General features: G+C 40.6%; 1 protein-coding gene across 1 annotated transcript; it reads left to right on the top strand.

The window, feature by feature from the left end:
• Positions 1–76,556: 76,556 nt before the first annotated feature.
• On the top strand, positions 76,557–141,540 carry PDK3 (pyruvate dehydrogenase kinase 3). The gene is made up of 12 exons (XM_069463603.1): positions 76,557–76,662; positions 99,303–99,444; positions 103,702–103,773; positions 108,023–108,207; positions 110,841–110,930; positions 122,522–122,599; positions 130,651–130,727; positions 131,986–132,087; positions 132,492–132,602; positions 135,823–135,936; positions 137,425–137,564; positions 141,510–141,540. Exons 1-12 carry the CDS (start codon positions 76,557–76,559, stop codon positions 141,538–141,540), a joined length of 1,248 nt encoding a protein of 415 aa, XP_069319704.1.
• The last annotated feature ends 2,639 nt before the right edge of the window (positions 141,541–144,179 follow it).

The raw sequence follows: 144,179 nt of genomic DNA, 5'->3' as shown, positions 1-144,179 counted from the left end.
CCTTCTGTAGCGGTCACCTGCGCTACAAACAGGCCGCTGTATAACAAGCAAAATATGCATACTGCCGTGATGAAACAGAGCTTCGAGAGGTATTCTTGGCCCTCTCTAAATCAGCAGCAGGAGCTGTCTCGCTGCCCGCCTTCCCCTGAGCTCGGAGTTTTGGCTTCTTGCAAAACAGAAACAGAAAGAAAAGCAGGCCAGCGTTACGACCTGAAAATTTCTAAGGCAGGAAATTGTGTAGACATGTGGAAATGGAGACCCTGTGATTTGGCCGTGCCTTCTGAAGTGGATGCTAGAGGGAAACCGTCTGTCGGATGTGATGACTCACTACCACCGGTCTTGCTGGCTCAGGAGGTAGATGATTGTGTTTTTGAATGGGAAGCTGGCGATCAGTCTCAGAAAACAAAGGCGAGCATCATGCAGTCCTTTCATGATCCACTTTTCTCTGGTAAAATTTGCAAAGGTAAAGAAGCCGGACGTGAGAGCCACACGTGTCCCCCCGCCACCTCCTCAGGTGACCATTCAGATGGTCTCAGGCCGGGGTCACAGACTGATGCCGGCAGGGTGGTCCATCAGTGCCAGGAGTCGGTCCAGAGCAAAGGCAAAAGTCTAGGCAAGATGTCGCAGAGCACCAGTGGCTCAGCCAGTCTCAGTCACCTCTCTTCAGGGAAAAATCCGGAGGAGCCTAAGCCCGAGTCCGTCCAGCCTCCAGTATTAGAGAAAGGAGCAAAACATCACCCTCCACCCATCCAGCCTCCCTCAAGCTCAGGAAAGAGTGTCTCGGGAAACAATTTTCCTCTAAAGCTGGGAGGCAGAGTTCTGAAGTCTCTTGCTCCTGCTCCTCCTCCTGATTCTGCTCTTCCTGCAGCACCAGATCTTTCTTGGAAGTCCCCTGTGGATCTCAGTGTTGTTTACATGCCTCCTCCAGCTGCCCAGTCCCCCGACACCTCCTCCAGAGCAACGTCGGCCACCCAGGCCACGGCAAACACCACTGGCCTGAAGGTCGTCCAACTGGTGGGCCCAATCCCTGGAAACCAGGCTTTGGCGAGTGGTTCCAACGCAGCGCTGGGCTGTCCCCCTGGTGCCTTGGGCCCTGCAGGAATCGGTGCGAGTGGCCCTCTGTCCTCAGGAGGTTGGCTTCCAAATGCACAGCCTGCTGTACTGCAGCCAACTTCTGAAGCAGGTGTTCATCTTTTTGCCAAAGATGCCTCAGGTGTCAGGCCCTTAGCTCTACTCCACGTCCCACCTGGTTCCCTCCTGTTGGGCACCCAGGAGCAGGAGCAATTCTTGTTGATTCCGCAGCGACACTTTCAGGGAACCGTAACACCTGTCTCTATACAGCTCGTGCCAGAGGCTTCTGCACAAGCTTGGAGCAGTGAGGGACAGGCCTCGCCCGCTCCGCAGGCGGCTGTCGTTAACCGCTCCGGAGGAGCAGGAGCGGGAAGTGTCCAGCAACCCCAAGCAGCTGTGCCGTCTCAGCTCGGCCCTGCCCAGAGAAGACCTGGGCAGAGCCTTCCTCAGCGGGGGTCCCAGCTGCCCCCTGCCTTGCCATAGCAGCGGCAGCCGCTGCACTGGGCGGTCTTGCAGCAGCCGGTGCCTTTGGCCTCAGCATCCGCTCAAACAGCTGAGCCGCAGCCGCGTGGCCGCGCAGCAAGCCAGTCCAAATGTAAAAAGGAGAAAGGCACCCCGGCCCCTCCAAAAGCCTGAGTCTTCAGTTATTTCCTCTGTCTTCTTTAGAAACCCAGGGGCATTGATGCAAATTAATTCCACATTCTTACTTCCTATTTGGTGTTTTAAATGTGTCGATTGATATTTTACACTTTAAGGTACATGCTTTATACAGAAGCACAATCCCATGATTTTTGTATAGAAACAGGGAAGCGATTTAATCAACTAGGAGTTTTTGCTGAAGTTATTCCTTTTTGTGGTAGTTAACATAAATATTTTAATATAATATTTTAAAGTGTATCCAAATCGAATGTAGGTTCAGTTTACACTCCTAAAGCTTATAATTTTGCTAAACAATAAAATTGCGATACCAATAAATTTGAAGTTAATATTTTAACAAGAGGAGCAGGATTTTTAAAGTTCTTAATTGTGTTAAAAACGCAATGTAAAATTTACTATCTTAACCGTTTTTCAGTGTCCAGTTCAGTAGTGTTAAGCACATCCACGTGGTTGTGCCACAGATCTCCAGACCTTTCTCGTCTTGCAAAACTCACACTCTGTGCCCATTGAACACCAAGTCCCCATTGCCCTCCTCCAGCCCCGTTAGGGCACTTTCTGTCTACTGTCTCGAAGAGGCTGCCTATTCTGGGCACCTCATGTTAGCAGAATCATACTGTTTTCCTCCTTTTGTGACTGGCTTATTTTACTTGGCGTGATGTCCCCAAGGTTCACCCATGTTGTCTCAGGCGACAGGAAGGTCATTGCCATTGCTCTTTAAAAATGGTTTCACTGCACATAATATGTACAGAAGTGACCTGAGAACTTTGAGAAACATCTTCCCAAAGAATGTAATTGGTATTTCTTTAGTTGAAAAGGCTTTTTTACAGTGTTAGAAATGTAATTACTACAAATCCATTTTGAAAAATAAAGTACGACAAAAAGGTGCTAGTCACATTGTGACGTTGGGAATGAGTACATCAGAGATCTCCAAAGCTGTGGGATGGAATTGGTGGCAGATTTGCTTGTGTGACGGTCCCCAGCCCTTTCACAGGCCCCACTGGCACTCCGTGCCCTGCAGAGCCTGGCTCTCTTCCTCCAGGGCTGCTGTCCCTGGCCTTGAAAAAGCCCTTCTGGGATGACTTGTTTTCTCTCCCTTTAGAAAGTCAGTTACACTGTTGAGAACAGTAGGTTATTTGCAAGACTTTAATGGCGAAACATTTGAAAATTCGTTTTATTTGCTTTTCAAATATCTGTGGCCTTGTTCAATATTTAAACAGACTCCCCTCTTCTTTTTCTTTCTCTTCCCCTCCCTTTGTTTATTCATCATCATCAATTGTTCAGCAGTCCCTGCTCCCTCATCTCTTTCTTGTTTCAATGGGACTCAAAGTTACCCAAGCTTTTCTGCCCTCTTTTTTCCCTTTATTTATCCTCTTTTAGAACTTGAAGTATAATTCACATGACAGCTATTTTAGAGTACAATTTAGAGTGGCATTTAGTACACTCACAATGTTGTATAACCACCACTTCTATCTATTTTCAAACATTTTCATCACCCCCGAAGAAATCCCTGTACCCGTTAAGCACTCATTTGTCATGCCCCCTCCCCCTAGCCCCTGGCCACCACTAATCTGCTCTCTGTTTTTATGGATTTACCTATTCAAAATACTTTCTGTAAATGGGATCCAAAAATATGTGGTCTGGCTTCTTTCACTTGGCATAATGTTTTCAAGGTCATCTACACTGTAACATGTGTCATTACATCATTCCTTTTTGTGACTCAGTAAAATGCCATTGTTTGTATGTAGTACATTTTGTTTTTGTTTATCCATTGATCCATTGATGGACACTTGGGTTGTTGCCACATTTTGGCTATTGTGGATTGAGCTGTTATCAATATTCGTGTAGAAGTATTTGTTTTAGTGCCTGTTATATTTTGCTATGTTACAACTTTGAAGGGCTACCTGTCTACATAATACTTGTTTTGTAAGTACACATGTGTGTTTCTCTGCCTTTTGCCTTAAGAAAATAAAAGGAAATTTGGTCTTGCAGTTCTGGAAGATGTTAGTCAAGAGATAAGTAAGTGGTGAATCTTACTTGAATTACCCTATTACTAATGTGCTACTGATGCTGTTAAAGAAAAATTCGGCCGACTCAAGCAAACATATCAAATTTGGCATCTGAGTGACACTGGGCCAGCCCATGAGACCATCCTCGGTATAATTGGAAATGGTGCCTGCACTTTCAATAAGTGAAGTAGTTCAATCACCAGTTGTAAATAAGAGTCTACATTTTGGCCTTGAGAGCCAACCAGAGACCTGAACTCAGAATCTCATCAGATTTGGTATACTTCTTTCCTTTATGTCTATCTGGTCCTTTGAAGCACTACATGGAGACACACTCTGACCTTGTGCTAGAGTGATGGGGTTCTCCCTTCCCAGGCAGGCAAATAAATTCAACTTTGTTTCAGATGACTGTGTGGCAATCTTTGTTGATTTCCTCCTATTGATCCCCACCTAATTGGTACTTTGATGCTGGGTCCCTTTTTAGGATATTAGATGGGTATGTTTTGTGAGTAAACTTTTCATTTATTTAGTATTGTGAGAACCTGGATGCGAACCCAGGACAGATTCAAAATTGGTTTTCTATGGCCTCATCTTTATTACTTAACTGCAAAGCACTGGTAGTGAGGTTGTTGTGTGAATGCAGGTGGCTCCAGAATGCTCCAACAGAATGCAGAGAAGGTGGTCCTGGATGAGCATCCAGGAAAATCCAGGTAGGCTCAGTATAACAGGACATGTCAGGCAGATGTGGGCGTTTGTCATAGGGTGGGAGTTTGGGAACAGGATTACATTCCTTGAGGATACTTGCATGTGAAGGGAGGACCCTAGTCATAGAGCAGTGCTTCCCAATAGAAATACGAGGGCTGTCCAGAGAGTATCCAGCCATTATTAATATAACAAGAGGTTTGCACGACATGGGTGTAACCTTGCAGCCAAGGTGTGTGGACTGTAATGCACATGAGTGAATACTGATGACCTCACTGTACTAGTCAGTGGGGTGCTAGATGCTATTGAGTGAGCATGTGCACTGTGTGACCATCACATTCAAAATGGCTGAGTGAGTAGAGCAATGAATCTGCATCAGATTTTGCGTTAAGCTTGAATATTCCTCCATGGAAACTATTTGGATGATTCAGAAGGGTTTTGGGGACGATGACATGAGTGCAGCACAAATAAAAGTGTGGCATAAGCACTTCAAAGATGGTCGAGAATCTGTTAAAAGTGAACCACATTCTGGAAGGCCTGCAACAAGCAGAACACCTGAGAATGGTGAATGTGTATGTGTTAGGTTAAGAGATGCTGGGAGAACTGTGCAAGGTACCAAGGTGCCTACTTTGAAGGGGACTGAGGCATCATTGTCCTATGTACAAGGTTTCTTGTATCTTCTTCAATAAATGTCTCTATTTTTCATATTATGTGGCTGGATACTTTCTAGGCAGAACTCGTATAACTTGAGCCCTATATATAATTTTAAGTTTTCTAGTAGCCACATTTTAAAAAGTAAAAAGAAACAGGGGAAATGACTTTTAATAATAAATTTTATTCAACTCAATATACCCAAAATATTATCATTTTTATGTTTGTAAGGTTTTGGGATGGTAGGCGCCAGAGAAAGAAAGATGAGCAGAGTAGAAAGGGGTAAGCAACGAGGCTTTATCTGAGTGCTCTCAGGCGAGGTTCATGGGTCCTGGGAGAGAGGGGCCTGAGAAGTTGCACCGCCCAGAAGTTTTGTGTGGGCTTACATATGTTTTAGAACTGGGGGATGGGGATTTCTTTGGCGGGAAGATTTTTGGCGTGAAGAGGTAGGAATTTTCCATTAGGGTTTTAGGGTGGGTATTGAGAACTAGGAGGGGCTGGTGGTATGTACAGATTCCAGGAACCGAGACCCTTATCAGGGTAACCATCCAGGTGTGGCTATTCTTTAACTTAGCTGGGCCTCGTAGGCATTGTTTTCGGCATGTCTCGTGGGCTTCTTCTTTTTTTCATTAGGGAGGGGAGGGGTGCCCGCCACCAGCCTTTCATTGTTATTAATAGTTTTTAATTCTTAATGAGACATTTTAAATTTTTTGTTTTTACTAAGTCTTCAAACTCCAGATACTGTCTCAATTCAGATGCTAAATTTTCATCAAAATATTTGACCTGTATTTAGTTTTTTATAAAATTTATGGTTGAAGATGTAGATTCACCTTCCAAACATGCTTAAGAGTTTTCCAGTAATTGAATCAAGTACCAGTTTTTTAAATTTAAATTAATTAAAAGTAAATAAAATTTAAAAATTATTTCCTTAGTCTCAGTAGCCACATTTCAAGTGCTCAATAAATAGTCACATGTGGCTGGTGGCTATCGTTAGGGACATCGTGGTTCTAGAGGGATGGCGGAGCAAAGCAGATTATGGGGATTGAACCTCAGACATCACCTGGGTGCTGGGCACACAATTGAAGTGAGAGTGATGATGCTGACTCCACACGCTGGGCTGGAGCATCCTGAAATCCTCATGGCCTGTTGTCACCTGAGCCAGGACCTGCAGGTAGAGGTAAAGTGGCCCTTGCCATGGAGCAAAGAGGGTGGAAGAGAGTAGAAGATAAGGGTCAGTCCTTTGCCAGGCTCTGCACAGCCATATGCAACATGCCCATGGGAACAGACGCTAACCATCCTAGCAGTCAACTAAAACTCACCAACCCACCTCTACCCTAGAGAGCTTGGAACCTGAGGGAATGGGAGAGAGGAGAGGCACCACCTGCTCTTTCAGTCTTGCTTTTGCTCCTCCTCCCTGTTCATCTTCTGAGTCTCTAGCTTCTCAGGCAGAGGTGAAATCAGATGAGCTATGAGGTGATAATTGTGGGAGCTGGGTGATGGGTGTATGGAGGCTCATTATATTAATCTCTTTACTTTTAGCATATATTTGAAATTCATATATATACATCCATTTGAACAGTCAAGTTCCTGATGTTCCTACAGCCCCATTACCCATTAACACACCTTTCCCCATCCCAACCTTTATCTCCTTCCTGAAGTCCCACCAGGCCCCAGCCCTCAATTTGCCCTTCAGTCTTCCTCGCTTCACTCCCTTAGCCGCAGGCAGCAAAGGGTGTATGAGTTAATTGTTAAATTCAGTTCAACAAGTTCCTCATTAGGGACAAATTACCTGAGTTTGAAATCTGCTAATTTTCCAATCAGAGTGAGTGTTTGCACTTGTGATTTGGAAATAATTACCATATGGTAAAAGCAAAACCTATGTGGGGATTAAAGTAAAGGTGAGGGAGGACAGGAGCTTATTTTGGCATCTTCCCTGGAAACCCACGTTAGCATATGCAGATTAGTTGAGTTGCCTCTGCGGGCTGGGGTGAGAAAGCTCACCTATAGCACTGTTTTGCAAAAGCTGTTTACTTCATGTGCTAATGATACGGAAAGGTGACTGTGGCCTTTGAAAGGAGGGCAGTATGGCTTTCACTGGCCAGAATGGGATCTGGGAAAGTGAAGAGCCTTTTGAATTTAGCTATTTCATCTAAAAATGCATGGACACTTTTGCTTAGATCTGTCCTCAGTCTGAAGCTTCTGCATGAGTTACAAATAAAAACATTTCTTTGGGGTGGAAGTGGTGAGTCTAAATGTCCTTTGGGTGAATGTAGTAGGGAAAGCTCATCTGAAAGAATTTGAAGAATTATAGGATAGTAATTGGGGCACAATATCATTGTGATCCAAAGCATAGATCATTTACCTTCAGTAATTTGTCCCAGTCCCAATTACTACACCACTAGTTCTAAAGCTTTGGGAACCTGTGGTAAAGAATAGTCAAGATTTCAGATAATTTAAAAACCAATGCAGAAAAATGCCTCCTGAGATGTTGCTTTTGAAATTTGGAGCCAGGAAAAGTTTTGTCTCCTCTGAGAAGGCAGTATCCTTCCTCCTTTCTGATAACTGCAGTTGTGCAACTTCTGAGGTTTCCCTTTGTGCCTCAGCTGCCAGGAAACTCAAAACCAGATTTGAAGTGCAAATCCCTAAGTTTAGGTTTATGGTTAACACTTCAGCAGCCCTTGCTCCTTATTTTTAATTTCTATTTTTTACTTGTTCTTTTTGTCTTTTGTCATTGACTACTTGAAATCTTCTGTCATGGAAAACTGGGAACAAAGGCCTCTCTACATGAATGAGTCAATGCACGCATAGATAAATAGTAGCTTCTATTTATTTATGTACATTGCCTCTAATCCTTCTAATAACTTAATAATAATGTCTGTTAGGTATTATTATCCTTACTGGCAAATGAGGAAACTGAGGCTCAGATAGGAATTGCCTGAGGCAATAAAGCTATCAAGTGGCACAGTTGATATTTGAGCTCCCTTTCTGTCTGCTTCCAAAATCCATACCTGGTGTCTGGTACATGTGACTGATGTGTGGATGGATCTCAACTCAGTGGTGGACTGTATATGTGAAACCGTTTTATTTTTCCCAATCACTGCTTTCAGCCATGTGGCACCAAGCCCCTTTTCCCATCCTTTAACAACACCTTGGGCAGATCTCATACCTCGCTAGGCTCCCTTGGTTGGTAAAGCTGACAGTCCCAATTACAATTTCAATATCATATCCTCTGGTCTGTGTGTGAGGGTGTGAAAGGAGACAGAAATCTTCCTGCGGAAATGGTCCTTTTCCAGGTCTGATGCTGTGATCTGCTGTGTGAGTGGTCTCTGGGCAGGGGGATGCTCTGATTTTCCTGAGGTGACAGTGTTCAGCTGCACCCGGATTCTGACTTCTCTGGGGCCTTCCACCGAGTCGCCCTCTTTGTGGCCCTCTAAGGGATCAGGTGGGAGTACTGTTCCCGCTTGCTTTTCAGGCTCGCTGCCCCTGGGTATCTTTTGAGCCTCTCACGTTCAGCTGTCTCTAGACCACAAGGGGGCACCAGACTCCAGGTTCACACACAGCACGCACCTCCGAGAATATTTGTCAAGCTCGCCCAAGAATTCGCTCACCAACAGTTCCCAAGCCTTCAGGGTGGTCCAAGGTGGGCCTGCGGATCTGTGCAGCCCCGCAGGAGTCCAGGCAGGAAGCTGGATGCCAACTTTCCCTTCATGCAGACCTCCCCACTCCTCCAGCGACCCTCTTAGGGCCCTCCCTTGCACACGTCTTGGCCTGGGAGCCCTGGCACTCCTCTCCCTTCTCCTTCCCACTGCACCTCAAGACAAAGCAGCCTCTCCCCAAGGAACACTCAACTCTTCTGCCGCCTTTCCCAAGTCCCCTCATATTTAGTGGCGGTTGGTGGTTGAAGGTAATGGTCAGAGTGCAAATAGGGCCAGTTCTGCCATCTCAGTCCTCTCTGAGAGAATGTGTCTGCTGGCTGGTTGCAGCCTTTCTTTAGGATGTGGGAGCACCTGATGCTTTTTGCTTCCAGCTTTAGCAACTCTATTTCACTCGTTCTTTTTATTTGTCTTTTGTCATTGATTACTTCAAATCTTTTGTCATGGGAAACTGGAAACAAATGCCTCCCTACATGCGTCAACACATGCATAGGTAAATAGTAGCTTCTATTATTAATATATACACTGCCTCTAATTTTTAATAACCTAATAATTGTCCTCAACTCTGGGATAACAGGAACAGTCCTAACGTAAGGACGCCACCCAGGCGCGCACGCGCAGAGTGCTTCCCAGCTCGCTCCCATCCCTCAACGTTGCCTATTTAAGATATCTGCCTTTGCCCTCCCAATTTCCAGTGGGAAAGGGCAGAAGGAAAAGAGAGGAGGCCTGTGGCTGGTGGGCCAGTTTTTCGAAGGACTGTTCTGGGTGAGTTTAATAAACTCTAAAGAGTTTATTGTAAGACGAGTAGGCCAGTGTGGAGCAGGGGAGACAGCTTGGGAAGCTTTAGCTCTCCATTCCCATGGTCGCTATGGGGGGCATTCTTTGAAGTGGAAAGTTCCTTCCGAATTGTGGAAAGTGTTATGCAAATAGAGCTTAAATAAACAAATCTCCTAAAGCCCTACCTTCTTCGGAGTAGCATTACTCTTGGGCTCTAAGTGGCTTCTCTACAGAAATGTTAAAGCTTCTGCTGGAAGTAAGCAGAGGAGAGGGAAACGGATGATTTCAACAAGTGGTATTTGGAGATATGCATCTTCTGCATACTCTTGGAGAAACCAGAGTTATTTTGAAATTATTGTTTGGCAATGTTTGGAGGGTGGGAGGCTTGAAGTTGAAATTATAGAGAACTTTATGGTTATCGGTAATGATTAGTTCTAGCACAAAACCATGGAAGTGGCTGCCTGTGGCAGGTGTTGAAAGGATTACTGGAGGAGAGAAGCTCAAGGAGCCAAGGGGCGGGGCTGTTGGAAGGATCATCTATGTGGATACTGAAATCACCCATAATTCTTACTGGTGGCATAATATTGGAGAGGGTGACAATGAATCAGGCCCTACAATCTTCAAGGTATGGCGGGGAGTTGACTTCCCGCAATGCAGAGGGAGACAGGTTTGTTTTTAGAAGTCAATTAGATCAAGATGACCCTTAATATTGGTTGTGGGATACTTCTTCAATGTCATTTTTTTATTTATTGAGAGCATGCTTACATGCAAGGCCTTTTGCTAGGTACTTGGGGGAAGAGTAAGGCACCTTCTTTGTCCTCAGTGGGGTTAAATTCTACTCAGAGAGAGAAGGGAAATATACAAATGACAATAAATCAAGGAGACTATGGCAAATACTACTAAAGATAAATCTTACTGGATGGAATTGGGGAGGTGACCTTTCAGGGGATCTTGACGGGTTGAGGTGGGTGTAGGAAGAGGGTGTTCTACCTAGAGGAACAGCCTGAGCAGAGAAACAGTGAAGGATGATCAGTGCAGAAGAGGAGCTATCCAGAGCAGAGTGTATGTTCAGAGGGGCAGTGAAGGAGAGGGCTGAACCGACAGGCTGGCTCCATAGCATGCATCTTCTTGGTAATTTCAATGAGACAGACGCTACCATTTGAATAAGGAAGCCAAGGATTTATAATACCTTCATGCTTAAAGGGAGGGAAAAGAAATTCTAAAGCTCCTTTTGCATTTAACAAAGACCTCTAACAGAAATATTGGTTACCTTATGGAAAACACAATTGATAATTTAAGTATTATTACCAGAGCAACACATTATTAAATAAGATGACTAATGACAGTTGCAGACCTTTGGGTGTGATAGGTTCCATTTTCAGGACTTAGCAACAAACTGTGATATCTATTTATCTTAAGAGATACATTTCTTTACAAATAACACTTCCAAGGACAATTTTATAGCAACAGAAAACAGACTAGGATGATGGCCTTTCACTCAAGCCTCCACGCTGGCCAGGACAGATGCTTGAGTGAATGTTTCCACTTCTAATTTTATGACATAGAGCTGGCTCTGTGCGATACGATAGTTTCTGTTTCTCTGCAGCTGCGGGGGAAGAGAGAACATTTTCTCTTTATCTTTCTGAGATTTTTTTCACCAGAAGTTGGGGCTGGCAGTTTCAAGGTTAAGCATTAAGATTCCAAGAAGCCTAAATCTTACAATATGGAAAAAAAAAAAGGCTACAGAGAAGTTTAACATATTAAATGAGGTAGATAATATTGGGTTGAACCGTATGAAATTGCTGATGTTTGATAATTTTTGCCTCATTAAAATGGCAATTTCATACAGTTCAACCTAATATCTACAGTTTCAGTCTAGAATGCCAGATGAGAAATATGAAGTTAATACGGTAAATATTGGGGAGCCACTGCTGGGGGAGAAATGCTATGATCCAAGCTGCAGTTTAGCACAATTTATCTGGCAGGAATGTGAGGGAGGGATTGGAGGGGGAGAGCCTGCAGATCAAACTGTACTTTCATACCCATCATATTTGAAATGATACCCTTAGATCCATCCATAGTATCCATGGTATAAATCCATTGAGTAGCTAAATTAGCATTAACTTTTTTTATTTTATTTTTTTTTTTTTGAGATAGGGTCTTGCTCTGTCACCCAGGCTGGAATGCAGTGAGTGGTGTGATCACAGTTCACTGACTTCGGAACTCCTGGGCTCAAGCAATCCTCCTGCCTCAGCCTCCCGAGTAGCTGGGACTACATATGCATGCCACCATGCCCAACTAATTTTTAAAATTTTATGTAGAGACAGGATCTTCCTATTTTGCCCAGACTGAGCATTAACCTTTTAAAGATTGAGAGTTCAATGATAGGCCACGATGGGTGGACTGTAAAAATGGGCTTTTATACCCTAGTTGTCCCAATTCTTGGCAGATTGTTCTACCAACCTAATTAAACACACACACACACACACACACACACACACACACTCATCTGCCTACATCAAGGAAGAAAGGAGGCATTTTCAAATCCACAGCTCTCCCCAATTGCCATCCCACCCACATAGATTCCACACAGCCTGTTGAGACACTTTCCCTCAAATGAATCCTCTTGAGAAACACAGATTTACATCTGCACAGTAATACTGTGAGTGGCATTTGCTGCTTTTAATACTTTTTTGAGGATAAGGCAGTCTAACAAAGGAATTAAAATCCCATGGGCTTGTGAACTACTCACAGGGCTTATTTAAGAGGGCTGTGATAGCTGTTTGGCATCTCAGAACAAATCTAAGTTACAGAATAGGCTCAATAGTAGGGAATGCTCTTATCTCACTGTTTCTCAAACTTGACCAAGCATTGGAATCACGGGAGGCCAGAAGGGGAGTGCTTGTTAAACCCAGAATGCTGAGCCCCACCCTCTGAGTGTTTGATAACCGCAGGTCAGGGGTGGGGCCTGAGAATTTACGTCTCTAACAAGTTCTCAGGGTTGCCTAAGCTGATGGTTCTGGACCACACTTTGCAAACCACTGCTCTACTTTATGCAGAAAAAGTCTGAAGTCAATGAGGAGGGCGCTGTGCTCTGAAGAAAGGAAGAGAAGCATGAAAGGTTTTTTGTTTTTTTAAAGGATAGAGTACTCAGGTAACCAAAGTCATCCAGGTGAGTCTGGGTGGGTGGGCCCTGAGAATTAGCATTTCCAAGTTCCCAAATGCTGCTGCTGCTGCTGCTGCTGCTGCTGCTGCTGCTGCTGCTGCTGCTGGATCAGAGACCACCCACACTTTGAGAACCACAATCTGGGTGCCAATCACCTGGCAGTGCTCCAGGATGAGTGCTGTATTTCCAAATTTAAACTCTGAGTTATTCTTAGAGGAGCCCATTCAAATATTCAGGTTCTCTGGGCAGAATACCAATTGTCTCCCAGACTCAATACCTTTTCTTAGTGAAATGGGTAGAAAAGACAGAGAAAGATCCCATTGGAGGAGAGAGGAGGGAAAGGAGAGCAGTTGCATCAGCTAATAATCTTTTGCTGGAGACCCATTGGTTCCTAAGTCACCAGATCTCCAAAGCTAAATATATATCCATGTGAGTATTTTAAGCAATAGAGAAAATAGGAAAATATCAAAGGTGATGGTCTAGACACAGTGTTATTAAGATTTGTTTTTAAACCTGCTGGCCATGTTTGTTATATTAAAACCTTTTGAAAGAGAAAAACCAAAACCATTACTCTTTGATCTGAAAATTCATGGAAACAGAAAGATCTGGGTTTTATAAGAATCAACTAACTCCTGAAACATCATTTACTTAATAAAAATACCATGTTTGTGTTTCTTTGCTATTCCTGGGGAGGGAGTGCCAATTTCAAAATCCCTTCCTCTAGTTAAAAATGATGTAATCAAATGTCTACTTAATAAGTAACTGTAAAAGAATACCTTTTTTATTATGTCAAGGATGAGCTTGGAGGCCTCAAGAAGTTGTCAATACCAAAAGAGGAGATAGTAATGACAGACAGTGAGGGGTAGACTGAAGGAAGGGATAAAGGCACCTCTATTTCATCATATCTTGAAATTATAGGGTTGATGGTAAAATATTAAGTCTTCTTGAGAACTAGAAATATTCTAGGTGCCATACTTTTTTTATTTTTGAAGCAAAGCAAAAGCATAAGAATAGTCATTAGGAAAGAATCTGGGTCTTACTTTTTTCAAATCCCATGATTACTTTAATATGGTATTCAACCATTGAGATGATTAAGGGATTAAGCAATTAAGGAGGGGAGGTTTGTTTTATAATCTATAACATGACACATAGATATCATTCCTCTGCGCTCCTTCTTATTGCCTAGGACCGTGCTCTAAGCCCAGAATTATCTTCAAATAAATTAGGCTCTCTAGACTACCTTCCATTTCTCATTGAAACCTGTTTGTGGAGGATGGATTCGGTTGCAGAGAAATAAGCATGACTCTATGAATAATAGTACAAGTTTGTCTTTTTAGTCATCAATTATATTGATTTGCTCAGACATTCTTCCTAAAATTGACTTCAAAAAACAACATCAGGCTGGGTGTGGTGGCTCACGCCTGTAATCCTAGCACTCTGGGAGGCCGAGGCTGGTGGATCGCTCAAGGTCAGGAGTTCAAGACCAGCCTGAGCAAGAGCGGGACCCCTGTCTCTACTAAAAGATATAGAAAGAAATTAACTGGACAACTAAAAATATATGGAAAAAATTAACCAGGCATGGTGGCACATGCCTGTAGTCCCAGCTACTCGGGAGGCTGAGGCAGGAGGATTGCTTGAGCCCAGGAGTTTGAGGTTGCTGTGAGCTAGGCTGACGCCATAGCACTCTAGCCCAGGCAACAGAGCGAGACTCTGTCTCAAAAAACAAAAAAACAGAAAACAAACAACGTCAGCCATGTGCCCTTTCTGGCTAAGATAAGTAAGATCAAATCTGCTTCCTCTGATCATGGGCAGAGAACCTCTCAATCAAACTTTCCACTGGTGGAGTCAATGTCAATATTACTGATAATCTGTAACTAGGGTTGCTGGATTTAGTAAATAAAAATATAGATTGCGCAATTAAATTTGAATTTCAGGTAAACAACAAAAACTTTTTTAGTATAACTCTGTCCTACATGTGGCTATTGGCTATTCAAATTTAAATTAATTAAAATTAAATACAATTTAAAATGCAGTCCCTTGGTTGCAATAGTTATATTGCCAAATGCTACCTGTGGCTAGTGGCTATTGTATTGGACAGTGCAGATTAATGTGGATTATAAAACATTTCCATCATCACAGAAAATTCTGTTGGACAGTGCTTCTTAGAGCAAACCAGGAAGATGTTCCTGGAGCCAGGTCCCCAAGCAGATAGTTTTGCCATGCCATCTCTTCTTCCTTCACATATAAAAATGCAGGGGATCCCCAAAGACCACAGGGAAAGGATCCTATGGGCCATTGTCTTTTGAGATGGTCCAGTCCTGTACCTGTTAACAGGGCTGATTGATCAGTGTCATGCAGAACTGGTTGTTAAGTTCACTGACATTCGTATTTCTCCTGAGAGAAAAAAATCCTTTGTGTTTGTATAGGGCTTTGCAGATAACAAAGCATTTCCAAGTTCACATGATTTTTTTTGTCAGTGCTATTTTATTTTTATTTATTTGTTTATTTATTTTTATCACCTCATGCACTTATCAGAAGAGAGGCCTTTGAATGTTCCCACCCCATAAGATTTTATCCTCACAATAACTCTGGATGGTAAGAAGGCCCACCAGGAAAATGAGAATGAGAACATGAAACCAGTTCCAAAAAGAATGACCTCATGCTATATTGCAGATTCTCACACTTGAGCGTGCATCAGAATCCTCTGGGAGGCTTGTTAAAACAAAAATTGCTGGACCTCACTCCCAAAGTTTCTGATTCAGTAGGGGCTCAAGAATTGTATTTCTCACAAATACCCAGGTCAAAAATGCTGATTCAGGGACCATACTTTGAAAACCACTGCTATCTTGACATGGCCTTGTCCCCGCCTAATGATTTAATGACTTTGGGCTTTTTTTTCTCTGACCTGGCAGACTCCTCACTCTGTTAGGGCTGCTTTGATGAGCTACATCTGTTCACTCATTTGGATCATTATCACTTTTATTCTTTGTGCAGCTTTTATCCATCTGCTGGTTTGATAGTAAATTGACGTGAAAACAACTTAAGCCAAGTCTAAGTGGACATTCTCTTTGTCTTTGCATCTGACTGTGGTGTGCCCAGACTGTGGACTGGTCAAGCTCACCGAGTAGATTTTAAATCCTCGTTTGTATATACACAAACTGAGCATCAGAAAAAGAAAAAGAAAATAACTTTCTCAAGGTCACAGAGCTAGTGAGAGGTCAAACCAGGGTATGAATCCAAGATTTCCAACTTCAGTTTCAGCAGTAAGAATACCTGGGGGGTTTGTGAAAGTGTTCTGAGGTTCATGATTTTTAAAAAATAATAGTGGGAAGGCCGGGCGCCGTGGCTCACGCCTGTAATCCTAGCACTCTGGGAGGCCGAGGCGGGTGGATGGCTCGAGGTCAGGAGTTCGAGACCAGCCTGAGCAAGAGTGAGACCCCCCATCTCTACTAAAAATAGAAAGTAATTATATGGACAACTAAAATATATATATATACAAAAATTAGCCGGGCATGGTGGCACATGCCTGTAGTCCCAGCTACCCGGGAGGCTGAGGCAGAAGGATCGCTTGAGCCCAGGAGTTTGAAGTTGCTGTGAGTTAGGCTGACACCACGGCACTCACTCTAGCCTGGGTAACAAAGCTAGACTCTGTCTCAAAAAAAAAAAAAAATAGTGGAATCTGTCTTAATTTCAACTGTAAGGGCCTCCAAGTTTTTTCTTTTCTTTTCTTTTTTTTTTTTTGAGACAGAGTCTAGCTTTGTTACCCAGGCTAGAGTGAGTGCCGTGGTGTCAGCCTAACTCACAGCAACTTCAAACTCCTGGGCTCAAGCGATCCTTCTGCCTCAGCCTCCCGGGTAGCTGGGACTACAGGCATGTGCCACCATGCCCGGCTAATTTTTGTATATATATATATTTTAGTTGTCCATATAATTACTTTCTATTTTTAGTAGAGATGGGGGGGTCTCACTCTTGCTCAGGCTGGTCTCGAACTCCTGACCTCGAGCCATCCACCCGCCTCGGCCTCCCAGAGTGCTAGGATTACAGGCGTGAGCCACGGCGCCCGGCTGAGCCTCCAAGTTTTGACAGGCACGTGGGGCAGTTAGTGGAGTTCCTGTTCCTATTAGTGGTGGGCCTGTCCTGGCATCAGCCACTTGGTTGTTACCCTACCCAGCTACTGCTTCACCTGCTACGGTGGTTTTGACCATTTGATAGCTTTCAGTTATTTTTATTCAATTGTCTAACTTACTTTCACAATGGATTATTGGATAAAGAGAGGAGGCATCAAAAATACTTATTTAAAATAGAATGAATTACTGAACTGTACACTTAAAATGGGTTAAGATGGTTAAATAAATAGAACGAGCTCATGAGGGACATAAAAATGATAATTCTGAATTTTGACCTGAGACCTGTAAGGTACATTCATATTATCATTTCTTAGTACATGAAGATAGCTCTAGTTCTTCAAAACACAAGTTAAAAGGAGAAATTTTTATCCAATTTGGCTTTTCCTTTACTGAAAATAAAATTATCTGACCCCACAGTGTGTTATTTCTGGAAAAGTACTTGCAAATAGCAGCCAGAAAGTGTTCATGTCTCTTCTCTTAGAAACAAAACATGAAAATTATAATAAAAAGTAATTGATTTTCTGACAGTGAAAAATTCAAGAATTCCAAATATTAGGTCATGGAAGCAGTCTGGAGGAATTCAACACAGTTACATTTCAGTCTATGTATTAATATACATTTGGTCCCCAAGTACAATATTAATATATCATTTTGAGTTTGTAGATAAACCATGCTGTTTCTGGTATACTTTTTTTTTTAACTGGTCATGGCATGTGCTGGTGATGGACATGGAAAAAGAGGAGAAAATCTGGGCTTGTAGCTAGAGGAGGTGGCTGAAGAAAGGACAGGGCAGGAGAAAATTGATGAGGAATATAATCAACCAATATATGAGTACATACAGGGCGTGCCTTGTCCCAGGGAGAAGCTACAGTGGCATGAAAAGTGGGATCCACCCTCAAGGGGCTTACTATCTTTGGGGTGAGACAAGATATAGTCACATGAAGTGCATGGTGAACAAGACAGGGCATAATGTCAAAGTTATGTCAAACAAATAAATCTAATGTGTCTCTAAAAAGGGAGAGATCGATGTCAGCCACAGATGACAGAACTAGATTGCCTTGATTGATTGCTGGCTCTGCCACTTACCGGTTGTGTGACTTTGGGCAAGTCACTGTCTATGTGCTCAGTTTCCTTGTCTTAAATGAAATGATAAGCCTGCCAATATCATAAGGTTGTTACGAGAATTAAATGGCATGCATGAGAGTGCTTGGAACAGTGCCTGGGATATAGTAAGTGCTAATTAAATATTAGCTGTCTTTGAAAGGGAGGAGGAAATGATAGAGTAGGAAAAAGCGCATTAGCTTTCATGACCTACACCCACACAGGCACCTTCTTTAAATATCACTTAAACTCCTTGTGAACAATTTGATACTGAGCAGAATTGTTATTTGTGGTATAATTAGCTACTTTCAAGTTCATTCACATTGCAAAAATCAGGAAAATGTAAGTAAGTTCTTAGGCAAATGTCCCCAGAAGTAGACCCTGAGATGAAGATTCATGTGCAAGTGATTTATTAAGGACATGCTCCCAGGGAAGGCAGGGAGAGAATGGAGGGGCAGGACAGAGAAGGGGAGCAAGATAAGCAAGGGGATGATCTTAAGTGAAATCCTGGCCTCAGCCTGATCCTGCAGGGGAGCTCTTGAGGGAAAGTTACACCCTAAGAGTGTGTCCCAAATCCGAGCAAGGCAGCTTGACTTGCAGATGCTCACACCTATCAGTCATTGGCTAAATTCCACCCCAGGGAGCCTAACCCTCAGGCACTTCTGCCCTCTGCAAATGAGCAAAATAGTGTCAGAAGCGGAGAGGGCAGGAAAAGCACACAGAACCTCGGGGAGGGCCATGCAGAAACAGGAAAAGGGATGAAGCACTGGATATTGTCCACTGAGTACTGTGGGTTTTGCTGAACAAGGCTGGGCAAATAACTGATTGGGGTACATTGCTGACTGCTCAAACTTCCAAGCAGTGGATGACAAATTTCCGATTGTGCAAGATCCCCTGAGGAATTGTTTAAAATGTAGATTCCTGAGCTTCATCTCCAGAAATTCTGATTCAGTTGGTAGGACCCAGGAAACTTCATTTTCAACATGCTCCCCAGGTAGTTCCAATATGGGGATCCTTGGACGATGCCCCCAAATCCACTGCCTCAGGGCACTAGTGGAAGCTGGCAGGAAGGCGACCAGAGTGAGTGGCCAGGCTGGCTCACAGGCAGGGCTCACTCATGAACAGACGTGGAAAAGCATGGCAACTGCTTTGCGACCACCTTCCTGGGGAGGCACAAAGTGAGACAGCTAGTCAGGAGCAGGGTGCAGAAGCACGGTTTCCCCGGAGCGGTCATTACGCGAGCCATGGGGGAAGGGGGAGCAAGGGGTGTGATTTAAAGAACTGTAATCAGGGAATATCTTAAGCTGAGTCCCCCAGAAGGCCTGAGACTAAGATCCGAGAGCAAATAGTTTACTAGGGAGGTGATCCCAGGAAGCACCGGTATGGAAGTGGGGAAGGGAAGAGAAGGTAGTCAATCAACACAGGATATGTTATTGGTGTCAGCGAGTGGCTTACCAGTTTAGGCAACCGGGCTCAATTCTGCTGGGCACATCTGGGAGAGTGTGTAAGCACATGGCTCCAAGTTGTCTCACTCGGGGTGAGAAGCTAGGGTATTTAGCCATCAAATCCCTTTCCTCAATGGCTAAGGGCTGCTTCCTGAAATTTCTGGCCTACCCTGGGAATGTGGGGGTACCCCCTCCTGCAGCTGCAGAAAGCCCCAGGCAGAGTTGCAGATGCTCACAATGGAGAGCTGTCAGCACGCTGAGGGCTGGTGAGTGCTGAGCTGATATGGGCAGGACACCTATAGCGTCTGCCAGGGCCAGTGGGAGTTGTTCATTTCACAAACAAGGACAGTCTCTCACACTAAATTGTCTGCTGCCTGCAGAGTTTATATTAGGAGGGTCTGCTTGTCTGCAGCCATCCTCAGTCAGTCCCTCAACTACAGGCTCTGGTGGCTTCAGTCTGTGTGCTCAGCCTGGCCAGATTTCTGGGACTATCTCAGCCACGGGATTGTCAGAGGTCCAGGTCTTCTAGTTCATGAGGTTCCAGAACACTTGTGCTGCTGGTGGCCCAAGAATTAGTGTACCCAAGGTAAGAATGAGGCAAGAATTTTCACCCACCTTGGCCTTGCACATTTTCTGTTCACTCTATTGCTGGCTATTGGAAGCATGCCTGATCTCAGAAAATCTACCCCTGCTGCCGTTGTACCAGGCCAAGTCCAAGAGGAAAATTATGAGACGAAGTCGGCGTTCATAGAGTTCCTTCTTATTTTTTATTTTTATTTTTATTTTTTGAGACAGGGTCTCGCTCTGTCACCCAGGCTAGAGTGCAGTGGCATGATCATAGCTCACTGTAACCTCGAACTCCTGGTCTCAAGTGATCCTCCTGCCTTGGCCTCCCAAAGCACTGGGATTACAGGCAGGAGCCACTGTGCCTGGCTGAGTTCCTTCTTGAATGGCCCTTTCTATCCATTTCTTCCTAGTTTCATCTCTGGCTTTGATCATTTGTCACTGTCTCTTTTGTTTACCTCTCATTACCTTGCAGCACTGATGAAGCCATGAGAATAGAAATACCAGTGCTAATTATCATCAATGAGGTGACAGTGGGAGTGACACAAAACAAGAGAAATTGACAAGGACAATTTGACACAGCCAAGAAAGGGTCTTCTGGGCACATCCCCAGAGTTTGAGAAATAAGATTTTTAAAAATTCACAAGAAAATATGGCTATGAGCTCATGGCCAGAAAGTCCAAAAGACAGAGATGATTCCTAAAAAACTATTTATAATACATAACCACAAAGGAAGTAGGAGAGAAGCAAAATGGGGCAGATCTAAAGAAGTCATCGAGGCTGCAGCTCTTCAATAGCTTTGATTTTAAAGGGTTATGTACAAAAACAGAAACCAGACATCAGCAAAGGATAAACACAAAGCATGTCATAAATTTATCAGAATGGAAATCAAAAGACTATAATAGCTCAGATTTGAGAAAAATCTTATGTTGGCAATAAAAGAGCTTTTATGCTATATTTGGACCAGAAATAAAATAAGGAAAGGGTAGGTCTGCTTGGGGTGGGTGAAGAGATACCATCAAAAGACGGAGAAAGATCTATACAATTCCCAGTTTGTTTTTCCTTTCTTCTTATTGTTTATTAAGAGGAGTGCTTTTTAACTTGGAAAGGGTGAAAGACTCTTGGTTTAACTAGAGAGAGGCAGAAATAGAAAAGAATGTCTGGGTGTTTTGAACAAGTTCAAGTCAGGCAATCTGTAGGTGGAAGGGGCTGTCATTGGGGGTAGTGCGTTCAGTTTTGCATGTTAAGTTTCAAAGAAGCATTGTCTCAAAAAAAAAAAAAAAAAAAAAGGGGAGAGGGTACCTGGAACCCGAAGGCTCCAAAGCCGGGTAGCTTTAGCCTGGCAAAGGGAAGACATGGAGGAAGGACATGAAAGCAGCACAAAAGATGTGAAAGCATGCCATTTGGAAAGGGACTTGGCTGTGGGACAGGAGTAGAACTAAGCTCAGTGGGTTGACATTCCAGGGAAGCACAGTCCGATTTGATATGAAAGTGCCAAATGCTTAGAAGCAATTAGCATTAAACGACTGCCCCAAAGTAGTGGTGTCTCCGCAGCAGTGAAGTCCAAACTGAGAGTAACTGAATCTGTCAAGGCTGTTGGAGACAGAATTTTTGCACAGGGTGTGAGGTTAGGCTAGAATCTCAAGCAATTAGTTCTTAGTCTTTTTTTAGGCCAAGGACTCCTTTGAGAATCTGATAAAAACTGTGGATTCTCTATGTGTTAAAATACCCATATGTTGCTAGACATCAAAACTACAAAAAAGAAAAACAAAGTAAAATACCCATATGTGCCAATACACTACTGTTTATGTTCAATTTCAAGGAGTTCATTTTCCCTAAAGCAGGACCATGATCCCCAGGGTAAGCCTACCTCTAAAGGGATTCTTCTGTCTCTAAAATGCAGTGATTCTAAGTCCTTTCCCTGGAAGTTGCATTTTCATGATTCTCTCCGCAGTGGTGCTTTGTAAACATTTTCATGGCTTGATTAAAAAAAAGGACCCAGGTGTGCTAATTCATGAACCCAGGTGAGTGTTCAGACATTCTGTCTCCTAATGTATGATTTCCACATTGTAGCAGCACTTTAATGTTTTTAACCATCTCCCAACACCTGTATGTTTGACACTTGCCACACACGATCCAATGCCAAGTCCCAAAGGTTCGACTTTGTAAATTATGAAAGGACTGATTTCTCAGTTGTTTGCCTCTTGTTTCCAGCTGTGTCGGCATCAAAGCAATGTTGTAATACACAGAAGCACCACAAGATGGCACCCTTGGGAAAGTCTTGCTTTGAGAGTTGGTTTCCCAGTTCTGACGTCTATTCTAAACATAGCCTTGTAAAATGCTTGTGGACGAGGGAAGAGGCTGTATTACAGGGGAGGAAAAACACCAATGACAAAACAGCTCTGGCACTTTCTTGGGTTTTGGTATACAGAGTTAAGCCTTGATTACTTTCTTCTGCTTCTTAATCATCAGCTTTTGGAGGCAGACACATAGATTTATATAATACGTAAGCATATCTTTCATACGCATACATCTGTTTTCTGCCTCTGCTGATGCTCTATGTGATTTAGAAGCGGCTCATAATTTGGGAGAAGAGCCTGCTCTTCTTTTGGCTTATGAGCTTGCACATCCACTCTTTTATTGATTCTCTCCCCTACTTTACTTTCAGTGAGAATATTAGGTTTGCATGAAAACATAAAAAAATGCCTTTCTGGAAAGGGAGAAGTTTGGTTAGATCAGCTCTCTCTGCTGTGAGCATCAGGCCAACTGGAAAGAAGATGAAAGGGAAAGGAGCTAGGAGGGAAAGCAGTATCACCCGCTGAAACTGACATGTCTATTCAATCTTCTCTCTTGCTTCTTCCAAATGTTTCTTAAAACATAATTTTTTAAAAAAACAGCCATGTTCGTGCTATGTTAAGCCTCTCATTTCTCATTTTACTGCTGGGGTGGTGCTTGCTGCCACTTGGTAAGCTTTCTTAAGAGAGGGAACGATGTCGATTAGAGTACAGTTATCTGCGTTGAGAGAGAAACCTCCATTGGTTTGTGGTCTTTGGCAGGAAGCTAGCAAAAATCATAAGCTCAGAAAAGATGCCATGTTTCTTTGGGGAATAACTTTGGCCAGCCCTCTTTTCATTTTTGTACCTGCAAGTGGAAAATTACCGCTTTAATGAGCTATGTACCCTGTGGTAAAAATGTTTGAAATGACCCAATAGAGGGAAGAGGTCTTTTTAAAGATTTGTGAGAAGAGGTAATACAAAACTCCACCAGATTCCACTGGGGGATTCTTTTCTTACATTTTATTTCAGGGATAGTTCTGCTAGAAATCTGCATTTCTGAGCAAAGGGCTGGGAAATGGAATTCCAAACTAGTTACAACTGTGGGAAACAAGGCGCATAGTCATTTAGAGAACATCTTTCCTGGCCTGGCTCTGTGTTGGGCATTACTGGCAATGCAGAGATTAAAGCGACACTGTTTCTCTCCTCTGGGAGCTTCCAACCTAGTGGGAAAGACAAACATACAGAGACCTCATGTTATGCCTGGAATTACAGTTAAGTGCCAAGAGCAAAATAAAATCAAAGTACAGCTCTGCTTGGCTGGGCATGGCTACAGCAATTCAAAATCTACTGAAACGCAGACTGTTAGCAAAGTCAAATTATCTTTTGTCCTTGAAATGTAAGTAACTGGCTGGATGTGGGTTTTTTCCTTCTTTTTAATACTTTTCTGTTCTTTGTTAAATTTCTAAAATAAGCATGTTTAGTTTTTTTGCCTTCATTATGAAACCAAGTGGGAGTCTGAAGAGGAAAATGTATACTTTTTTTTTGGCAATAGTTATAATAATGTTAACAAAAGCAAACACTTCCTTAGTGGTTACTATGGTGCCAGGTACTGTCCTAAGTGCTTTTATATATCAACTCATTTAATCCTCACAACCACCCTATGAGAGTGGCATTACCATTAAATCCATTTTACAGGCCAGGCTTGGTGGCTCACGCCTGTAATCCTAGCACTCTGGGAGGCCGAGGCGGGTGGATCGATCAAGGTCAGGAGTTCCAGACCAGCATGAGCAAGAGTGAGATCCCGTCTCTACTAAAAAATAGAAAGAAATTATCTGGCCAACTAAAATATATATAGAAAAAATTAGCCGGGCATGGTGGCACATGCCTGTAGTCCCAGCTACCCGGGAGGCACAAGGGAGAAGTTCAGGAATCACAACTGGGACACACCCACAGTCAGGTGACCTGCTACAATAGTCACCTTATAGGATGGGCCCTGGGAACTGAGGGCAGAGTTGAGCTACAGGGTGAGGTCTAGTATATGTTTATGTAATTTGATTTTTTAATAATGACCATGTTTAACAACTGACTTGCAAAATTCCTGACAATTTAACAATCAGCTCCTGCAAGCTGTCACAAGTTGGCTACAGCTCAGCACTGGTCTGAATCCCATAGCCAGTCCTTCCTGTGCCCACCATGGCTGTCTCTACATCACTGAGACTTCCAGTTTCACATGAATATCCAGGAGGGAATTGACTTTTCAGGTGTCACCCATAGAGAAGGGAAACTTTAGAAGTATCTCAGTCACAACATTCCAATGATGGGCATTGGAACAGCTGTCCTACTATTTAGTTAAAAAAAAAAAAAACAACAACAAGCAGAAGAAATTCCCTTAGTATTGGTATGCATGTAAATGTATGGTTCTTTTGGCTATGAAGATGATGCACTTATCATGGTGAAAGTTGCATGCTGAAACCCCTTGCAGAATACATTCACACACACACACACACACACATGCCCTATTAGATACGCATTTTTGGGTGTTGCTTATACCTGTTATACCTTCATACATCAATCAGGTATTGCCACAATTATGATGTATAATAAAGCACCCTAAAACTCATTCATTGTTTTAAAACAACAATCATTTATTCTTTTTTTTTTTTTTTGAGACAGAGTCTCGCTTTGTTGCCTGGGCTAGAGTGAGTGCCGTGGCGTCAGCCTAGCTCACAGCAACCTCAAACTCCTGGGCTTAAGCGATCCTCCTGTCTCAGCCTCCCGAGTAGCTGGGACTACGGGCATGCGCCACCATGCCTGGCTAATTTTTTCTATATGTATTTTAGTTGGCCAGATAATTTTTTTCTATTTTTTTTAGTAGAGACGGGGGTCTTGCTCTTGCTCAGGCTGGTCTCGAACTCCTGACATTGAGCGATCCACCCACCTCGGCCTCCCAGAGTGCTAGGATTACCGGCGTGAGCCACCGCGCCCAGCCAAAACAACAGTCATTTATTCTTGCTCATGCATCTGCAGATTGGCTTACCTAGGCTAGACTTGACTGGGCTTGGTTCTAAGAAGCAGGTTGGATCTAGGTATACTCCAGCTGTCTCTCATCCTTTTTGAACTAGTCGTCTCCCTAGGCCATGTTCTGCTCACAACAATGGCATAAATACAAGAGAACAAGGCCAACTGCAAAAGCACATTTCAGGCCTCTGCTTGCATCACATCTGCTAACATCCCATTGGCCAAAGCATGCCACAGGGCCAAGCCCAATATTAATGAGATGGGGAAATATACTCTGCTTCCAGTGAGAGGAATTGCAAACCCACAAGACAAAAGATATGGTATAGGGAAGGGTGAAGAATTGAGGATAATAATGCAATCTACTACATTATGTGTTTATAAAACTGAATCACCTAGGAATCAGCTTTTGATCAGGAACTAATTGTTTAAATCTGTTGAATTAACAAGCTCCGGACTATATAGCAAAGCAGGAAGAGAATTGCTATTCTAATATATAATACCACAGGAGGTGACACAGCTCCTCAAATCCAGTATCTTAGAGTAAACTTTTCCCAGCTTTTTAGGGCTGTGCCATACCTGGGAATGTGTTGGAGTAGGCTCTTCCTCACTTTTCCATCATTGCTCAGCTATTCACTGGTCTGGCCATTTTTTCTGCCCATTTTCTCTGCTATGTTTACACACACCTGTCATCCATCTTTCTCCATCCATTATGGCTGCCATCACCTCCATCCCAAGGGGCAAAAGGAGAAAGCAGGAACTTCTAGGTACTGCAGTGTCATGGTATAGTGGGCACACACAGGCTTGGCAGGCAGTCTGATCTGGGTTTGAAATCCCTACCTTCCACTGACAAGCCATGTGAATTTGGAGAAGATTCGCTGATGTTCAATTGCCTCATTTACAAAGCGGAGATAATTATACATATTTCATAGGGTGCTGTGCGGTTTAAATAATCAAGGCTGTTAACACCTAACATGATGTCTAGCACATAGAAGACACTTGATAAATGTTTTTGGTTGGGAGATAATATCACCAAATGTGATCCTATCTTGGGTGGATTTTGAAATCTAAATTGTAACCTCAAAACCTGTAGAAATGCATTAGACTGTAAGTTATTTTCTGGAAAAATGTTCATTGTCTTCGAGGAAGACAGTCTTCCAGGTATCAGCTAGTGTCAAGATGAACTTGAACTGTCCTGTGGAAAACTCAGAACTGGTTCCTCTGCACCTGAAGGCCACCCAAGGGTCATTCCATCCCTAACCTGGTTCTCAGACTCTGCATCTTTCTTTCTGCCTGTAACTGGTTAGCCTCCACCCGCAATACATACCCCCACACTCCCACACCCATATATACACATCCTCTTCTGTAGATGGCTACATCTTCTACAAAGTGGAGCACATTCTCTACCAAGACCCCTGAAAGGAATTCCGAGGGGTGATGGCCTTTAAGGCTTAAAGTGAATCCTCACTGCCAAACCTCGAATTAACCCACCTTCCGCTGCCTGTAGAGGTAATTGTGCCCTATTAAAATACAATGGCAGTTGATTTGAAGTCAAGGGAGTGTGCTTGTTTAAAATAACCCTTGTCTGTCTATCTTATCCGCAATTCAATTCAATGAACACTTACAGGAAGTCTTCAAAGACAGAATTGGAGATCCAAAGATTTCTCTTTGGGCATAGGGGTGAGAAAGATTGGAATACTGAAGGAAGGTCGTTGGGTTTTTCAGAGGTGATAAACCCACTGGCAGGCAGAAAAAAGAACTGTGGTGAAGAATATTCTGCGAGTCCTCCCACCCTGATATTTCCTTCTGACCCTAGCTCCACCCCACTCATCCACTAAATAAAACAGAGAAGTGTTGTAATTGGGTACCCAGTAAGTTTTTCTTCTTATTCCTCCTTCAGCCAATTTATAATATGCAGAGTTTGAAGGTTGCTGGCAGAGGGATGGGAAAATTTCCATAAGAAGGCCAAAGGCCTTCTGAAAGGAAAGGTACTGTCAGCACTGAGCCTTTCCCGTGAGATTCAGAGATGAAATCTGTTGAAATGGACCTGGACCACAGAAAGCAAACACTGGGAGTAGAGAACAGCACCAGGGATCCTGGAATGCAGTTGCTATGAGGGTGGGGGAGACTGGGGCAGTAGGCTGACTGCAGCTTTGAATCAGAAACAATATTCCTAGGTCTGGAGTGCGGAAACTCTATATCAATTAGATAACTCCCCTTACACTCTTTCCCCAGTCCCTAGCTACTACTATTCTACTTTCTGTCTCTATGAGTTTAACTACCTTGGATACTCCATAGAGAGTAGAATCATACAGTATTTGTCTTTTTGTGACTGGCTGATTTCACTTAGTGTAATGTCCTCAAGGTTCATCCATATTGTATCATGTGACAGAACTTCCTTCCTTTTTAAGGCACAATAATACTCCATTGTGTATGTGTATATATATATATATATATATACACACACACACACACACACACATATATATATATATATATATACCATGTTGATCCATTTATCCATTGATAGGCATTTGGGCTGCTTCTACCTCCTGGCTCTTGTGAACAGTGCTGCTATGAACATGGGTGTGAAAACAACTCTTTGAGACTCTGCTTTCTATTCTTTTGGCTATATACCCAGAAGTGGGATTGCTGGGTAGTTTTATTTTTAATTTTTTGAGGAACCTCCATACTATTTTCCACAGTGATTGCAACATTTTACAATCCTGTCAACAGTATACAAGGAGTCCAATTTCTCCACATCCTCACCAACACTTGTTAATTTCTGTTTTTGTTTTTGTTTTTTAATCATGGCCATCCTAATGGGTGTGAGATGATATCTCACTATGGTTTTGATTTGCATTTCTCTGATGATTCATAATGTTGAGCATCTTTTCATATGCTTGTTGCCCATTTGTATATCACCTTTGGAGAAATGTCTATTCAAGTCCTTTGCCTACTTTTTAATCAAGTTATTTGATTTTTTGTTGTTAAGTTGTAGGAGTTCTTTATATGTTCTAGATATTAACCTTATTAGATATATGATTTTCAAATACTTCCTCCCATTTCACAGTTGTCTTTTCACTCTTTTGATTGTTTCCTTTGATGTACACAAGTTTTAAAGTTTGATATAGTCCCATTTGTCTATTTTGCTTTTGTTGCCTGTGTTTTTGGTGCCGTATCCAAGAAATTCTTGCCAAATTTAAAAACATAGCTTTTCTACTATGTTTTCTTCTACAAAGTTCTATAGTTTGGGTCTTATGCTTAGGTCTTTAATCCATTTTGAGTTAATTTTTATATGCTATAAGATAAGGGTTCAACTTCATTCTTCTGTATGTGAATATCCAGTTTTCCCAGCACCGTTTGTTGAGAAGACTATCCTTTCCTCATTGAGTGATCTTGGCACCCTTGTCAAAGATCATTTGACCACAAATACATATTTCTGGGCTCTCTATTCTCTTCCATTAATCTATATGTCTCTTTATGCTAGTACCCCACTGTTTTGATTACCATAGCTTTAAATGTGAGTCATCCAAATTTGTTCTTCTTTTTCAAAATTGTTTTGTCTATTTGGGGTTCCTTGATCTTCCATGTGAATTTTAGGATATTTTTCCATTTCTGCAAAAAATGCCATTGGGATTTAGATAGGGATTGCATTGACTCTATAGATAGCTTTGGGTAGTATTGGCATCTTAATAATATTAGGTCTTCCAATCCATGAACTTGGAATATCTTTCCATTTATTTGTGTCTTCTCTAATTTCTTTCATCAATGTTTTATAGTTTTCGGTGTACAAGTCTTTCACCTCCTTGGTTAGATTTATTCCTAAGTATTTTATTGTTTCTGATGTTATTATAAATGGAATTGTTTTTTAAATTCCCTTTTCATATTGCTTATTGTTAGCATATAGAAACATAACTGATTTTTGTGTGCTGATTTTGTATCCTGCAAATTTTCTGAATTCATTTATTAGTTCTAACAGATTTTTTTTTTTGTGTAGAATCTCTAGGGTTTTGGAGTACAGATTTTTAAAAAGTCAGTCTCAATATAAGAACAAAACATTAATGTAAAGTTGAAATTATGAGTCTCTAAATAGTTCTCTATATAATAGTCTCTAAATAGTGAAAGTAAGTAGAAACTTCACTAGAGGGGAAATTTTTCCAAATTCTGGTAACCCTGAAATTCAGGGCACCATCTATTTTTCCTCTTGAGATAAAAAAAAGAGAGTGGACTAATTGCATAATAGTTACCATTGTCCATTATATAATGGAAGGAAGTGGGCAGACTTTGTCAGTTAAGTCTGTTACAATACTCATGTGACATTTTTGTTTTCAATGACATTTCTATTCCCTTACCCTTCTAGAGAGATTTCTGATAACCATAAATAGTTTTTACCATGCCAGTGCAGGATATAAAACACTACATCAGGGCTTCTGGAGATTTCTGATTGCAGTAAGTGGATTGTACATGGTGTTTCAGTCTCATAATTACAAAGTTCACAATAAGAGGTGATGGTACTAGTAGAGGAAAGGGTACCACTTTGAAGTTCCTCTTATAGGTCTGTGCCAGGCATCTTCTAATGGGGCTCTTATACCCCCATGGAAGAAACAGCTGGCTAGTCATTGCAAAGTAGGAATCTCTGTTTCAACAGATTCCTTGCCTATGAACATTCTTCAGCTGGGAGATTGTTGATGTTCTTGGAGGTAAATGCACATGTGGAAGAACTGAAAGCATTCTTATTTTGCTACAATTTGAAAGAATTGCTTTTACTTTGAAAAAAGTATTCTGAGAAATTGATTCTCAATCTTTTGAGAATTATGGGAACATTATTGGGTTGATTTTAAACATACCCTCTTCTGAATCCATCAGAGTTCTTTGTTGCCAACATCAGAATCCACTCTCACTAGTTTAAGGGGTTTATTTAAGATATTAGATAGCTTTCAGAGTCTCTGGGCGGGCCAGAGAGCCAGGCACAGCCCAGCCAGAGAAATAGGCAAAGCTCTTAACTGCTTCATGTGACAGTTCCAGAGGAACCTCCCTGCTTCAGTACTTATGACCTCAGATGCACTACTTAGCTCTGAATCCCTGGCACCCGGCTCCACTTATCATCATTTAAAAAAATAAGTGGATTTGATTTGAAAAGTTTACAACAGTTTCTGATATATAATAAGCTAAGTGTCTATGGCTATACCACCCTGAACGTGCCTGATCTCGTCTGATATATAATGAGCTAAGAAATTCCCTTACTGATTGAGTCAGCTGGAATCAGGGCTTTCTGTTACCTGCAGCTAAAAATTATCCCAACTGGCAGGCACCCTGGCCCCTATCAGTTTCCCTGGTAGGAGCCAGAGTTGAACAACACTCCAAAGACTCCCTCATAGAAGTTTTCTGGGCAGAGAGAGGGATGATAAGGGGCTCCCCAACGGGACTGTGCCTGAGAGCCAATGAAATTCATCTTATAGGTTAGTGCCAGGCATGCCTAACTGGTTTGAGTTTGGGGTTTGTTTTGCCCACCCCTAGACAGAGGCTTCCCTGATGCACTGCTCTCTGAGGGAAATAAAAGCTCAAGACTCGAACCCAAGCTGCCGAAGGAAAGGGCAAAGGATTGAAAATCACCTTGGAATTCATCCAAAGACAAATCAGAGGCATCCCTTCCAGAGAAGAAATGGCTGGCTATATACACTTCATTTTCTCTCTCTGGTTCTTCATGTAGTCACAGAAATGATGACTTAGGTAATTTAAAAAACAAGTACCACATTCGTCTGTTAATCTAACTATGAAAACATTCAATCTAACACCACTCACCACCTTGGAAAGAGAAGGAGAATTAGACTCCAAACTTCAGGCTTCCAAGTCAGGCATCTGTGCCCTATCATGTGTTCATGGAAATCAAGTTGAGGTTAAGAGTAGTTTAGTTACTCATCTGTGATGTCTGTGGAAGTTTCACAAATGGAAACATCTCCCTTGTTCCCTTGCTATCAAAGACTTGCTGGTCAGTCAAGTGACAGACCTTTGTGGGGGAGTACCTGGTACACACACTACTCCAGTAAATGATGAAATCTGCTGCCATTTGACCAAACAGCCCCCATTTCCACTGGGATCAGAGATGACTGCCTTTCATTTGCTTCCTAAAAGCACAGAAAATTAATTATATTTGATTGGCAATCATGAAGGTGCATTGCGTATATGTCCCTCCAAGAAAGAACATGATGCTCAGCTGTAAAGGGTGCAGTTAGCTGTTAGCATTTTCAGTCAATGACAGGGCATGGTGCAGGGACTAGGGCCTGGACCTCTCTGCCCAACACGGGACTCCTGTCAGGGGCAGTCCGTGCTCTGGAGCTCCCTGTGGGGTTGGCCGAGACTGTGCCTAAGCTGCATCATGATCTGAAGCTTTCCTCATCCAGTTCTGCCTTCCGACCCCACACCCACATTTTCTTTTGCGGGCACCAGAGCTGCATCACAGTCTGAAGATTTTCCTTGCCCAGTCTGGCTTCTTTTCTATCTATTTTTCACAGGTGTTACTCTCCCTCTCCCCAAATAGATCCCTTGTGTTCCTAACTCAGTCTTGTCACCTGCTTTCTCGAGGTCCCAACTGACATAATTTGTATTATCCATTTTCTCTTCATTTCCAGGAAAAAAAGAGATTTTTTTCCATTCCCTCACATCATGATAGCAAACTGAATTTTTTTTTATTCCTCAAAATGAAACTATTCCTTTGTCCCTTCATTTCAAGGAGTGCAAAGGTCCGGGTTCACTTCTTTTCTCTGTATCTCAAGTTCTATAAAGCAGAGCCCAAATGCCCACCTTGGGTTTTGTGAAATATTATTTGATACTGCTTTGACAAGGCACAACACTGAAAAAAGGTTGTTTCTCAGGAAACTGGGGTGTTCAGTCAGTCAAGACAGCCCAGCTGGGCCATTATCTGCTCTTAGAGTCACAGAATTTCACAGCCAGAGAGACCTGAGAATTTTTTTTAGTGGTTTTTACTTTCTTTGGGTTTCAGAGCCCATAATGAAAGCCACAGACTCTCTTCAGTCAAGTTTCAGTTCAGTCACCTTCAGAGCACCATCCGGGGACCCCAGGTTAGACAGCCCACATTCTAGCCCAGTCAATCCCTCATGTTCAAGAGGAGGAACAGAGACTTAACGGGATAAGAAGACTTGTGCAAGGTCTTCTAACTCCCAGGCCAGTACAGAGGGGTGAGCTGGGGAGGACGTGGGTCTGCTTCAGTCTGTCCGGCAGGGTTGAATTTAAAGGACATTGTTCGTGGACACGGATATGATCGCTGCACTCCCTTTGCTAATTTGTTACTGGGAGGTTGAAGTTTATGGTCTCTCTCCTCTGTTAGCCTGACCTTAACTAACTCTAGGACCTTGGTAAATCATGCAACCTTTCTAGCTTCAGTAGCCTCACCTCTAAAATCCCCGGGGAATTGAACTTGAGCCTAATAATAAACTATATTTACCGACTGTTCTGTTAAGTGCTTCATATGCGCTATCTCACAACCACACTGTGAAGCAGATACTGTCGTTAGTTCCATCTTATGGGTGAGGAAACTGAGCCTAAAGGGGTTCAGAACCTTGCCCAAGGGGGTAAAAGTCAGAGCTTCCACTTGAGAGGGAGCACTGGCTAACTCCAGGACACTTGCTCTTAAACCCTGCCTCTCCATCCTTACGGAAAATTCCAGCTTTAATACTCTATTATTCTGCGATTCAAGCTTGATACTTCAGTGGGAAATGAGTGCCCTGTTTGTTCCTGTAAGAACTATAATTGCCCACTGAACTGCAACTCTTTCTGGTCTTGGCTCAGTGTGGTGTAATAGCACTTGTCCCTGTTTAACAGGGAAGAACGTGAGGATTAACGAGGTGATGACTGGTAAATGTTTTGCGTCTGTTTAATAAAAGCTTGGTCTTTGTAGACTTCCACATGGGAAAAGAATGATTTTTAATAAGAGTGAGAAACTGATGAGCACTCAATAGCAAGAAGCATTTTGTTTTTAGATGGCTGTCTCTTAAACCAAGGGCTATCATTTTGTTTAATGATTTCCAACCCGAATAAGCAGTATAACAAGTGAGCCTCAAAATGAGTTAGTCAACCAAAAGGCAAACGTTTTTGTAACCAGGAGATAACAGAGCTTTACAGCCTTTAAACAATATAATCTGAGAGTACCCCCTGCCATCGTACCAACTGGCAGCATAAAATATGTGGGTTTTAATCATTATACTGTGATAGTCTGAACAGCCAGCTGATAGGAAGCTTAAATCTAGTTTGTTCCCAGGGAAAAAAATAAGCTTAGAACCATGTGGTGTGTTTATTTTATTTATATGTTTTCAAATCAACGGCAAGGGATTAAGAATTCAAACACTATAAATGTCGCTGTCAAGTAACACCCTCTCTTAAAAATGATGTGCTAAGCCCACTGGAAGATATAAACAGGGCCCGTGGAAGAGAAGTCAAGTGCAGGGACCTGGCTTCCAGCAGTTCTCATGCTCAAAAGAGTCAACAACATACATTGTGTTATAGAACTTGGTCTATTAACAACCAACGCCGTTCCTCCCTGGAGCATTCATTGCTTGAGACCTTTTGACACTCCCCCTGCTCCAATCTCCATTGGGTCTTTTGCTTCAGAACCTTATCCATAATTTTTCATAATTTTTTGTTAACATCTGCCTCTCCCACTATACCATGAACAACTCTATGTAGTAGACCCAGTACCTAGTGCAGAGTCTGGCGTAGAGTTAAGTGCTCAGTAAGTATTTGTGGATTTGTGTGTTTTCATGGGGGGTGGGGAGGAATGGGTGAGAATTGAAAAAGCAATTTTAATAGAATTTAAAATTTTCTTTCGTCTTTCTGATCTCTTCATAAAAGTGTATGTTACCCAGCTAGATTTCGATTTTAGAAATTTGTGCTGCAGGAGTCTGCATGACTTCTGGGGATGATCTGAGAAAGTGCAGAACACGTGCCCAGTGCCTCCTTTATCAACACTGCACTCCCTGGCATGAGGTAAGCCTTTAGCACAATTGGCAAAGTCTGTAAAGTTTGTCTTCCCAAGACCATGAGTATATGGTATAGTGGCAAAAAAGTGGGATTTTGAGTCAGAAAGGTCTCAGCTCAAATCCCAGTCCCACTATTTATTTACTGGCCGTGTGGTTTTAGGCTATCATGGTGGCCATGAAAGTGTGCCACTCAGACTGCCTACTCCAGGAGCATAATTGACTGATGGCCCAGCTCCTGCCCCTCTGGGTCCACGATTGCATTTGCACTCAGGTCGTGCTTCCCATGGGCTGCTCCCAGCCAATGACTGAGCACAGTCTGGGCTCAGGGCACTAGTACAAGCTGTTCCTGGGAGATAAGAGATTCTTCCAACAGGTCACTTTGGCTCGAGGCTTGGCTGAGACTTTCCTACAGCTGGTTGCAGGCCCAGACTCTTCCTTACCCGTCCTGCTTCCTTCCCTCTCTCCTCCACGGGGACTGGAATCTGACATCAGATGGCATCGCCATCTGAAGATGCTTCTACATCCCCCTGCTCTCTCAGTCTGAGCTCTTCACAGACAGTACCCCCACACATCTCTCACGTGTCTGATCCCATCTGGGCCTCTACTTCTCAGAGGACCTGATGCATTAACACAGCTAGTCACCTAACCTCTCTGTGACTCAATTTCCTCACCTGTTAAACAGAGATAACATAACCTACCTTTAAGGTTGCAGTAAGGATCAATGTAAATAACTTCAGAAAAGTGTCTCCCACCCTGCCACGCAAAAGCTATTGTTAATTTCCAGCTTTTTGCCTCCATGTTGCTCATTCCTCCCGCTTCCCACTGACATGCTGTCTCTGTTGAAATATCTCATAGCTCTTCCCTGCAGGTCCCAAGGTATCAATTAGCTTGAGCCCTCCCCCGCATTCACCTATGTTAATATACTAATGATAGCAGCATTTTAACATGGGTCCTCTGTGCGATTACCCTTAAGTCATTCTAATGATGGAACCACTTAAGTAAATGAGGAAATGGTGGCATATCTTTGGCATCCTCCTAAGTCTACTTTCTGCCTCTCTTTCTGTTCCATTCCCCTTAGTGGTGGGAGGAACAGCCTTCAGTTGTCTCTTTCCTGCCTCCAATAAAAACCTCTTGTCAGGGGAACATGCCAGTTGGGGCTCCTTGTGTTCTACTGTTTCTAGCTTTCTAGTCTTCCTGCTCATAGTATGAGCCTCACCTGGGCAGCTGGGAGTCTGCTGCCGCTCCACCCTGCTCTGGACCTTCCTTTGAAGCACTCCATACCCAAGCGGCAGTCCCTCCCTTGTAGACAGGGCCCAAAGCTCTACTCCTTGCACCAAAGTGGTTGACCAAATAGAGTGGGGCTTGATCATCCCCCCCAGCACATGCTTCAAGCATAATACATAGAAGGACCTGTTTGGTAGACAGATGGCCTTGGTACAGACAGGTGGTGGGCAAAGTCCACCCTCTCCTCTGGTGATGGAGCCCCTTAGACTATCTCCTTTGCTGCCCAGACTTCTCTGGGATGGCCCACAGCAAGTCATAAATGGCCCAATCCTCTAGGACAGACCTGGTGTTAATTTAACTTGACTTCTGAATGAGAGCTGAAGTGGGAGTCTTGCCTTCATTCCTAACTGAATTGAACTTTCTGAACCTTTTGGAAGCTCCCTGAGAACCCCCAACCCCACCCTTTCCTTTCAATATTTTCACTGCTGTGTTACATGTTAGAGCCCCAGGCAAAATTGTACAAAAACCACCTTCCTGCGTCTAGCCCAATAGTCCAGGAGCTCCTTTAGAATGTACTGAGAGTACCATGGGATGGCCCCAAAGAATGCAGAAGAGGCTGCCTGGGCTGTTTCTCTGCCTTTGATAATACACTATCTCTAAGGTCTTTAAGGACCCTCATGCCCTGCCCAGGGTTTGACAAGTAAAAAGTGAAAAAACAAAAGAATAATGAGACAGAGAGTAAATGCTGCTTATTGTAAAAATTTGAACCATAAACAAGTCCAGTTAGCAGACATGGTGGACACCCCACCCATATCCCTTGGCCCTCACCATTCCCATGCACACCAGTACCCTCCTGCTCCAAGGCCCTGGGGCTATCAGTCTGAGGGCTTTCTTGGGCTTGCCCTAGCACAGAGCAGGATGGGAAGTAATTGCCCCAGAAGTGGTTCTCGACCAACAATGGCAAAATTTGGTGTGTAACTGTTCCATTTTCCTTTCCCCTAGGGTGGGACAACTCTGAGGTAGGTTCCACACCATTTCCTAGTTGCCCCAGTTGCCCACAGTGGTAACCTGCTCACTAACACACCCTATATTGGTTTCTTCCCTTCCCTGCTTCACGTCCCCACTTCTCTACTAGTGCCCAGTGGGACCATCTCCCAATTAAACCATTTGCACTCAAATCCGTATCTCCAAGTCTGCCTCTATGGGAACCCAACCTAGGACACCCTGTGTACTAACAATGACCATCAGAGAATGTACTATTCTCTGAAGAAAAGCCTTCTCCTTGCTGTACGCAATGAACTCCAATTTTTTTTGCTTGTGTACATTCATAAGTACTCCCCCATTACGTGCATACTTGTTTATTTGTAAGTGGTATACAGGTTGAGTATCCCTTATTGGATTTCATATTTTTTCGGAAAATGAGATACCTTGGGGATGGGACTCAAGTCTAAACATGGAATTCATTTACGTCTCGTATATACCTCATACACATAGCCTGAAGGTAATTGTATACAATATTTTTAATAATTTTGTGCATGAAACAAAGTTTTGACTGTGTTTTGACTATGGCCTGTCACATGAGGTCAGGTGTGGAATTTTCCACTTGTGGCATCATGCAAGCTATATATCTATATTTCCAACAGGCACCTGAATAATTTTGAATTCCTTGAACAATCTTTTTCCAGATCTGAAAAGATGGTCATTTTTTTCTGTAAAGGTTTTGTTATGCACAGAGCAGGGGAAGGGCTCAGTCCTTGCCAGCCACTTTCCTGATCGTGGCCAGAACGTTGCTCAGCTCCTCTCACTTTGTCTTGGCACAAATGTGGGTCCCCGCCCTTTTCTTGATCAACTTGAGGGCCTGCTTCTCCTTGGAGATCTTTAGCAGCTTCATAGCATGCCGCCTGCACATGGCAAAGCCACTATCTCTCAGATCATGACCTGCATGGACTTGGTGCACTTGGTGAGGCATCAGTGGCTATGCCTTGGCTCGCTCACATTCTCAGTCACCTTGTGGTCCTCGATAAGGCCCATGGCCATAGGGTAGCACAGAGCCATGGCTGCTGTGCTGGAAGGGCAGACGATCATTGTTTTGACTTAACTGTGATGGGCAAAGAATGTTCTAGAAGGAGGAGAAATGCAACATTTGCTGCATTGTCAAAAGAATAAATCTAATATTTTATGGTTGTTTGATTCTTCTTGCCTTATTAATATTATTTTCAAACAGGGGTTCCTTCGTGAGATTCTTCAAAGTCATTGGTTCTTTTTGTGAGGCTTGGTTTCATTATAACTGGATACTAGAATCTGTAAACACACTCTAACCAGGCAGAAGAGAACTGCAATATGTTACCAAATGCTGAAAGTAAACAATGAGGCTTATCATCCTCTCAATTGAGGAACTCCCACTCTGCCTTCAAGATAACGTGAATATTGCTCTTGTCTTGTGACTATCTGACCTACAGATGGGAGGAGTATGGTGGCTTCAATCCATATATTACCTGCTAGTTGAGATTGCTTTCTTACTCTTTGGACCAAAACTAAATACAATAGAAGTTATCATCTTTTCTTCCCCCACCCCAGTGGGTCATCTTGATCCTCCCCTTGAGGTATGTACCCCTACTTTGGGGACCACTAATTTGCATACAGCCCTCATTCCTCTACCTATCCTTGGAGAGCCTCCCTTCCCTGCACCCACCTCCCAGGCACTCTCCCAGGCCCTCTGCTGCAGTCAGCCCAGCTTCTTCCCTCCTCTAGCCCTTTGTTTGTCCCCAGTCCTGAGGTGTGCCCTCCTGTTTCATCTGTATCCATGTTTTGTTCATCCTTCCTTTCCCCAGGGCCTTCTCCAAGCAGTTCTAGCTCAGAATGATCTCACTCTCCTTAAATCCCTGGAACACATCTAACCCTCATCACACTTTTTTTTTTATATTCACCACCTACTTATTTGTCTCTGTAGCTGAGCTCTAACAGCTGCCCACAGGCCAGAGCTACTGGAGCCTAGAGAAGACAGAGCTAATTGGAAACGACATGGTTTTTATTAGGAGGTGACACCAGGTCCTACATTCCCAAACCAGCCCATGGAGCCCCCTAGACTCTTAGCACAGACAGTGCTTTTCGGCCCTCCCAGCATCTGTCTCCTTCGGTGACTGGCCAAGGAGTATAAACATCAATTGGTCTATGGCACAGAGGCAGTAAGGAAGCCATGGAGAAATTACTCTGACTTCCAGCCAAGAGGACAGAACTGTGCCAGGCTCAGGGTGAGTTAGCCCACGTTTTGCATGCATTACAGCTTCTGTTCTGACTTCCCAGGCTGAGTCAACACATTCATAATGAGACTCTTTTTTTTTTTTTAAAGAAGCCCATATTTATTTATTTTTTAATTAGACCTCCAAAAAGCATGGAATTAACCCACTTTCTAAAACAGCTTTATTAAGGTCTATTTCACATACCACATAACTTACTCATTTAAAGTGTACAGTGATTTTTAGTATATTCACAGAGTTGTCAGCTTAAATCTGTGACGGTCAGTTTTAGGTGTCAGTGTGGCTAGGCTACAGCTCCCAGGTATTCAATTAAACACTAATCTAGGTGTTTCTGTGAAGATATTTTGTAGACGTGATTAAAGTTCATAATCAGCTGACTTTTAAGTCAGGGAGATATTCCTGGATAATCTGGCTGGGCCTGATTCAATCAGGTGAAAGGTCTCCAGAGCAGAGCTGAAGTTTCTTAGAAGAAGAAATTCTGCCTGCAGACTTAAGCTTCAGCTCTCACCTGAGAGTTCTAGCCTGCCCTTTCTGACCAACCAGATTTCAGACTAGCCTCACCAGCCCCCACAACCACATAAATTCCTTGCAACCAACTTCTTTATATCTCCTACTGGTTATATTTCTCTGATTGAACTCTGACTGATACAAACCCATTTTAAAAATATTATAAAAACAAAGTTCCATTTTCTCTAGGAGCCTGCTTATCTTTCTCAGGATCTCTTGCAATCTTAGAGATTACCCTATGCCGTATGTTCTTAGGGGTATTTCTATGTCCCTCTCCCAGAGATTAAGTCCTGGATTTAATCTTGATTGCAATCCAAGGTGCAAGCAAACAACTTTTCACCACCACCAGGACAATTTCTTGGGAGTCTATCTGCAATTTTTCCTGTGGTAATTTCCACTAGTAGGTAAATTCCACAGGGGTTAGGATCTTCATTCTGCTTACTGAGATATCTCCAGAGCCCAGAACTGTGCCTGACACCTAGTAGATATTTGCTATGGTTTGAATGTTTGTCCCCTTCCAAACTCATGTTGAAATTTAGTTGCCATTGTAATAGTATTAAGAGGTGAGACTGTGAAGAAGCGATTAGGCCATGAAGGCTCTGTTCTCATGAATGGATTAATGGTATTATTTGTGGAGTGGGTTTGTTATCTTTGGAATGGGTTGTTTGTATAATAAAAGGATGAGCTCAGCCCCCTTTCCTTCTCTTGGCCTCTCACCTTCTGCCATGTGATGATTCAGCTAGATTCCAGCCCCTCGATCTTGGCCTTCCCAGCCTCTAGAACTGCAATAAAGCAATTTCTGTTTATTATAGATTACCCAGTCTGTGTTATTCTGTTATAGTAGCACAAAATAGACTAAAACAATATTCAATAAATATTTGTTGAATGAAACCCACAGTGACATTATAAACTGTTTGAAAGAGTGTCCTTTTAGAAGCTACTTGTGGTAGATTGCAACAACGGCCACAAATTCTTTCCTTCTCATAAGAGCTGGAGTCTATTTCTCCATCCCTTAAATCTGAGCTGGCTATGTGAATTGCTTTGGTCAATAGGACATGGGCAAATGCAATACGAACAGAGGCTTGATAAGCACTTGAGTCTTGGAGCTTGGGCTTGGAACTCAAAGACCATCATGTGAACAAGTCTGAGGTAGCCTACTAGAGGGTTAAAAGCTACATGGAGGAGAATCAAGGCATCTCATCTGACAGTCTGCCAACCACCAGACATATGAGGCCATCCTAGAAAATCCAACCACCTGCCAACATGCAAGCTGAACACAGACACATGAGCCAGCCCAGACAAGAACTGTTCAATCAACCCACCGAATCATTAACAAACTAAAATGTTTGCCACTAAATTGAGATCATTTGTCACATAGCAATAGATAATTGGTACAGCGCTCAATGAATTCCCAAGTTCAGATAAAGAAAGATATGTCATCTCAGTTCTCAATTATTGTGTGTCTGCTATATATCAGGCTCTGTGCTTGGCACCAGGAATATGAAGATTAAGCTGGGCATGGTAGCCACGCCTATAATCCCAATGACTTGAGAGGCTGAGGCAGGAGGATCGCTTGAGCCCAGAATTCAAGACCATCCTGGGCATCATAGCAAGACCCCATCTCTAAAAAAATAAAATTAGAAAAAAAGATTAAAATATGTTGTTCTGCAAGCCTCCTTAGACATGACACACAAAAAATAAGCAACAACAACAAAAAAATAGTTAAATTGGATTTCCTCAAAATTAAAAACTTTCATGTTTCAAAGGACACTATCAAGAAAGTAAAAGACAACCCACAGAATGGGAAAAAATATTTACAAATCATTTATCTGATAAGGGACTTGTATCCAGAATATATAAAGAATGCTTACGACTCAATAATAAAGAGGTAAATAACCTAATTAAAAAACAGGCAAAGGATATGAATAGACATTTCTCCAGAGAAGGTATACAAATGGCCAATAAGCACAAGAAAAGATGCTCAACATCATTAGTTATCAGGAAAATGCAAATCAAAATAGCTTGAGCACATAATATTGCATGAGTTATAATATTGTATTATATGCTGGAAATTTGCTAAAAGAATAGATTTTTAGGTGCTCTTACCACACACACACACACACACACACACACACAGATAACTACAGCTAAGTGAGGGGATGGATATGTTAACCTGATTGTAGTAATAATTTTACTATGTATATGTATATCAAAACATCATGTTGTATACCCTAAATATAGACAATAAAAGGCACATGTAAAAAAAAGAAAAAGTATTATTCTAGAAAACCCCACAATGGCCATAATATCAAAAGACAGAAGATAACAAGTACTGGTGAGGATGTGGAGAAACTGGAGCCCCTGTGTGCTGCCAGGTGGAATGTAAAATGGTACAGCTGCCATGGAAAACAGTCTGGCAGTTCCTCAAAAGGTTAAACATAGTTACCAAATGGCCCAGCAATTCCACTCCCAGGTATATACCCAAGAGAAATGAAAACATACATCCACACAAAAATCTGTACATGAATGCTCACACCAGCATTATTCATAATAGCCAAAAGTTGAAAACAATCCAAATGTCCATCAACTGATGGATGGATAAGCAAAATGTGGTCTATCCATACAATGGAATATTATTTGGAAATAAAAAGAATGAAGTACTGATATAAGTTACAACATGGATAACCTCGACAACATTATGCTAAGGGAAAGATGCCAGACATATTGTATGATTCCATTTATATGAAATGTTCAGAATAGGCAACTGCATAGAGATAAAAAGTAGATTAGGGTAGTCAAGGCTTGGGAGGACTAGGGGACATGGGGAGTGACTGCTAATGGGCTCAGGGTTTCTCTTTGGAGTGATGAAAATGCTCTAAAATTGGATTGTGGTCATAGTTGCACAACGCTGTGACTATACTGAAAAACACTTAATTTGAATGGGTGAATTGTATGGCATGTGAATTACATCTCAATAAACCTATTTTTTGCAAAGTTCAGCAACTTAGCCAAGGGCAAATGATTTTTAGTAAATAGCTGGGCTGGAATTTGAAGCCAGGTCCCATCTGCACACTCTCTTTCTGTTTGACTTTCTATCTCAAATATGCCTAATATGTTTATTTACATCAAAAAACTGTGCATAGAAAAATGCACAGTAATATGCAATACACATATAACAATGTTTTATATTCCACTTCTTTTTTTTTTACTTTAAAATAGATTGTGAGCATTTTCCGTGTCATAACATGATCCTTTACAACATAACATTTTAGTAGCTACATAGTATTCCATTGTATGGCTGAACCTTATTTAACCAAGTCCTTTTTATTTGGATGTTTTCTTTTTTTCTTTTTCTTTTTTTTTTTTTTTTTGAGACAGAGTCTCACTCTGTTGCCCAGGCTAGAGTGAGTGCCGTGGCGTCAGCCTAGCTCACAGCAACCTCAAACTCCTGGGCTCAAGCAATCCTCCTGTCTCAGCCTCCCGAGTAGCTGGGACTACAGGCATGCACCACCATGCCCAGCTAATTTTTTCTATATATATTTTTAGCTGTCCCTATAATTTCTTTCTATTTTTAGTAGAGATGGGGTCTCGCTCTTGCTCAGGCTTGTCTCGAACTCCTGAGCTCAAACGATCCACCTACCTCAGCCTCCCAGAGTGCTAGGATTACAGGCGTGAGCCACCGCGCCCGGCCTATTTGGATGTTTTCTAACCTGGGCTGTTATCAAACTCACTGCTATAAACAGGCTAGTGGGTTTTTAAATTTTCGACAGCATATATTATTATTGCAGGGTCTTTTTTAAAAAACATTTTACTAAAGCACAATGTATATATATAAACATATATAAATGTGTACAGGTGAACACATTTTCACAAACTGAATACACCTGTGTAACCAGTGCCCGGTTGAAGAAACAACATGACCAACACTTCAGAAGCCCCCTTTGTGCCCTCTGTCTGCCGAGTCTTTTTTCTTTTTCAACCTAATGTCATTGAATCAATTGATATCAATTGAATACCATTTTTTTTGAGACAGAGTCTCCTTCTGTCACCCTGGGTAGAGTACAGTGAGTAGCATCACAGCAACCTCAAATTCCTGGGCTCAAGTGATCCTCCTGCCTCAGCCTCCTGAGTAGCTGGGACTACAGGTGTGTACCACTCATCCGGCTAATGTTTTTCTATTTTTAGTAGAGACAGGGTCTCGCTCTTGCTCAGGCTGGTCCCAAACTCCTGAGCTCAAGCAATCCTCCTGCCTCGGCCTCTCAGAGTGCTAGGATTATAGGCGTGAGCCACCACGCCCGGCCTGAATACCATTTCGATTGGCTATCATCTGAATACAGCAAAATGGCAAATCCAACACCCTGCTTTGGAGCAGGGCCAGTAAAGACGTCATAGATTGCCATTAAATGTGCACTGGTGTCTGTCTGTTCTCTGTGCCTTGACTCTCCAGCTTTCAGTGCTCTGGAATCTGGTAACCTTACCTGAGTGTCAAGTCTACCTTTTGTGTAGCTTTAATAGCTGAGGAGGTAGGCAGCAGGCGTGTTGGGCTGGCCTGGGTGAGCCTGGTCTGGTTGGCCTGACCAGGCATGTGGTACCCTCTCCCCAGCCCCACACACCTGATGGAGGCTGGTACGGAGGGCCTGCCTAAGCAGTTGTGACCAAGGACCAAGTGTTCTAACTTAGTGGATCTCAAACTCTGCTACATATTGGAATCCATGGGGACCTTAAAATGTAATGATTCCCAGGGCCCACCCTCAGAGATTCTGATTTAATTGGCCTGGGGTATGGCTTGGGCATGGAGAGTTTTAAAAAGTACCCAAGTTATTCCAATGTGCAATCAAGGCTGAGAACCACTGCTCTCAACTCAGATTCTCTTTGGCATTTGTGGGTGTGCTGCTCAATGTCAACATTAGCTGAGGATTAAATGCCACGTCTCATTGACTCCATAATATGTTTGTAATTCGAACCAACTTTTTCTTTTTTGCTTTCCTTAGAGGGCTTGCACAACACTGTTTTGACAACATCCCACTCTCTCCATAGATTGAACTGGCAACCTCTAAGATAGTTGTGGATATATTGGATCATTTAGCCTTTATGGGAATTAAAATGGTTTTAAACAATAATGAGTTACAAAAGTCACTCCTTGAGTATATTTCATGTGCTTTCCTACCTCTCCTGCAGATGATGTGCCTTGATGAAATAGTGTGCTTACTAGAAGAAATGAGGGTTTCAGATGTATAAATTACACAAGAGAGATTTGCAAGGCCATCTTGCCTTATCCATCTGAATTATTTTCTGGCTGTTTCCTGCAATGGACACAAGCCTTTGGAAGGGCACTCCATGGGCAGGGAGGACTTTCCCAGATGGGGGCCCAGAGAGCATACTTAAACATGATTACAGAAGGTTTCTTTTGTAAGTTACCTTCAAGAAGGAAAAGGAAATGTCTGGTTTATGATCTCAAACAAGTGGGCTGACCAGAAATCAGACACTTAAAAGTAGAAAAAGAAGAGAAAGGAATTTGAGCAAAGTAAGAAAGAGAGATGAGTCTGGGGTAAATTGGTACTTCCAGGGTGTCCAAGATTTGTGGCTGACACCCAGGAGAGGGGATGACCAGCTAGCTTACCTGGTAAGGCTATTGGCAACTGTAAGTAGAACCTTCTAGGCACTGAAGCACAGGAAACACCAGCAAGTGTTGTGTGTGTTAGACAGGGTAATAAACAACGAAGGCAAAGGCACAGATATGGAAATGTTTCCTGATTTCCTGGGAAAATGTCAAGCTATCTCCAATTTTACTCTCCTAAATGTTCACATAAGAATGCTGATGCTTGAGTTGGAGTTTCCAGGAACCTCATCTTTTCCTGAGGAATACTCAGTGGATCCTGTCCAGGAGTTCTGTTCCAACAGAGCTCAGAGCTGATGATACACTTTCCCACGTGATTTCAAAGCAGTGGTGGGTTCTGTCTTATATTTATACAACCAACAGAAAAAACCTATTTTAGAGAAAACAGGCAAAGAAGGGAGCTGAGGGTAGCAATTTCGTAGCCTGCTCTGTAATTTAGTCTGGTATTCTCTGTCGAAGGAGAAAATAGTCCCTGTGTTAACAGACAGTAGAGGATGCGAGAAGGAAGGATCACGTGGTTTGGGCTCTGGTCCTAGAATTTTCAATGTGTTGGGAAGGAAGGGAAAATTTTGATTTGCCCCGCCCCCATTTTCACATCATAGAAAAACACTGGTTATTTGTGGAGGAGACAGACACACAGATTACGATATAGACGGATGGATGGAGATAGATAGGAGGGTGAACAGTAGAATACAGATAGGATAAAAGGAAATGAGAGTTATCGGCTAAGAGCATGGACTCTGAGGCCAGACTGCTGCCTGGGATTGAGTCACAGCTGCCACTGACTAGTAAGGGACCTTGGGCAGGTTATGCAGCCTCTCTGTGCTCCAGTGTCCTCATCTGTGAAATGGGTTAGTAAGCGTACATACCTCATGGGGCCTGGCACAAAGGAAGCCTATAAAAGTTAGCATTTATTTTATTCTTATCGTTAGTATAACTTCCCAGGATATGGAGAGAACGGATGAGAATTCTCTACCCCACCCTGAGGTAGTCAGAGAGAATCACCTCCCAGGCCAGGGGAGATGGATTAGTCTTAACTGATGGACAGAAATTAGCAAGAGAGAAAGGAGATGGTATTCCCATTCTAGGAAGATGAGAGGGGACTATGGGTGAGAAATAGGGTGTGTATAAGGAAGATTTTTAAGTGATTTGTATTTTTTGAATCGCAATTACTTCCATGTTTGAAAAATAGACAAACACATATAGGGAAGTCACAATGTTTTTTTCAGTATACAGAAAATGACTGGAGTGCAAGGAGGTTCAAGAACATATTGTGATGTCTTCAAGTGTTCCCAGGTGTCTATAGGCCACAGTTTGGAAATCATGGCTGGTGTCTCCTGCATCTTGGACCCAGACCCTGGCTTCCCTTCAACAGTGGTAACTAGAGAGTTACTGAAGGTTTTCAAATAGGGGAACCATGATGGAAATAAGTATTCCGCATTTATTTCAACCTTTTTTTAGTGTGCCTTTATGTATAGCTGAGTCTTGAAATAGAAAAACTACATTTCCCAGACTCCCTTGCAGCTGTGTAATTTAAATTCCACTAATCAGGTGTGGTCATGTGAAACAAATTCAGAACTCATTTAAATGGAGAAAGGGGCATGGTGGGAAGTTTCTGTTTCTCAGGTGCAGGTTACTACAGATCCAATGTGACTCTGAAGCCAATGGTTCCAGCAGTGGCTTCCTGGTCCAGATTACATCTGAGGGCGGCCATTCCGGAGCCAGCTGCCCAGAAGGCAACTTCCTGATTTGTTCACACAACTCCTTCCTGAGGGTGGTGGCTTGCTGGTGGGAGAACCCATTTAGCACACGTCTTGTCTGCTGTATTCTGGACCAAAATCCTGCTTTCTTTCCGTCGACAGCACAATTCAGCGCAGGGGCCAAACTCCCTTTCCCTGTCTCCTTTCCCCTTGCCTGTGGCCCTCCATTAGAGTCTTCTCAATCACTGAAGTGGATCACTGAACTGGGGTCTTGGTTACCTGCCTCCCAGAAGGCACCTAGGCCTCTTATGCAGATTTCCCTCCCCTCTACACTGACCATTCCCCTCCCTGCCTTTAAGCTTTTTGTCTGTTCAACGTTAAAAAGAAAAAAAAAAAAAAAAGGAAATTTGCCTCTCCAGACACCTTGTCACAAAGTGATGCCACTTTGTGGGGAAGGACCAGCGTAGCTTTAGGTGGAGAGGAGCTGCTGATAGAGCAGTCCCAATGATCGAAGAGAGATGCAGGGATTTCCAGGTAATTTATAAAGGAAGCAAGTTGACACGGGAGTTAGAAGATGTCCTCTGAAGTGGAAAGAATAATTCTTCAGGATCCTGAACCAAGCACTTACAGAGAAGTGAGATAAAGAATGAACTGTAGGCCAGGTGTTGTGGCTCACGCCTGTTATTCTAGCACTCTAGGAGGCTGAGGTGGGAGGATCCCTTGAGCTCAGGAGTTCGAGACCAGCCTGAGCAAGAGCAAGACTCCATCTCTACTAAAAATAGAAAAATGAGCTGGGCATTGTAGCATGTACCTGTAGTCCCAGCTACTCAGGAGGCTGAGGCAGGAGGATCGCTTGAACCCAGGAGTTTGAGGTTGCTGTGAGCTATGATGATGCCACTGCACTCTACCTACGGTGACAGAGAAACACTCTGTCTCAAGAAAAAAAAAGAGACCTGGGGTGAGGTGGCCTATGACAGGCTGGGGGATGGAGGGAAGTTTTCTCCAGCCCTAGATAGGGTCCCCATGTGCAGTGTGCGTTCTCTGCCCTGCACACAGACACCTGGCAGAGGGAACCCGGTGTGAGCTGAAATCCAGCCCATGCCCCACTTGCCAAGCTGTGGGCCCCAGCACAGGGCTGCATGCTCCTGGAGGAAGGGGTGCCTTTTAAAATCCATTAAGGAGTTGTAGGGGCAGCCCTAGTTCCAGGTGATTGCTCAGAGAGCAGAGGCACAAAAGCTGCCTGTGTCAAAGCCTCTGACACCCAGAAGTGTGTGCCTTTCCCCACCCTCAAGGGCACAGATGTGCGCAGAGCTGTTGGCCCAGCCCTCTCACTGCTCTGCATGAGACAGCAATTCACCTTTTATCACAAAGCAGGCAAAGTGGCATTGGCTTTGTTATTGTTTCCTCTGCCAAGTGTTTTCATGCCATAAAGTGCATGTTATGAGCTATGCAATCATTCTTTGGACTTTGAAAATTGCTTAGGAAGGAATACTTCATCTCAAGAGAGGATGTGGGGAGAGGCGGGGAGGAGGAAAAGAGGAGGAGACAAAGTCCTCTTGGAATACAAACTGCCAGTTTCCCTTCTAGAGTGACTAACTGCATTTGGCCTTTTGTTCCTTGCCCAAGGAACATGTTCAACAAGTATAAAACTAGATCACGTTCTTTGTAGAAATGCTTTGAAGGTTCCAGGCCCTTCTGCTGTAATAGCAGCCTAGACCATGTTTTCCACTGTCCTGAACCACATCTACCAAGAATACATAACAAGTCAGACCAGAAGTAGTTTGGGCACCAACGCCCTCACCCTGCTGTTAACCAGCCACAACCTCTAGAAAGGTGACGCAGAGAAGAAGCCTGTGTTGGCAACAGCAGGGGCACAGCCCCTGTGCATATTGGGGCAAGAAAAATGAATGTGCACACAAGAGAATATGGTAGACAGAAAGTCAGGGGTTTTTTTTGTTTGTTTGTTTTAGAGGCAGTGTTTCACTCTGTTGCCCAGGCTGGAGTGCAGTGGCCCAAACATAGCTTACTGTAACCTCAAATTCCTGGGCTCAAGCGATCCTCCCACCTCAGCCTCCTGAGTAGCTGGGACTACAGGCATGTGCCACCACACCTGGCTAATTTTTTAAGGTTTTTTTTGTTTATTTTGTAGGGCTGGGGTCTTGCTATATTGCCCAGGCTGGTCTCGAACTCCTGGCCTCAAGCGAATCTCCTGCCTCTGCGTCCCAAAGTGCTAGGGTTACAGGCGTGAACCACTGCTCCTGGCCGAAAGTCAGCTTTGAGTTTCAACCATAAATGTAAATCACCAAAACCGCTTAAAGAAAAGCATCAAAACCAACTAAAACACCATGCTCAAGCCTGTTTCCTCCGTCTGTGGCAGATGCTTTGGCACCCGGCTCACAATCCTCAGCACTTACTGTTTTCATGCAAACCAGCCCAACTTCCAACAGTCAGCAACCGCTACCCTTTGCCCTGAGACTGTCTCTGGACACCACAGCAGCCCTCAAACAGTGCCCTTGCATCTCAGGCGAGGTTCCACCTTGTCACGCAGAGTTCCACAGCAGGATTAAGCTCCAGTTGCCCACAATGGTAACTTGCTTGACAACACACCCTTAAGTGGCTTCTTTCCCTTCCCTTCTTTGTCTCACTTCCCCACTGTCCTACCGGTGTTTCCTAAAATCTCCTCGCAAATAAACTACAGATGCTCCTTGACTTTTGGTGAGGTGACATCCCAACAAACCCATGGTAAGTTGAAAATATCACAAGTTAAAATGCATTTAATACACCTAAATTACATACCTAAACACCTAAACATCAGAGCTGAGCCTTAAATGTGCTCAGATCACTTATGTAAGCCTATAGTTGGGCAGAATCATCTAACGCAAAGCCTATTTTATAATAAAGTATTGAATAGCCCATGTAATTTATTGAATACTGTACTGAAAGTGAAAAACCAGAATGGTTTCACACCATCGTATTTAAAATATGGCCCTACTCATATCACTCATCAGAAAATACATTTACCAAGTGAAAGCCTGCTAAGACCTGATTATGATTTGGATACCAGGACAAATATCTAATGCAATAAATTCCAGTCTACCAAAGGACTGGGAAAGTTCCTTAGAATCACAAAAAGATTTTAAAAACTTGGATATATCTTGTATCAAAATGCATTGTTTGGATGGAGAAACTACCCCAACTTTGTGTTCATTTACAGAATGAAAAGTTCAGAGGAAAATTAAGCCTGTTAAATAAGGGATAAAGACTGGAATCCTTATGGCAGCACCTACTTCTGGGGAAATCCCAAACTAAGACACCCTCCAGTCTTCATCCATTTTATTAAAAGTCCCTGACTTACGATGGTTCTCTCTCTTTCCTTGTGATTCTAAGGAACTTTCCCAATTCTTTGGTAGACTGGAATTTATTGCATTAGATATTTGTCCTGGTATCTGAATCATAACCCGGTCTTAGGAGGCTTTCACTTTGGTAAATGTATTTTCTGATGAGTGATATGAGTAGGGCCATATTTTAAATATATTAGGGGAATTTAGAACTCAAACTAATTCTCTTTTGAATCCTTTTATAAAGCAAGCCCATATTTATAAATTTTCATGTATTTTTTTCTTGAAGTCCACTATGTCCACCTTGATATTTCATTGTTAAATCTCATATTCGTTTTTTTTTTTTTTTTTTTTGAGACAGAATCTCGCTCTGTTGCCTGGGCTAGAGTGCTATGGCGTCAGCCTAGCTCAGAGCAACCTCAAACTCCTGGGCTTAAGCGATCCTCCTGCCTCAGCCTCCCAAGTAGCTGGGACTACAGGCATGCGCCACCATGCCCAGCTAATTTTTTCTATATATATTTTTAGTTGGCCAGATCATTTCTTTCTATTTTTAGTAGAGACGGGGTCTCGCTCTTGCTCAGGCTGGTCTCGAACTCCTGACCTCAAGCGATCCACCCGCCTCGGCCTCCCAGAGTGCTAGGCTTACAGGCGTGAGCCACCGCGCCCGGCCAAATCTCATATTTGAATAAGACTTCACCTGTAGGCCCCCTCCTTTTTAAAAATGCTGTTTCTTTTTTTAAAAGTAAAAAATTTAATTGGCATGTAATAATTATATATATTTATGGAGTACAGGGTGATATTTCAATACAGGTACACAATGTGCAATGATCAAATCAGGGTAATTAACAGATCCATCACTTCAAATATTTATTATTTCTTTGTGTTGGAAACATTCAAAGTCTTCTCTTCTAGCTATCTGAAAATATACAATGAATTATTGCTAACTATCCTACAGTGCTATGGAACGCTAGAACTTATTCCGCCTATCTAGCTGTAATTTCGTATCTGTTAACCAACCTCTCTCTATCCCCCCTCCCCTCTACCCTTCCCAACCTCTAATAACCACAATTCTACTCTCTACTTCTATGAGATCAACTTTTTAATTTTTTTAAAATTTGAGGTATGGGGCCTGGCTATGTTGGCCAGGCTGGAGTGCAGTGGCTATTCACCAGCTCAATCATAGCACACTGCTGGGCTCCTGGGCTCAAGTGATCCTCCTGCCTCAGTCTCTATCTAGAACTACAGGCATGCACCACTATACCCGGCTCAACATTTTTTAGCTTCCCGTGAATGAGAACATGCGGTATTTTTCTTTCTGTGCCTGACTTAATATAATGTCCTCCAGGCTCATCCATGTTGCTGCCTATGACAGGATTTCCTCCTTTTTATGGCTGAATAGTATTTCATTCTGCATATCTACACAGTTTCTTTATCCATTCATCTGTTGATGGACACTTAGATTGATTCCCTGTCTTGGCTATTGTGAACAGCTGCAGTAAACATGGGGGTATAGATATCTTTTCAATATACTGATTTCCTTTCCTTTGGATATATACCCTTAAGATGTTATTTATATTAGTGCCATTTAGCCTATACTGAGGACCTAACACAAAATGATCTGAAATACAATACTGACGGTATACAGCCTACAGGAAATTAGTTTTGTCCTCAAATATCACCTCAGGACTATCACAATATTTATTTATCTGTCATTAATTTATTGAGAGATGCTGGATAAATCACTCTGGCTCTTCATTCTTCAGTTTTTACAATGTATTAAACAATAAATTAACATTTGAAGTTGTATGAAGTAAAGAAGGAATGGAACTATATCTACTTCCTAGAAATAAAATATTAGGGCTTATTTCATTGTAAAAACAATGCATATACAGAGAAAACTAGAAGAATTCAGAAAAGAAGAAAGAGAAAAAAGCACCTATATTTCTACTGCATAAAACACTTAGCATTACATTTTAGTTTATTTTCTTCCAATCTTCTTAATATATACAGGTTTTGTATTTTCATTATCCTCAAGACATAAGCACGTTCTATGTTATCTCTGGTTGGACATGCTCATCTTAATAGCAACCTGAAATGCCAATGAGTAGATACACTATAGTTTACTTACCAAGTTCCTTATGTTCAGATTTGTCCCTCTTTTTTTGAAGTTATAAATAATACCCAGTAGAATTTAGCTTGCGTTACAGTGTGTTTCTCACTGTTCTTTCCTAACAAATGTTAATCCTCATTCATGGTGGGTAGACCCCATGCTTCACAGGCAATGGGTTTCTGTCCCTCTCTTCCACACATACTGCCTGCCTGCTCTGTGCTAGGCACCTCAAGGGAGCCAAAGATGAATGAGACATGGCACCTGTCTGTAAGGAGCTTGGAATCTGGAAAGGGAACACAGACCTGTAATCCACAAACAGCAACCCAGTAAGAGAGCTCTACACAGGGTGTTATAAAAGCACACAGGGGCAAGGCTCTGACTCTAGCTAGGGAAGGGTTTTAGAAGCCTGATTAAGAATTTTCCCGACAGCACAAATAAAAGAAATAAAAAAATAAGCCAAGAACGGTGGAGCTCACCTGTAGTCCCAGCTACTTGGAAGGCTGAAGTGGGAGGATCACTTGAGTTCGAGTTTATCCTAAGCAGCATAGCGAGACCCTGTCTCTAAAAGAATTTAATTTAATTTAATTTTATGATTGTTTGAGACAGGATTTCACTCTATTGCCAGGGCAGATGCAGTGGCATCATCATAGCTCACTGCAACCTCACATGCCTGGGCTCCAGCCATCCTCCTGCCTTAGCCTCCTGAGTAGCCAGGACTATAGGTGCATGCCTCCATGCTTGGCTAATTTTTCTATTTTTTGTAGAGATGGGGTCTTGCTATGTTGCCCTGCTTGTTCTCACACTCCTGGCCTCAAACAATCCTCCCGCCTCAGCCTCACAAAGTGCTGGGATTACAGGCATGAGCCACCATGTCCGGCCTGGATTTTCTCATTTTAGGGAGAAAATTTGGGCTCAAAGAGGTGAAGTGACTTTCTCAAGCGTAAGCAAGTATTAAGTGAAGGAGCTCAGACTTGAATTCTTGTTGTGGGCCCACTACGAATGAAACACTGGGTCAGGCTGGACTTGAGTATAATAAGGACCTTTTGTTACTGAGCAAATCAATGGGTTTACTGCCTGATGTGCACAGACACCAATACCATGGCACTAGCCTTTGAGAAAAGAAAAGTTTTATTGCAAGTTGACTGGTGACTGGCAAGGAGAGAGGAGGAAATGCTCAAATCTCTCTCTAAGAATTTATTTTAAATAAAAAAAATAAATTGGGGTAATGTGACAGCAATGGGAGGAAGGTGGTAACACTAGACAGGGCGCTATCCTGGCAGCACATACATTGGTCCACTGCACATTATATACTTACTTACTTTATATCTTGCCTTGTTCCAGAAAGGATCTATGGAAATCATTTTGTTTCCATACTTGGTACTAAATAAATAGTTGAATACTAGTGAATTAATGTTTTTGTTTAATTTTGGCTCCTTGGTGACTTATGAACCATAATCTGGTATTTTACTGGAATTTGATCAAACACTAGAGAGCTCAATTTGGAGTCATGTTTTCCAAAAGAGTTTGTAACAATGTTTTCTTTTGTGCTTCCACAACAGGTCGCTCTTTTCTACAAGCCAGCCCATGTAGTGGTATCTGATAAATATTTGCAATAACAGTGGGCTCTCTGGAAGTGGGGGGTTGGGGGTGGAGCTGATTCACAGCAATTGCCCATTTCCGTGGTGTAAATACTTCCATCACTGCTGGTTTCAGGCTACCAATTTGACATCACCCAATGCAGAGCTGGGAAGAGATGTGTGCGGTCAGCTCTTCTGAGCCCGTGCTGGCTGGCTCCGGCACACCACCGGCTCCAAGACATATGAAATCTCCACCTGAGAACAGTGTGCTATAGACTGGGACCAAGAGCATTTGTAGGATATTTGATTTATATTTATGTTGCTAATAAAGAATTTTCACAATTACTGAGCATTTTTGAAAAATACAGCTAAACAGAATAACTGCAAAAATGGAACAAAACAATAATTACTATATTTATTCCTATCCTGGGTCTGTACGACACCTTCTTCTCATTAAATTGCTTTTCTTGATGAGACAACCTGCAGGGTTTTGTGCTTTTTTTTCGCTCTTTTTTCCTTTTGCCAACTTATTATTTTAATGACTAAAATACTAAGTATTTCCAAGAAAAAGTACTATGTAATTTTATTTATTGACCCCATGATCTTACTGATTCAGATATTGGGAAACTCCTTTTGGGTGGGATTGTAAAATCAAAGATCAAATATTTCTAAAAATACGAAGGAATGTGAATCACAAATAGGGGAATCGCTGAAGATATGGCTCCTTTTACCAGTGATGTGTTTTAAGATTTAAAGATTTTAAGATTTTAAAAAAGTGATCTGCAAATAAAATGTTTAACTCTAAATCAGATATTATAGGCCGGGTGTGGTGGCTCACGCCTGTAATCCTAGCACTCTGGGAGGCCGAGGCTGGTGGATCATTTGAGCTCAGGAGTTCGAGACCAGCCTGAGCAAGAGTGAGACCCTGTCTCTACTAAAAATAGAAAGAAATTAGCTGGACAACTAAAAATATATATGGAAAAAATTAGCCGGGCATGGTGGCACATGCCTGTAGTCCCAGCTACTTGGGAGGCTGAGGCGGAAGGATCACCTGAGCCCAGGAGTTTGAAGTTGCTGTGAGCTAGGCTGATGCCACGGCACTCTAGCCCAGGCAACAGAGTGAGACTCTGTCTCAAAAAAAAAAATAATAAATAAATAAAATAAATCAGATATTATAAATGAGAGGTAGTATTGTCCATGGTGAAGAGCATTCTAGAAGTCGATGGTGGCAATTTTGGGGTTGTCACAATGATTGAGGGGAACTGTGGACATTTTTAAATTTTTAATTATTATGGGTACACAATAGTTGTATATCTTTATAGGGTACATGTGATGTTTTGATACAGGTTTACAATGTGAATTAATCAAATTAGGGTAATTGGGGTATCCATCATTTCAGGCATTTAACATTTCTTTGTGTTAGGAACATTCAATTCTACTCTTTTAGTTATTTTAAAGTGTACCCTAACTTCACTATTGACATTTAAAGGGTGGGGGCCAGTGATTCTAGAATTGGAAATTGCCCCATGTTCCAAATGACCTTCAAATGTCTTGCTGAACCTTCACATAGGTGAAAATAAGCACTTAATATTCCAACAACATAGTCACTGAACAAATCAAAGGGTACTTGCATTTAGTTTTGCTTAGAACTTTCCAAGAGTTGTTCACCATGTTGGGAAGTCACAGCAACACAGGAAGAAGTGCTTTTTTGATTTGAGTTGCCACTAAAGCACACCTGTGTCCCAGTCTGCATCACAAGCTGTCACTTACAGATTAGTATAAGCATCTGACTACTTTATTATATCTTCTAGTGCTGCCATGCCTGAGGGCTTACATTTTGAGGTGCATGTTATTTTATTGTATATTACTTTCCTTTTACTTCTCCTTTCCACCAGGACATTATCCTGTTGTTTTTTTTTTAACAACTATGTGTAGCAGTATGTGATATCACGTATGTATTTCATTTCAGGCTAATATAAGGGGTTTATTAAATATGTGTTATAAAAGAGATCATTGGGTCGGAGACCGCTGGTCCAAAGAACTAATCCTTAGCATAATATGACAATACCTTTTCTGTTTCTGAGGCACCTAGCGTATCTGCCTACCATCTGACATCAAAGCGGTGTATCATATTCCCTTGGCTTCAAGACTGTAAAAAGATTGTTCAGCTCTGCCCTAGTCACTACCGTTTGTGGTCTAAAATAACAATTTTATCCATTTTCTTGATCACAATGCTTACAGCTTTGTCATTTGTTCTTTGAGAACATTTGGTGGCCTCTTGGAAAATCACATGATCAAAAACATCCAGTGGATTGAGTCTTTAAGACAGTTTTAAAATGAAGTGAACGTAAATTTCCTTGAGTTTAGAATTTCCCCCCGAGGAATTTGGAAGCAAGCATTAACAGGCACATCTATTTGATCTTGCACCATACACACTGGCAATAAACACCCTGGTATGAAAATAAGCAGTTAGTGTTATGCATTCAATAACAAAAAAATAAATATATACTTTGAGCTGGGTTCAGATATGAACCTACAGATCATGTTGTCAACACAGTGAAAGAAAAAAAAATGCACCAGCAGTGAATAAACCTGTAATAAATATGCAGGGCTGACCTTTGGCAAGATTGCAAAGTAGCTGGCGTCTGTTTCCAGCACTTTCATCTTCCTTTTTTGGTGCCCTTTTCTCCCCTAAGTACCCTCCCCTACAAGCCTAGGGCCCTCAGTTAATGCCGAATTAGCAAGCATTTTTGAGCTACTTCTGTATGCTAGGCATTGTGGTAGGCACTATCAAATTTGTTTCTGATTTGAGAGTCTTCCTGTCAGAGGAAAGGGATCTGATAAACTTTTTTCTCCCTTAGTAACTCTAGAATCTTTACAAAGCAGATAGGCTATTTTTAAAGATCAGGATGGTGGTTATCTTGGAAGAGGGGGAGGGACTGAGAAGGGGCGCGAGGGCTTCAGGGAGCTGGAAATGTTGCATTTCTTTTTCTTTTTTTATTGTTGTGGTAAAAGAAAAACCCTACATAACATAAAATTTAGCATTCTAACCATTTTTAAGTGGACAGTTCAGGAGCGTTAAGTATATTCACATTGTTGTGCAACAGATCTCCAGAACTTTTTCACCTTAAAAAACTGAAACCCACTAGACAATGTCTCCCCTTTGCCCCCTCCACCCCAGGCAACCACCCCTCTACTTTCTGTCTCTATGAATTTGACTACTCTAGGGACCTCACATAAGTGGAATCATATAGTATTTGTCCTTTTGTGTCTGGCCTCTTTCACTTGGCATAATATTCTCAAGGTCCATCTGTGTTGTAGCATGTGACAGGATGTCCTTTCCAAATATTGTATTTCTTGATCTGGGTGCTGGCTACCCAGGATGTCCACTTTGGGAAAATTCATCCAGCTGTGCACTTTTTAATTGAACACACTTCTGTACGCATGGTATATATATATATTTTTTAGACAGGGTGTCACTCTGTTGCCCGGGCTAGAGTGCCGTGGCATCAGTCTAGCTCACAGCAACCTCAAACTCCTGGGCTCAAGCAATCCTCCTGCCTCAGCCTCCCGAGTAGCTGGGACTACAGGCATGTGCCACCATGCCCGGCTAATTTTTCTATATATATTTTTAGTTGTCCATATAATTTCTTTCTATTTTTAGTAGGGACGGGGTCTCGCTCTTGCTCAGGCTGCACATGGTATATTTTTAAAAGAGTTTACTTCAGGCTGGGCGTGGTGGCTCACGCCTGTAATCCTAGCACTCTGGGAGGCCGAGGTGGGCGGATCGTTTGAGCTCAGGAGTTCGAGACCAGCCTGAGCAAGAGCGAGACCCCATCTCTACTAAAAATAGAAAGAAATTATATGGACAGCTAAATATATATATAGAAAAAAAAAATTAGCCGGGCATGGTGGTGCATGCCTGTAGTCCCAGCTACTTGGGAGGCTGAGACAGGAGGATCGCTTGAGCTCAGGAGTTTGAGGTTGCTGTGAGCTAGGCTGACGCCACGGCACTCACTCTAGCCTGGGCAACAGAGTGAGACTCTGTCTCAAAAAAAAAAAAAAAAAAAAAGAGTTTACTTCAAGTAGATGGAGATAAAATTTAAAAATCATTACTACCATTTCTACTAAGGTATTAGTAACTTACTGTGTTAATGTTTCCCAGGGGTGTTTTAGAAGTACCAGTTAGAGAAGGCGGTGCTTAACTCAAAGGAGCACCTCGCTGAGGGTAGAACTTCAAAAGATCTCAGGCCCTCTTCAAGTCTGACCTGAGCCAGGGCTCTGAGCCCCTCTATACAGAGGTCTGGTGTTGCTCATCACCATCCAGAATCACTAAAAATTAATGCCCTCAAGTACAAGCATAAGGCGAAGAAGAAACTGTCATTAAAGAGAAGAATGCAATTGGAAAGAAAGCTCATTAAAATAAAATTTTAGGAGAAAGGACAAAACAAATTTGAAAGAAGAGAATCGTGTGGGGTTGCCAGATCTAACACACACACACACACACACACACGAAATCAATCAACCAGTCAATCCAGGACTCACAGTGAAATTTGAACTTCAGATAATCAGCAATTTTTTTAGTATAAATATGTTCCAAATAGTTCATGGGGCATATTATTAAAAAAAGTGTTGTTTTTCTGAAATTCAAATTTTACTAGATGTCCTGTATTTCATCTGGTAACCCTAGACTCAAGGGAAGAAAGAGGGGGATAAAGTCATAGGCAATATTAAAAATGTCTTTTCAGTACAGGGAACCACCCCAGAGCAAGATTCTCTGAAAAGCACATAGTGTTGGACAGTCCCTGCCCTAAACGGAAGAAAGAGCTTTCCACCAGGAGTCAGTTGCATTTTGCAGTCAACAAAACTTTAGGAGACTTTTCTTGAATGTCTTGCCAGGGGCCCACGGTTTAAAACAAATCCTGTCACATTCACTGTTTCCCAGTGAGCTGGGTGACAGACACTGCCTAGGATAATGGTGTGTGAGCTGTAGGCAGGAAGGACAAAGGATTTCTGAAAGGCCTTGGAGTGACTTGCCTTGTTGTCAATTTTCATCTGAAGAAATCCTTGATGTGTATAAATAGGGGTTGCCATTAAAAGTACCACATTAGTACTGGTGGGGAAAGCAAATTCCTAAACGCTCCACCCTTCCCATTTGTCAAAGCAAAAGTGTCCAAAATTCACTCAAGGTGAATGAGGGCAGTTGCTCTGGCAGAGTCAGCCTCACCACACAATTTCTGATTCCATTTTTGAGGCCCTGCAGTTAATTCTTAGTCAGTAGAAGGCATCCTCGGACCAGATCAATGAAAAGTCTGAAGCTCATTGCTTAAAATAATTTTTTAATTGCAAGTATATAATGAGGATTAAATAATTAACAAAATGATTTTAAATTGAGGTTTTGCAAGGCCGATTTTGATGGTTTATTTTAAAATCAGAATTGCATATAGTTAAAGGCAAATATCCTTTAAACAGTTTGCTCCTATAAATAGGTAAACTAGATATTCCATAATCTTTTTATACCATTGATTGTTTAGTAAGCTTTTCTTCCATGGAGGGTTTCAAGTAAACTTTGGCCTAGCTCAGGTTGAACTATCACAAAACCTTAAAACATTGAAGACTACATTTATTATATGGAAGTTGTATCTCTGACTGTTATCAGCTGGATATATAGACTCGAGGTTGATACTTTTTATGGTCTTATGATACTGTCAACAGCTCTGACCTGAATGTCCTTGGCAGTTCACTCAGCTGTCTAGGCTTCTGCTTCCTCATCTACAAAATGAGAGCTGGACTAGATGTTCTCTAAGTTCCCCCAAAGCTCTGAATCACTGTGACTAGCTTACATTATAGATATGTCTCTTCAGGGTTAGAGGACTCAGAACAACCTACCTAGAGCTTTCCTTAGAAGTGATGTTTTTATTTTAACAGCACAGAAAAATGTTTTCAATTCCTTCTTGCCCCCTTGGAAATCTTTCATAGGTAAAATAATCAGGACTTGGAAAAAAACCAGAATATCCATAAAGTGACAACCTCCAGATGGGAGCAAGGGTTAAAGAATTGAGAGTTGGATGCCACAAGGAGAGTAGATGCCATAAGAGAAAACCACGTCTATCTTTGCTTCCACAAATATCTAGATCGTGCCTGTTGGGAACAAGAGATTCATTATCAGTTAGTACATTCAGTGCTGCCAGAAGTGATGTCTGCTGTTTCATTTCCGTAACTGTCAGAAAGGCAATGTAATGGCAGCTGTAGCCCAAGATGAGACCACTTCTAGGGCTGAGTGTTTCCACCTACCCCAACTCCAAGGGGGACATGCAACAGTCCATGGGTAGCACTTTGAGGATCAGGGTACCACGGTCTTAAGAGTATTCGTGTCAATGAAATCAAGTGTTTAAAATGAAAATTATTTATATTGTGAAACCCTTTTTGCCAAAGACGTAGTTGTGCACTTTCTGAACATTGTCCTACAAATTACAAATATATCTAAAAATATTCAATCACAACTTCTTGCTAAAACTCTTCCACCTGAAACACCTTGGAACCATCTCCTCAGCCAGTTTCTCAAGAAAGTGACAGCATGGACAGGAGACTTGGAGTTGGGAGGGTAGACAGGGAGGTCACTTTGGCTGCTTGGCTGAGCCCTGTTCCTTTCCTGTGGCTCTGCCTTCCTCACTGAGGGCACAGGAAGCTGGAAGAAGATTCCAAGCACACCTGAAGACTGTGTATGTGTAGACCACCGTGGAATATATGTGTACACACTCGAGGAAAGACTAACTCAAACTAATTTACAGAAGAATCTAGGAGCACTTTATAATGTGGTCAGTACAATGATGTATATGGAGTGTGTATGGCGTGTGATATTTTGTAGCTACGTTCAGAATTTGTTCCAAAAAACTCTGCAAAAAAATTTATCCTCTGGGGCACAGGAGATGTGGTAGGTTGAATAATGTCCCCATCTCTAGCTTAGTCCATTTTGTGCTGCTATAACAAAATACCTGAGACTAGGTCATTTATAACCACCAGAAATTTATTTCTCACAGTTTTGGGGACTGGGAAGTCTGAGATCAAGGTGCTGGCATCTGCTATCTGGTCAGGGCCTTCTTGCTACATCCTCACATGGTGGGAGGTGGAAGGGCAAAAAAGGGATGAATGCTGTGTCCTCATATGGCAGAAGAGCAGAAGAGAACAAACCCACTTCCGCAAGCCCCTTTTATAGCAGCATTAATCCATTTATGAGGGCAGAGCCCTCATGACCTAAACACCTCCCCGAAGGCCACACCTCCGAATACTGTTATACTTGGGATTAATTTCCAACACATGAGTTTTGTGGGAGACACTCAGACCATAGCACCCCACAATATGTCTACCTCGTAATCCTTGGAACCTGTGAATGTGTTACCTTAACATGACAAAAGAGACTTTGCAGATATGATTAAATTAAGGATCTTGAGATGGGGAGATTATTCTGGATTATCTGGATGGGCCCAATGTAATCACAAGGGTTCTTATAAGAGTGAGGCAGGAGGGTAAGAGTCAGAGAAGGACATGTGACAGTGGAAGCAGAGATTGGAGTGATGTAGGGCCATGAGCCAAGGAATGCAGGCAGTCTTAAGAAGCCAGAAAATGCAAAGAAATCGATTCTCCCCTAGAGCTCCCAGAAGGAATTTAGCCCTGCCTACTCCTTGATTTTAGGACTTCTAACCTCCAGAACTATAAGAGAATAAATTTGTGTTGCTTTAAGCCACTAAGATCGTGAAAATTTGTTCAGCAGCAATAGAAAACTAATACAGGAGGACTCCACAGGGTGTTTTCAATCCAACAAGCATGGCTTGGTGAGAGCATTGGGGGTAATGACTGGGGTACATGTTCAAAGAGCCAGCCACTGTACAGATTTTTCTGCTATCAGCTGGACACTATGCTAGGAGCTGAGACCTCAGTGGTGAAAAAACAGACATGGGTGCTGACAATATGGAACTTAAGTCATAAGAGGATGATTGGCATTAAACCAAAAACTGCTATTAATTAACTTTAAGCATGCAATGTGCTATGGAGAAGTACTGCATGGTGCTATGAGAGTAATTAAAAGGACACCTAGTCCCTGTGGATGGTCAGGAATGATTTTCCTGAGGAAGTGGTGTTTAAGGACAACTCTAAGGATAAATAAGGATTAGCTATTTCAGGTCAGTCGGGGTAGAAAGAGCATTTTAGGCAGAAGGAATAGCATAGACAAAAGCTTTAGGCAGGCAAAATATTGCATTTTAAGAAATTAAAATAAATCCAGTATTGCTGGAATAGACAAAATAAGAACTGGAATTGTACAAGGGGAGATGATGGGGTGCATAGGGGCTAGACAAGTCAGGGCCTTACAGGCCATTGAAGGAGAATACCATGACCATATTTACATTTTCAAAGATCACTTAGGCTGCAGTGGATGAAAGAATGGGGCAGGGGGCAAGAGAAAATGTGGGGAGACCAGTTGTAAGGACATTGCAATAGCCAGATGAGAAGTAATGGTAGCCCTGGCTGGGATGATGGCAGTTGGGTTGGAGAAAAGCAGAGGATTCAAGAGATATAGATGACATTGATTCAAAAGACTTGATGACTGATGGGATGCAAGAGGTGACAGAGAGGGAGGTGTCAAGAGTGATTCCCAGGTTCTTATTTTAAGCAACCTGGTCAGAAAAACCACCATTTTCTAAGGAACAGAGCAATGCTCAAAGAGAAGGATTTTGGCAGGAAGATAATAGTACAATTTTGGACATGTATACCTTGAGGGGATCACTGAGACATTCAAGTAGAAATGACCAGTAGGCATTTGGATATGCAGGGGCAGGAGATTTAAATTAAGGAGTCAGAATTGAAATAGTAAGTGAAGCCACGGGGAGAGTGGCAATTGCCTAGGAGAGAGGGGCTAGAAGAGGGTGAGGACAGAGCTCTAAGGAACTCTAAGAAGCAGCAGAGTGGAAGTCATAAAGAGACCAAGCAGTGGCCAGAGAGCAGGAGGAACACAAGGAGGGTAGGGAGTCACTAAATTCAAAGAAAGACAGTTTTTCAACAAGGAGGGGGTGACCCCAAGGTCAAGAAAAATAGGACTAAAAAGTATCTGTTGGACCTGCAGATCATTGGTGACCTTAGCATGAATTTGGTGTGGTAGGAGCATGGGGGCCAGAGCCCAGGAATTGTCATCTCCTTTGAGTGATTCTGGCTGATGTTAGTGAGAGCAGGGTCTTCAGGAAAAGCTGCATGGTGGTGAGAAGTCCAACGCTGTTGGGGTGGGGCTGAAATATGTGTATGCCCCCACCCACACCAATAACACACACACACACATACTTTTCCCTCCAAAAAGACAAATGTAGGTGGTGGATAGGACTCCAGTAGTCTGTTCAGGCTGCTACTCATCTACTGAGTAGCTTATAAACAACTGAAATTCATTTCTCATAGGTCTGAAGGCTGGGAAGTCCGAGATCAAGGTACCGGCAGATCCAGTTCTGGTGAGCGCCTGCTTTCTCATAGATGGTGCCTTCTCACTGCATCCTCACATGGTGCAAGCTAGCTCTCTAGGATCTCTTTTATGAGGGCATTAATTTCATCCATAATAACCTAATCACCTCCCAAAGGCCCCCTCCTCCTAATATCATCACCTTGGGGGTTAGGATTTCAACATATGAATTCTGTGGGGACGCAAACATTCAGACCATAGCACCACACCTCCTTGTACACTTTGGCCAGAATCATTCCATCACTCTCTCTTCTTAGCTCTCTAGTCCTCACTTGCTGCCATCTCTGTCTCAGATCTCGGTTATTCTGTGACTTGAACCATGAACTCACTCTCTGCTTTCTTCCTTTCATTCTCTTAGTGTTGTCGGAGAGACTTTTTGTCTCTAAGGGAGTCTGAGTTAATCAGAATTTCATTGCAACTGCTTCTCATCCAACGAGTATACAGTGGTTCCTCACTGGGAACATGGCCAGTCCTGTGAGCAAGGACAATAGGATATTAGTTAGGCAAATGAGTTTGTAGAGAAGTATAAAGTTAGTACAGGTAAGTCTCCTACCTATGAGAAGCCAGGAAGGCTCCTGGAAAATCCAAGAGGCTCCCCAGTTGAAGATTTAAATAAGGAGAAGAGAAAATTTCTCTATTTTTTTATTGACTGCTGAAATTCAGCTTACTCTTAATTCAAATGGAATTCCTTCACCATGACTATGAAGTGTATACAGGAGTCCAACCTTCTCCACCCCAAGAGGCAACATAGCATAAGAATAGGAACAGATGTTCCTTGGGTTATGCTGCCAAATAAAACTTACCAACGACCAGAGTGACTTTCTCACTGAAACCAGAGCGACAACAGGAATGCTGAGCAGAAAAAAAAATGCAGTGAAAGAATGAAGCCATTTTGAGGGAAAGGAATAAAAGAAGAAAAGGGTTATACAAGGAGTTACATAAGGAGAAATGGAATACAGCTCTGACTCATGCAATAAGCTTGCTTTGTAAGGTAGGTGGTGAAAAAGTAACTGGAGTAATTAATTAGAGAGTAATATGAGAGTTCTGAACTCGGTTTTGAATAATGTTAGGAACACAAATGTAGCTTTTATTTGTAAAGTTTGGGGTAGTTATAGCCCCCCCCTTACTATTTCCTTTGCCCTTCAGATTTGGAAATTATTACCTCACGTAAAATAAAATGAGTTCCTCCTGTTTCCTAGGAAAGGACTTGTCCTAATGCTTCCCCCAGGATCTGTTGAATAAGTTAGTACTTGAGGAACAATAGCTGCAGGTGACTATGTTGGCATCAATAAATAATTTAGTATTGTAGTCAGAGTTCTTCTCATAGACTCCTGATCTCCTTTTTAGACATCAGCTGAAGTCTAGCACTCTCACTTTACGTATGAGGAATGTTGAAGGACAAAGCAATTTTCCCAAACCCATAGAGCTAGTTAGTGGCAGATCTAGACCTGGAACTTCGAGGTCAGACTATGCTATGCTGTCATGCTTGAATGTATTGAAACAACAATAGCGGGCCCCATAATTGAAAGCTGACTGAGGCCAGGATGGTAGATGTCTCCAGTCCTCACAACAGACCTTTAAAGGAGGCTTCATTACTCCAATACCTCACTTTTCAGATGAGAAAACCAAAGTTCAGAGAGGTTAGATAACTCACCTAAGAACACAGTCAGTAAATAGTACAACGGCTTAATCTTACAGGATGACCACGTAGGGTTTACCAGTATCTAAGGCTGATCCTACACCTCGGGGGTGGGGGCAGGTGATGGCCTGTCTGGTGGCATGAGGAATGCCCAAAAGCCCACCCGATCAAAATGATTGACGTAACTTCTTTGCTATGGTGGTAAAAGGTTGTGCTTGGAGTCACTGCTAGAAAAGAACAGAGTTTTGAAGGATGGGACACTGAGGAGTTATGTTTCGTTGAGGAGTGGGAAGGGAAACTGTCAGAAGCAAGGAGAACACTTTCAGGCCCAGTAGGATGGCAGCGTGGAGGGAAGCTGGAGGCAGTGTATAGGGAAGTAGTCTCTGGAGAAAGAAGTGCTATTATGAAATGAAACAAGATGCTGCTCAGCTCAGAATTGTCTCTAGAATGAGCCTGGATCTTTCAGCCCTTAGTTGGGCTGCAGTGTTTGTGGAATTTGATAGTATGAATTTATGGAACCTGACCATTTTGGAAAGGGGTCCATAGTTGCATAGAATTGAATTAATAATAACTCTGGGCTCAGGGTACACAGATTGATGCTTAGCCCTCTTTCAAAATAAATAAATACATAAATATTAAATAAATATAAAGACCCATGAACCTAACACCCAGACCAAGAATTAGAGCATTCGACAAAGCTGTCTTGACAATGAAAAGTTTTGAAGAAGAGGATATGGATTAACAAAAATCTCTTATTATCCATGGGAGTAGAAGTTGATTTCATCAATTTGCATTATCTTGTGATTAAACATTCTCATACATTTTCATCTGACTGTTGCATTTCTAGGTTTATAAACCTATCCAAAAATAATGTTCACAGCAGCACTGTCTACTGTTTGTAGTAGCAAAGAAATAGATAGAGAAAGGAAAGAATAAAGGAAGGAAGGAAGAAGGGAGGGAGGGAGGGAGGAAGGAGGAAAGAAGGGAGGGAAGGAAAGCAAGCAAGCAAAAGAAAAAAGAAAAACTAGAAACAACCTAAATGCCCCTATGGTTGCACATATAATGTAAAATGAATCTTTGTACTATAATACTAAATGCAAAAGCAAGTTTCAGAAGTCTTCCCACAGCGCAATACTCTTTCTATGAAGTTTCAAACAACTGAAATGAAATCATCTAAGCATACATATGTGTGTGATAAAATTATTTTTTCTAAAAGCCAGAGAACAATAAAATCCAGGGCAGTACACACAGGCCAGTACACACAGGCCAGACACTGGCCAATGGTAGTCGGTGTATGACTATCCCAGCTCCCTTGCCTTTCATGGAAAATAACTCTGTGCTGTGTGTCTATGCTGTCCTCACAAGTTCACCAGTGGGATAAAGCTCCACCTACCTATGGTAACCTGCTTGATTACAAGCCCCTGATTGGCTGGCTCCCTACTCCCCTGGAGGTATTTTCCGGCATCACCTCTCAAATGACTTGCACATGGTCTGCTTTAGGGAAAAAAACCAAACTAATCTCATTCTCATATCTCAGATCATAATGGTGACACTTTCAGCTTGACACACAGAACTCTAGAAACATCAATGGAAGAGCCAGTTTTAAGCATAGAAATTAGGAACTCACCCAGGTACTTTTGCCATAATTTAGCATTATATGTTATCTAGATATTAGCTAGGGGTTCCTCATGCCCCAAGGGACTGAGGTGAAAGTGTCCCATCCTACTCCCATTCAGTCCTTTGCCCTTCCCCACCCTACCCTCAAATCCTTTGCCCATCACAGTCCTCAGCCCTCCTCACGATTTCTGCCTGTACTATGTCCTTGTAGACTCCTCTGCTGCCTGGCTCTATGTTTTGCATATGTGCTACTGAATCTTCTTAAAGCCACCCCCTGATTTTTCCCCCAGTCTCTACTTCTCCCTCTTCCCTTCCAGGATCTCTCTAGGGGGCCTTGAAATTCTTCTCTCCACAGCTCCAACCCCAAACTTGTATATTCAAACCCATCAAGATGCTCCTTGAGGAAAAAAAAAATCATAGGACTAGCTAGCAAAGTTATCTTCCTCTTACATCTAAAACTGTAGACAAATACTTACAGGAATCTTTCTTTCTTGAATGGGGAAAGTCTAGATCTTCAACAGCACCCACTCAAAAACTCTTTCTAAGCTATGGTTAGATGCAATGCTACATTACTTGTCACGAGTCATGTGTTTGTTAACTTGGCATCAAGAACTAGGAAGGTGTAGTTTTATTTTTTTCAATGAGGCTCATCTGTGCAAAGCAATTTCAATTTTAGAAAGCATGTCTCCTCTCCCACTTTTTTTTTTCCTGCATCACTTCCTCTGCTTGTATAGGTCTTCAAATCATGGCTGAGAGAAAAGCCTTGGTGTCTTAGTCCATTTGTGTTGCTATAAAGGAATACCTGAAGCTGGGTAATTTATAAGGAAAAGAGGTTTATTTGGCTCATGGTTCTACAGGCTGGACAAGAGGTGTGGCATTGACATCTGGCATCTGCTTCCCTTCATGGGGGAAGGCAAAGGGAGCCAGTGTGTGCAGAGATCATATGTCGAGACAGGAAGCAAATGGGTGGGGCCTTGCCAGGCTCTTTTTAACAACCAGCTCTCCCAGGAACTAATGGAGTGAGAATTCACTCACCTCCCCCCCAGGGAGGGCCTTAATCTATTCAGGAAGGATCAGGCCTGCATAACCCAAACACCTCTCACTAGGTCCCACCTCCAACATTGGGGATCAAATTTCAACATGAGATTTGGGGGGGACAAACATTCAAACTATAGCATTCCACCCCTGACCCCCTAAATCTCATGTCCTTCTCACACTGCAAAATATAATAATCATCCCTTCCCATAGTCCCCAAAAGTCTTAACTTGTTCTAGCACCAACTTAAAAGTCCAAAGTCAAAAGTCTCATGAGACTCAAGGCAAGTTTTTTTTCAGCTATGAGCCTGTAAAATCAAAAACAAGTTGTTCACTTCCAAGATACAATGGTGGTACAGGCATTGGGTAAATGTTCCCATTCCAAAAGGGGGAAATTGGCCAAAAGAAAGGGGTAAGAGGTCCCACGCAAATCCGAAACCCTGCAGGGCAGCCATTAAATCTTAAAGCTCCAAAATAATTTTATTTGACTCCATGTCCCGCATCCTGGGGACACTAATGTCAGGGGTGGGCTCCTGAGGCCTTGGGCATCCCCACCCTCATGGCTTTGCTGGGCCACGTGGCTGCTGTCATAGGTTGAAATCTAATGCCTCCAGCTTTTCCAGGCTGAGGTTGCACACTGCTGGAGGCTCTATAATTCTGGGGTCTGGAGGGCTACAGCCCTGGCTCTGCTAGTCAGTGCCCTGCTGGGGACTCTTTGTGGGGGCTCCAACTCCACATTTCTGCTCAGCATTGCCCTAGTAGAAGCTCTCTGTGGGCCCTCTGCCCATGCCTGGGCACCCAGGCTTTCCAATACATTCTCTGAAATCTAGGTGGAAGGCGCTGAGCCTCCATCACTCTTGCATTCCGGGAGCCTGTAGAATTAGCACCATGTGGACACTGCCAAGTCTTACCGCTTGTGCCCTCCTGAGCAGTGGCCCGAGTGGTATGTGGGGCCCTTTGAGCCATGGCTGGAGCTGAGCTACCAGGCTGCGGGAAGCAGCATCCCAAGGTAGGGCCTCAGTGGTGCTCTGAGCCTGTTCCCTGAAACCTTTCTGTCCTCCTAGGCCTCTGGGCCCGTTATGGGAAGGGCTGCCCCAAAGATTTCTGAAATCTTTAGAGCCTTTTCCCTATTGCCTTTACTATTAGTACATGGCTCTCTTTTAGTCATGCCAATCTTTCTAGCAAGTGGTTGCTCTGAAGCACCCTTGGATTCCTCTCCTGAAAACATTCTTTCCTTCTCTACAATGTAGCCAGGCTGTGAACTTTCCAAAGTTTTACACTCTGTTCCTTTTTAATTAAAAATTCCACCTTTAGTTCATTCTTTGGCTGCCATATCTGATTGTAAGCTGTTAAAAGCAGCCAGGCCACCTCTTGAGTGCTTTGCTGCTTAGAAATTTCTTCTGCCAAGATACCCTAGGTCATCACTCTTAAGTTTGGCCTTCCAAAAAGATCCAGGACATGAACACAATGCAGCTAAGTTCTTTGCTATGGTGTAACAAGGGTGAACTTTGCTCCAGTTCCTAGTAAGTTCCTTATTTCCATCTCAGACCTCATCAGCATGGCCTTTACTGTCTATATTTCTATCAGAATTTTGGTCAGAACCACTTAACCAATCTCTAAGAAGTTCCAAACTTTCCCTCATCTTCCTGTCTTCCTTCAAGCCCTCCAAACTCATCCAACCTCTGCCTGTTACCCAGTTACAAAGCCATTTCCACATTTTCAGCTATCTTTATAGCAGCACCCCACTCCTTGGTTTCAATTTATGTCTTAGTCCATTTGTGTTTCTATTAAGGAATACCTGAGGCTGGATAATTTATAATGAAAAGAGGTTTATTTGGCTCATAGTTCTGCAGGCTGTACAAGAAGCATGGCAGCAGCATCTGCTTCTGATGACAGCCTCAGGAAGCTTCCACTCATGGTGGAAGCTGAAGGGGAGCTGGTATGTGCAGAGATCACATGGCGAGACAGGAAGCAAGAGAGAGAGAGGAGAGGGAGGTGCCAGGCCTTTTTTAACAACCAGCTCTTGAGGTAACTAATAGAGTGAGAACTCCCTCACCCCCACTCTCCAGGGAGGGCATTAATCTATCTGTGAAGGATCTGCCCTCATGACCCAAACACTTCCCATTAGGCCCCACATCCAACATTGGGGATCAAATTTCATCATGAGATTTGGAGGGACCAAAAATCCACGCCATAGCACTTTGCAGCTGAATAACACCCCGAACAAGGATCCCATGTCTAATTTACTAGCTCTACCATACTTCAGTGGCTGACCTTGGGCAGGTTACTTAAGTTTTTTGAGCCCCAGTTTTCTTATCTGTAAATGGCTATACTCACAAATGCCTTGCAAGATTGATATAAAGATTACAAGGGGGTAGGCACCTAACACAGCCCTGGCACAAAAAAAGCCCAGCAGCAAATGCCAGTTACTTTCCCAAATAAACAGAAGTATAAGGGATACTCTGCAATATATCTAGCATGGCCCTGTCCAATAGAAATCTAATGTGAGCCACAGATGTAATTTTACATTTTCTAGAAGCCACACTTAAAAAAGGGTAAAAGAAATAGATAAAATCAATTTTAATAATATATTTTTATTTAACCAATATATCCAAAAGTTATCATTTCAACGTGTAATCAATATAATATTATTAATGTAGCCTGGCATGTTGGTGAGTACCTGTAGTCCCAGCTACTCGGAAGGCTGAAATGGGAGGATCGCTTGAGCCCAGAAGTTTGAGGTCAGCCTGGGCAACATAGTGAGACCCTGTCTGTAAAAAAAAAAAATGTTAATGAGATAGTTTACATGCTTTTTCATACTAAGTCTTTGAAATCTGGTGTGAATTTTGCACATATAACATGTTTCAATTCGGACCAGCCACATTTCAAGGGCTCTATAGTCCTATGTGGCTAGTGGGACTGTTTTGGGCAGTGCCGTTCTAGCACTTCTCATGAGGTTGAATCCCTTTAGATTTTGAAATTTGGCCTTTTCTATTCTATTCCATTCTATTCTATCCTATGGCACATTTCAAACTGCGGGAGGCACTTGGCTTTAGTCCTGTTCCTTTAATGCTGCTAATTTATAGCTGTTTCACTCATCAGATGACACGAGGGACAGATTATTCTGGAGCAGGAATCCCTAAATTCCTTGTGAGGAATGGCTATTTCTCTTTTCCTCAAAGCTTGCAAACCTTCAGAAAATTAGGTTAAGTGGAGGGGTGGGCAAGGTGAAAACAGTTGGGGCTGACGATAAGACCCCAGTGGCCTGGGGAATAGGCCCGCCTGGCTACACAGCCCTCCCTTGATGGAAATTATAGCAACTTAGAAACTATCGGTGGTTGTGATGGTTGGGGGTGAAAGTGAGGCCTGCACCTTGGCAAACAGCTTGAATGGATGAAGGCTTTATTAGACTTGCTGATGTAAGAAACGCCAAGTCTTCCAGATAATAGGTGGCACCTGAGATGTCAGAGTCCACTGCAAATAATGGTTCATGCTCAGTTAATTATGGGACTAAGTAAATATTAATAGAAACTGACAAGATCAAGTTTTGGACAAAAAGAGAAGAGCAGAGGATTCTGACAAGTCTCTGCATAATTAACCTTCATCTTTGGGGATGAAGGAGAACTGAATAAGGTCATTCATGTTACCTATCCTTGGTTCATATTTTTAGAACACATTCCCATCCAAGAACTCTATAAGGATTTTCTCAATGTCACACTGAACCATGATATCACTCAGAGCACTCTTTAGTAGCTGTTGTGTTGATATTTTGCTCTATTTCCTTCCACACCTCTTTCTATGAAAAGGTTTATGTGTGAGGTCTTCATAGCTGTGCTCAAATTTAATACATAATTTGGTACCTTGCTTTCATCCACTTACTATAATGTTTATATTTTCCATGTTCTCATACAGATTTCATACAATGAGTCTTTAATGACAGTGTAATAGTTCATTGAGTGTATGTGCCATGATTTATTTAACAATTCTCAATTATTGTCTCTTTTCTGGATATTATATGATTTTGTTCCATAACACTTGAGCACAAGAAGCATTGCCTGTATTTTTTAAAATCAGATTAAATCTGGGTTTGAATTCCCACATGCAGAGCTGGCAAGATACCCAACAGCAGCTATTATTGGGGGGCTAGTCTCTATGTGTACGTACAGGGTATCTGCAGAATGCCCGGTGTGAAAGTTAGAGTACTTTGGACTTTACATAACAACAATCTACTTAAGGTGGCCTGACACATAAAAGAGATGTACTGGCCCGTGCCGTGTAATTGGGAGTTCAGAGAAGCCTTCAGGTTGGTTTGATTTAGTCACCTGACAATGTTATCAAGGACCCAGTTTCTTCCTGTTTCTGCTCTGCTTTCTGCAAAGTCAGCTTCACTCTGGCCACAAGATGGTTGTCTACTGTACTACATGCTTCCTCGTGTGCACTCAGAGATGAGCAGGAGGTGCAAAGAGAGAAGGGGAAGAGAGATTGAGAGAGATGCTTCCAGAAGCTTCCTCAGAATAGCAAGCAAGTTTCTTTTACAGAAGCCCCCAATAAATGTCTCTTCCTTTTCCATTAATCTAATTTGGGTCATGTGTCTACCCCTGAATCAAGAGCTATGGCCAGCAATCAGAAGTAAGCTCATTAGCTTTTAGATTGACCTATATATCTCATAACTATAACCAAAGTGGGTTATTCCCCCCCACCCACCAAAGCACAAATGCACTGCCTGGGGAAGCAAAGAAAAGTGGGAGTAGTTACCAATAGAAGAGGGAATGAGTTTTATAGAAATTATGAAAATTTCTTCTATATCTTCCAACTTTTGTCTTCAGCCCTAGAAACCAAAGCACCCTGTTATACATAAACAGATAACAAAATCTCCACAGCACAGCAGCCCAAAGCCCAGAGCCAAAGGCTGTGCTTTTAGGTCGGGAAAGAGAAGCTACTCCTTTCTTTTGCACCTCCAAGAGCAGCAAAAACAAAATACAAACTTAATTTCTCAATTAATTATCCTGTCACACCATCCCTGTACTTAAAGTCTTTTCTGACCTCTTTTGGGCAAGAGAAAGGCTGAAAAACCTTCTCAATTAGAAATGAAAGGACCAGGATAAACAGACTTCAAGAGGGTTTGGGCCATCCAAAATAGTTTGTTGAAAAAAATCTAGAACCTAGATACTTGGGAGAAAAGAGGTACTGTTTCAAATCATACACACGTTTGACTAAAGATGTAAGTTTACTAAAGCTTTATTAAGTAACCCTCGACCCACTCGTTCACTTATTTTCACAATTTAACTCGCCACTCTTAAAATCAAAAGGCAGCTGGAGAACCTTGGAAGCAACCAAGATGTCCTTCAATAGGTGACTAGATAAACAAACTGTGGTACATCAACACAATGGAATATTATTTAGTCCTAAAAAGAAATGAGCTATCAAGCCATGAAAAGACACCGAGGAAACTTAAATGCATATTGCTAAGTGAAAGAAGCCAGTCTAAAAATGCTCCATACTGTATAATTCTAACTATATGACATTCTGGAAAAGGTAAAGTTTTGGAGACATTAAAAAGATCAGTGGTTGCAGGGGATGGAGGAGCGGGAAGGATGAATAGGTAGAGCACAGAGGATTCTTAGGGCAGTAAAACTATTCTGCATGATATGACAATGATGGATACATGTCATTATACATTTGGCAAAACCCATAGAATGTACAACACCAAGAGTGAATCCTGATGTAAATGATGAAATTTGGATGAAAATGATGCCTTAATGTTGGTTCACTGATCATAACCCTCTGGTGGGGTATGCTGATGGTGGGGAAGGATGTGTGTGTCCCAGGGAGGATATGTTGGAACTCCCTGTGCTTTCCACTCAATTTTTCTGTGAACCTAAACATTATTCTAAAAATAAAGTCTATTTTTTTAAAAAGGGCAGGCTGGTATTATGAAAGATTGAGAGCCAGGAGACCTGGATTCCAATCCAGGCTATCATTTACAATCTGTATAAGCTTAAATTATTTTCAACCTGTGTCTTAGTTCACACACTTGTAAAATGAGGATACAATTCATCCATCATATTTACTGTGAAGAGACAACATAGGAACTTTTGCAAAGCACACAATAGGTGCTCAAAAAATGTTAGTTGAGAGTCAAGAGAGGAGGAGGAAAGGACAGGGAGAGCAGGATCTCATAGCTCAGTCAAGTGATGATGGAGGTATTTTGTAACAAGATACACCAATTAGTGAGATAGATTTTTCTCATCTATTCCACTTCTACTTTAAACTTTGGATTATGGCTGTATCATATTATGATTTAATAAAGTATCTCTTATTGTTTGTATCACTCAAAAAACTACCCTTGCCTTTGTTCCCCATTGAGAGCTGCTGAGAAGGAATGTGATTTGGGGTAGGTTTTGTTGTTTTTGCTGGGTTTTATTTATTTAATAAATATTTGCTGTGAACCTAAATAGTGACTGGTACTTATGCTGGACACTGAGGACAAAGCAGTAAATCCATCAGATTTGGTCCCAGCCCTCCCAGGCTTTAAGTCTGGTGTGGAAGACAGGCATGAATCAAACTATAAAAAAGTGTTTGGAGAGTTACAGGGGGAAGCACAGAGAATCAGGAAACCATATAGCAGGGGGAACAAATTGACTTTACAGTCAGGGAAGGCCTCCCTTGATGTTTAAGTGATGATTACGCTGAGATGTGAGGCATTAGCTAGGAGGAACAGGGAGTTGGATGAGAGTAGGTTGGGGTAGAACAGTGGTTTTCATACTTGAGCCTGTGCCAGAATTTCCTGGAGGGCTTGTGTATTAGTTAACTATTGCTCCATAACAAACTATCCAAAAACGTAACAGCTAGAAACAACAAACGTTTATTACAACAAACTAAGAATTTCCAGGGATGAGGAGTCCAACAGCTACTTAGCTAAGTGGTTCTGACTCAGGGCCTCTCCACAGGATTGCTTCACAGCATGGCAGATGGTTTCTGACAGAGGGGGAGGAAGAGGCAGAGAGAGGGAAAGAGGGAAGGAGGCAGGGAGCATTAGTATGCTACATTTATTACAATTCATGAACCAATATTGGTACATTATGGTTAAACAATTTTGGCCCAAAATCCATACTATATTCAGAATTCCTTGGTTTTTACCTAATATCCTTAAAACATTTTTAATTGACATATAATTATACATATTTATGGGGTACACAGTGATGTTAAGTTACATGCAATGCACAATGGTTAAAGCATAATTAGAATATCCATCACCTCAAACATTTATCATTACTGATATCCTTTTTTCTGTCCCAGAATCCCATCCAGGATAGCACATTATATTTAGTTGCCTTATCTCCTTAGGCTCTTGTTGGCTGTGACAATTTCTAAGACTTCCCTTGTTTTTAATGAGCTTGACAGTTTTGAGGAGTACTGGTCAGGTATTTTGTAGGACCCCAGTTATTTTATAACCTAATCTCTGAAGTGAGATACCATCACTTCTGGCCACACTCTATTTGTTAGAAGCCATTACTAAGTCTAGTCCACACTCAACGGGAGAGGAATTAAACTCCATCTCTTGAGGAGTAGCAAAGAATTTGTGGCCATATCTTTAAAAGCCTCACGACTTGTTAAAACAGATTGCTGGGCTCCACCCCCAGAGTACCTGCTTTAGTAGGTCTGCAGTGGGGTCTAAGAGTCTGCATTTCTAACAACTTCCCAGGTGCTGCTGCTGCTGCTGCCACCGCCGCCGCCCCAGGGATTTCACTTTCAGAGTCACTGGGAGTGGGGCCTGCATAGGACCTTGGTGTGTACAAGGAATTGGAAAAAGTTCATCAAGATTTATCAACTCACTGGTTTAACTTCTGGACTTTGCCAGTTATCGTAAAACTATTAGGTAAAAATATATGTATTGCTGTACAAAAGAAGTACAATACCTTGTGTTTATATTAGATATGATTTATTTCATTTGATTGTCACAAATGCCAGGGAGAGAAAGTCAGGTATCCCCATCTGACATAAAAATTAACTGAGACACAGAAAGACTAGGTGACTTGTCTAAGGTCACACAGCCAGTTAATGATAGAACTAAGCTTAGGACCTTTTCAATGGTAGTGGTGGTGGTGGGGAGCATGAAACGGAGTCCGTGACCTTACAGTCCTGTCCATCGGTGTTGGTGGTGTGTGTGTGTGTGGGGTGGGGGGAGACACGAAACAAAGTGTTAGTGACCCTACAATGGATCTCGTCCCATGGTGGTGGTAGGGGAGGCATGAAACAGAATCAGTGACCTAACAATCTTGTCCAATAGGGGAACCAGGGGCGGGGGAACATGCAACAGAGCCAGTGACCAAATAATCCTGTCCAAAGGTGTTCTCGGGAGTGGGGGTGAGGATGGGGGCGGGGGGACCACGAAACAGAGAGTCCGTGACCTAACAATCCTGTCCAAAGGAGTTCTTGGGACTGGGGGTGGGGGCGGGGGGACTACGAAGCAGAGAGTCCGTGACATTACAATCAACCCTGTCCAATGGTGGGGGGAGGTGCCAGGAAACAGAACTAGTGAGCTTACATTTAATTCTGTCCAAAGGTGGTGGTTGTAATGGAGGACATAAAACAGTCAATATAATTAAGTAGTAAACAGAACATGAAAATTAAAGTGTTAAGATGCAACCAACACCATGAACTGAAACACTTAGCCGATTCCGGGAAGGCCTCCCGGAAGAGGTGTCTCTGGTTGAGAAGGGTCTTCAAGCGGCGCATAGGATCAGATTCTGGATGTGGGCTCCCAGCCTGAGCCCGGTCCCCTTGCACCTCCGCTACCTTGCCGGGGGGGCGGGGCCCGGGCTAGGAAAGGCTGCGCTTGCCGGGCCCGGTAGAGTCCCTAGAGCGAGGGAAGGAGGGTGCAGAGCCGCGCCGCACCCGGGCAGAAAACAAACCAGGGCGGCGACGGCGGCCAATCAGCGGCGGGCACATCCATCCGCGTGCTCCGCGCGCCCCTCGCGCCCCTTGCGCGCCGCGTACGTGCAGCGACCGGCCCCGCCCCCTTTGGGCGGAGTTTAGAGAAGCCGCGGGCAGCCGTCGGCGGCCCAGGAGCTGGTGCTGCTGCGGCTGCGGCGGCTGCACCGGCGGCGCCGAGGCCGAGTCTGAGGCGGGGGTGCGTGCCTTGCGAACGTGCCCGATCCGCTCGGCTCGGCTGCGCCAGCCCTTGCGGCCGCCTGGGCGTCTCGGCGGTTGTGTGCCCTGGCCCGGCGAGGATGCGGCTGTTCCGGTGGCTGCTGAAGCAGCCGGTGCCCAAGCAGATCGAGCGCTACTCTCGCTTTTCACCATCGCCGCTTTCCATCAAACAGTTCCTGGACTTCGGTGAGTACGGGGCTACGGGCCCCCATGGGCCCCAGGAGCGGGGACGCCGCCATCCGGTGGGTCACCCCGGGTCTCCACAGCCTTGGGGCAAAGTGCGTGGGAACCGCGGGTGGGGCTCGGGGGTGCCGGGGGTGTCTTGGGGCTCCGATTTCGGGGCGCCGGGGGCAGGGCCTGACACCCTCACACCCAGCCCGCAGCTTACCCGGAGACACAGAAACCGCGTCTCATCACAGGACACTCATCGCCAGCCGGACTCTCCAAACCTGCCATTCCTTCGCTTCAAACCTACTTGTTACAAATCTCACTGCCCTTAAAACTTCAGAATGAAATGTGGGTGGCTTTTTAATGTTTTTATTTTTAGATTTGTTTTTGGTTGGGTAAGAGCTATTTAGAAACACCTTGAGGTTGAATACATTATGCAATGGCATTTTGTCCCTTTTCTGCTCTGAGGCGTTGCCGTGTGTTTGGAGTGGCAGGACTCGAACTGTTGTCTTCAGGTTATGTTAAAGCGGTTAGATACCTAGACTACAAATGCCTTAGGTACTATGACGAGCGGACTTGTGGGCTCCTAGCGTCAGAGCAGGGTCTAACACAACTCTGGCCTCGATGCCAACACCTTTCATTGCTCTTCTGATTTTGGGTGTCCCACCCACCTTCCCCCCTGTCACATGGGCTGGTGGGTAGCTTCCACGGATTGAGATGGGAGCGCAGAAGTCCCGGGCCCCCAACCTGCCTGAGGCCTAGGGGAGATGGGAATAGATTCCACCACCTACTGTTAGTTAATTGGATCATGTTTCCCCAGAAAGTGAGAGCTGGTTGTGAAACACCTGAAAGTAAAACAAAAGTGTGCACGAAGGTATCAGAATGGAGCTCAGCATCGCTGAAGGAAAAGAAAATCCAGCAGCAAAGATATTCTGAGCTCTCAAGGGAAAGTAATGGGGCATCTGTTCATTTAATGACTTCTATGTAGATGTCAAGGGATGGTGTCAGTAGATAAAACATTTGGGGGAGACCTGATATGCAAAATGTGGTGTCATCCATACTTCAAAAAAGTTAGGATAGAAAGAGGGGAGTAGGTTAAAGTTGAGACCAAATTAAAATTTTAGACACCAATTTGCCAGAGAATAATGAAAGGCAGAGATCAGCAAGATACTGATTTTTGCATCTTAAAACTTCACTCCCAAAAGCTTTTGGTAGTTTTACTTTACCATCTCTGGCCACTTATGAGGATTTTAGAGGTTTGAGTCAGTTCCTGACTTCAGAGTTTAGAAAATGTTGCTGTTGCTATAAATAGGCATGTTTTTCATCTCTAATTTATGGTTTAGGGAAGATTCTGAAGGTATCAACCATTCATTAGGGTAAACTGAGACAGGTTAATTTACAATAAAAGGAACAGAAGGAATCCAGAAGCTCCCAATTCCTTCCACCTTCAAAGTTTAGGTGATAGGTCTAATAGTGTGGCTGAAATTTTGATTAATTTATTTCTATAGCTGCTAGTATCTACCTGTGTTAATAGGTATCTTGGCAAGGATGTTATTTGAGTAGGAAAACCACAGTGGGGGATAGTGTTATCGTGGAAAACCTGAGGCCATTGTCTGTAAAAAAATGTTCTAATTCTGGCTCTGCCACTAACTCATTTTCCTTGTTAATAAAACATGTGGATTGTATCAGGTGATCTCTAAAGCACAGCTCAAAACTTTATGTTGTGATTTCAAAGGAAAAGGGATGAGTTTTTTAAACAGCAAATTACCAAATCTTTTGATAGATATTTTCCATAAAAGTCTTCTGACCTATTTTGGGAGAGGTCTAGGGTACTGAGAGAAGCATAATAATTTAAGTCTTTTCCTTATAAGGAAGCACATAGAAGAGCTATATATAATTGTAGTGGAATTTGCTAGGAACTACAAGCCTAGTTTGTAACACCCAGACACGAATCAGGTGGTAATCAGTCTATCGTTAATGACAGGACAACTAAAAGAAGAGAGCTGTCACACGAAGGCCAGCCCTACTTCTGCTTTTCTCTTAGTTCTGTCTCTTGATAGCAGTTCTATTTTGGCAAATGATGTGGGAGTTTGAGAATTCAGAATGGGTGTGGAAATGTTTTTAAGGTGAGGAGGGAGAGAGGAGTTAAGAAGCTTTATGCCCCTGTACGATTGGAGAAAACTGCAGGAGCGGGCCAACTTAAATACTTGAAGGACCAGGTAGGGAGCAGATAGATGAATGAAGCCAGCCAGGTGGGGATGGTGACAAACTCTGGTATATGGCTGGCTCCAGAAAGGGCAGCTGATTGGCACCAGTTTGGTATATTTTAAGAGATCTTTGGTACAAAGAAAATGGATGGATCACGTTGGCCTACAGGCTGCCAGTTTGTGAACTTTATGCCTTTCTTCCTGGGTGCTTTACAAATGGGACTTAAGTTTTGACTAGAGTAACTAGACAGGGACCAGAGAAAGGACATGAAGAGAATTTTGTTTACAGTATGTTATAACCTTGTCGGAAGATAAATTGTAGTTTCTGTGGCTGCTGAAATAGCTTTCTTATGTGAATGTACCCCACATTAGTCAAAATGATTTCTTATGTTGAAAAGTGAAGACCAAAACTGGTTGTTACTTCAGAAGCAGTGATTTTATTTTAGAGCAGGGGTTCCCAACCTCAGCACTCTTGCCATTTTAGGCCAGATAATTGTGGTGGGAGCTATCCTGTGTTTTTTGGGAGGTTTAACCACATCCCTGGCCTCTACCCACTAGATGCCATTAACACTTCCCCACCCCAAGTTGTGACAACCAAACATGTCTCTAGGCATTGCCAAATGTCCCTTGGACTTCTCTTTGTTGAGAACTAGTTTGAAAGCATTTTAGATGAGTGGTTTTCAGGCCTGGGTCTCACACCCTGAATTTCTGTTGTAAATGGTCTTGGGGCAGGGGGTAAAGGGCATTGGTATTTTTAGGAGATCCCTGGACATCCTAAAGTGTAACCAGGGTTAAGAACCATTAATTATATGATCTTCTGTCTGATCTACTGTCCCCCTTTCATCTGTGTGCAGTTTTTCTCTATGCCTTTTAAAATAATAAGAGTTTCTTGAACTGAATCTTTACTTGAAATATGGCCTGCCATACAGTGCCATAGTGTAGCAAGTATAACAAGTGTTCTAAATGGATTATTACTTTATAATGGCAATAGGACGTTCCAAAAGGGGGGAGTTTTAAAAATGAGATTTTCTTTAGGGCCTGAGATGACAGTCACATGGTTCCAAATTCAAAAGGTATAAAAGGACATAGAAAAGCCTCCTTCCTACTTCTCTCCACTAGCATCCCCTTTTTTGCATAAATGGCAGCTTATACCTTTGTCTGTACCTTGTTTTTTAAACTTAATACCTTAGAGACTTAATACCTGCAGAACTTCCTTTTTCTTTTTTATGGCTTCTGAGAATTTGGTTATATGAGCGTACCATAATTTATTAGCCAACTCCTTATTAATGGGTAGTGGGTTGTTTCCAGTCTTTGCTATGATAACCAATCCTACAGTGAATTATTGCGTGCATTGTGATTTCACGCATGTCTCAGTGTATATGTAGGATAGATTCCTAAACATGGGATTGTTACATCAGTGGGTATGTGCGTTTGTAATTTTGATGAACGTTGTTAAAATGCTTTCCATAGAGGTTGTCTGTTTACTCTCTAGAGTAACTAGAAATCCCTGTGAATACCTGTTTTCCTAAACTTTTACCACATTGCTGTCAAACTTTTGATAGGTTAAAAAAATGTTATCTAGATAGAATTTTTTTCTCCTTGAGTAAACATTGCTTTATTTTAGTTTTTTATTATGGATTTTTTTTAAAGTAAATTTTATTATGTATAACTAAGGTATACAACATGATGTTATAGGATACCTATAGATAATAAAAAGGTTACTGCAGTAAAGCAAATGAACATATCCATCATCTTACATAGTTACCCTTTGTGGCAAGACCAGCTAAAATCTACTCATTTAGCATGAATTCCATATACAATACAATTTTATTACCTGTAGTCCTCATGTTATACATTAGATCTCTAGACTTTAAACATATACAGAAGTAGAATAGTACAATGAACTCCTGGGTTCATTACACAGGTATCCATGTGCTGTTTGTCTGTAGATATTGTATATATGTGTGGTCTGTTATATTTTCTTATCAAAGTCATGCTTGTTTCAGAAAGATAATATTTTTCTTTTTCTATGCCAAGACCAATTTATCTTTTGAATGACCTATTCCTTAAAGATTTGCTACAACCTCCATGTGAAAGCTTTTAAGCCCAGTGTATTTGGGGGAATATTGCCCTTTGACAGCTTTCTCTATTCTGTGGCATTGATCTGCATAGATTTCCTGTCTCTTCTGGAGTCCATTTTGATATATTTTTTCTAGAAAATTATCTTAGTCATTGAGGCTTTGAAGTCAATTTGGATAGCTAAGATAGTAGTCTCTTAACAGTTTTAATTTTCCTTGTGGCTGTTTCACTTTTATTTCTTTTGTATTTGTCCGCCTCCCCCTTCTTAGTTAGGTTAGTTGATGGTTTCTTTGGTTGGATTTATTTATTAGTTTTATGACTTGTTTTCTAGTTTATTAATGTCTGCTTTTACTTTATTAATTCACTCTGATCTCCTCAGGTTTATTTTGTTATTCTTTTTTCTTTTTGTTAATTGGATAGTTTCTTTTTTGTCTTATTTGTTTTAGTATTTAAGACTACAGTTATTCCTCTGGGGGCTGCCTTAGCAGCTGATGTGTGTGTGTATTTGGTCTTTCTCCCCTCCCCAGCTCTTCTGCATCTTCAGATTTTTATTCTTCTATGAACTAAGAATTGAGGGAGTTTAAAAATTTCTAGTGTAGGCTCATTGTATATTTTAATTTGATTTATGATTAGTTTTGCTGCATCATGATGAGAGAATGTTGTCTGAATTATTTGCTAATTTATTGATGTTTACTTTGTAGCCCGATATATAGTTATTTCCTGTGAATGTTCCTCAGGCAATAAAAAGAAGGTTGTGCTCTCTTCTCAGGTTACAGAGTTTGATATATCAGATCTATTATATTATTATGTTATTTAGGTTTTCTATAACTTTGCTTTTTTAATCCACTTTATTTGTCATGGATCAAACATGAGAGAAGTTAAAGTCTCATAATAATATGATTCTATTTCTCCCTATCTTTCCTATAGTTTTTGCTTTATGATATTAATGTTGTGTTTGATGCTTATTAACTGCCATGTCCTCACTGTGAGACATATCCTTTAGCATTACAAAGTGCTGCCCTTTTACTAATTGAATACTTTTTGGCCTGGATTCATCTTTATTTGACAGTGAGATCTAGTTCCCTATTTTCTTGTTTACATTTCCTCGTATAGCATTGCTATCCTTTTATTTTCAGTCTTTCTGAATTACTTTGCTTTAAATGTCTCTAAATGTAGCGTAAAGTTGGATTTTGCTTTGTGAATCAGTTGTTTTCTTTTATATGGTAAGTTTAACCTATTTATACTTACTGATATGACAGATCTGTCATCTGTAATGATATGCATCTGTAATTTTCTTTCCCTTTGTTTTTAATACCTTATTTTTCCGTGTTAAATATTTTCTTTGCTTTGTTTTACCTTCTTTATTTCTGTCTTTTCTCTTTCTTTCTTTCTTTCTTTCTTCCTTTCTTCCTTTCTTCCTTTCCTTTCTCACTCTGTCACCCAGGCTGGAGTGCAGTGGTGGTGACCAGAGCTCGCTGAAATCTTGAACTCCTGGGCACAAACTGCAGGGAGTTAGCTACACTCCCAGAAAAATCGGGTCCCTTTGGCAGGGGTCGTCGCAAGGGATATGGAAATAATAGAAATGAAAAATAGAGAATATAGAAATAAAAGAAGACACAGAAATGAAAGTATAGTTTTAAAAGATGGGGGAGTCAGAGGGTCCTCCAGCATTCCCGTGAGCTGTGAGGCCACTAGTGAAGTCCCGCATCAGTATTTATTGGTACAGTGATTAGTTGCCAGGGGTAACAGATTTACATAATAACATATAGTTTGTTTAGGTTTAAAGTCTCCCCCAAAGCTTCTAGAGATCCCTTAATTAACTCTATCTACGTGAGCAAATGGTTATAAAATCTTTTTAAGATAAATGTCTAAGTCCTAAGATAAAATTATCACTTAGCAAAAAGGCTAAACAGAAACACAATGGCTCTCTATTTCTTTATCTAGTTTTTTGTTGATTGAGACAAGTAGTCGGGAGTGAAGCAGGAACCGTCCCTTAGGCCGATTGTTTCTAGCTGCAGGTATCTGTTGGTCGGGCATTCTTTGATCAGTTCTCAACCTGTGACCACATACGGAGCCTTGTCCTACAGAGATATCAGGTGCAAGCAGCCTTCAGGTCCGTGACAGCCTCACCATGCAAATTGCTACTGACCAGTGAGATGCCCTCCTGAGGCGAGGCAGCTTTTGATCTCTGAACTAACACATTCACATATTCCTTCAGAGCAAAGCCCTGCAGAACTCCTGAAATCTTTTATATCTCTATAGGGCAACACAAACGATTCTCCTGCTTCAGCCTCCTGAGTAGCTAAGACTAGAGGTGCACAACACCACGCCCGGCTAATTTTTCTGTTTTTTTGTAGAGATAGGGTCTTGTTATGTTGCCCAGGCCGATCTTGAATTCCTGACCTCAAGCAATCCTCCTGCTTCTACCTCCCAAAGTGCTGGGATTACAGGCTTGAGCTATAGTGCCTGGCCCATATTTCTTTTAATAAGTAATTAGGTTTGAATTTTTGGTTCAGTGATTATATTCATAATTATTACTTTATTTCTTTAGACCTTCTTTGTCCAGTATAGTTCACCACCTGTCAGCCACATGAGCCTTTTGAGCACTTTTGAGCAATGTGGCTAGTGTGACTGAGAAACTGAATGGATTTAATTTAAATTTAAACATACTTGATTCAGTTAATTTTAAGTATGTTTAGGACAACTTGGATATGTGAATCTGCCTTTATCAACTGTAAATTTTATGAAATCTAATTATAGATAATTATTTCTGACAGAAATTTAGCTTCTGAATTGAGATGTGCTGTAAGCATCAAATACACACTGGATTTCAAGGACTTAATATAAAAAATAGTAAAATATCTCAATATATTTTATACTGATTACATGTTTAAATGATAATTTTTGGATGTTAGGTTAAATACATATTTAATTTTTTTATTTTTATAGATTTAGAGGGTACAAGTGCAGTCTTGTTACATGGATATGGTTAAATAAAATGTTAAAAATGTCATCAGTTTCTTTTTATGTTAATGTGGCTACTTGGAAATTTTTAAATTATATATGTGGCTCACATTATCTTTCTATTGGACCATGTGGCTTCAGATAGTATATGTTAATCCCTTATTAGGAATAATGGAGATATCACATTTTAATTTTCAGAATAAACATTTATTGAATTCATTTCTTAGTATAACTTTTACATGTCTTTTTTTTTCTGTAAACCCCTCTGGATTTTTGGACCAATTTATTGTCTTTGAATGGCATTTAATGTTATGGTGGCTCCTTATTATATTTGCACAAATTTGAATTCTGTCTTTCCCTTAAATAGTTGCTATGACTTAAAAGGTCTCTTAGTGATATAAGAAAAGGAGAACTTGGACTATTATGACATAAATTAAAGATAGAACCTTCTGAATGTTGAATGAGTTGGTAGGAAATGATTCACATTTTCATTTGAACTTGCTTTTCATCTATCAGTCGCGCCCTATCCACTTTTGGTTCCCTCATTAAACACTTTTATCTCCTCCCTGCAGACTTACTTCCCATTTTTTCCCAGTTACTTTTTCACAGCTGCACTTGTATTAAAGGTATTTTGCTCCTTCCTCCTTTTCTTTGATTTCATCCTCAATTGTCTGTCTCCCAAGGGTGGGTGCTCACCTCTCCTTTGTAACCTCTTGCAGCTTCCTCAGCTCAGTTTGCTGTGCACAGGATGGGTGCTCCATAAATGGCCATTACTGACGCCATGCCTGACTCCATATTGAGGTTATTAAATATTATGTCACTTTAGTCACTTGTTATATAAGTTTAAACTTCCATAATGTCCTCACATTTAAATATAGCATCTTCCAAATAAAACCACCAGAAAGCAGGTTGTCTGACAACCCTGCCTTGTCACAGAACCTTGTATTTTGATTTCTGCCATAATCACACTGGCTCTGTGAACCTCTGAGCCTTTAGCCCTTAGAAGGCAGCAGCCAGTTTCTCCACTCTTACTATTCTTGAGGTTTAAGGGTCCAGCCACCTTTTGTTTTCCTTTAGAAAGTGTTTTAAGACTCTGATAGACACTGAGAAATTGACTTTGGTTCTTTCTAAATGACTCTCTTTGCAAAGTCTTGGGTTTTTAAGGTTTAAAAAGTCATTTTGCTCTTTGAAGCCTTATTACCACTGAGAACAGTGATTTTGTTCCTGGAGAATATGAAAAGGTTTTTTGAAGAAAATCGTGTTAGGAAAACAATCTTGAGTGTGTTTTGTACCTTTTCATATGTACATGACAGACCTTTTCTGTAAGAGATAAAGTTTTTCTACTGTGAGTTATTGCCAAGAATTAGAACAACCTGTTTGGAGACAGGAGCCAACTATTCAAAATTAAAGGGGAAAAGGACAATTTAGTTCAGGGTAAAGATACCTAACCTGGCATTTTGCATCTTGGTCAGTATTTAAATTTAAGGTAAGAATTGGCCTTTAAGATTTTATAGGGCTGGATTTTAATATAGCCTGGTTTATCAGGCTCTGGGGCAGCTCTCAGGCACCGAAGTCATAGCTCTGGCTTTGTTGTCTTTGCAGCACTTGAGAATATTTTGTGTACTTTCAAAGTGGAGACATAGCATTTACTGACCTATTGATGGCTGGGTGGTTTCCTCCCATCAAGCATTTGGGAAATTGATCATACTATTGGCAAGATTTGGAAAACCTTGGTTTTATTACTGGATGGAATAAAAAAATATCACTTCTTTTCCTTTATATTATATGGGCACTCAATTGTTTTACTTCCTGTGATAATCCGATTTCAGAGTTGGGCAAATTCTTTTATCTCAGGATATCCCTAGTCTAAGATAGAATGTCAAACTAACTATAGCCTGAGGGCTGGCTATCTGGGTTTTTTTTTTCTAATTAACAGACTTTATTTTTAAGAGTACAGTCGGCCCTTTGTATCTGTGGGTTCCACATCCCTGGATTTAACCAACTGTGGATCAAAAATACTCAGAAAAAAAAAATTCCACAACGTTCCAAAAAGCAAAACTTGAGTTTGCCTTGTGCCAAGTACTACATTGAATTCACACGAATGAAGTGGTGTGTAGGCATTGTATTAGGTATTATAACTAATCTAGAGATGATTTAAAGTATATGAGAGCATGTATTAATACATAGGTTATATGCAAATACTATGCCATTTTATGTAAGGGACTTGAGTATCCATGGGTTTTGGTATCCGAGGGCCATCCTAGAACCAGTGCCCCATGGATACCAAGGGACAACTGTACTTTTAGGTTCACAGGAAAATTGAACAGGAGTTCCCTCATATCCCCCACCCCACCCCCAAACATAGCTTCTGCCACCATCAACATCTTGCACCAGTGTGGGACATTTATTATAACTGATGAACCGACATTGACTTATCATAGTAAACATTAGGGCTCATTCTTTGTGTTGTATGCTCTGTGGGTTTTGACAGCTCCTGTTTTTGTAAAGTTTTACTGGAATACAGCATGCTCATTCATTACATATTGTCTGTGGCTTCTGTCCCTCCACAACAGCAGAGTTGAGTAGTTACCACAAAGCCAAAAATGTTTACTATCTGGTCCTATACAGAAAGTTGGTCTACCTCTGGTCTAAGATAATTCAGCTCCCTGTTTAAAGAACTGAGAAGTGATTGCTTGTAATTTGCATTTAAGTGGTAAAGCTCTGTTTCTCCTGTATGCTAGTAACACTAAACCTTGGCTATCTGGAGTGTGATTTTTGGGGTAGCTAAGACTTTTCCAGGTAATCAGGTGGTTTATCTGTAGGGTATCTGCCTCTCAGTAGAATTACCATGTGAAAGGCTTTGAGTCACTGTATAGGTTTAATTTACAGGACTGTCCACAAAGTTTAAGTGTACCAGTTTCTCCACAGCCCTGCCAAAATGAGGTTTTATGATTTTAATTGTATAATAGGTAGCATGGGAACTAAAAGGTTTTTTCCCCTGCTTGGGTTTGTCTGCATTTTGTTGTGTGTAAAGTGCCCTTGACCAATTAGTAACTGAAATCTGGAGTTTTCATTGTTTGTATGAATTCCTTGTGTATATTTGGCATAGTAAGCTATTGTGCTATGTGAGTATTTCCTCATTGTGTTCCCTTCTTTGGCAAAGTAATCATCAAAATATAAAATTAAAGGCATGTGGAAAGAATCACTATATTACCTGCAATTCATTTTTTGTGATAGCCTTTCCAGCTTTTGTCCATATATTTACATATGTTAAACTGTATGTTGGTTTCCTTTTTATTTAGTGCACAGTCTGTTTTCATATACTCAGTATCACCTATATCATTTACAGTGCTTTTATCACAGTCAGATTTATTACCTATAACAGTTTGTAAATTGTTATTAAATATCTCTGGAATTTATTGCCATTTCTGATGAGACTTTTGTAGCTAACTCACTTTTGCCCTGTTCTGCTGTCCAGTTGCACAACAATTATTAATACCTCAAATCTTGCTCTGTTGCTGTTTCTGTTTTATATGCTAAGCTCACAGTGTAGCTGTAGTTTATATTTGTGGATTCTATTCAACAGGACAGCTTTTCTGATTTTTAACTAAATATCACATGTTAACTTTTGCCTTGTAATTTATGTTGAAATCTGGTGAGGGCACTTCCTTATTTATTACCTTAAATTTAAAAATGTCTTCTTGCCTACTTATTCTTCTTGATAAATTAGTCATTGTTCACATTGACTAGCACATTATCAAAAATGTGCTAAGGTGACCATGAGTGAGTTACCTGGTGTTCCTAGGCCTTCCATTTTTGTCACATAAACTGGCATTGAAATTAGCACTGAAGTATCTCCAGTTAGCCCACTTCACTTTTATGGGAGGGAGGACTACTTTACCCCCATAGTTCCCTTTGTGGCAGTGCTGGGTTTGATTGTAACCCATGGGGGGTGTCCTTAATATCCTTCAAGGAGATACACTCCTGGTCATTGTCTCAACTGTGAGATTATACTTTCTTCCATGAGGAATAGCACAAAAATTATAGTAAATTATTACATTTACAGAGGTCAATATTTATATTCCCTTTCATTGAATACTTGGGGTTCTAACTCAGTGGTATATTATTTTCCCTAAGGTTCACCCAAGTGGTCATGATTTTATTTTCATTTTTAGACTTGATCTATGATTCTGCTCGACCTGTTTGAGTTGTACCAGTGTTGCTTTCTCTCTTACTAGGACACAGAGATCAGTACATAATAGTCTTACTGTTGGGAATAAATTATCATCTCTCTAAATTTTCCCACACCATGAAGTTAAATATTTCCCCATGTGCTGTTGGCCAGAAAATAGTAGGGCCCTTTGAAATTTGTAACATACATATTTTTTCCCAACAATTGTTATATTTTCATAGGCCAGCGCATACTCAGGCTTCTGTCTCTGAACCTTGGGTCTGTTTTAGTAGAGTACAATGTTTCCTTAACCTTGGTAGTGGGTATTTCTTAATACCTGACTGTGGACTTTGTGTAAGTGTGGTTAATTTCTACTCCTGTATAAGTGTGGGTTAATTTCTCCTCCTGATTCTGCAGTTAAATAGAAAGTGGTCATTGCTATATTATTATTTTCATATCTATCATGTAATGTGCTTATGTGAACACTTTATTTGTAATAAACTCTTCTGGGAGGAAGCTGCTTGCCTCACAGTGAACGTCCTGTTCTCTAGAAACTGCCCTTCGTGGACAGGGTACTGCCGCTTTGGTTAGTGTTCTTTCCATATTCTCTATCATGTCATGTCTGGCCTACATGCTCACATTCCTGCTGGTTTGACCTTATCTTGGCTTCAGTGAAGCTATTCAAGAAGGAAATTAAAATGGACTTTATGTGGCAACTGAAAAAGATTCAATAGATTCAACTAGCATTGACTGAGTACTTACCAATGCTTGGTATAAAATATGGTATCATTTAATTCTCACAACAGCCATGCCTATTTTCCAAATTAGGAATCTGAAGTTCTGAGCAGGTAAGAAAATTACACATATAGTAGGTAGGAGAGCCAGGCGTCTGCTCACTTGGTCATCTTACTACCCCCCCTCTTTATAGCTGAGAAAATAGGTGATGGATTGGGTGCAGTGTGTGAACAAAACAAACTGGAGGAAAAGACCAACAAGTGCATTGTCACTGCCTGTCGTGCATTACCACATCCTGAGTACAGCCATGTCCTTCATGAGTTTGTTCAGTTTTTTATCTTCCCCATTTAAGATCACCTAAAAGAGAAGGAAAAAAGACAGCTGATAATGCTGAAAAGTCTCTCACAGACTACAAAGATGTTTGTGGTCAGTTTCCTAAGAGGCTGAAACAAAACTCAAACGGGAAAATAAAAACTGAAAATAATGGGTAAGTGGAAAAAGTCTGGATGCTTACTAGCCACTCTCTGGGCCTGGGCAGTTCTTTGATTTGCTTTTCCTCATTTAACTGCCTATGATGAGATGCTACTCCACGATGAGAGTCACCTGGGGAGCTTCTAAAACTACTGACACCTGTTCCCCACGTAAACTGATGAAATCAATCGCTGGGAATAGGGTCTGCTAGGGACTGGTACTTTTGAGTTGCCCAGGTGATTGTAATGTGCTTCCAGAGTTAAGAACCACAGTGTTAGATCCAGTAAAATTTTTGCTCAAGAGCTATTAACTGCTTTAAGGGACAGAGTCTGTGAGATGCTGAAGGTTAACAGGTAAGCAGTTCTGGAGTCCATCAGCATTAGTTGAACGTTCTGGATTTGGAATGAAATGGAAATTAAGAAGCATTGGGAGATTGCCAAGGCATAGTCACTGCCTTTGAGGAGCTCATAGATAAATGAGAAGCTGGAACAAATACATAAATTTATATATGCTAGCCAAAATTTATGAATCATGATTTTGTGGTATCTTTTCTGCTCTCCCTACCTCTCCTTTAAAGGGTTTTGAAATAGGAGTGGTTTCTGGGAATGTGTGAAGTATTAACCTAATTGTCCTTTCTCCAAAGCATTGTTGGGAGCTATCTGGATGGAGAACACAAAAAGAAGAACAAACGTAAATGTGTGTACTCTTTTTCTTGATTTCCACCTCCTTTCATTGGCTGTTTACCCCTAGCAGTGCTCTCCAGAGCTGTCCCAGAATTTACATTAGTAGGCAAGGTTGGTGTAGGATAAATAACTGTGAAGTGTATAGAGACGCAAACCATAATCTTATCCTCTTAGATTCATTCAGTGGGAGCTTGAGCTTAGAGATCATTGTAACCTTCCGAATTTTACACGAGAAAGTAGAAGCCCCAAGTAACAAAAAGACTGTCCGAGTCATCAGCTAGTTGTTCATGTAACATCTTGACTAGTTCTAGTTCCAAAGGGAACTAGAAATTATTCTTTTCGTGAGGCCAAGGGAACTTACATTTGTGTATCACTAGTAGGCAGATTTAGCTGTAATTCTCACAGCATCCATGTGAAGTAGGTGTTTTCACTTCTTGGATGAGAAATCTAAAGCTTAGATGGTTTAAGTCTCTCACGTAAGCAAAGTTAGGGGCAAAGTCATGGTTAAAGTACAGGTAGATTGAGCTTTTAAGCCTATGCTCTTTTTAGTTCAACACAATATGCAATTGCCCCAATGCAATTCTTTATAGAAAATGTAGTACCTATTAGTAATGCTGAGGTTTTGTCTACATTGTTTCTATTATGCAATCAGGAAATGGCATAATCTAATGCTTACTTAGTTTTATCATTTCAGAGCTATTAGATTGATACCCACTCAATTTACTTACATTGAAATAATTCTTTTGATTCTGAAGACCACTACTTGTTAGTCTACCTTATTGTCTCTGGGAATATGAGAAGCAGTACATACAAATTTGTACTCAAGTCTTAATTTCTGGTGCCTACCAGCAATGTGAATTTGGGCAAATCACTTAATCCCACTACACTTCAGTGTCTTTATCTACAATGCAGAAATGATAGCATCTAATAGGATTATTGCATTGACAAGATTGAGAATGTGTGGTGCAATGCATGACACATGGTAGATGCTCAGTAGATGTTATGAATTTATTATGGTAAGTTAGTGACACAGCATTTCCTGGATGAAAGAAGGACTTTCTGCTAAGACTAAAAGCTGGGTAGGGAGCTCTTAACCTGGAATATTAATTATCTTCAAGATTGTTGGCTGCAGGTCTCAGCTGTATAAACTCATCATTTTCCAAGAAACACAGCACTTTCAGCTCACTTGTGCTTGGAGCGTGACTGCCTTTGGACTCCCTTCATTTACTGTGATGGTTAACTAAACATCTTGCCTTGGCCTCAAAGATGGGTACAGTGTGACCTTTACCTAAGTATTCCTGCTTCCATGACAACAAGCCATCCTGTGACTCACCAGTTTACTATCAGGACTAGATCCTAAACCTTACCCTTAGGTTGATATGGATGTGTGGTGGCTTGGGCTACACAGCAATTATTACTGACATGCTCTAGCTGGTCACAGCTCTATTTGTGATATCAGTTCTGAACACATCCGTGCTTTTTTCTACTCTCAGGCTGGACACACCGTATTGACTGTTACTGCCACTGTGTTATTGCCTTCCTACCTCCCCTTTGGCTCTTCACGAAACTTTAAGGATTTGAATACCCTTAACCTAATATGTAGAATGAAGTTGATCTCTAAGAGATATTTACTATCACCAGCAAATGTTATCTTGAAGCCCTGAATTTTATTTGCTATGGGAAGTTTATGCCTAAACTTACTAGGTGTTTTAATTTTCAGTTGTAATCAGAAAATATTTACTGAACACCTACAATGTGCCAGGTTTTGTGCTAGTGAACTCTGCAATTGTCTGAGGAATCCTGGGACCCACAGGACATAGAACCCAGTGATTGGGGCAATGGCAGAGGGGGTTACTGAAGCAGAGGGTGCGACTTCTGGGTCCACGGCACAGTGAAATCCATTCACAACTTGCTTTGGTTTATCTGCTGTATAGAGTGGCAGGCTTCTCACTAGTCTGTTTGTGTAGATATATGTTTCAAAAGGGCAAACAAACAGGATTTCTAAAGAGAGAGAGGATCAAGGGACTCGAGTGGATGTTAGTCATTTTCCCTCAGCACAGCCACATGGGTGTCCTTCAGAGAAGGATTCAGTAACCCTCATCCACCTTACTTAAGAACTCTGTCACGGTCACCTTGTACCTTCTTTTCTTATCCGAAGAACAGAAAGCATTACATGAAGGGTACCATGCGTGTCAGACCCCATTAGGAAAATCTATATATAGTAGCATGTTTTGTGTGAGATTTTTGTATTTTTTTTTTAAAGAATAAAATGGCTCGAGGTGTTGGAAGACTTTTTTTTTTTAGAAGACTGCGTTTTTCTTTAAAAACATTCCTTTTAGTGACTGCGTGTTTCCCCATGTAAATATACAGTATTGTAATTTATTTTACTATCCCCTTATTGTTATATATTTAAGTTGTTTTCAATGTCTTCCCCCTGCCACCTCCCAGAAAAAAAACTTTATTTGAAAAGATTTCAGACCTTAAGTTGTAAGAATAATAGTTAACACCCATGTCTGGCACCTAGTTTCACCAGTTACTTTGCCATATTTGCTTTCTCTCTCCCTTCTCCATCCATCCCTATCTCTGTCTCCCTCCCTCCCTCCCTCCTTCCCTCTGACATATACATGCTTTTTTGCTGAACCATTTGAGAATAAGTTGCAGCCATCATGCCTCTTTGCCCCTAGACACTTAAGTATATATATCCTAAGCATAAGCGTATTCTCCTAATAACCATGGTACAGTTATCACCCTTGGGGAATTTATCATTGATATAATAATAAAATTAAATATTTAAGTTTCCCCTAATGGCTGCTGGCTCCTATATTGGACAAGCTCAGGTCTGGAATATACTCAGAAAGCACTGTGTCCAGTTAATGGGGTCCAGAAAGAAAAAAGAAAAAAGGCAGTGTGGCTGAGGAGGCTGCTGAGCAAGGTGCACTAGAGCCCAGGAGGGGCCCCCACCTCAGCAATGCAGTAGACCGATAGGGGGCAGGAGTGACAGGGAGGGCTGGTTGGGTGCACACAGGAGAATGAACTAGAAGTCCACAAACAGAAGGGCCACCCTCCACTCTGACCATCAGAACATTAGTAGCAGGCAGTCACCCCCAGGCAAAGTAAAGGATGAAAGGTGGTTCTTCTCCTAGACACTGCACTATTTAAGGAGAATCATCGAAGCTGGTGTGGTGTTAGGACTCACCGAAAAGCCCCATGTAATCAGGTATTTGGGGAGCTCACGCCTCCTAAAGCCCCACAAGGGCTCCCGGTCAGTCTTTCGGCTGCTTCACTCTCAAACCTGGCTGAACAGCCAAGGATCACCAGACATTCAAGGGAAGCCTACAGGGAGAAAGAGAGAAACTAAGACAAATAAATGGACAGTGACCCCAGAAGAAACCAATTCAGGCAATAGAAGAGTGCTTTTAAATATAATTGGAGCAATAAATCATTGTCTACAACTCCTTGTTGGCATCTTAGATCACATTTCCCAAAGATGGCCATGAAGATGCTTTTCTGTACTGTGACCTTGATACCCCTTCATCAAGAGGGGAGTCTAATTCCCTTCCCCTTGAATCTGGGCAGGCTCTGGCTGCTTAGACCAACTGAATATGGCAGAAATAGGCAGCTGTTTGAGTTCTGAGCCTGGGTCATAAAAGGCCATGAGGCTTCTGCCTTTTTACCAAAGCTATGTAAGAATCCAACTAGCCCGAGGCTGATATGTTGTGAGGAAGCACATGAAGAGGCCACCCAAAGGTGCTAGGGTAGGCAATCCTAGTCATCACGTAATCTGGCCCAAAACATCAGGCTTATGAGTGAAGGAGCCTTTGGATGCTTCCAGCCCCAAGGTCTAGGCACCCCACAGCCTTTGAATTTTCCTAGCTGAGGCCCAGATAAGCTGTCTTTTCAGTGTCCTGTCTGAATTCCCAACTCACAGCATCTGTGAGCATATTAAAATAGACATTGGGCTGAAAGAAGTAGTGTACTATCTGGATGTTACTGGTGTGTTGAATTTGATAGGGAATAAGATGTTTGTGAAATCCTCAGTCTTTGGCTCTATGGCTCTGAAGTGTCTGACTCACTATTAATAAGAACCACAGCATAGTCTTGCCTAGAATGGAGGCAGCTTCAAGTTTGGCAGGCCCCCAAGTCATAACCCATTTTGATCTATTCTTAAATTCAGGAATACATTTTTTCAAACAAAGGAAAACTGTCAAACTTCTCAGGCAGTGAAATACTACTACTGAGCATGAAGCGAAACAAACATTTTAAAAGTATAAAGGAAGATTAAAGAAAGTGATTCTTTTGAAGGACATTCATGATTATTTTGTAGCTCTCCATTCACACTTCAGGTTGTTTCTTTTGAAGGACTATTCAATTAATCATTGTTTAGCCCTGGTAAGCTCAAGAATTAATTACTCATTCTTAAAATTCAATGTTTTCAAAAGATTAAAATCTTATGAATACAACTGGGGAAAATAAAGAACTCACCCTAAAATAACATTTTCTCAGTTATATTTTACCCATTTTAACATGGTTAATGTGAAAAATACATTGCAAATTGAAACTTTTAGTTGAAAATATTAATCAAAAGCAGCATTATCAGAGTAAACTGGATCATTGTTGGTTTTTGGTGCCTCGCTAGTAATTTTTCCATTCGTTGCTCTCATTTTTCACTCCTTTATCTAATTATTGCCACTTGCAAACCACCCCCCACCAAGTAGAAAGCTGAAATATGTGAATAAAGAAAACCTTCAAATAATCTAGACAGAGGAGACTACATTTTAGGGAGCATTGTCTCTCTTGATTGAAGAGAGTACAGAATATGTTCTCAGCCTCTGCTTTGTGAGATGCTTATTATCAGGTGACTTCATTAACCAAAGAAATAATTATTTTTTCTGCCTCTTGTAAATTAGTTGAAAAGAGGATTAAAGACTTGCCAGAAATACCAGCCACTATGGAAACCAGGTCTAAAGAATAAGTCTGTGAACTCTTGCTCCCAGGCAGCTAGCTAAATATTCCTGGCCACCTCATGGTCCCACCACAGGGAGGGCTCCCTGCATCAAATTGAAAGTCATTTGTATTTTTGTGTCTGTTTATCTTGTGTCTTGTTGAATGTAAAGCTATATGGAACTTTTCTAGACAAAGCAAACCATACCTTTTGCAAATATACTAATTGTCTCTAACTTCCCAAGGAAAGGGCAAAGTATGAGAACTGAACAGCAGAGAATGAAAAGATCATTACATTTAGAACAAAAACTGAGTGTATTTTATTTGAGCTAATGACTTATTTGTATCCACTATGGCAGAATTTTCTAAGTCTCCTCACCCCACTCCCTTTGTCATCTTTGAACTAGGAGAAAATTTAATTGGTAAATTTGAATAAGATGACATGTATAGAGAAATGCAGAATAAAAATAGAAAGTCAAAATTAAGGAATGTAGAAAAGCCAAGTAAGTGGGGAAAAATGAAGTCACATAATTGGAAAGCATAACTGGAAAATACACAATATGCCAGAAGACTTACAAAAACAGAACCTTTGTGAGGGGACATTCATTTAAAACCAAAAAGATTTCTTTGGTAAGTTTATAATGAAAAACGTTGTTAGAAACTTTTGATTTAAACCCAGTATCCAGCGTTAATACATAGGACAAAGTACTTTCCATGTATTTGAGGAAAGCCACGGAAAGGTTACAAAAATCAGGCATTTCATATTTATTTTTAGGTTTACTAATTAGCTAACTAAAAAAGACTTATCTTCCTGTTTAAGCTGATGTATAATTAAGGTATCTGAGTACCAAGAATTTGTCCCTAGAGCTAAATTTAGAATGTAGGAATCAAAACCTGAGATTTTTTCAGCTACTCTTCTTAAAAAATACAAACTTCTGAAAGCATTATATATTCTTGCAGTAAATCATTGAGAAGCTACCATAGGCAAGGCACTATAATAGGTGCTATGGATGATATAGAGACAGATAAAATTTTTTTTATAGCAGGGTGATAATCCAAAGAGTCTTGAATAAAATGCTTCCTGAAATTTGGTTATCTTGAACCATGCCTGGTAGTTGAGTTTTAATTATATGGAATCATCAAATGAGCCCAGGGGACTACACTGACTCAGAATATAGTCAGAGTCAAAGCTCTCAGGGCTGCCCAAGTAACAGATTATTTGATCTTGCATCCCATGGCCTCAGACTGTTTGGCTTGATCATCATCAGCATCATTAGTGATTGCTATTTAATGAGCCCCCTCTTTTAAGCTTTAAGCCCCCGGGGGTTTCAGAGGGGAGATGTGGACCTGACACTGGCCACCACATGCCTGACAGCCAGCTCTCACTGCTCACCGCCCGCCCTCTTCAGCCTACCCTGTGCTTCCAACCTGCTGCTCCTAATGGGCTGTCAACTTGGAAATTTAAGCATGTACATATTCACTACCCAAAAAACTCAGGTAATTTTTAAAAATCATGAGTTTATACTGATATGCCCAGTTCCAGCACTATGAGGTTCTTCCACTTCTTTCCTATTGCAGAACTTCCTTCTTCTTGTTAAAGAAAAAATTATCTGTGATACTTGTTAAAGACAGTAAGGAAGACTTTATTCAAGAGGGACCATTGCAGTGAGGGTTTTACAGTAAGGGAGAGAGATTGGGCTGTATTCCAAATGCAACAAGGACAAGTGGCTATTTATAGCCAAGGAGCAGGGTGGGGTTAGTGGGTAACTAAGAGGAAACATCAAGGCTAGGGGGATTCTTGCCGAAGGCAGTCCAGGGTGATCAGATATCAAGAGTAGGGGATGAGGAATTTGATTAGATATCAAGGGTGATCAGATACCAAGGGTAGAGGATATTCACTAACACGATTCAGCAGGATTCTTGGTAAAACTGGCCTACTTAGGTCAAGATAGAACCCTAGGTGGAGGCCTGGTCAAAAAGAGGATTCAGAGGAGCCTGACTCAGGTTTGCTCAAAGGAGAGAGCCTTTGTCATCTCACAGTGAGAAAGTCAGCATTTCTTTTGTGCTTTAAAAATAATTTCTTGGCTGGGCACAGTGGCTCATGCCTGTAATCCTAGCTCTTTGATTGGGAGGCCGAGGCAGGAGGATCACTTGAGGCCAGGAGTTTGAGACCAGCCTGAGCAACATAGCGAGACCCCAGCTCTACAAAAAAAACAGAAAAAAAAATTAGCTGGGCATGGTGGCAGCACCTGTAGTCCCAGCTACTCGGGAAGCTGAAGCAGGAGGATCTCTTGAGCCTAGGAGTTTGAGGTTGCTGTGAGCTAGGCTGACACCATAGCACTCTACCTGGGGTGACAGAGTGAGACCCTGTCTCAAAAAAATTTTTTTTCCTTTCCATTTAACCAGGATGCAAAGTATTTCTCCTGACATGTGAAAATCTAGATTTATATTTTAATTCAGGTAATAAGTCCTTCATTTTATAATGAGATTCGCTATAGTAAATATCAGCATTTTTAGTACATTTAACATTAAAATTATATTTACACACAACTTTTAAAGAATAATATACAAATGCTCCTTAACTTAGGATGGGGTTATATCCTGATTAAACCCATCATAAGTTGAAAATATTGTAAGTGAAAAATACATTTAATACCCTGATGAACCCATCATAAAGTTGAAAAATCTTAAATCGAACCATTGTAAGGGGGAACTGTCTGTATATTATGTGAAGCAAAACGATCAGAGTCATTTTAAATGTTAATTGTTTAAGGCCAAATGAATATGTACAGAGTATGTGTTGTAAGGTCATTGATGGGGCATTACACCCCTTCCCCCCCTGCTTGGAATGGGTATTGGGGATTAAGGTACTCATCACAGTGAAAATGCTAAAGGGAAAAGTGAAAGAAACACGGAATCATCTATTAGTTAAAAGATTTGCCAAAGGCCTTCAATATACTTAGAATGAAGGAAATGAGCGATGGATTATTTAAAACTTTAATCTTTTATTCTAACTTTTTTGAAAAAGGAGATAGGATCAGGGATCAGTGGGGAAGAAAGGTTCTGCAGATGACTTTCAAGAGTGGGTTCTTTTATTTCAAGTCTTATATGGTAGGGAGAGGAAAGGAACCAAGAAGAATGTGACTGGAAGTGTTAGAAAATTGAATTTACTTCTGAATCCCTAAAATAATACCTAATTTGCTGCCTTTATCACATATGGAAGAATAGGAGAGTTTGGAGGAGAAAACTGTTAGATGAGCTCTGCTTCCCTCTCTGGCCCTGGTGCTGGCCCAGATGTTGCCCATTTCAGAGCAGCCTCCACGGAGTATGGGACATCAGAGAGGCGTAGCCAGTGCGAGGGAGGTGGGTGGACTCATAGGTATCACAGCAGAAGGACCAGTGTTTATTAGACACGTGCCCTGTGTCAGGCTCATGCATGTTATCACATATAATCTTTACAAAAACTAAAGTTCTATCTCCATTTGACAGATTAAGGCAGAGAAGTGAAGAAGCTTCCCAGAGGTTTCACAACCCCCAGTGGAGGAGTTGGGGCTCCAAAGCTCAGGCCCCTTCAGTCAGGCCCTCCACCCCCAACCATCATGGAGTTCACAGCAGGGCTGGGGGCTGCGGGCAAGACCAATGCTAGAACTGCTTGGCCTTGTGGCAGCAGAGGAAGGGGCTTGGGTTTCCTCTTTTAAGTGGTCAGGTATATTTTCTCTCATTATTTCTTATTTATGTAAATTTTATGCACAACCAGCTCAGGGCAACCTCCAGAAGATTCTGATCTCCTTCTTTATAGTCAACATGTGTCTTACCCTCTGGGACATGCCACCGTGGATCACTCCACCTCTGAGCTGGTTTCTCTGGCACCCTCAAGCCCTGTGTCTTGACCATAGCCCCTCCTTTGGAATCGCAGAGTCTGTGGCTACTTCCCAGAATGGCAGAGCTATGGTCCCTGAAAGAAAATCTTAGGAAACACTTGGCACTCAGTAGGTGAATATTTGTGGAATGAATGGATCTGTTGCCTTCTGAAAACCCCTATGAACAGGAGTGTATTTACATGTTCTACTACTTTTGTACTTGGCAGTTTTCCCACAGTGTTTATTTGAAAACAAATTCAGATTATATCCCAGGTCACTTTTATATTGCTGCTGGTAACACTAGGAACGTTTTTGTGTTATGAAAAACACTGGTTTCAAGGTTGCCTCTTGGAATAAATGTTCTTTTTCTCTTCTAATTAAATTATTTTCTTAAACTTGCTATTTCAGAGGATAAAAATTCAACTAGAGACCACAGGATTATTTAATTTTCTCTTCCCAACCAGTAGTAACTGTGATACCATGAGAGCACTCTATTTCTCCATCTGTTAGACTGTAAAATCATGGAACATTTTTCATGTCTTACTAGGAAGAGATAATGCATGTGAAAAAACATCATATATGTTTCTACGAAAGGAACTTCCTGTACGACTGGCTAACACAATGAGAGAAGTTAATCTTCTGCCGGATAATTTACTTAACCGCCCTTCAGTGGGATTGGTCCAGAGTTGGTAAGTAAATAACGTGTCTTAAAATGGATCTTCCCACAATGCTCTGAACATTTGGCATTGGGATCATTCTCTGTAAAAGTGCACATACTTCCCGTCTGGGAATGAGTCATTTGGGATAGCTGAGTTTTCCATGCAATTAAAAGTGTTGTGGGGTTTTTTTTTTTTTTTTTTTTTTTTTTTGCTGTTCAATTTAAAATTGTTTCAGTGAAAATACCTCTAAATTGTACTAGATACTTTCTTGACTTTTTTTTCCATGTGAGTGGGCCTGCAGTCCTTCACATAAGATGTTTGCCACTTACATTAAGTCTCAACCTTGCTCCTTTTGTTTTCCTTTTACAGAAGTTCCTTTAAGGCAGTCCTGCTTCTAGAACAAATCAAGTCATTTAAAGGGGAACCTTAGATTGGAAAAATATTAATAGCTCCCTGCTGTGTTTCATTTGCCCTAAAAAAGTATGGAAAATATTAACAGAGTAAAACTTAAATCACTTATATATCTGTGGTTAAAGCATATGCTACTTAATTGAGGAAGTTGAATTTGTGATGAAACTACCCACTAAGTAAGCAGGGTGAAATCAGTGAGTGGTGGGATGTAAGAAGAACAAGTGGTGTGTTTTTAGAAAGGGATTTGCATGTACAGTGTTTGGGACACATTTGCAGGTCTGCTCTGTGTTATAAAAGCAGGGTGGAAGTCGCTGTGGAGACAGCTGGGGGAGTTTGGGAGCCAGATGCCGTAAGTACTCTCAAGCAAGCACAGTGCTGGGGAGCACAGAGAAGGGAGGAGAAATGCCAGCTGTGCTTTTGTGCTGCCCCTTGATAGGTGGGTGGAAATGACAGGTATGGGTGGGGGAGAGCATTTTAGGACAAGGGAATGATGTAGACAAATATAAGGACAATGGAGCTATTAATTAGTTGGCATTTAGAAGGTTAGCGGAGGCCAGGCTACTAAAAGAGGATAGACATTCAATAGTCATTCCTCAATAATATTAATTACAATAAATTCATAGGGCTAAAAATGAATTGTCTGACAAACACTATTTTGGGTGGTCTTAGAGGTACGGTGTCTAGTCCCTTTCCTAGACAAGCAGCAGTTCCTCACCATGTGAGGTACAGGGTCTTTGGAACAAAGGAGAGATCAGAGACGATGACCATGGCTTTGGTATCATACTCAGTTCCCTTCTGCTCTCCATTTATAGTTTGTTTCAGAAGGAGCAGCAAGTCCTTGTTTTCATGAGACTTCTTTATTGCTTCAAGGCCATCATTAGAGATTTTCCAGTAGAAAGTATAAAATCACTATTGGGGGCCACTATGGTGGGAATTCTAGGTAGGTAAGATCAAGTCCCCAATCCTAGTGGTGGTGACAGTTAAACATTTACAATTGCTTATGTAAAAGTTACTTCAGGGGCTTCAAAGTGAATTTCTGGCTCTGCCGTGTTTTCCAGCACCAACAACCAGTTGTCCGATTCTCCAGACACCAACTGGGCATTCAGCAATTCAATTCAATCCTGACACTAACTACCCAGAGTTAGTAGGACCTCACAGCTGTAGGGCTCAGTCCCACAAGACTTCCCCCCCAACTTCAGATGCCAGTTGCAAGTCTTGGGCCACCCGTGCTTCTGATGGAGTGGCTATAAATTGGGTTTCCATGACCCTCTTCTCAGGTTTGATACTTTGCTAGAATGGCTCACAGAACTCGGGAAGGCACTTTACTTCCATTTACAGGTTTATTATAAAAGAGGCAATTCAGGAACAGTGAAATGGGAGAAATGCATAGGGCAAGGTATGGGGGGAGGTGTGGGCATGGAGCTTCCATGCCCCCTCCAGCGTGCCACCCTTCTGGTGGTGGTACCTCCACCTGTTCACCAACCTGGAAGCTCTCTGAATTTTTGGTTGTTCAAGAGCTTTTACAGAGCTCAGTCTTTGGCCCTCTCTCCTCCCCAGAGGTTGGGAGTGGGACTAAAAGTTCCCATCCTCCAATCACTTGGTCTTTCTGGTGACCAGCCCCATCTTGAGGCTATCTGGGGCCCCACCCTAAGCCACCTCAGTAGCATAACCTCTGGTTTGATCCAAAGAGGATCCTTATAAATAACAAAGATATTACTATCACTCAGGAAATTCTAAGGTTTTAGGAGCTCTGGGCCAGGAACCAGGGATAAATGCCAAAGGTACTTTTGTGTTATATCACCCTGGCAAAATATAGACTCACACAAATTGCTGTGTCCACTCTTTTTCTTTTGTCTCTTCATCATTCCTCTTCCATATCCACTCCAAACACATACATACCATTTCTTCCTGTTCTTAAACATTCTATTTTGAAGTAATTTTCTACTTAACAGAAGGGTTGCAAGACTAGTATAATTTTCATATACCTTCATGTAAATTTACTAATAGTTAATATTTGACCATATTTGTTCTATCATTATCATTCATATTCTTTCTCTGTCTCTATGTGTGTATCATGTAGATATGTGTATATATATCGTACATGCACACACAGGATGTCCACATCATGCCCCTTTGCCTCTAAATATTTTAGTATGTATCTCCTTGGAACAACTCGTTAGAAAATCTCAGTATGATCACTACATTTGGGAAATTTAACATTGATACAGTAATATTTTCTAATATGTAGAACTTGTTCTCACTTTATTAATTGTTCTAATAGTGCCCTTTTTTAGCAATTTCCTCTCCTGATTTAGGAATCCAGTTCAGGATCATGCATTGTGTTTTGCTGCCATTTCTTTTTCCTTTTCCTTTTAAAAGTGAATCTTGTGTATGATGGGCCATGAGCCCCACCACCGTCCCCTCAGTCACAGTGTGCTCTCCTTGCACTCTTGACTTTCAGTCTTAGAAACCTCAGCATAATCTTTGACCTTTCTCCATTTATGACTTTGCTCTTTAAAGAACTCTCCCCTTCGGAATGGATGGGATGCCTGCCTAGTTTGCTCGCACATGGCCAGGCAGAGGCCAACACTGGGGCTGGCTAAATTTGACCTCTCAGGGTGTTTTGACCTGATGATATTTAACAATATCTCATACATATCCTTATGTGCCCAGAGACTTCTAAAAAATATACCCAGAGATGAACATGCATAGTATCAGATGCACTGTCACAAAGTTCACGTGAAGCTGATGAATCAATGGCATTTGTATTGATGTATTTATATGTGTAACAGTTACTTTTAGTTACTAGGGTGTCCTCATCCTCCATCTACAGTGGATAATAGGATTAGTAGTAATTAATTGTTAGAAATAATTAGAATAAAGGGATAATTCTTTCAGGACATGTTAAGACCCAAAATAGAGATCAGGTATCTAATTGGAATGTTTGAATCCCCACCAGATCCAGCCGGTCCTGGCTGGATGTAGCTGCTACACTAATGTACCCCTCTGAATCTCATTTTTCTGTGTTCTCCAGATCTTAATGTTGGTCACATTATTTCTTATCCTGGCCCTGATTGAAATATATAGCTATTCTTAATCCAGAAGCTGTTTCTGAGGGCCTAAGAGGCATTCCTACTCCCCCACTAAGTGTTGATGAAATTAATTTAACTGTGAGAAGAAACCTTCTTTACAACTAGTTTCTAAGTTCTTGGTATGTACTTCGGTGTCATGCATGTGCTTCTTAAAATTTATATGCCCTTTTTAGTAATCAAACTGTAGACTCAGTGTATCAGTTAGGATATGTTTGTTTATAAGGAGCAGACAATGCACCTGACCCTGGCTCGTGTAACTAGATGGTCCAGCCATAGCATGAGCTTTTGGTGTTGGTTTGATTCAGAGATTCATGAGGTTATCAAGGCCTTACTTTCAATGGTGTCAGCTTCATTTTCAGATTAGATTCCCTCCTGGTGGTAGAATAGCTGCAGCAGTTCCAGGCTTCACATCCACATAGCACACTGTACAAATGGAGAGCAAGTTGATTTCCCTCCCAGAGTCTTCTAGCAAGTCTTCTCCCATTTTACTGGCCTGAATTGAGGCAGTATGCTCTTCCCTGAGCCCGTCCCCATATTCAGGGACATGCATGCATTGATAGGCTTAGACCTGGACTAATTAATAATTAGTAACAGAGAAATAGGATTACCCAGAGAAAAATGGGGCCACCCAGGATCTTTGGAGGCACCAGCTTCCCCTGAAGCACTTGAGCTGCATGGGGTGATGGGATGGAGATCTGAGTGAAAATCTGGAGTGCTCCTAGGAAAAGGGAAAGGAGGAATGGATGTTGGGTGGGCAACTAACGCAGTAATTCTTCTTTTTTAGGTACATGCAGAGTTTTCTCGAACTTTTGGAATATGAAAATAAGAGCCCTGAGGATCCACAGGTCTTGGATAAGTAAGTATGGTACCACTTACCTGAAAATAAAAATATTTAGGTAAAAAATATTTTGGTAAATGGAACTCATGTCATTAAGACCCAGGAAGTATAATTTGGACAAAAGCATTAGTTTTCTTAATCGGTAATGACTCAGCATTGTGTTTTTTAAATTTTGTGTTAAGAATTTAACATAATACAGGAGAAATAATGACACTTCAGTTGTGCTTCATGACCTGATTCTTAATACATTTACTCAAGGTGAACTGGGCACTCACTATAAATATTGCAGTAAATGTTCCATCTAGTGGTGGTTTTAAGAATGCAGTGGCCTCCATATATACATGAATTTATCTACTCAATCTTTTACAATTTTTTTGGATTTCAATGGGATATTATATTTGAGCTTAAAAAACTATAATGGTTTTATTTTGGAGAAGCGTAAAAGAATGTGCTTTTTATATAACAACCTGAATTCTGTTGCTACCATTATGCACAGACTGCTAAATTCTCATACTGATGGAATATTTCTGTTTTTTCATTTTTATTTAGCCAGGAAACACTAACCCTAGCTGTGTGTTCCTCCTCAAAACAAATTAAGTATCCCTTTCATATTAATTAATTTTCTCCTATTTCATGTATACGTGAGTGCATATCGAAAGCCTATTGTGCTGAGGAATTTCTAAGTATAAACCTAGTCCACATAGTTGTGAGACTGAACACCTGACTTATAGGTGTTCCATAAAAAGAACTAGGGAAATATGAGGAATATAAGTGACCTTAGGAGATATTTAACCCAGTCCTCTGAATTCACGTATAAGGAAACTGAGGTCAGAGATGTGAAGTGACTTGCCCATGATTATAACAGTTCATAGCAAAGCTCAACTTATAATCACATTTCCTTTTCCTTAGTACACTGTTCTTTTCAATGTACTATACTGCCAGCACTGCCAGTTTGAGCTATGAGTAGTTAGCTCAAGTTTAGTTGTAAATTAAAACATAAAGAGAAAGAAAGTCCTGACCTGTTTTATACTTTGCTAGGTGTTTTGTCTAATGGATGTGTGAAATGTAGATGTTGGGGGAGCATTGGGTTAGAGCCTCAGATGCAGTGTTTTCCTTGATATAAGCCACTGCTGTCATTTAAGGTACCGATATTAAATTAAATCCAGAGCTTTGTTTTCTCAAAAGTCATTAGCTAGTGACAGTTTGGTTGAAATCCTAAAAATTAGGACTGACCTCTCTAGCTTCAAATTTTAGGACACAGATTTGTGGAAGTACCATCAGCCCTTCATATCCGTGGGTTTCATATCCTTGGATTCAACTAACCAAGGGTTGAAATATATTCTGGAAAAAAACAATAAGAAATAACAATATAGCAATAAGAAATAATACAAATAAATAATACTGCAGTATAACAACTACTTATATGGCACTTACATTGTATTAGGTATTATAAATAATCTAGAGTTGATTTAAAGTATATGGGAGGATGTGCATAGATTATATGCAAATGCTATGCCATTTTATATAAGATTCTTGAGCATCTTCGGATTTTGGTATCTACGAGGGGATCCTGGAACCAATCCCCTGCAGATACCGAGGGATGACTGCACACTATATTAAATTTCTGCTGTGTTTTCCCAGAGTCCTGTCTCAGTTTCTGGAACAGGTTGTCAGTCAGTTGTGATTTCTGGAGATGAGCCTGCTTTGTAAACTGCCGGCACTGAATCCAGTGTGTGCCAGATCATCGTAGTAATAACTGAACTGAGCTCGTTCTCAGTGAGTTTCAGCAACTTGCCCAGGTTCACATGACTGGTTAGGATAGTTGGGATTTGAGAAGGCTGATGTTTTTGATGAAGGAAGGAGTGAAGAGTGGGTGAGTATGATGGTAGCAGCCTTTTCTGTTCAACGAGAGGTTATATAGGATCACCAGCAGGGAAATCATTTTAGCAAAGCAAAAGTAGCTCAGAGGATAAGCATGTTGATCATTATGATAGAGTTTAGAAGAACCTGGAAGATAGGGGAAGAATTCTGAGAATTGAACCATTGGGGTAAGTCTCTTCCCTTCAGAGAAGTTGAAGCACTTCTCTGCTATATTGAATTGGTTCACTTTGGTAATATTTAATTTATAAATGTGTTAGAAAAGAGTATTATGTAAAAGACAATTGGCCATCATAAAATTTTTTGTGAATAATTATGGCCTAATTTCAGAGTTGATTTATTCACCTTTATGTTCATTGTATGTATGTATTATAGAAATATTTCATCAATATTGAGAAAAATAAGACTATTCAGATAAGTAAAAAGAAAAGTCACTCCAGATTTCTGCTGCTAACCACTATAGTGTCCTGGGGGACAACCTCTATTAACATTTTCCTTCCATCCATACTTTTTCCTAGGCATGCATATTTTTATATGTAGAAAATAATTTTTATAAAAACAAGTGCCTACATTATAGATCTACACCATTATTAATAGTTTTATAATATTCATATTAATAGTGTATCTTGGGATAGGTCATGCAATTTGATCCCCTACCACTGGGTTTTACACTGGTTTATAGTTTTCTTGCTAGTACAAACAGTGCTCTAAAGAACAGCTTTTAAATATAGCCATTCACTTTGTTCAGTTATCTTCCTAGGATCAATTCCTGGAAGTGGAATTATTTTCTTCAAGCTGTTGATATATGTTGCTAAATTACCCCTAGAAATATGTCAGTTAAGCTCCCATACTCTGACACCCACCATAAGTTAGAGAATAGTATTGCATTGTTTTTGTTTGCTTTTATTGTTAGTGAGGGTCAAGTTATTGTCATGTGTGTTTTCTCTTTGGTAAATTCTCCATTAATACCAGATCCTTTGCCTAGTTTTCTGATGGGGTGCTCATCTTTTCCTTTATTAAGGATAATAACTCTTCAAATATATTTTTCCCAGTTTTGCTTTGTTTTTTGATTTTATTTATAATGTGTGTCCCTACAGAATTGCTAAAATTCTACATGGTCATATCGTTTGTTTTTTCATATTATTTGTTTCTGTCTTTGGGATTAAGTTCAGAACAGCCTTCCTTCCCCCCTCAAGGTTGTATACTTATTCACCTGATTTTATTTTCATTTCTGTGATTTCACCCTTTTACATTTTCAATCCAATATTTGGCTTACGGCCTGAAATTGGGCTGTGACTTAAATTGTTAGCCTCCTGTCCCAATTAATTGGATTGTTAATTTGATTGTTTCCCTACTGATTTGCAATGTCACTTTCTCAATAGGCTTAATTTTTATATACACATACTCACCCTTGGACCCTGGTTCCAAGCTTTTTATTTGGTTCCATCGACTGACTTGTCTTTCTAAGTTACCATTCTTAGTATATTTTTCCCTTTGCATCTTTGCAGTAATATGCCAGAATACTTTAATAAGTTTGTTTTAATTGCCTTTGTTCTTTCTACATTCATCATTGTATTTTACTGCTGTGAGAAATGTATTTCAAAATTTTGCTCTTAAAAAGTGTGACATTCTTTCTTTTTTTTTTTTTTTTTTGAGACAGGATTTTGCTCTGTTGTCCAGGCTAGAGTGCAGTGGTGTCATCATAGCTCACTGCAACCTCCAACTCCTGGGCTCAAGTGATCCTCCCGCCTCAGCCTCCTGAGTAGCTGGGACTACAGGCGTACGCCACCATACCCGGCTAATTTTTCTATTTTTTTGTAGAGATGAGGTCTTGCTATAATGCCCAGGCTGGTCTCAAATTCCTGGCCTCAAGCAATCCTCCCACCTTGGCCTCCCAAAGTGCTAGGCTCACAGGCGTGAGCCACCGCGCCTAGCCAATATTATTTCTTTATTCATGGAAGCTATTGCTTTGAGACTCCGTTAATAAATTCTTAGAGATTTTTTTTTTGAGATTGTCCTCATGTTGTCAGAATAAATGTTGATATGTTCTGCAGTTCTTTATTCAACATTTATAGAACCTGTATTGTATTATCACTTATCCAGAAAGTCAGTCTATTCCTTAAAGGGTATTTGAGCATTTTTTTCTCTATTAGACATTTTTACCTTTTGCATTCCTGAAATAAGAGTTTCTGTAGAAAGAAAGTTTCAAGCAAAAACTTGGGTAATACTTTAGTTTCTTGCTACCAGTTCCTTGTAGCACACAATGAAGAGTGATGTCTCTACTCATAAAAATACCAGCAGACAACTAGTCTGGGGACGGAGCTGGGGAATCGGTGCATCAGCCCATGACGTATAAAGACTGACCACGTTTTGTTTCCCTCTCATACAGCTTTCTACAAGTTCTGATTAAAGTCAGAAATAGGCACAATGATGTGGTTCCTACAATGGCACAAGGAGTGATTGAATACAAGGAGAAGTTTGGGTTTGATCCTTTCATTAGCAGTAACATCCAGTATTTTCTGGATCGGTTTTATACCAATCGCATCTCTTTCCGCATGCTTATTAACCAGCACAGTAAGTTGGTTTTTTTTTTGGTCCAATTTTGAAAAGGTAACCAGAGTGATTTCTTCCAAATGTTTTCTAGTTGCTTCACTTTTAATTCACTGACTTGCATTTTTGGCTGTAAAAATTTCTCTTCTAGTTTAATTTTTCCTAAGTGAGTCCTATCTGTTAAAAAGCTATTAGTATCCTTAGTTAAAATAAATTTTTGAAAGGCTTTTGTGATCATATTAGAGACAGAACCACTGCCTGCCTTTTAAGCCACTGTTGTTGTATTCCTGGTAGGGATGAGAGACTGGCTTCTAATGGCAGCTGGGCCTTCATCTCTGAATACTTTTGCATGTCTCTGAGAGTATGTTCTGTTCTTTATCCAGGATGTTGTGTGCTTTCCTTCTCTTAGTTTTAAAAACATTGATACTGGGAATATTAAATTGGCATGTTGGTCACATAAGTGATCAATATTTTATTTCACGGTGATCACTGAAGTCAGATTAAGTGAGATTGTCAGTCCATAATCCCATATTGAGAGTTTTAGTTCATTCTCTAGGGTGATAAGCAGATATGAAAAAAACCGGCTGGGCATGGTGGCTCACGCCTGTAATCCTAGCATTCTGGGAGGCTGAGGCAGGTGGATCCCTTGAGCTCAGGAGTTCGAGACCAGCCTGAGCAAGAGTGAGACTCCGTCTCTACATGAAAAAAAAAAAATTAAAAATTAAAAAAGATAAGTCAAAAAACAGCTAAAATCCTCTCCACACAAAAGACTATTTGGCTCGTTTTCAGCATTGTCTCTTTGGTTGATTTTATAATTCCTAAGGAAAAGCATATGCATGTCTAGACCCTAATTCATCCTCTTTGCTGAATCAGAAAATAGGCAAAGCATTTTTATTTTACTAATTTGATTTATTTGGATAAGTGATAGTTATATAAATGTTAAATATGGGTTTATTTTAAATGTATATCTTTAAAAAATAGAAATGTATGGTGATTTACAGGAAATTTACAGAAAAAGAACCTAAATTAAATACTATTCAGCTAAACTACTTAGATAACTACAATTTCTTGATCTAAATATGTATGTATACATTTATGCACATGTTTTTAGATCATTGATTAAGCTTACACACCTTTTTTTCTTCCACTTAATCAGTTGGAACCTTATTTATTGGCCTAATGCCCATATTTATCATTTTTCATAATTTAAAAATCTCCCCTATTTTATTTAGGCATCTTCATTTTTATGGAGTCTAAGTTATTCCCAATTTTTGCTTGATTTTAAAATAAGTATACCTATAAACATTTTTAAAGTATACCTATACTTTAAAAATAAAGTATACCTAGATTTTGGTTGCTTTTTTCTTTGGGGCTTCTGTTATCTTTTATTCAGAAACAAAATTTTGCAAAGCTTATGTGTTGTAAAATTATCTGAGTGTACTTTTATTTTATTTTATTTATTTATTTTTTTTGAGACAGAGTCTTGCTTTGTTGCCCAGGCTAGAGTGCTGTGGCGTCAGCCTAGCTCACAGCAACCTCAACCTCCTGGGCTTAAGCAATCCTACTGCCTCAGCCTCCCAAGTAGCTGGGACTACAGGCATGCGCCACCATGCCCAGCTAATTTTTTTTCTATATATATTTTAGTTGGCCAGATAATTTCTTTCTATTTTTTTTTTTTTTTAGTAGAGACAGGGTCTTGCTGTTGCTCAGGCTGGTCTGGAACTCCTGACCTCGAGCGATCCACCCGCCTCGGCCTCCCAGAGTGCTAGGATTACAGGCGTGAGCCACCGTGCCCGGCCCTGAGTGTACTTTTAAAAATACTTGAACAACTACTGCTTGTGTACACAACATTGAAAAATAGGCCGGGCGCGGTGGCTCACGCCTGTAATCCTAGCACTCTGGGAGGCCGAGGCGGGAGGATCGCTCGAGGTCAGGAATTCGAGACCAGCCTGAGCAAGAGTGAGACCCCGTCTCTACTAAAAAAATAGAAAGAAATTATCTGGACAACTAAAAATATATAGAAAAAATTAGCCGGGCATGGTGGCACATGCCTGTAGTCCCAGCTACTCGGGAGGCTGAGGCTGGAGAATTGCTTAAGCCCAGGAGTTTGAGGTTGCTGTGAGCTAGGCTGATGCCACAGCACTCTAGCCTGGGCAACAGAGCGAGACTCTGTCTCAAAAAAAAGAAAAGAAAAGAAAAATGATCATCTGTGATGGAGGCATCTGAAACACTGTCAGTGAAGACACTTTGCAGGCCTGTCTTAATGGTACAGATTGTATGCTGTAAATATTTAGCAAATGTCAGAATAAATGTCTAGAGTAGTACTGAGAAGATGAGTGAAGCTGACTAAGGATGAAAGTAAGTTTCTTCATCCAAATCACATTGGGCTAGGGAGAAAGGATTGGGCACCTGGCACGTGTCACTGCTTTAGGGTCTGCTGACTGCAGTGACAGGTCTTAAAGCCCATCCTTCCTTCTTTGTTGGCCAATAGAGTTGCTCACCCATCAGTTGTGTATATTCCATTGCTATAAATCATTGTGGATACTGACTGATGTTTCTCACAAATAAGAGATCCTTTCTAAACCCCTGTGTATTTCTGTGCTTGATCCTAGCCTGCTGTGTTTTAATCCCTTCTCTTCCCTTTTGTGTTTGTTTAGCACTTCTGTTTGGTGGTGACACTAATCCTGCTCATCCTAAACACATAGGAAGTATTGATCCCACCTGTAATGTGGCTGATGTGGTGAAAGGTAAGGAGACCATTATGATGTTATCATTTGTAGTTCAAATAGGATTGTGGTTTATTTGAGGCAGCTTGGCTATAAGGTTATGTTGCTGAGTTGTCTGCTATTCATCAGACCACTCTGGGCCCAAGCCACTTGATCCAAATATGAAATGTTCTTTCTGGGCAGTTCAAGGAAAGATGCATCATTTGTAATGCTTAAAATGTGAGTTTCTACTTCATTGATTAGAGTTTTCCTTGTCATTCTATCTCAAGCAGTAAACATTTAAGGAAGATTCTAAGTTTTGATTGTCACCATTATCTGAAAATTTCAGAGAATACAAATCCTTATTATAAAATTAGGCTGAATTTGCAAGTCTATAAAATTTAAACATCTTTCTGATGTGCAACCCTGGTTTTAGAATCTAGGTGGCATGCGAGCTTCATGGGTTCACTGGACATCAAGCTAGACACAGTCCCAGTAGCCTCAGGGCAGAACTGAGCCCTGTATCCTTAAGTCCGTGGTACTCAGGCACTTTGAATTTGAACAGCAGTTTCCTCATTATTCATTTAAGATAAATGCTATTTCTAGGAAGCCTTCCTGGTTGTGAGTGATCCACCAGGTCCCTGCATGTCTTCAGTACTATGGTCACTCTGTACAGCCTCGGATCCCCAAACTGTCCCCTTTCCCAGATCATATCTCCTACTGTAGCCCTCATCACCCTCCTCTAAACACTCACCTTAAAAGTTTTCATGACCACAACTCTCCCTAGTCTTCATCAAGAATCTTTGTTGTTCTTCAGTAGCCATAGCAAAGGAAAACCTGTGCAACTTGTTTACCCTGGGCACTCCTAAACCCAGGGAGGAGGACCCAGGCCCATTGGTTTTAGCTCAGCCTGGGATTGTCAAGCTACCCTGGCCTCTATTTAGTTAGAAAACATTTACTCACAATATTTCATTTATAAAGTGAATAGGCTCAGCCTCAGCTCCCTAAGAGTCATCCTATAGGTTGTTCTCTCACAAGATAGCTCATTGGTTGATCATAACCTCTGCAGACCTCCAGGGGGAAAAGGGAAGGGATCGGTCTTATAGCTTTTATGAGCATTAGGCCCTAGCCCAGTGCTTTTTATGAATCAGAAGACTGGGTTTAGGCAGTTGACCACCTCTTCAAGAAAAAGACACAATTTAGAAAGCAAAAGTGTACTATAATATATTGCATGCGTGCCTTTTCTCTTGAACTGTAACCAATTGGAGGTCAGGATTTGTGTCTTGTATGTGTTTTGTGACTTACATAGTGCCTGTGTAAGTGATTAATATGTATTCCTTGGTTTGATACATTTTAAACCTTTTGATGATTTACTCTAAAAAAACAGCTTTATTGAGATATAATTCTCATACCATAAAATTCACCCATTTAAAGTATACAATTCAGTGGTTTTTAGTATATTCACAGAGTTGTGCAACCATCACAACAGTCCAATTCTAGAACATTTTCATCACCCCAGAAAGAAACCCTCTACCCATTAGCGATCACCCCCTACTAGTACCCCTTTCTTCAGCCCTAAGCAGCTGCTAATCTACTTTTTGTCTCTGTATAGATTTTCCTATTCTGGACATTTCATATAAACAAAATCATACCGTATGTGGCCTTTAGTGACTGGCTTCTTTCACTTAGCGTAATGTTTTCAAGGGTCATCATGTTGTTATATCTATTAGTATTTCATTCCTTTTTATGACTGAAAAATATTACATTGTATGGCTATAACATATTTTATTTACCTATTCATCAGCTGATGGGCATTTGGGTTAGCCGGGTTACCTTGGACATGTTAAGTAACCTCTTTGGGTCTCAGTTTCTTCATTTGTAAAATGATGCCATTGGTAACTCACCTATATCATGGGGTTAAATGAGTTAATATGTGTAGAGCCCCTAAAGTATTGCTAGCACACAGCAAAGGCTGTACACAGGTTTATTAGCAGTAGGTAGTCCTTAGGTGTCAGGCAAATCATTTGGCTTCTCATTTATGCCATTGATTATATAGTGGGCTGGTACCTTTACTTTCGTTTCCAGCATAAATTATAAAATACTTTAAAAAGTCATTTCAGGCTTTTATAGGACAATTGAAAATTTGAACACTGGATATTTGACATTAAGGAAATATTATTAATTTTTTAGGTATGATATTTGGTGTATGGTTATGTTTTTGTAAAGGAGTCCTAGCTTTGAGAGAGGTATTTAAAAATATTTACCCACATGATATGAAATGACGTGGGATTTGCTCCAAAGTTACACAGAGGGAGGGGAGTGAAAAAGATTGGCCGTATGTTGACGGGCACATGGGGATTCATTATCTAGGGTGTCCCAAAAGTCTCCATACAAAGGAAAAATTTTGTAATGAATATTTTGTAAATAAAGGTACATTTAGCTACAACTTCCCATTTCCCTATGTATGGCAAATTTTGGGACACCCTGTACTGTGCTCTGTGCTTTGGTATGTATTTGAAATTCTTCATGATAAAGTTTTTAAAACATTCATTTTTATCATCTCATTATTTCTTCACAAATAAAGTCTTTCATTAGCTTTTAGGGAGATTTTAACCAGGAACTAGTACAACTAGATAAGTAGCAGGGAGTTTTATGAAACTGTTACCCCTTCTATAGAACAGAGAGATTAACCACTGCTAATGTGCAGTCAAAGGCACCGTGGGAGAGTTGAAGAGGAATCTTCTGTGACTTGACTCTTACAGTGAAAAGAATCTATTGCTTTATGGCACTTACTGTCTGTATTGTTCTTACTGTATTTAGTATATATTACCTGGTCTTGTCATTATTTGTACTTAAGTTGATCTTTGTAACTTGGATATAAATTTTTAAAAGTCTGGAATTACTCTTAAACACTTTTTATTTCAGCATATTATGGGGGTACAAAAGTTTAGGTTACGTATATTGCCCTTGCCCCCCACCCCAGGCTCTTAAACACTTTTACATCACTTCTCTTAATGATACAAGTTTTGTACCAAAAACTAGCTGAAGATTATTATATGCAGAATAATTTGATGCATATTTAAAAGAGCAAACCCTGAAAGTTTACGCCTGCATAAACTACTACTTCATAACCTCCGATTTTCTTTGACCCTGTTATTCACAATTTTGACCATAGGCCACAGTCCCTTCCTTTCTCTTCCCTCTTGTACTCATAGCTTTATCTTCGCTTTCTCCTGCCCTTTTTAAACTTTACACCTAGTAGTGTATGGTGAGCAAAGTTTACTACATCCTCTCATTTAATCATTCCTACCACTTGTTTGGCATAATTGAAGCTTCGATTTCTGGTGAAACCCTATCCAATGACAGTCACTCCCCATGCCCTTCTGCGACTCAGAATCCCACTTCCCCAGCACACATGGGCACACACATGCATCCCAATCCCACATCCATGGGATGAACAGGAAGGACTGGCATGCTCCCCATTCCTTACTGTCTCAAACCATGTTTCTTTATCTCTCAGCAGCATCTTCCCTTAAGGATAAAAACAGTTGAGTTGGTTTCAAATTATGAAAGTGCATAAACACCATGAAGCATCCTCCACATAATTGACTTTTCTGGTGCCCTTCATTCCCTTTGTAAATTTTGTAATCATGCATGCTGAAACCCACAGCACACTAAATACTCTTAGCTTGTATATACTTTCTAGTATTCTTTGGTACTTCTGCTTCCACCTGGTGATGTGTATGCTGACTAAGGGTCGCTTATTTGTACCCAAGCCATTGGTATAAGTCTGCGGTTCCCAACCCCCAGGCTGCAGCCCGGTACCAGTTTGTGGCCTGTTAGGAACTGGGCTTCACATTACCACTGAACGCCACCTCCAACACCTTCTGTGGAAAAATCGTTTTCCACGAAACTTAGGAACCAGGCTGCACAGCAGGAGGTGAGTGGCGTTCACATCACAACCTGAGCTCCGCCTCCGCCCACCCCCCTACAGTGGAAAAATTGTCCTCCATGAAACCGGTCTCTGGTGCCATAAAGGTTGGGGACCGCTGGTGTAAGTTATACTGCCTATTATGACTACATAATTTATTTAAATGTTATATAAACTGAAGAAATATAAGTACAAAAAGAGACTTATTTCCATTAAAAGACCCAATAAAGGAAAGTCTCTTAAAAATGTAATGAAATTACTGTGAGCAAAAAAACAATGAGATTACAGGAAAGCACAGAGTAAAAATATTACAAGGAAAATTCATACTCAGGTTGCTTCATGAGTATCTTTAAGTTTATTACACTTGAAACAGATCGGAATTCATAGAGGTAGTGGTATCATTTATCCAAGAAAGATGACCTGGAACCCGAAACTGATCCATATTCAAAGAAAAGGCTTTGACCTTATATGAAAAGATAGATGTAGGAATAAATTGCATATTGAAATGTGCATTTTAAGTTAATGTTTATGGTAGTAATCACATTTTATGGTTTCCCACTTTATCCAACATTTTTATTAATCATCCAACCTCTGTTCCCAGTTGGGACAGTTAAGAAGACTAATACCATATTACCAAAATAATAAAAGTGCTCATTGAAGAAAACTTAGAAAATGTGGGAAAAGAGAGAAGAGAATAAAAATTACCTGTTTTTATTAACCCAGTGAGAACATTGTTTTATACATTTGAACTTTTACTAGATTTACAGATCAGTGTACAATTGCAAATATTATGAATAATCTTTGTCTCTGTGAAATCCATTGTATTTATGTATTTCCCTATGTCCAGCATTCATGCTCATCACACACAACCTTCCTGGATACCAGAATTCAATATCTGACAGTTAGGAGCCTCTCTCCTGCTCTCTGTATCAATATTGTTGGAGTCTTTCCTATGTCTGCCCTGTGATACTCATAATCTGTACATTCAAATGGTCTTTCCAGCCAAGTATGTATAATCTTTATTCCTCACTGGGGGATTGGCCTTAAATCAGTCACTACCATGGCAAAATGGGCTAGGCAACCTAGAAGGAAACCTGAAAGTCTCTTTTCTCCCTGTAGACTAAAGCAAATTTTAACAGTCAGCTGTTTCATTTCCTATGGGCCCTCTTCTTAATTCTCTTGGGTGTCAGAATACCTAAGCAGAAGCTCTTTCTAGCTCAAAATAAGACTGAGAGAGAATAAACAAGGCACAGAGTGCCAGAGATCAAAAGGCCTGAAAATTCTTCTGTGTCTTCTAGCTAAAAGGCACTGGAGTCTCCATCCCCAAACGCCCCAGCAGCAACAATCAGAAAGTCTCAAGAGGCCCAGGCCTGTCAGCTTCCTGTTACTCTTAATGAGTCTTACTGCTCCCTCCTTCTTGGTAGTTGGTATTTTTGCACTGGCTTTTTACCTTCTCCCGTTATCCTCTGAGATTTCTCAGTTAATCTTCTAACTCAGCATGTCTATATCTAATATTTTTTCCTTCCTTTTGTTTTAAGAAGCTTCATATAAAGAGAATAAGGTTCTGGGTTTTAATGACAGCTCTAGTAATGATTTTCTCAGCTGTGAAGATCAAATGACCGTGTGTGTGCATAGGGTTGTGCATGTACACATGTGTGTATTTTGCAGCCTTAATAAGCCTTAACGAACTATCACTGATCCCATCCTTAGATCTCTTGAGACAGACTACAGAATACTTCTATATAGAAGGGCAGGGACAATATTTTTATTTTTGACTAGACAGTTGTATCAACGTGTAAAAGTGGGGTGCATCTTGCATAGCATTAATTGAACATGCAGAACACTGAAGCATGCCTCCTTGCTGCTTATTTAGCACATTAATATCTACCTTTACACATCTGCAAATTATAGACTCTAGGTAGTGAATGCTAGAATTACTGTTGTAAAGTAGGTCCTATTATCCTTTGGGAGGTACCTTCCATTGTGACCCTTTTCCCTCCTTTCTTTGTAAGAAACTAGGAAATAAAATGGAAAATCCTGTGGTAAGATCATTTTAAAGGTACAAACTTAAATACTCGGTACAAAAGTCAGCTCTCACAGCAATGTTAAGTTGCCTGTGTTGTTCCTACATGCTGTTATTACTTAGCATAATAGCATACAAATGGTATCCTCAGAGTGTGGCATTATTCTAGTTCAGAAATAATGTCTTATGCTCTCACCTGGACTCTTCAGGTTGCAAGTAACAGAAACCCACTCACGCTAGCTCAAGAAACAGATTTTTTTTTTTCTTCTTTTCAAGACAGGGTCTGGCTCTGTTCCCTGGGCTAGAGTGCAGTGGCCTCATCACAGCTCACTGCAACCTCAAACTCCTGGGCTCAAGCGATCCTCCTGCCTCAGCCTCTCCAGTAGCTGGGACTACAGGCATGCACCACCATGCCTGGCTAATTTTTATATTTTTTGTACAGACTGTGTCTCGCTTTTGCTCAGGCTGGTGTCAAACTCCTGGCCTCAAGCGATCCTCCCACCTCAGCCTCCTGAAGTGCTAGGAGTATAGGCGTGAGCCACTGTGCACAGCCAAGAAACAGACTTTTTTAAAGGAACCTAGTAGGTCCCATGGTAATCCTAGGACAGGAAGCACTTTACAGTTGGAGCTATGGAAATTGGAATTGGGAAGCAGAAAGAAAAGAAGGTTGTTTTCTGTGTATCTTTGCAACTGGAGTTGCCAAGTCACAGCCTCCCTGCCATTCTCTGCTTGTTGCATTTACCTTTTTCTGTCTGTCCAATGGCTGACTTGGGCACTCTAGGCCTGCCATGATAATTCTCAGCGTACCCCTTTGGCTTCTGCCCTGCTTGTTCATCCTGAGTGTCTTGATCCTAAATTCCTAAAAGATGAATTTAATTGGCTCAGTTCATCTTTTTTTTTTTTTTTTTGCCTGTGACCACAAGTTTTAGGATTCTTGTCAGCCTAGAGCTTGGTCGCCCTTACATTAGATGTTACACTCCCACTTATTCAGTCTGCTTGGGTTTGGAGGGTGAAGGAGCTTTTTTTTTTTTTTTTTTTTCCTTAAAACCCATGGTGGTTCCCACTTGAGATGGGTTTTGGGTAGGGAGGATGATAATAGACATGCCTTATTAGAATTGCTTTGAAACTTAAAAGGGTTTCTAAAAAGCAGTGTGTCAATTCTAGAAGTTGTTTCCTAAGGTAGTGTGTGATTCAGTGTGATCTTTGTGGGCTTCTATGATGTACTGTGGCCATGGCCAAAAAGTGCAGAAGTTGATGGTGTAGCCTGTCAATCTTATCTTCATAGATCCTGGATTCAGGTATGGCTCTGTAAGCAAGTGAATATGCAGCTAGAGGGCTGTATCATTGGTTTTGATGAGCTTATGAATCTTGTATCAGATGATGGATAAGAGATTCATTGTAAAAGTCAAGGAAACAACTGGGTTGGATCATGCTAAAAGGAGATGATAATATTCTGCTATAAAATGTCCCCAACTAGAAATAGAAATGATCAAGAAAGTGAGAAATTGTTGAGTAGGTAATAGCTTGTTGTTTTAGATGTCCTTTGTTGGGAGTATAGTTCTAAAACATTTGTTCATATTGTTTTAATTACCCTTATGTTACTACCAGATGACAATAAATGCTGTGGGATTGTTTTTATTAAGAAATTGAAAGCATATCAGCATTTTCCAATGCTTTATGGGCATTTTTGTTTACCTTAAGAAGCAGTGGCTTCTTAAACTTGAGCTTTATGTTTTTCTGTATTCTATTAGACTCAAAGACCAGGGACCTTGGCACCTTCATTTTAATTTTTTCAGCACTCATTCATCCTAGTCTAGCCTCTTACAAGATACTTGTAAACAAATGTTTGCATGTATTTGGGATAGAGGCTAATTAATATTTGATAGCAGAATTCTATGGGAAATTTTGAACAGGAAAATCTTCTGATAAAAAAATCTAATAAATAGCCTCCATTATCTATTAAATTTTCCTGTGTGCTGTTTCTTAAAATGGATTCATGGCTAGATTGGATTTGTTGGTCTGGTTGCTCTGTGAACCTTCACCCTACTCTATATGGCTTGGCCTTTTTAATTTTTAGTCCTATGTATTTACAGTTTGGATATTTTAGCCTGGGGAAGTATGTATGTGCCATACCCACAGCTTTGTTAATTACTTTATGATCAACACCCTTGAAAACAGGTTCTTAAAATAATGAGTATTACTTATATTCAGTAGCAATAATAATAATTTCCTAATATTTCCTTTTAAAGATTAGTAGTAAATACTGGCTCAAATATATTGCACATAAAAGTAATTTAGTAATTATCTTTTTTGAAATTTTGATTTCTAATTAAAAAAGTAGAAAAGTTTTATTAGAAAGCTTATTATAAGTAGAACTTGCACTTTACTCTAGAAGTAAAGGAAATTTATAAGCCAATAGTTGAATTTTGATTGTTATGGTGGTAATTTTTTTAAAGCTTTTTCACTTTCCTGTTAAATTATTTTACTTAAACAGAAGTATCCTGTTTAAGTATGTATGTGCTATCATATACCCCAGTACCCCATGATCATTCATATGCTGGGAGACACAGTGGCAGAATTAGTGTGACCCAGACTTGACTTACCAGGCTACTAGTCCCCAAGTCTAGCTTCTCTTCAGAATTACCTGCTATGTTTTTAAAATATGGATTCTCAGGCCTCAGCATAGAGCTGCTGCCTCAGAATTTCCAGGGTTCATTTCATAATCTATACCCTTTTTTAAAAGTTGGCAATAAATTCTACATACAAACCAAGTTTGGGAATCACTCTAGGCCTCTAGTTCCCAGTCTAACCAGAAAGAGCACCTCCAATTGCTGTAATTGATTTTGTGTTGAGAACGTTATCATGGGCCAGAGGATTGTCCATTTAAAAAATGCTCACTAAGTGTATATTGTGTCCAAGGCATTATGACATGCTGTGGGAATTTATAACGATGCACATCAATATACATATTACCATTAACACCCCCAAAATGCTTTTGGCTGGCAGGTGTATGAGAATCTACATTGTGATGACTTGAGTTGTTCAAGGATCATCATGCAATTCTTAATTATAGCATCGATGCACTATACTTTATACTGATGCTTAAAAATTTCTTATTTACATGTGGTTTTACGAACCATACTCAAAGACCTTCGAGTTTTGAGTTGGCTGCTTCTTTCTGGGCTCCAACATCTTTCACAGGTTAAATCTGTGTAGCACTTTTTCTTGATAATGCTGTCACAATCGTGCTACTGGGCAAACTAATACCTTGAGGAATTAGCACATTTAATGGGTGTAGGTTATTTTCCTGTTGTATAGCAAATGGAAGAGCAATGTTAAAACATCTTTTTTACATACCTGGAGAAATTGTTTTGTGGAGATATATTGGCTTTGTATATAGATAACAAAGCATTGTCTTTAGATTTCAGTATTTGTGGCCTTGGAACTTCATGGTCGGCTTTGTGCTATCACGTCACTAGGTGGAGATGTAGCATTGTTTGGTGCTATAGCCAAAGCAAAAGGAGTGAGTCTTGATTTTTCTTCTTTTGACAAAAGTACTTTACAGAGATTTAATGGGATTTATTATGCCCTAGGAAAAAACTTGTAAATTTAGTATAATTCTAAATTTTAACTTTCTTATTTTCAGGATTGAAATCCAGTCCTACTTTAATGTCTATTTTCATACTGATCAATTTCTTAAAATTTTTTTTCTCCTCTTACTGCTGTTTCCTTTTTGCTTTCCCTCATTATTTCATTTTGTCAGAGTTACTCTAATGTCTCTCTCTTTGGTTTTTATAGCAGTTTAATTTTAAAAGTTTAATAAAATAATCATAATTTTACTCTGAGGTCAAATAATAGATAAAATTTTAATCTGATAGCAACATGAAGTAAATGAACCAAAATTTATCTGAACATACCCTAATCTTATCTTTGTATTATTTTAGGTTAATAATGTCAAATTTTCACATATTTAAATTCTGTAGGGCTTATTTTTTCCCCTTTCTTCCTTTTCTTCCCTCCCTCTTTCTCTGACCTCTTGAATCTTAAACAAGTACATTATCTACTCCATGCACAGTATTGATGTGGGGAATAGAAAAGAAGTAGGAGTCTGTCTACAAAGAGCTGATACCCTGTCGAGAACATTGCAAATGTGTCCCTGAAGCATTTTAACATAATTTGAATCTCTGATCTTTAGAAATTGCAAAGGTGAAGCTTTAAAAATAAATCTTGCTTTGGCAAACAGTCTGACAGTTCCTCAAATGTTTGAATGCAGAGTCACCATATGATCCAGCAGTCTTCCACTCCTAGGTATATACCCAAGGGAAATGAAAACACGTTCACACAAAAACGTGGACATCAATGTTCATAGCAGCATTATTCACGATAGCCAAAAGTGGACAACCCAAATGTCTATGAGCTGATGAGTGGATAAATAAAGTATGGTATATTTGTACATTGGAATATTATTCAGCAATAAAAAGGAGTGCACTGATACATGCTACATCATAGATCATCCTTGAAAACATACTAAGTGAAAGAAGCCAGTCACAAAAGACCACATATAATAGGATTCCATTTATATGAAATGTTCAGAATAGCAAATTTATAGACAGAAAGCAAATCCGTGGTTGCCTAGGGCTGGGTGGAGGGGAGTGACTGCTAATGGGTTTGGGGCTTTTTATAGTGATGAAAATGTTGTAAACTTGATTGCGGTGACAAATGCACAGCTCTGCAAATATACTAAACATCACTGAGTTGTATGTATACTTTAGTGTGCAGATTGTATGAGAATTTTATCTCAAAGTTTTTTTAAAATAAATTATCAAAAGGTTTAAAATTTATCAAACTAAGGAATATTTATTGACCATCTACGTGGGCACTATACAAAGTTCTACGTAAGTTAAAAAACAAGTGTTAAGACACAGACCCTGACCCTGACTTCAGATTGTTTATAGTTCAAGAGAAAAGGTACACATGCAATATATCATAATGTACCTTTGCTTCCTGAATTTGTTCCTCATCTCTGAACCTCCTGAATTCCCTCTTCCAGCTATTTCTTGTAATGGTCCTGATCCTCTTGCCCTGTGTTTTTTATATTTCCCTTTTTAAAAGTGAACTGTTGCTCTTCAGACTGTGATAAATATCAGCCCCAACCTGTTACCTTTAACTAACTTAAAGAACATTTTGAAGTGATAGTGGTGTCTCCAGTAAGTTAAATTGTGTGACTCATGGGAACCTATTCATTCAGCAAATACTTATTGATGCTTCATTTACAAGTAACTCTGGCAAATCATAAGACTGTTACCACTATTATTTTTAAAATTATAACAAATATCCTTTTACCACAATTTAGTCAGGTTGCATGGTACTCAGAAGCATAGTCTTGAGTTCTAAGATTTTCATGAAAAGCACCTTTTAGGAATATGTAAAGGTTAAATGTGTGTTTGATATAGAGCTAGCTACATTGTCATTAGTATTTTGACATTGTTGTGGTCATTAAAACTTTAAGGAAAGAGAAATTCTGTTTTAGTCATAGTAATAGCCAAAAAGGGCTATTTTTTAAAAGGTGGTAGATAATTAATTCTAAGTCCATCAGTTGAGACAGTTTATTTTATATGTATTTACATGTTTGTGACTATGTTATTAGTGCAGCAGCTAAACTTTTTTCTGTCTTTGCAGATGCATATGAAACAGCCAAGATGCTATGTGAGCAATATTACCTGGTAGCTCCAGAGCTGGAAGTTGAAGAATTCAATGGTAAAAGAAAAAGAATTTTAACCTTAAATACCAAGAAGCTGACTAAAAAATTGATTATACCTGAGCTGTATTTCAATGAGATCCTAAAATTATACTGCTTTTCCATCTTTTATATCTTTTAAAAACTTCTTCTATACCTTTGGTCAACCAGGTATGTAATCGTAAGGAGTTTTTATATAGGAATGCATAAAGTATTAGTGTATTTGAACCAAACTGGGTTCGTTTGCCAGCGCCGAAGGGAAAGCCAAACACCAAAACACTGGGTTTTTGCAATGAGAAATTTGCCTCCTCGAGCTGAGGATTGCGACAGGTTTTATATACAATCGAGAGGGTAATGAGGTATGATCTGATTGGATCTTGCGATGGGGTCACAACAAGGCTCAATCTGATTGGATCTTGGATCCTGCCGTGTGGCGTCCGCATCTTAATTAAGTCCCCACTCCTGGGTCCAAGCACTTCAGCACTTAGGTTCCGTCTATGGTTGCACACTTGGTTCATCTGGGCATGCTCAGGTTATATGACTTTCGATCTGGGGGTCCACAGCAACTGCAAAACAACTCACAACTTGTTTACCTATGGGTTGAACCAGATTGGTCTGATGCAGTTATGTTAGACCCCAAAGTTCTTGGAACAGAAGTAATCAGGTAGAAAATGCACAAAGTTATAAATAGGCAGTTCTCAAAATAGCAGATGCAAGCAGTCAATAAACATATGGAAAAATGTTTTAACTTTACTAATCAAAGAAGTGCAAACAAAGACACAGAGAAATGCCGTTGTCTTTCAAAATGACAATGATTAAAAAATTTTAATGCTTTGAATTTGTGTCGCGATAAAATATTCTTTCATCAACACATATATTTCTTGTATAAGTTTTGGTATAGCCTTTCTCAAAAAGGTTAACAGTGTTCTTTCTCTGTGTGTGTGTTTGGAGGGTGAGCAAATTTGTGAATGTGTGGAAGTATTTCTAAAGGATAAATTCCTAGACGTGGAATGATTCTTACGGTATGGGCATTTACAATTAAAGATAAATCCAATTTAAAAAAATAAATTTAAGTAATTTAATTAAATCAATGATGGTCATATTCTTTGGTCCAATAAACTTCAAAACATATAAGAAAATGGATTTATGTACAGTACAGATTTATATATAACAATGATGATCACAGTAGTTTTCTTATAGAGAAAGGTTGGAAAACAACCCAAGTTTTCAACAATAGAGGATTGTTTAAATAAATTGCAGTACACCCATAAGATAGACTACTATGCAGCCCATCAAAACAATGCTTTAAAAGAGTAACGTGTGGAAAGAATTGAGATTTTTTTGAAAGTACAGGCTATGAAATTTTATAATAGTGGAAGTTCATTGGAAGATATTTTGAAGGATTTATACTACCAAAATACAAACAACAGCTCTCTGGATAGTGGGGTTATAGCTGATTTTTATGTTAGTCACATGATTCTGTATTTACATGTTACTTTTACTTTTTATTTATAAATTATGAAAGATACATGCTCATTGTAAAAATACAAATATAGAAGTGTGAGTAAAAGGTAAAAGCCACCGCTACTCTTTCAGTCCCAGAGCTTTGCTTTTTGCATAAATGGGATTGAAACTATACATGTTCTATAACTTATGTTTTTCACTTTATCTCAAAGATCTCTGCATGTATTAATTTCATTTAGAGATAATCCAGAGTGTAGATTACCATAATTTATTTAACTATTTTCCCTGGGTATACATTTAGGATTTCCAGTTTTCCTATATTCCATATAATGAGCTATGAGAGGTATGTGCATGTGTTTGGAAAGTGAGAAAATTTGCAAACATGTGGAAGTATTTCTGTAGGTTAGATCCCTAGACATGGGATGACTGAGTCTTAGGTTGTGAGCATTTATAATTAAAGATAAACCCAATTCCCTCTCAAAAATATACCAAAAATGTATTTCTCTTATAATGAGATCAAAATGGGAAAAGGCTTCAGGCTGCTATTGAAGGACAGTTGTCCCTCCATCCTACTTGAAGGTATGAAGTCAAAGCTGCTTTCAAGGTCTCTTGGGTTTTCTGAGAAGGGTTGTGCCACCATTTTGAATAAATACGCAGCCAGAACCAAGTGGGCTTGGCTTGAATACTCCTGATTAGAAACATCTTAATATTCTATTTCTTCCTACTGGCTAGGCAGGACCTGACCTAACGTCTAGATTTATATTTGTCAAACAATAGAACTTAAGTCTGCAGGTAGTAACAAACTGTTCTTTTTCGTGGGTAGCAGCCTCCCTCAGCCTGAAGGCCAGAGCACATTCCTTCCCAGCCGAGGTTGTCATGCTGGGCGGTCACCTACCATGAGAGGAGCCTTATCACTATTTTTGGCACCATCTCCTGAGTGATATAAGCCCATTTTCTGTCATAACTTGAAGCCACTTTTCCCATCAGTAAGGTACATGAATGCTGCTGGTTATAGGTAGCCTCTAGTTTTGTGTTGATTTGGGCAATGTAGTTGTGATTTATATTTGTGATTTCTTGAATGCCAGAACTCTTTGCAAGCATGATTAAAGAATGTGCTTTAGCCCTAACAAGTTCAATGTTAGACATGCAGGTCAGAGGTTGGTCCTGAACACCTTAAGTGGATAGTTTTGCTTTATAAGGAGAGAGCTTGTGTGCTTCACGCAGTATGACAGCTGACTCTGTTTTCTAAGGGAGGAATCAGATGCAGATTCATATGTATTCATTTTCAGAGCTTGTCTAAACTAGCGCAGCATCCCCTTTCAGGATTCTTTCATTACACAACAGGTGCCTGTAACAATAGAGTGATACCACTCGCTGCTCTGGCCTTCAGAGTAAGTGAGGCTGCCATGAGCTCGAAAGAACGATTTGTTGCTGCCTGAGAATTTAAGTTCTGTTTGTTTGGCATATTATCTTTTGTTTCCGAATTTTGGATTTTTTTCCCCTTTCCCAGTGTGGACCCCTGAGAGAGTAGTAACTAAGATTATCCAGAACATATCGTAGGAACACCCTCAGTATTCACCAATCATCACTAGAATTCTGAATATTGAGAATAAGCTATAGTAAATTTTCTTCATTGTCCTTTCTGTAACACATTTAACAGGAGCATTAAAAATAACAGAATTTTATTTATCTTAGATCAGGCTTCAAATATTTCTGAAATATTTGAATATTTGAGAAATATTTCTCCAATATTTATGCCATCTGTGGCAACCAGTAATCCATTTCTCCAGAGTCAAGAAGCAGTTTCATCATGCTTGTTCTCATTCTCTCCCCATTGTCATTCAGTTGCCAAAACATTAAACAAAGAAAGATTTTTACCTTATCTTTTTTCTCATCCGTGTGTTAAGGCAGCATGGCTTGGGGAAAGATGTGAGCTTTGTAGCTAGCTAAGCAGTGGAAATCCTGGTTCTAACATTTATGAGGCATAGGCCTTGGAAAATCACTTTGCCTCTGAAACACTCAGCTTCCTCATCTGTAAGCTCAACTTGCAGGGTGGTAGAAGGAGAATGTCTCTAGCACCTCAAATACTGCACTGGGCACATACTGGATATATAGCAAAGGGTGGCTGCTGGAAGTCAGGATTGATTTGGGAAAGATAAGACTTATGGTCACCACTTGCATTTCTTCACCATTTCTATTATACATTGGTCTTTCCTGTCAAGAGGATGATTCATAGTTTTGAGTTTGGAGGGAAACATAAAAATTTCAATTTATACTATATATTGCATTATAAAAGGATTCATAGAAAAAGTATGTGTCTATCTTGGGATCTTTGACCTCTCATTTCCCCATAATATCGCATACTTTTATGGATACTTTCAGTCAAGTGGTTCCATACAACAATCAAAAAGTCGTCACTGGTAGCTCTGTTAACACTGTAGAAATTAATTTTTAGTAATGATAATAGCCAACATTTTTTGACTGGTTACTATGTGGTAGTCTCTATGTAAACCAATTTATCACCATTATCTCATTTAATCTTTAACACAGTGAGATATGGACTGTGCCCATTTCAGAGATGGAGCACTGAGGCCCAGATAGGTTAAATACCTATTAATAGAGCTATCCAATGCCAGAGTCAGCACTTGATCCCATTGTGACTGAGCCATACTATATGCTGTTTCTAATAGCCTTATCCATTGATCCAGCTACCTTTTGTTTTAAATACATTTTTTTCTGCCTGGCCTCCAGGTTTTTTTTATTATTGTAGGAGAACAAAATAAAAGTCCTTATGTCTGTCTATGTAGAGTTCTATTGGTATTTGTTAAACACAGTTTCAATTAATGGCATATGGAGCATTGACTGTGCAAAATAGAAACTTTATTATTTCTTGAGTTTTGAGCATGAAAAACTTGGACCATTTTTTCCCATTGACTTTTAAAAATGTACCCATAGGTGGAAAATTCACATTTCATTTGTGTCTTATTTTAGAAAATCACCAAACAGCTATTAGACATCCGCTACTTAATAGCCACTAGATCCAGGAGTAGGGGAGAGCAATGGACAGAAGCATTTGACATGGTTTTAAAAGGAAGGAAAGAAATCTAAACTATGATGTTCCCAAAGGAAAGTGCAAGTAATTGAGCAAGGCTTTATTTAGATGGCTCCTAGAGATGTTATTTAAACTGAAAACAAAACAAAACTGTGAAGTGCATTTTCATTTCCTTGAGATTTAAAGTGAAAAGTTTGAATTCATAAGGTTGTTTTTTATAACTAATCATGCCTTTTGGTACAAGGTAGACTGAGCACTTAGCTTGCTCCTCAGGCCCCAGGGGAGCTCACCAGTGGGCACTCTCCTAGTCTGTTCAGGCTGCTACAACAAAAATACCAGACACTGGGTGGCTTAAACAACAAACATTTATTTCTCATGGTTGTGGAGGCTGAGAAATCCAAGGTCATAGTGCCTGCAGATTTGGTGTCTGTGGAGGGCCCACTTCCTGATTCGTACACAGCTTCTTAGCTGTTTCCTCATGTGGGAGAAGAGGCAAGGGAGCTCTCCGGAGTCTCTTTTATAAGGGCACTAATCCTATTCATAAGGGCTCTGCCCTCATGAACTAATCACCTCCCAAAGGCCCCGCCTCCTGATACCATCCCCTTGGGGGCTAGATTTCAATATATGAATGCTGAGGGACATAAACATTCAGTCCATGACAACCACTAATCCCAACTTTTCAGAGAAGGTCACCAGATATAAGTATGCTGATTGGTGGGACAGAGCAGAAACAGCCACAAAGAAGGAGGCTGCAACAAAGATGGCAACCAGCCTGCCAAAAGTTATCCTGCAGGGACTCTGAGAGCAAGGCCAGGCAGTGAAAAGGGCTGGAATGGGAAGGGAAGGCCAAAGGGAAGGGGTTAACTGAAAGCTGGTTATGGAGGGATGATGGGGGGGGTGCATCTGGACTCTGGCCAGGCTCTGCCTGCTGACAGTCAAATAAGACTAATTTGCTCAAGAACAACCTGGGAAGAACTGGGACTGTTCATGTGATTGTTGTCACCCCAAAGTAAAGCCCTCTGCATTTAAGCATCTGGGGTCCTCTCTGGTCTTTTAAAAAAGTTCAAGGCAATGTAGAGAATAGTTAGGGTTACAGAACAGAATGTAAATATTATCAACCAAAAGACTGCAGCAGAAATAGCAAAGAGTGGCTGCCTCTGGGGATGGACTGAGGGGTGAGATGGGGAAGGGGAGGGACTTTTGCTTTTCTTCTTTCAGTAGGGGGATGGGGATGGGGGGAGGGGATGGGTGCATACCTACATGATGAGTGCGATGTGCACTGTCTAGGGAATGGACACGCTTGAAGCTCAGACTCAGGGGCATGGGGGGGCATGGGCAATATATATAACCTGAACTTTTGTACCCCCATAATGAGCTGAAATTAAAAAAAAAAAGAATTTTTTTAAATAACTGCTTGCCAAAAGGTTCAGGATTTAGAATCAAAAACTCTTGGTTCAGGTGTCCAGTTTCAGTGCCACTTCTGGTGCCGAGTCACATAGGCTCTCCAAAGCCTGTTTCCTTACCTCTAAATAATGCCACCCGGCCTAGGAGCCAGGAAGTGTTGTCAGGAGGAGTCAATTGAATAATGTGTTTGGAAGCTTTTTGTAAACTGCTGAGAATCAAACAAATGTGAACTCTACATTATTGTTACTTACTTTATTAGAGGAAGTAGTTAGGTTGAAATTATAGCATGGGTGAGCACGTCTGCATTCTACTTGAGAAAGTTCATGTCATTTCAATCTCTTAAGTGATTTCGGGTCATGAGGAGGAGTAAGGATTAAATTTTTGAGCATCTACTCTCTACCCCACGCTGTTCTGAGTGCTTGACATGGGATTCGGTATTTCTCAGATTTCCCTCAGACGATCCCTGATGCAAGGAGAAAAGACTGTAGGTCTCCGGGGGTTTAGCTGCTAGTAGAAAAAGTTATGTGACCCTTACATTCTATTCTATAATATACCTTGTTTGTAATAATTTAACAAATTTAGCACTGCTGTTTATTCCAGCTCACCGGCCCTTTCTCTCCTGTGGCCCCACATTCGCCCTACTGACCACTGGGGGCAGTGGCAGGGGGGTGTCTTCCAATTTGAAAAATACCAGGTGCTGGCTACAGTGCAGTGGCGTCATCATAGCTCACTGCAACCTCAAAGTCCTGGGCTCAAGTGATCCTCTTCCCTCAGCTTCCCTAGTAGCTGGGACTACAGGTGCACACCACCAGCTAATTTTTTCTATTTTTGGTAGAGACGGGGTCTCACTCTTGCTTAGACTGGTCTTGAACTCCTGAGCTCAAGTGATCCTCCTGCCTCGGCCTCCCAGAGTACTAGGATTACAGGTGTGAGCCACCTTGCCTGGCCCAAAATTTCTTTTTTTTAAGAGACAGGGTCTTACCTTGTCACCTAGGCTGCAGTGCAGTGGTGCAATCATAGCTCACTGCAGCCTCAAACTTCTGGGCTCAAGCGATCTTCCTGCTTCAGCCACTGAAGTAGGTGGGACTACAGGCACATGTCACCATGCCCAGCTTGCTTATTTATTTATTTATTTATTTATTTATTTATTTATTTAGAGATGGTGTCTCACTATGTTGCCTAGGCTGGTCTGGAACTCCTGGCCTCAAGTGATCCTCCTACCTCAGCCTCCTGAGTAGCTGGGATTATAGGTGTGAGCCACCATGCCTGGCTTATACACACAAAATTTACATGTAATTTTTGGTGGTTTAGGGACACATTGGAAACATCCATGGAGCTCAGATTAAAAATCACTGGTTAAACCCAATAATTGAAGATGGGTAAGCAGGTGAGTTGCTTCATGAAGCTGAGAGAAAGCAGAGAGGAGAGCCTTGAGGAGCACTAATGTTATGAAATGGGTAGAGGGAGGGGAGCCTGAAAATGGACTGAGAAAAAGGGGCCAGAGAGGTTGGAGATGTATCAGACCGGGTTCAGTGAGAAGAAAGAAACCATGTGATAATTTGAACAGGGAAAGTTTAATATAAAAAAATTAACTGTAACACAGAGGATTGGAATAATGAAGGACTGCCTAGTATAGAGGTTGTTAAACTTTTTCTGAAAAGAAAAATGAATGTTTTGGGATTTAGGGGGCAAACAGTCTCTGTTGCAGCTACTCAACTCTGCCATTGTAACGTGAAAGTGGCCATAGATAATATGTAGACAAATGAGCATGGCCGAGTTTCAATAAAACTTTATTTACAAAAAAAAAAAGAAAAGAAAAACACCAGGTGCTGTTTGGATGGCCTTATGTCATGCTCAGGACATTGTAAAGTAAGTGATAATATTCCAATTCTGCTCAGCTTGGTTTCAAAGAGATTGAGTGATTTGTCCAAGGTCACATATAGCTGGTAAGTGAAAAAACTGGGTTTCACCCCAGGTTTGTTTGATTCCAGAGCATATGCTTTTGTTCAGCCCTGCCTTTAGAGCTGGAAACCCAAATGAACCTTTTATAGAGTTACATTTTATGTGCTTGGAAAATAGAGTGCAAACATCATTCTTGACTTTCTCCTAATTTGGGTCCTTACTCATTGACGATTTTGTCTCTGTTTTCAGCCAAAGCACCAGACAAACCTATTCAGGTAGTTTATGTGCCCTCACATCTGTTTCACATGCTATTTGAGCTGTTCAAGGTACGTGGAATTTAAAAACATGGAAAGAAGTCTTCATTTTAAATTACTTTGATTCAAGGCATAATGGATTCATTAGATTAGCATAAGAAAAAGGTTTTGCATAACCATTTTTTAAATTCTATTTCTGATACCCTGTGGGTTTTATAATTTGTACACTGTGAGATGAAAAATTGCTGTGTACAGTATAGTTTTCATGAATATTAGTACATATTGATTTTTAAACTTAATTGTACTTTAGTGATTTTATGTAAAATCCATACTGTTCTTTCTTCACTTATGAGACTAGAGATGCTTTTTAGTTTCCAAACCTGGCAAAGGCTTTTTTGGTGGTAGCCAGATCAAAATAAAAACATGTTTATGCATATTTATGCTTCAGAACATTAACCATGTTAGTGCATTAGTAGTTATCCTAGTACTGAGAGATCCTATAGCCCTTTTACATATTTGAATCAATTCAGAAGATCCGAGAGAGGCAGAGAGGAAAGAAAGATATGGACTGACTGGACCAAAAGGACCAAAAATCTCTTTAGATTCTAAAGCTTAAGCTGTTGCTTTTGTTAACCAGTAGCTAATGGCATTTGAGCTCAAATTCCATTTCTTCCAATGTGTGAAACGCTAAATTGAACACCTGAAAAATTAGTTATGCTGATTTCCTTCCAAAAATTAGAATGTTACTGATGTAACACTTTAAGGTTGAGATGGGCATTCAATTGTGAACTTTCTCTTCAACAGCTGTGGCTTTTTCAGAAGTTCTTTTTAATTGATATTTCTTCTACTTTTTTTCAGCCAAATGATTAATTTTTGTGGGAAGCATGAATCCTTTCAGTTTTTCTGCCTTCTTTAGAGAGAAGGTGCTCTGTAAATGCAGACTGATAAATAGGATTTAAAGTGCACAAATCAGCCTCTGCACAGCCTCATTACATGTGATAAAAACATTCCTCTGGGTTGAATTGAATAATTTAAATACCCTAAAGCAGAAATAAAAAAAGGGAAGGAAAGAAAGAAAAATAAATATGTAGCATGTTGGATGGGGCTAAAACTAAATGAAAAACAAAGTGTCAGGAAAATTTTCCTTGATCTGAACACATGTTTAGCTAAGCTCTTTAGAGGGGGGAAAAAAGGCCATATCAATCCAACTGATATTTGCTCCACAAAAGAATTGTTGGGTATAAGTAATCCTGTGTTTGTTTCTTTTTTGAAATTGTGGTTTGTGAGTCGGTGGTATGGTTTATAAAAAAAAAAGGTCTTATTATTTTAGAACTCAATGAGGGCAACAGTTGAACTCTATGAAGACAGAAAAGAGGGCTACCCGGCTGTTAAAACTCTTGTTACTTTGGGGAAAGAAGACTTATCCATTAAGGTAACTGCTTTATGTGCATGCATACTTTAATTATCAGTTGATTTAATAGTGTCTAGACATTGAGCAATCAGAGGGAAGGGAAGAAATCTGACATTTATTGAGTGTCTTATTTGTACGTACTGTGCTAGATCCTTGGCTTAAGTTACCTCATTTAAACTTTATTAGAACCCTGTTATTCAGGGAGCTGAACAAGACTTCAATCCCAAGCCTGTCGGATCCTACTGTCCTACTCTGCCTCCTTTGTTTTACACTGTTCACAAAGGAACCATATTTCATCGGGCGGTTCAAAGGGCTTGTACATTTTAGAGTAATCTGGTGTGTACTTTATTTAATGAGCTCATTGCCTCCTACTAACTATAGATTGACTTCCTTTTTTTCATTTTTTAACATTTTGTACACTGCAGATAAGTGACCTAGGTGGTGGTGTCCCACTTCGAAAAATAGATCGTCTTTTTAACTACATGTATTCAACTGCTCCTAGACCTAGCCTGGAGCCTACAAGAGCTGCCCCTTTGGTAAGCATCTTAAACTGCTGCTGATGGAGAGATCATTGTCGTGGGGAGGGATTCGGAGAGAGCTTCCTGTCTCTCCAGATCATTGTCCTCTTTGAATTAGGCTGTTTCCTGTATAGTTTGGAGGAGGGGGAATTTTTTGCCTCAGCTACTTTCTTTGTGACTCCCCTGGACTTAGATTTCTTCTCTAATTTGTGTTTAAGAAACACCCTGAGCTGAGTGCCTCACTCCCAAATACGGAGCAAAAGCATTTCGCTGTGGTAAGATTGCTACCAGAGCGCCATTTATCATCTAGCACTACCTTCGGAGGGAGTGGAGGTTACCGGTGGGTGAGCAAAGGGGAAGCACAGGGTGTGTAGCTGCAGCTTGGTCCTGTGCACCTTGGTGCTGCATACCATGGAGGCTCGAGAATCACCTAGTGCTTTTGAAACTCCACCATCAAATTTGTTTATATAATTAAAATGTTAAATTATGGAAACATTAAATTTTTATATTAAATAACATTAGCGTGAAACATATAGGTGGTGTGTGCATTCTCAGAGCCCTTTCTGTCTCACTCTGGAAATAACCTTCAGCCCTATTAAGTCGGTGAGAAAAAGCCTCTGGTTACCATGGTAGCATTTAGATCCTGGTAGGGCCACACTTTCTTCCCCTGCTGAGTGTTTCTAATTGACAAACAACAATTGAACCCTTTGTCATTAAACACAGCAACATATCTATCAGTCTGCAAAATGGTTCAGGGTATAAATTAAGTTTCATTTTAAAGTCCTACCTGACTGATAAGCACATAAGATTATATTTTATTTGTATGAATAAAACCAAACATTTTGCATTGTTTATTTGAGACAGTTTGTTAACTCAGCGTGTTGAAAACATAGAGGAAATCATTTATATCGGATTCAAGAAAATTCGTGAAAGACCAAATTTGAAAGGCATTGCCATGACCAGGCTCCTACTTAAATAAACATCAAAAGACAAAAAGGCACTACAAACAAATCTAGTGCCTTCCCCAGTTGTTTAAAAGGAATTTGGATCATCTCTTCCAGGTCTTAAAATAGCATCTTGAGGATAACTGTTATGTCAGAGTGGTTTTCTTTTCTTTCTTTCTTTTTCTTTTTTTTTTTTTTTTAATCAAACCGGGAAATTCAAGTAAGAGACCTTAAAAAATTATGTATCTACCCTCCCATTGTATAGAGGAGGAAATGAGGAAATGACCTTGCCCAAGGTCATCGAGCTAATTAATGGCAGAGCTGGTGCTGGCTGTGTTTGTGTTCTTTCCGGTGTACCATGTGGCCTCTCCCTTTGAAGAAAGGCTTCCACTAGCGGATCTCCCAGTTACAAAACTGTCCTCAGCTTTAAAGTAGGTGCAGGATACATACCACCAGAAAACAATTTCCTCACCAAACAACTTAGTTTTACACCTCTGTGCCTAGACACATGCATTTCTTTTTTGATACTATCTGCCCAGCTAACTCCTATTGATCCTTTGACACTCTGAGAAACCTTTCCTGGACCTCACCAAATCCAGAGGTCGAGGCCCCTCCTCTGCATTCCATGGGAGTCTGGGTACTGGCCTCAGAGTTCTAAGCTGTTCCTGTTGGACATGAGGGCAGGGTCTGGGCTTTGCTTGGACACAGGAGGCAGATTTCCTCAGACGTCTTCCTGGAGTATGCCAGGTTCTTTGCTGTGGTTCCTTCAGTCACTACTATGGCTATCTCATCTTCACTGCTGGCCATGTTCAACTAGTCCTAAAGACCTTAAATGACAGGGTGTGTTCTGTCCTCCTCCCCCTGCCATTTCAGTTAGGCCCTACCCTGAGGATCCAGGAGAGGTGTTAGAAAATGGCAGAAATCCATGTAACTTGGTAAAATTGCTGCTCTCAGTAGCCATAATACCAGCTTCCATTTATTTAGTTTTACTATGTGTTAGGCACTCTGCTAAGACTTTATGCTTATTATATCATTAAATCCTTATAGCAGCTCTCAGGTAAGCTTTTTATTACATGTTCGGATGAGAAAACAGTCTCAAAAAGTCACACAAAAGTGGATTTCAACTGGGTTCTTTCTGACTCTAAGGCCCAAGCAGCCACAACTCTACATGTGCATGACCTGACCTGTGTGTCCTCCTTCCTTAACCTTATTCATAGACTTAATCAGAGGTGACAAAGCTTGGTAGCACAGCATCTCCCCTCCTCCACTGCCACCACAAAAGTTATTGAATTTAGTCTCAATTATTCTCATTGTTCTCGCCCATATCTGAGACCTTTGAGACATTTTTTTAAAAAACAAAAAACACCTGTTACTGACAGGGTTCTATCAGGGTTCATATGTCCTATATGACATAGAGATATAGAGGGTACTGGAATTTTTTTGTCTCTAAAATATATAAACTACAATGTATCAAAATATTGTAGCATTCCCAGAACCTTAGGAAGTTGCCTCTCAGAAAATTTTCCATGTTTTAGTCTTGTTACTGGTAGATTTGAACTCCTGTGCTATTTTCACTTCAAAGAGCAAGGAAATCTGATAATGGAACTTTGAAATGATGTTTAGTTTTGTTATCAGATAAAATTCCACCTGATTTGGGATTTGCTTTTAAAAAAGTGCTAAAACTTTGCTTTAAAAATGCTGAAAGAGGCCGGTCGCGGTGGCTCACGCCTGTAATCCTAGCTCTCTGGGAGGCCGAGGCGGGTGGATCGTTTGAGCTCAGGACTTCAAGACCAGCCTGAGCAAGAGCGAGACCCCGTCTCTACTAAAATAAATAGAAAGAAATTATATGGACAACTAAAAATATATAGAAAAAAATTAGCTGGGCATGGTGGCGCATGCCTATAGTCCCAGCTACTCGGGAGGCTGAGGCAGGAGGATTGCTTGAGCCCAGGAGTTTGAGGTTGCTGTGAGCTAGGCTGATGCCACGGCACTCACTCTTGCCTGGGCAACAGAGTGAGACTCTGTCTCAAAAAAAAATAAAAAAATAAAAAATGCTGAAAGAACATTAATCAAAAATTGGAATATTTCTATTATTATCCAAACATATAAGAAGTGTTTTTACGTGGTGAAAATAGATTGTCATAGGTGAGCATGTATGTCATTGTAAAGGCTGAATCTCATTAATTTATTTGATTTAAATCAAAAATTTATTTTAATCTTGTGCCAATGGTCCTCATACGAAACATGTTAGCATTTGTGCTTGTCTCACTGTATTAATTTTCTTTTCTCAACAGGCTGGATTTGGTTATGGTTTGCCAATTTCTCGTCTATATGCCAGATATTTTCAGGGAGATCTAAAACTGTATTCCATGGAAGGAGTCGGTACCGATGCTGTCATTTATTTGAAGGTAGTACATTCGTTTCTGTTCGTATAAAGGCATTTTTACTTTTTAAAGCTGTAAGTTCCAATCACTAATCTAGAATAGCACTGTATCATCTCTCACATTCAGCTCAGATTTACTTCAGTTTCATGTGAAGACTGTGCTATACCTCACCCTTGGTTTTATGTTCAAGTATAGCAAAACATGAAACATGGAGATACAAAAATTAAAATATTGATTTTTAACACCATAATTCTAAATTGTGATTTTTAAAAGTTGCATGTCCATTGAAAGGACTAATCTAAAAGGAGGCAGATTTTCATAAATCGAAGTCTTTTATTTTAAAAATTCACTGGCTTTCCCAAAGTTTCAAGAATTCAGGAATCACAATGTGATTATATAAAAGGTAGATGTAATAACAAAGTTCACAGCAGCACAGTTTTTCATTAATGGCGTTAGACTATTTGGAACATTTTTTTGAATAGGTAATACAGGCACGTAATAAAAATTTTAAAGCTACAAAAGGGAAAACTAAGTCTCCTACCACTGACCCTAAACCACCAGTTCTCTTCCCCAGTGGTTGCCACAAATCCCAGTTTCTCATGGATCCTCCTAGAGTTGATTCTGCATTTATAAACATATGAGAAAAAAATCTAATTTTTACCCCACATAACTGAAATTTCAGCACCTTGCTATATTTTTTTTAGTTTCCAATATATCTTGGAGATCTTTCCACATCAGTTCATATAGAGCTGGCTCATTCTTTTTAATAGTGGCAAAGTATGCCACCACAGGTTGTGCATCCCTAATCCAAAAATCTGAAATCCTCTAAATATCTGAAATCTGAAATGCTCCAGAATCCAAAACTTTTTGAGTGGCAATATGATGCTCAAAGGCCATGCTCATTGGAACATTTCAGATTAGGGATGCTCAACCAGTAAGTATAATGCAAATATTCCAAAATCCAAAAAAAAAATTTTGTAATCTGAAATGCTTCTGGTTCTGCGTACTTTGAATAAGGGATACTCAACCTGTGATACCATAATTTAACCAGTTATTTGAAGTATTTATCTTTGATGCCAGTGCATCTAAATGATGTTATATTTGATATCACTTTATGGTATATGTTTATAAATCTGGTATGTATGAGACTTTATTTCCTCCTGGGCCCTTTGGGAGAACAGTTGCCTACTGCACAATAGTGTTTGGTCTAAGAATATATAGTCAAAACAGTTGAGCATCTTAAAGGGGTATTAATGGAATTAAAATATGCTTTGTTCTGGTCATGTATACTTCAGTACTGGTTTTGAATGAGTGAATGTTTTCATTCCTTTAAAAAAAGCTTTAATTTTTTCCTGGCCAGTCTAAGTAAACTACTAAAATATAATTTTAATATAATTTCAAAAATATGTACTAAGGTTTCTGATGTTTTAAATAGTAAAATTTAGGTAACTATTTCACATGAGAAAAATGCCACTGCGGACCTTTGGTGTATATTTTTTGTTTTTCCGATAGGCCCTTTCAAGTGAATCATTTGAGAGACTTCCGGTTTTTAATAAGTCTGCATGGCGCCATTACAAGACCACGCCTGAAGCTGACGACTGGAGCAATCCCAGCAGAGAACCTAGAGATGCTTCCAAATACAAAGCTAAACAGTAACGTACCACTTTGATTTCCATTATAAAGTATCTAATTTGTCCCCAGAATGTATTAATACCATCTAGATGATTGATTGTTACTTTCAGCTAAATTTTCTTTGTGGTTTTATCACTGGAAAAGCAAAGTGATCCCTAGAGAAAGAAAGATTGGAGCATTTTCACCCCAGACAGAAAGATAGCAAGAGTTGGGTAGCCAGAGTAGCCATTCAAATAGAGGTCCCACTGTTCCAGGAATTCTTGCACCATAGAGGTATTAACAACAGAGGGCAGGGCTTTGGCCTGACATGAATTTTTTTATTTATTTTTATTTCAGCATATTATGAGGGTACAAAAGTTTAGGTTATGTATATTGCCCTTGCCCCCCTACTCACTCCCGAGTCAGAGCTTCAAGCGTGTCCATTCCCCAGACAGTGCACATCATACTCATTATGTATGTATACACCCATCCCCTCCCCCCACCACATCTGCCCGACACCCAATGCACATTTGGCAATAACATGAATTTTGTTTAAAAAGCAATTAAGTTTGCAATTTGTCATCATCCTTAGAGATTGACAGAATAATGTTTACAGAAATGTTGTGGGTTGAAACTGAAAAAATGAAGTTAAAATTATCGATCAAGATTAAAAAATGTGGTCTATCCATACAATGGAATATTATTTGGCCTTAAAAAGGAAGGACATTCTCACATATGCTACAACATGGATGAACCTTGAAGTCATTATGCTAAGTGAAATAAGCCATACACAAAACGATAAATATGTGATTCCACTTATATGTGCTACCTAGAGTAGTCAGATGCAGAGACAGAAAGTAGAAGTGTGGTTGCCAGGGCTCGGGGGGAAGAGGAAATGGGAGTTGTTTCATGGGTACAGAGTTTCAGGTTGGGAAGATGAAAAAGTTCTGCAGATGGATGGATGGTGATGGTTGCACAACAGTGTGAATGTACTTAATGCCAATGAACTGTCCAGTCGTTAAGTTCAATGTTATATATAGTTTATCACAATAAAAAAATTAAAAACAAGGAAAAAATTATCACAGAATAAAAAGTTTCACTATTATATGATAATAAGGAACATAATCCAATCTTTGGCTTTCATTTTTTTTTTTCTGACTACCTTTAAGCTCCAGCTCTACTAGCAACAGTAAGAATTCTTTCTTTCTTTAATTTAAGATAATCTTTTATTAATAGAAAAGTAGTATATGTGCACTGTAAGAAAATAGAAAACATAAATAAACCAAAAAAGAAAGGAGAAACCACTGTGTTCCCACAACCCAGAGATTGCCACTGCTCCAGCTTTTTGTATGTTCTTCCAGAAGTTTTGCTATTTGTGTATACATGTACTTTTCCCAAAATGAGATCACACTATTCATACAGTTTTACAACCGGCTTTTGTTTCATTTAACCATCCCTACCTTTCCATGTCAATAAACTTTCATCTCATTCAAATTCCTTTGATTTATCTAAACGGAGATCTCTTCCAGGACCACATAATGCATCTGGGTAATCTCAAGTTGTTTTTAAGCTGGTACATTTTGTTGTTCAGCGACCATGTCAGTTCTCCTGCAAAATGTCCCACCTTGATTTGTTTGATTGCTTCTTTAAAATGTCATTTGGCTTGTTCCCCATTCCCTGTATTTCCTGTAAACTGGAAGCTGATTAAAGGCTAATTAATGGAGCAGTTTTTGCTAGAGTATTCCGTAAGCACTGTTGCAGCATTACACTATGAGACCCATGATATCTGTTTGATCCACCATTAAGTGATGTTAAGATTGACCATAGTTTAGCTGATGGCTGTCTGATCCCTCCTTGGCATATTTTTTCCCTTTTCACTAGAAAGTAATCTATGTGGTATGTTGGCACTACACAAATGTATACTTACCCATCAGCCATTCACCTAATGGTTTTTACCCCCATTGATTATTTTGGCTTGATTTCAAAGTAAGAAGTTGGGTTAAAAGCCACCATGAATGATGACAAGTGAATTTATGGCTTTGTCATTTTGAGTATTATTAAGGATATTTAGATTTTTATTAGTTTGATATGTTTTAATCAGTACTTATATTTCTTGAAGCATAACATATAGTAGTAAAGTGCACAAATCTTAAGTTTATGGCTTGATATATTTTATATCTATATTTGTAGTGCCCCAAAAGACTTTCAAATCAAACTCCTCTCCCTCCCCACTCTCCACCATGTAACCATTTTTCTGTCTCTGTCACCATAGATTCTATTCTTGAACTTAAAACAAAAGTAACATATAGTGTGTACCCTTTTTGTATCTGTCTTTCTGCGAGTTTCATCCACGTTATTGCACATAGTGCTGCTTTTCCTTTCTGATGCTTAAATTGGCGCACCTTTGGCCAATGGAAGCTATTTAAAGCTGGATCCTCTGTATTCCATTAACATAAAACCATTAATCTTTGAAAGCTTTCTTGCCCAAGATGATGTCCTAGGCTGATCTTATATCTTCTGTGCCCCTGTCCTGGAATCAACCATTTCCCCCAAGGAGTCCTGTTTCTTTTTAATCAGTATTAGAGACCGTAATCTGGGAGTTGAGAGTGTGAGAGTGTTCATCATACCTTTCCTAGGCCCTTTTTCTGGACGGAGATACACACACATACATACACACACACAATGTTCATATTGATATTTTTATTCTCTTAACATTGCAGTGTTTCTCTCTAATGTATTTTAATTGTATATATTTCTTCTCACCCCAAAAACCTTGGTTCTTGACATCCCCAACATAATGCAACAGAAAGATATTTGTACATAAATACATTAATAGTTTATATATCAATAGCTTTGCAATTTTGTACCATTATAGTAGCATTATTCTCTTATGATAAATGATATAAAGGGTATCTATACTGGTGTTTATTTTTTTCTATGAAAGTGTCATGATGGACATCAGTGCATTATTGCTGGACTGGCCACTCAAATGATGAAATTTAGAAGAGTTTGGTTTGTGCACACACACATATACACGCATCCCATTCGTGGCTGGGATTAAGGTACATCAGCTTGAAATACCTGGATCAGATCAATTTCCCTCGATTCTGTTTTCATTCTGTATGTAAGTCAAATAGCACGTTCAGCATCCTTGCGACCAGTTAATTCAAACTATTGTTCTGATAGGTGGAGTAATTTGAGTATTGCATAAGCCATCTTTATAAATAATAAGGTCCATTTTGTTTGCAAAAGGTAGCCTTAATTGAATATTGTTTTAAAGGTGATTCTAAAACTCTAAATAGCTTAGCAGATTGTATGCTAATTATGTATGAGTCTTAATTTCTAATATGGTATTAGACAGACAAATTTTAGTAGAAAGCCATTTTTAAAAGTCTAAAATGCTTAGCCTGACAATTAAAATTGCTAAACTATACAAATAAAATAATTGGTAGATATTTAGGGAAAGTGTTTAGTAGGTATGATTAATTCACTGGGCGTTTATGTGTAAGAAATTCTAAGAAAATTTATTCTTAAGGAAAATTTTTTAAAATATTCTTAGAAATTATAAGAAAATTTATTCTCTAAACAGTTTTTAGTAACAGCCTTAGCAAGATTCACATACCATAAAATTTACCCTTTTAAAATATACAATTCAGTGGTTTTTAGTATATTCGCAGAGTTGTGCAACCCTCCCCACTATCTAATTTTAGAATATTTTCATCACCCCAAAAAGAAACCTCATACCCATTGCAATCATTCTCCATTTCTAATCAGGGTTTTAACTGAGAGTAAAGAACTGTTTTAAAGTATATGTGAGTAATTAAGTGGTAATTCTTTTTCTGTGGTAACCATAAAAAATAATTCAGAGATAAGGCAAGAGTTTTTGGATTATCACTATAACTAAATGTTCTAAGTCAGTCTTGGTTAAAACAGAGGAGGTTGTACTCATAAACTCACTATGGATATTCCCATTATTTTCTTTGTAGGGACAAGATCAAGACTAATAGAACTTTCTAGAGAACTGAATGCTCTGGTCCTCTCTGTGAAGAAAGATTGTCATCTGCAAGTCAACCAGAGAGGACTCCTTCCACCAACTCTGAGCGTGGCACCATAATTATTCCTAGTGCTTGAATATGTATTGTCTCCATACCAGCTGGACCTTTCCTGTAGCTACTTAAGATCTTCCACTAAAGTAGTAACTTGAGTAATTTTGCATAGTATCTTGCTGTGGTGTGGTTGGCACCTGTCACAGAAGAGCACAGAGCCTCCCTGGAGCTCTCGTGCCCTCGTGCTCTCCATCTCGTCATCACAGAATCTCTGGTGTCTACAGTGCCCCCATGGTTTGAGCTCCTTCCCCATTCCAGGAACAGCAGATCCTACTGTTGCTCTTTGTGACCAAATACGATATTTGTCCCAAACCTCCGACTAGGGCCTGGGGAATCTGAAGGTGGAAGACATCAGCTGAGCATGCCTTGATGATTCAGTCCCAGGGCCCTTCCTCTCTCCTGTGTATCCCTCCTCCACTCTCTGATTTAGACTCTGCCTTCTTCCATCTGATGGGATTCTCATTGTGAGGTGTGGCTACTTTCATGTTAGATCTTACTCGTTGATGCCTTGATTTTATTTTAAAAATCGTCTGTGCACTTCTGTTGATTAAAGTGTTCCAAAAGTTGTCTTGAAATTTTTCACTTAACTGCTTGGTTTCAAAGATCTTAGGTGAAAAGTTGCCTCCTGGTCAATATCAAGTTTGTAGAGTGGGAAGTGGAGTTTTTATGCTTCTGTCAGACTTTCATCAATCTAATGTTGTACCTTTGTCATACTGTACTCCTCTGTAGTCTTCTAAGGAATTGGATTTTCCTGTGTGATGCACTTTACTAGTTGTAAAATAGACTATCTAGTTTATGTTGAAAAATGCTCTAGGTCTTCATAATTTTCATTTTCATTAATTTTAGCCAGTTTTAGAATTGTCGGTGCACTCTGATTTTCACAGTCCTTTACTTTTTTACAGTAAAAGTTGGAAGTGGCAATTAGCAGAGGACTTGGATAAGGAAAGAGGAATGATGTTATATTTACCCTTAGAAATAGAAGCGATCTAAGAGTCCAGATTAAAACCAACATCTTACACAGCTCCACAGGATGTGTTTCTCTTCACGACAGTTTTTCATATGTATCATCGACTCTGACTTCTGCCCTCTTGTAATGTCCATGTAAACGTTTCAGTCCAAGTTTTAAGTATTGAGTCCACTGATTTAGAAGTTTTAACTTACAAACTGTCCCTCCTCCCCTAGTCATATGATAATATCAATGCACTTGTCCCCAGTGCCACAACAGTGGGGGCTTTTTCCCTAGGAGGAGTTGCTCTGACCAGCTGCATGTGTCTCGATTACATTTCTGTTTCTCTTAGTTCCTCTGAGTCTGATTTTCTTTCATTTCTTTATATTGCCTGAGCTTATGATAGTTCTCTTCATCTTTAGATCTCATCCCTTCCATCCCTAGAAGCATCTCAACAGGGAACTCATATAGAATGAGTCAGGTAAAAGAAATACCGATGTACTTCTGAGAGAATGGTAAGAGAAGGGTCGTATGTTGGCCGGTTGGTTTGAGGACCGAGTCAGTGTGTGGCAGATGGGGCTGTTCCATGTGATTATTTTTTGTGTGCTGTAAAAGATTTAAAAATAATGGTCCTTTACATTTAAAGACCCCAGCTTCTTACAAACATTAGATAGTATATCGGTATCTAGGCCTCAGTTTCCAACCACACTCCCTTATATTTTCTAGTGTGATATGCTGTGGGAGAAAGGAGGCAACAGATTTCAGTCATGCTACCCACGACCTTGTTCTGGCGGTGTTTTTAGTGTTTGCTAAAACACTCACAAGCAGCACCTGGAAGGATTGAATATGGAAAATGTGGTGTAGAAAAATCCTATCACATTCTTCCCTTTTACAGGTCTTTTTCAACAGTAAAGATTTATTTCAGTTTTGTGATGACCTAATTGGTAGTCCTTTACTAACATACTTTTTAGCTTGCTCATCTCCATCTGACCTGAGCACAATCTTGCTTCTCCTGTCTTTGTTTTCTCCATTAAGAGTTTGTCTTTGCTTTTAAAGCAACCTGAAGAAGATTTTCAGGAACATCTTGCATTTTCACGGTTTACCAGTATTTATCCTTTTTCGTCAGCTGTATATGATTCTCTGAACTTAGGCACATCCTCTAGCTGTTTGCTGGCTTTGTCTATAAGCAAATGGTGAGATTTTTATATATAGGTTGTAACATAAATAGACATTGACCCTTTTTCAGCTGAATTCTTTCCCAGTCCTCTGTATTGCCCTCTCGTTTACTGTGTTTTAAGTATTTGGGGACCATTTCTACTATTTGAAATAGTGCCTGGCACATAGTAGATACTTAATAAATATTAGTTGAATCAAAGAATGAAAACTGACATTTACCTTAGGTGGTGGAGCAACATCTAAGTTCTTAAACCATCATTGCCTCCAAATTAAAAATAATTCAGGTCAGGAGCTGTGGACGGACTGAAATTTCCTTTCTATAGTGCTAACAGATGACTAAAATGTAGAGAAATGAAAGGAAAGAAATAGGGATGGATCCACAGGAGCCACCTGGTCCTTTCTGTCTCTGATTTCAGCTCCTTAATATA

Source organism: Eulemur rufifrons, chromosome 30 (assembly GCF_041146395.1).
Source record: "Eulemur rufifrons isolate Redbay chromosome 30, OSU_ERuf_1, whole genome shotgun sequence".
Taxonomy (NCBI): domain Eukaryota; kingdom Metazoa; phylum Chordata; class Mammalia; order Primates; family Lemuridae; genus Eulemur; species Eulemur rufifrons.
This window is presented reverse-complemented; position numbering and strand designations above follow the sequence as displayed.

Bases quoted from the DNA above. Each gene is read 5' to 3' on its own strand.
- PDK3 (XM_069463603.1), top strand. From the start codon at position 76,557: ATGCGGCTGTTCCGGTGGCTGCTGAAGCAGCCGGTGCCCAAGCAGATC. The intron at 108,208-110,840 runs GTAAGTTGGTTT...GTGTTTGTTTAG, and splicing joins CATGCTTATTAACCAGCACA to CACTTCTGTTTGGTGGTGAC. The intron at 130,728-131,985 runs GTACGTGGAATT...TTATTATTTTAG, and splicing joins TGCTATTTGAGCTGTTCAAG to AACTCAATGAGGGCAACAGT.